We start from the raw sequence: 144,179 nt of genomic DNA, 5'->3' as shown, positions 1-144,179 counted from the left end.
TATTTTATTTGTAAGTCAGTTAGGTCTCCGACTTTGTACGGAACACAACGGCTTTATTCTGGACACTCCAGAATAGCCATCCGTCAAGTCAAAGTTATCATCATTAAATTCTAAAGTTAAAATTCAACATTCTCTTACGTCATCTTTACTTCTTGACAAAACGTGCGGAAGTTTCCGTATGTTAATTGGTGGAGATAATCCTGGTAGTACCCACTTCTACGCTGGGTACGCTTTCCCGAAACCTCAACTGCCAAGCAAGTATTTCCCGCGAGTGACTCAAAGAAGGACCAACTCTATTCGGAATCACACGGACTGGATTTTAACCAAGACTGTGTTCGCCATACTTTGGAGTTAACCAGGGTAACGTTTTGACTGTAACCATTCAGGATGGCATTATGCTATAGATGTGGAGGCCACTTCGCCCCAAACCATCCGATGTGTTGTCCAGCAAACGGATATTACTGTTTCCGATGTGGAAACATTGGCCACTTTTCGAGAATGTGTTTTAATCGAACCGGACATTGTACTACAAATGTTGGTACAACAGGATATTATCCCTGGACCAGTCAGCGACAACTGCCTATCCATCCTGTTCCTGTCCCGAAAAACTCTTCGGACAGTAAGTCCGTTATTCGCACTGCACCAAAGAAAAAGGCCAAGTCAACATCTAAACGGCGGCGAGATTCTGAACGTCTCAGGAAATTCCGAGATACGAAAAAGGTATTGTGTATTTTTCCATTCAGTAACATTGAAAATAGTGAACTTCAAAACGATTTCCAGAAAGACTCTAACTACAGCAACCAGATAATTTCATTACAGTCAAAACTTGTTCGTACCAAAATTACCATCTCCAAAATATCAGAAAAGTGTGCAAAATTACAAAGATCAAACGAAATTCCTAGAAGAGGAATGTGCTCGCGTCAAAAATGTGAATATAACCAATTATGTGTCTCAAATCAAAGAACTAGAAAAAGCATTGGACAACAGAAAGAAAATTATGAAAAGCAAAGATGAAACAATCAGTACATTACAAACAACCGCGAAACAAAAAGAACAGACGCAGCGACAGATTTCTAATTTAAAGTTCAGAATTTCGGAGAAGGACGAGGAATTAAAACAGAAACAAAACATAATCACAACCCTCCAAAAACAACTAAGTTACTACAGCGCTCCAAATACTACCAGACCGAATGTTTTTCCCGGACCACGAAACCAACCACAAAATAATTCACGACGCCAGCGACCACACATTTCCTATGAACACCGAGCGAATAGACTCCATCAAAACAATGGACAGTTTAATTAAGACGCGGGACGCGTCTTTCCCGGAGCGGAAGGAAGTTATCACAAAGAATTTTGTGATAAATTTTAAAGTGCTTTGAGCTTTGGGTTAATAGTTGCTAAATTTTAACATCAATTATCAGTTAATACTATTGTGTGTAATTTGACATTCCTAAGGTTATATTCTTGATCATATTTACGTTTGTGACATTTGAGATAAAATCCTTATGTGTGATAACTGTGTATATCCTCTGGCAATTAAGTTCTATTCTATTACGTAACCGTATTAATGTCACGGCCATCCTAATTGCCTAAAGGACACTGACCACGGCTGATTAATCTGCCAATGAGCGATATCTGTCAATCATAATTCTGTAATTTTATTGTATGTACATTATTTAAGCATGAAATATTTTATTTGTAAGGCAGTTAGGTCTCCGACTTTGTACGGAACACATCAGCTATATTCTGGACACTCCAGAATAGCCATCCGTCAAGTCAAAGTTATCATCATTAAATTCCAAAGTTCAACTTCAACATTTTCTTACGTCATCTTTACTTCTTGACAAAACGTACGGAAGTTTCCGTATGTTATATACAAGTTTCTCTTGGACTTTGCCCTCCATCAAACAAAAACAAATGCAAACACTTTCGGTGGGAACATATGAATGACAAGATTACAATCAGTTGTTCAATCGATTTTGTTGACGATGACGGGAATGACAGAAAATATGGGTATTTACAGAAATATGCAAATGTGGCGAGACTTAATAATATTTATTTGCGTGAAAATCTGTAAACATATGGAATATATTTTGATTTTGTTGCGGTTATGAGGGTGTAAGTAATGATAATAGAGTCAGTGTCAGTGACACGGCTTCGCTGGTGTTTCATAGTTTACACGTGCTCCATTATCGTATGGGATATTTCCTCTTTTACCATAATACATGTATGAAAAGAATATTTATTTTGGCAACACCTGATTGTATAGAGAAACACCTTACTAGAGTGTAGGACAATAACAGTTGATTGTGTAAGTATATCGAGGACAGTTACCCAGTCTGATCTTAACGGAAAATTTTGAAATGAGGCCATGCCAGATATAACATAAATGTCCAGCATGTGTCATTCATAAATTATGTCAGTTATTTCTCAAACGATAATCTTGTTGATTATCGATGTTTGTTGTTTCGTACAATACAGATACTTTGATAATATATTCAATTATTGACACAATGCAATATGTCTATTGATGATCCGGCATTGCGTCAAGGTTATTGGTCTCAAAATATTACCCAAGCAATAACTCACGATGCATTTTGATATTTCTTGTCAGTATCGCGTTGTTATAGGACCTAAATATAGTCTGAAAATTTGCAACTGCGTTGGTTTTTATAGAAAGCATGCATATGATATTGTCGTGCATTCTCTCCCACAACTGAATTTTTCCACACGAAAACTATACGGAAAATTATCTTACTTCAGATTGTGCAGGTTTCTTTTAATGAACTTTGTAGCCAACCAAATGCACTCTATTTATTTTGTATAATCCCATATTTATCTCCATGTTATGTCCGAAAACGGTTGATGTTTGACAAATATATGCATCAGAGTACTTATTTATTTGTATTGCGCGTATCTATATATGATGTATTGTTTAAATACATGTGCATAAGAATAGCTCTGGGGATACCCACGGACAGTGTTAGTTAAGGACTTATGTAACTTGTATTGTGTATCAAAATGACTCGGGAGAAGTTGTAGGAGGATACCCGATAATGCTCTAAATGATATTGTTGCTGATGGAGTAGATAGTGTGTATTAAACATGGCTTGGGAGAATACAGAGTTGTACGAGGATCCCGATCTAACTGGTGTTGTTACTGATGGAGTAGGTACTTGTGATGGGTCGGTAAAAACCAAGGTACATAAGGACAGTCAGGCCGAGGAAGACGCTGGAAGGAAGACTGTCTGTATCAGGTGTGCTGGCTTGATATTAATTCTCTGTGCCGTAGGATTGACGATCAGTCTACCTGTGATATACAATCAAGATAATCAATCGACTGGGAACCTATCGCACCCGACTAATATATCCATGGTAACACAGGTAAGTTAATTACTAAGTCTACATTGATATTTACAGAAACAATGAAATGTCGTTTGTATTTGTAAATCTATAAATAGCTTGTGGATTTCTATCATAGTAAGTACAGCTATAAATAGTTCATCATGGGAGTGCTTCACATGCCTAAGCGAGTAACACAACTGTCGTCATGTGCTACAATAAAATCCGTCTTATGTGGTTGAAGTTTAAATAATTTCTTGTTATTGAGATTGTTTACATGACGAGAAAGCACACATGTACAGATACCTAGAGTTACTAGGGTTTTCTCATATGTTCTCGCTATTTACTATTTTTACAAAGGTTTCTGTCCTGGTATTTTATACAATAAATGAGGCACCATGCACCATATCAGTTATCAAAGTTTGATATTTTTTTGGTAAAAAAATGATGATATTTTAGTCAATGAAAATGTGAAAAAGATAATTGCATGGCATGTTTTCGATGTCTGTCGGAGCAAAGCCGTAGCATACATAATACAAAATGCAAACTCAAGTACTGTCTAATTGACAGCTGGCGAACCGTAACCACGGAAAAAAATATAAAACCGAGCTAATTCCCTGAATTAAATGTCTATGAAATGTCCTATTATTCGGACCTTGAAAGCGATGTCTCTGATTAGTATAGCGTCAATGAAATAACAACAAATTCTTATAAATTACAATACACTGTTTGAGTGTAAGGAGTCGTGATGACCGAGTAATTAAGATGTTTCGACATTATCACAATCCCTACGCCTCTTGATCGTGAGTTCGAATAGCATGTGCGGAGTAGTATGTTACTCAGTATTTCCTTCAACTTTCACGTTCTTAAAGATACACTTCCGCGGACAAATGGTATTTTTTCTTTGACGGCTATGTAAGCTTCCTACACTGAAGTCCACTCTAAGAACTAATCATTCAGATCGTACGTCATGGGTCCCACGGATATATTTGACTTGCAATGTAAGTATTTATTTCTTGTAGCTCCTCAGTATGAAGCGACCTAGCGAAACTTTCACAGGGCTGCCCCCAATGGATTATATCAACTTCAAAGTTTCACAAAACTCAACCATCATCTTAGCCGATAGAGTTGCACCACACGTGTTGGCGTTTAAACATTCTGGACGATACAACATCACCGTATCTGTCACATATGATGGGGACTCCTGTAGACGGCCCAGCCCAGATCGAGGCCATATCCACCTGGCTCTGGAGAGGGCGGGAGATCTTTCCAAGGTGGGTAAAGGATTTACTCAGTCCTTTGTCAAGGATCGAAGGAGATCCTGGGTAGTTCATGGGTTTGTAAACGAACTTGTTCATATGGAAAAGGGTCAACAGTTATTTGTTCAAACAGACCATAGTGATTGTATCCAACATGGCAGAACGAAATTACATATAGCAAAACTCTCGTTATAGTTTTGTAGAAGCAATTGGTGCGCGTGGAGGACACCACTAAGATTTATAAATTCTCCGTTGCTAAAGATATGTTTCTTGATGCATGTTAGCGTTTTATCTGTTGCTCGCATTGCATGATCTGTGGAAGTAGTTTCTGCTGCTGTAAAAAAATGGCTTAAATGGAATGGGACGACTGGTACCCCAATCATAACTACAACAATTTCTTTTGTTCATTTTTTTCTTTTAAGTTTCACACTATTAATCTTTGGCTCATTATATTCTTAGTAGAGCATATTTGCGTATTTATTTGTTGTACTTTTTTAATGCGCATATCTTCTGTATTTCGAGCAAACACTCCGACATATCGACTCATTGATCGAGTGATCTTTAGTTTTAACACATTATATGATAAAACCTTTAGTTTTGACAATTTATCATGGTAATGCATTTAGTTTTCACAATTTATCATGAAAATGCATTTAGTTTTGAAAATTTATCATGATAATGCCTCAAATTTTAACATAAATGCATATTATTTTGTATTTCATTTTATCTTCAAGTCTAGTACATGTATATATTTTATATTTTTATCATACATTTAAATGTTAAGTTGTATGCATTATAGATAAAATTTGAAAAGTGTCAAGTTTGCAAAAACCTAACACTACTGAATGGCATTATATAAAAGTCAGAACAGTATTTTAGAGCATTATTGTTAAACACTAACTGCATTTTTGGCACTATAAGTATTGGCATAGAGTACGTAGTTGCGAAGACACAGTAGAAATTATAGAATACAGGGTAAGAAAGAAATATATAGAATCTCGGAGAGGACCGATAAAGAAGACAAGATAGACATAAAAATAGAATGCATTTAGCTATATTTGAAAATAGTATATACATGTACGTGATAAATATCAAAATAGGTCATATGATATAAGTTATATAAATATGAGCATATGATATAAGTTATATATATGAGAGAGTAAAAATAAAATAAAAATAAAAATGAAAAGGTCATAGAATATAACTAATATAACGAAGTAAAAAAGAGATAAAGGTAAGGTTACAAAATACAAAACGATGACACAAAATAGGTTAAAGAATACAACATTTATATATGAGAGAGTAAAACTACAGAGATCACAAGGTACAAAAATACAAAACAATACAAAAATATAGAGTACATCTAATATTTGAATAAAAACGAGAAGTCGAAAAGTACAAAAACAGATGATGAGTAAAAACTAGGCCATATAGTACAGATCACAAGGTACAGAAATAAATGATACAAAAAGACCATAAGGTATAACTAATGTATGGGAGAGTAAAAACGGGAGGTGTCATAAAGTACAAAAACAGATAAAATGAAAAATAGGTTTTAAAGTTATTGACGTCGTTCAGTACAGTAATGGTAATGGTTCTCTTGCCCCTTAAGGATATCACTTCTTCGCCAGTATGATTATCGCAAAGTTTTTAGTAAAGTTTTTATATTTCTGTATACTTGACATTATCTAAGTTTGCTTTTTGATGCAATTATTGTCAGTATGTTTCAGTTATATACATTGTACGTGGTATTGTTTGTATCTCTTTTTATGTAATAACTTTTTATACTCAGAATGTTAAGTAGTTGTATAGATTAACTAACACAATGTAAATACCAATAGTATGAATGTGAAGACATACCAAGCTGGCCTTGGGAGGCGTAGAACAATTGATGGAGTTATTGTGAAAATTGTGAATAACCTTACAGCCTGCAGTGAAGGTGTTAGATATTTATTAATTTATATGCAAAATGCTTTCTTTATTCGTGTGTACAACATACATGTGTGTATCAAAGTATTTTTGCAACATCGTATCATTCTATATCCTTAATGAAGCTTTATTTCTGGTATTGTTAATAATTTTATAACGCAAACAATGATTTACATTTCCTACCTTCATCAATTTGAAGAGCTTGCCATGACATCTCGAACACACCCACCTCCCCCCAACCCTGAACATAATATGTTAAACAATATGCCATTATTTCATACAAAAGTGTCATTATTTTGTCATTAATATAAAAAAGTTATCGTGTTTATTGTTTATCGGTGCTGTGTTTTTGCTCACCTAGTCAGATGGATTAGGAAATGTCAACCCATTTGAAAGTAAATATTGTACATTATTTAATGACATATTCTAGATGGACTGTATTTATACGTTTTTCGTTATCATTCCCATCACTGATTCAGAATCATGGCCTTAAACGATACATTCGATCTGTTAAATGGAAGTGTCACGTACATTGTCTCTTAAGTGTAAATATTTCGGTTTGTATTTTAATTATTTTTATATTTTTGATAAAATTGAACCGAACAGAGATCAAATCAAAATTATGTCAATATTGTGTCTAATATAGTGTGTGAATGTGACGAAGTCTTCCTTTGTTTCTAAATATTTATTAAGCATTGAAGTCACTATTTTTTTAATTTCATCGGGGTATGAAAGAAATTTTGTTTGCAAACGGTGTGAATCCACGTAGCGGATTCTCACAAAAGATTGCAAACAAAATTTATTTCATACCCCGATGAAATTAAAAAATAGTGACTTCAATGCTTATAATTAATTTTCCAAGCTACTTAAAATAAAATACCTTTTCACGTACGATTCCATTGATTTTTTTCCAATGGATTATTTTTTCCAAATCAATACGCAACGTCAATGTTTCTATTGTGACGTCACGATAACGTCGGGTTTCCGCGCCATTCTCGGATATTTTTTTTTATCGTGGAATGAAAAAAATGAATAGGCCAATCAGAAAGCCAGAAACACAGAGAAAATTAATTATTTAAAATAAATGTAAGTCATGTGACATTCCCTCGTGTGACATTCCCTCGTGTTGTGACATTCCCTTCGTGTGAATTATCAATTTGGTAAGCGTGACATTGTCATTATTTGCAGACTCACCACAAGTCCTATTGAAAATTACCACTAATACCGTATACTGTATAGTTGTTAATTTTCGCGGGTGAACAATTTTACTGTTTTGTATGTCACGTGATATACCAACTGCTGCTGTACCGAAATATCTATTTCCTTATATGGCATTATTTCAGTAATTGTCTGAATGTTTTGATGATGATTTTTTTTTTTATTTAAATGTGCTCTACGTGCATTCATAATACAGAGGATATTATAGCTGGTCAGATACTAGTAGATGGTACAGTCAGTGCAGTGTGTAAATTGAGCGAAGCAGATCTTTGGAGACGTTTGAAATAGATAATTGTAATGAGTTTTCATGGAGTTCTTAAAATGTTATATATTTGTTTATTCAAAAATATAAATTATAGATATTATAGATATGTTAAGCATTGGCATTATTTGCATACGTATATGTAAATTAGCACAAAAAGTACCACCAATCAAATAACAGCTGCTCCCTCACATGTATGTCATGTAGTTTAAACGTAATTGGTCAAGTGGATGATTAATACATGATTAATAATATATTGTTAAAGGGAAAATTCAGTTAGGCTAATTCTGTTACATAACCACGAGGCAAAATATGACATAAATGCATTGTTCTACATTCCTTATGAAATATTTTACAAGAAATATTGACAAATTTAACGACGTTTTAAAGTATTTTGATTGATACATGTACCATTGAAATTCCAAATCGTTGATCAATAAGATTAAGTATTAAGTAGAACATGTACATTAGTACCATACTCGAGCCAAAGTCACGCACGTTAAACAAATGCAATACATAACCACTGATGAGTTGATGAAATCATTTTTAGACAAGAACATGCATCTAATAAGGTAAACACACTACTGTAAGAGCGATATGAGAAGTTCTAGACAAAAATCTTTACTACACTGGCAGGGGCAAGGGTTCGGCATACAAGACGTCCGACCACTATCTGTAATGGCGGACAGTACACCAACTAATCTAATTTCTATTAGAACGGATTTGTTTAGGAAATATGTGTAAATTTTAATGTACTCTTAGACTGAATCGTCCTTTGACTTAGTAGATAATAAGAAATAGTGCCAATTGAATCGGGTTTTGTTAATATTTGTACAGCATTTATGTAAAAGTAGTGTTAATGCGTATTAATATGACAGTATCACATGCTTATATTTTGTGCGTTGTTTAGGCGAAGCCCTGCACAGATGTTGTCAGTGTAAATGCCATTAAATATGTGTTTAATACAGATATCTACAAATCAAAATAAACGTCCTTGACAAAAGTGTTGCCGTGTTATCTATCTGATCCATAGATTTCGACTCCTATTTACGGCTAGGTTTTTATATAAAGTTTCCCATTGGATATGGGCGATGGCTTGGTATCTCAAAAAAGAATAGAATACGTAATATATGTCTTGTTTATATCGGAGATGAATTTCAATATCTTTTCAAATGCGAAATTAGGGTTTTTAGATAATTTGCTCATTACCATACCAAATATCATGTTTTTTAGATTAGAGCGTCTAGTGAATGTTTGCAATATTCAGGTTATAAAAAAAATTTTCTAAGGAAGGTAATGATATTACTTAAAATTGAAAACTATACAATTACCGGTATAACTTTATACATTGTACATTGTGTATCCATCTTGTCGTGTATATTTCTTTGTATATCATCATGCCCTCATGTAACACATCTTCATTTTCTGAGTGAATCATATAAAAAAAACTATGACCCTGGTAAAAAAGATAAGCAATAGGTCTCTGGGTTGATGTAGATACATGTTTCTCCTGGATTTTGTCCGCCATCGAACACGCCGCAAACACTTTCGTGGTTATTTAACATGACGTTAAAGACCTATAACTACACAATATGAAATTCACGTAAACTAAGTGTTCAGTTATTCATATACAAATAAATAGTATATACATGTTTATCAATATGCAGTATAACGATACTTTAATAAGTAATGTTGAATATTAAATATATGTATATACTGTGCTATTCTATCAAGTATGTTTATGTACAAATTTATATATTTTAATCAACAAAAGTCTAGAATAAGTTGTACGAAAGTTTAAATAGCATTTAGATGTGAATGGAATATTTCCTCTTTTACGTAATAGGAAAGGAACATTAGGTGTGGCAACACTCGATTGTATAGAGAAACACCTCGCTAGAGTGTAGCAAAAGAACAGTTGATTGTGTAAGTATATCGAGGACAGTTACCCAGTCTGGTCCTAATGGAAAATTTTGAAAAAAAGACCATGCTAGATATAGCATAAATGTCCGGCCTGTGTCATTCATAAATTATGTCAGTTATTTCTCAAATGATGATCTTGTTGATTATCGGTGTTTGTTGTACAAAGCATTACAGATATATTAATAATATAACCAGTCACTGACACATTGTCTATTGATGACCCGGCATTACCTCAAGGTTAATGGTGTCGAAATAATCAATAACTCACCATGCCTTATATTTCTCGTCGGTATCGAGTTGAATAGGATCTATATATAGTCTGAAAATTTACACCTGTATTGGGTTTTATACAAATCATGCATATGATTCTGTGGTCGTGCATTCCGTTCCAGAACTAAAATTGTCCACACGCAAACTTAAAAAAATTATTTCACTTCAAAGTTGTTAAGCAGGTTTCTATTAATAAATTTTGTAACCAACCAAATCCAATATGTTAATTTTGCATTTCACATCTTATGTTATATCGAATTACGGTCGATGTATGACCACGATATATATCGGGAAATTGTTGGTGTATGACCACGATATGTATCGGATAATGGTTGGTGTATGCCCACGATATATATCGGGAAATGGTTGGTGTATGACCACGATATGTACCACGGTGTATGCCCACGATATGTATCGGATAATGGTTGGTGTATGACCACGATATATATCGGATAATGGTTGGTGTATGACCACGATATATATCGGGAAATGGTTGGTGTATGACCACGATATATATCGGGAAATGGTTGGTGTATGACCACGATATATATCGGGAAATGGTTAGTGTATGACCACGATATATATCTGGAAATGGTTGGTGTATGACCACGACATATATAGGATTACATCCACCTGTCTTTTGGTTTGTATTGCACGTATCTAGATTAAGTATTGCTTAAAATACATGTGTATAAGAATAGCCCTCGGGATACTCACAAAATTGTTAATTAAGGACTTATGCAACTTGTATAGTGTATTAAACATGGCTTGGGAGAATATAGAGTTATACGAGGATCCTGATAATGCTCTAAATGATATTGTTACCGATGGAGTAGAGACTTGTGATGGGTCGGTAAAAACCAAGACACATATTAAGGACATTCCGGCCGAGGAAGATGCTGGAAGGACACGAAACACAGCCAGGAAGACTGTCTGTATCAGGTGTGCTGGCTTGATATTAATTCTCTGTGTCGTAGGATTAACGATCAGTCTACCCGTGATATATAATCTAGATAATCATTCGACTGGAAATCGATCCCACCGGACTAATATATCCATAGTAACACAGGTAAGTTAATTACTCTATTTACTACCATTGATAATTACAGAAACAATGGAATATCTTTTATAAAGTATATAATGTTGAATTTGTTTATTTGCAATTTCGTAAATCTATAAATAGCCTGTGGATTTCCCTATAGTAAGTGGGAGTGCTTTACATTAACATATGAATAGACTAGTACTGTTATGAATAAGCGAGTAACACAATAAAATCAATATAATTATCTGATGTTCAGCTGATAGTTGAAGTTTAAATGAGATTGGTTTTGTTTACTTGATTGGATTGTATACATGAGATGTATAACTTTTAATTATGATAAACACGATAGATTGACGATGAGCACAGATGACCTACATTTATTCAGTTTTTCTCATCATGTACTCGTTATGTACTATTTTACAAATGTTTATGTCCTGTTATTTTGTACAATAAATGGGACACCGTATAGATTATAAGAGTTTTTATACTTTGGTAACCAAAGTTATAAGATCTCAATCAATGAAAATGTGAAAAAGCTACATTTTTTAATTATGTTTTAAAAGGTATATTGTTTGTGTCCTAAATTACCTTGGCTGTGGATGGATACTAAAACAAAACAAACAAACAAACAAACAAAATATCAGCCAATTATAATATTATTGATTTATAGATGCTTACTATCTATACAAATTATCTGTTACAGAATATAACGCACAAAGGATATAAAACAACATTGACAGATGCAGCATATTCACAAGGTAAAACATTAAGATGTAGATTAATTTTCAATCATCACATTTCGTGTTCATGCCACTGTGATTATATACTTGTGTTATTGTTTATACGTGTTTATTTGTATTATAAAGCTACCCCCACTGTAAACAGAGTATGGATGACGGCCGAGTACCGACATGACTCCACCATTTCAAGTAAGGCATTTTTTAATCATACGTTATACACATTATTATTATTAATTTATATTATAGTTACTTGTAAACATTATTAAAATTGGAACAACGTTACACTTCATTGTCTGTCAGGTGCTAACCATCATTGATTCTCCAGGGGTTATTTTCAGTGATGTCATAACCACCCCTAGATTATCTCATAGTGTAAGAACACACAGGTAATGTAGTTATTCAATTTTCATCAAAATAATCAACGGTACACTGTGGTCTACTGTGTGGTTTTTAAGTTCGGTATCGCTCTCTATGGAATCCCCAAAGGCAGTTTTTCCATGTCTGTGATTGGTCAGTTTTCCCCACTGAACTGCATCAACTTGTACTATGGAATTGTCCAGGGGTGGATATAACATCACTAAGAGTGGAGTATCAAGGATTGGTGCTAACAGTCTTCCTTTGTAAAGAAACCACCATGTTAGTATAGAGATTCTTCTCTAGATCGTGTATATTTATCTGCTGTGCAATTTTTAGTTTGCCTTCTATTTTTAGATCATTTGATGGTCTGGAGACAATTGTCATCCAATGAAGGCGCAGTTCAGATTCAGCTGGTTGACTCATCTACCCGCATCCGGGTTCCGGTATCCGGGATATACAGTGTCCAGGCGTCATTCCAAATAGTAGGCAGGACTTGTAAAATCGGTCGTAATACACACATGGCGTCGATACGGATATGTACAAGTTATCAAAATAAGCCAATAAAGTGTATAAAGGAATCGTTTCCGGAATCTTCCGCTGAATTCTGGGTACGAACTGTACAAATAATAGTTCCGGTCATTTCCATGGATACGGGGAATAGTATTAGTTTTGTGACCAATAATGCGGACTGTATATATGACGACCCCCTCGTGTCTGTGATGGAGATCCACCAGCTAAGCTGACAGTCCTATAGAAACACGTGATATCAAACAGTCTGTGATGGAGATCCACCAGCTAAGCTGACAGTCCTATAGAAACACGTGATATCAAACAGTCTGTGATGGAGATCCACCAGCTAAGCTGACAGTCCTATAGAAACACGTGATATCAAACAGTCTGTAATGGAGATCCACCAGCTAAGCTGACAGTCCTATAGAAACACGTGATATCAAACAGTCTGTGATAATGCTCGGCACCATCTACCACAACGACTCGCAATGGCAGTAGATCGACAATTTATTTAATTTATGATATTTAAATGTTGTTGCATTTTATGAAAAAGTTTATTTTTAACCATTTGTTTAATAAAATGTTAAATTTGCATTGCAGTTTGTTTTCTTTATTTTCGATATAAACGGATACAACAAAATGACAAATGATAGCAGATTACATAAGTATACATTGTAGGTATTTGTATATGAAATTCGGTATCAGTACCGATTTTCAAAAATATACATTTTCAATGAGAAGCACTGTACTATGGTTTGGTTTGATTAGTGTAACGCACACACAACAACCAGGGACAAATACGGAAGGCTTCTCATACAAATAGAGAAAACGCAATGCTTGTTGGGGAAAATCATTCGCAGTTTACTACATTAAAAGCACAATTTTAAAAATGTACTCATGAATATTTGGTCTACTTCTTTTATTGGTTCTGACTGACAAATAATTGAATTACATAACAGGATCTCACTTTATATTTAAATAACATTCACAACAGGAGGTCTTACATACTATGGTTGCATGCTAGAAATAAAAGCTTACAAAATAATAATGAAAACAGATCTCACTGATGCATCTAATATTTAACATTGGTTGTTGTCAAGGTTACGTGTATAACGAATAACGGATGACTACTGTAGGTCAGAAGTCCACAAACCGAGTGATGTGTACTACTACAATAAATAGCTAACATATCCCTATACGGTCATAAGGAGGAAGGCAATCTTAACATATCCCTATACGGTCATAAGGAGGAAGGCAATCTTAACATATCCATATCAATATATGTTCTTGGCATCTTTCCCGTAATGTGTGATTTAATAAACAAAAATGATTACTAATACATAAAGCGACGTATTAGAGAAATGTTCGAAATCACCTTATATATCTGATAAGACTGTAATGCGTCATTAAAAATCTTTTTGTTTTGTGGGAAATTCCAATACCAGTATTGTATCATTGCAGTTTTGAACACTTGATTGACATATAACCACACCTCAAACCGAATACCTATAGAATAATGGTTTATATGATAGACAGTTCCGAACATGAGACTATACTAATCAAATAAGTAGATTTCCTTCAAATTAACGTAAAGAAATAAAGATGTAGCAAAGGAATGCAACCCCGCTACGGTTAATTTGTACATTGTACTTCGATGAAATGTTACTATTACGCTTCACTGAACCTATCTGCATTACATGAATTTTTTTCTCCCATAAACACAATAAAAGACTCTCCAACCAAGTGAATATTTTGTTCTGTTTAACCTAATCACATGATCTGTGTTGACATTGACGACATGCGAAGGTCTTCATCCACTTATACACCCGTTTGTTACATACAAACGACATACAGATAAACACCCCTTGTAGTCCATTTATAACGGTGGATGTGGTGTCCAGCCAACTGGCCCCAACAAGTTCAGCGACATAGGCACAGATCCAGGTAAACCCCATCAGGGAACTAAGTTTGGTGTAGATAAAGAAAAACGTACGACTAGACCGAAGGTCGCTCACTATATCTGAACCTTTTTGCATATTGACAATCGTGACGACAAATAGAACCAGATTTGTTACCAAGGTCAGGGCCACGGGACCAGCGAAACCAACTGTTATTCCTATCGGATCAGTAATGAAGCATATACTCTTTCCGTATCCCATAGTGAAACCGGGAGAAACAAGGTCAGCGATTATGCAGGAGAGAACGACAAGCAACGGAAAGGATACAGCGATAATACCGTACCGTCTAAGCAAAGTTTTCATTTCGGAAGCTTGTATGTTTCTGGTTATATTTCGACGGCCGAACGTGAACCATGTGTGGAAAGCACAGACTGACATCCAAGTAAAGGAACAGAGCCACATGTAATGAGATAGTACCCCGACTATCTGACAGGTGAGGGGCATTTTGTAAAACAAAGCAGACGACAAGTAGAGGAGCTGGGAACACAACACGGATAACATCAGACAGAGGTTAATTCTTCCGGGCAAGCTGTGGAACAGTGGGCATTGGACAAAAATACATACAGACAACAGGAGGGCAATTATTGACAACGATAATGACACGACTGTTATAAATGACTGAACATTCCAATCCATGTTCCGTGACAATTTAGTTGTAACCTTTTCATTACATTGTTGTATATGACAGAAAGTTTCTCGCTGAGTACTTTCTCCGGGCACGAAACATATGTGGGAAGACGAACTTCCTGAACAAGGATTGAGCGCATCTCGTAGAGTGGATTCAGAAATATCCTTGTCACCCACATCAACGATAATAGACAGTTGTAACTCGGCACACTGACCACCCGTTACAGTCTGACCACTGGTCACTTTAACGTCCCACCTCTCGATCAGGGTCATGTCCACATTTAGTCGGTGGACAGCGGTGTCATGTAAGAATGTAATGTAGCTGCTTGTTAAGTCTAACCCTTCCTCTTTGGTTATATTTTGTAATATCTGCTTGTAGAATCGAAACTCATGGATTCCATGTCTATAACTGAAGACCTTTTGACAAACTCCAGCGACAGGAGTCTGGCCTAAACCACACGTATTGGTCGTGTCTTGGGAGATAGCAGACGTCTGCAAAGATGAAAAATATGATAACGTTTCAGACAAATGAATAGACATACTACATAAGACCTTGAACATAAATCTTAAAAACAACAACTGTTTGATTTCGCGGAGGAAAATTTTGCTATTACATCTTTGAACTCATTCTTTTCACGCTTTTTACAACATCTAACGGTAATAAATCATGTGATACATGTAAATACAGTCACGTGATCGTTCTTGTCATCCTTTCATTCGCGGGAAAGGAGGAATTTAATCTCCAGCGACTAACAAACAGTTATACAGCAGATTAAATATGTAATGCTTTCCTATAAAGAATTTAAAGTTTTAGAATGTTTGCAAAAAGGGGCCATGGTAGTATATATAAAATAATTAAGTGTATATACCTCATTCATGTCACAATTGGGTTCGACAGACCTGTCCTCGATTGGCGGCTCCTTCTTTGGACTGAAATTGAAAAGTGCTGACAGAACAGGCAATCCCTCAAAGAAGAATAAATCCGGATATTCACACACATCGCAGATTGGGTCTGGTGCTACAGGGAAAACCTCGCACCCTGGAACCACGCTAAGAGAATCCAGTGGATTAGCGTGAGGCGGTAGATCGATGTTAAAGATGTCACATGTGTTAAGGTCAACAGCAACCTTCCAGTAAGTGTAGTTAAACTTACCGTTACATAGGGCACAGAAGCTATTCTTAAAGTTCATGTTCGGAAGTCCATCTTCCTTCACTTGAACTGGAAACATATCATAATGAACTGATTTTTTATAGCTACTTGGTGTTTCACAGAGAGCGCGGGTGATGTTGTCTGTGAAATGATCAGGACAAGTGTCACGTAGAAAGCAGACGGATGATATATTCGGCAGTACAACAGGTCCTCCTAGCCTAGTATCATTTAAGACGTCGTCTGAACTTGCATCACATTCTATTACACTTCTACACACGTTTTCTGCTGTACACAGACAATAAGACTTATTGTTGGCATTCTGAAAACATGTCTCCTTTTCTGTCACTCCATCACAGTCACCTGGGCAGATATAAGAGGTGATGTTCCGTGTACCATATCCTAATACAGCCACAACTAAGACAACCAACACTGATCTCAGCTTCATGTTGTTAACAGGAAAATTAACTGTAAGGAATTTACACTAATCTTAGCTTCATGTTGTTAACAGGTATATGAACTGTAAGGAGTTAACACTGATCTCAGCTTCATGTTAAACGTTGTTAACAGGAAAATGAACTGTAAGCAGTTAAACCTTAATACCGGTAAATGAATTTTAAGGTAGTTTGAGTCGTCTGACCAGAACAATTTTTTTCCATATAAGATATGCTATACGTTAGCTCCGCGTACCTTTAATTATATTAGTGAGGATAATGTATGTATAAATGTAACAATGGACCTGATGATATCGTCTCTAATAGGCTGTTGGAGTGTGCTTGTGACCGTTCGGATTTATCGCCAGCATAATGTAAACTCTATTGATGGAAAAAACGAAAATAGAAATAAATGTCGTTTACCGTAGCAATGAATATAAAGAATTAATATGTAAAAGTGTCCATTCCCTCATCACTTTTTATACCGAAGTGTGATTTGTAATTTCTACACAAAAGTTTGATTTCCGTAGACAACCAAACCCGTCACCATGATGATTGGTATGTTACCTAAACATTAATATCCTGGCAAGAGGAAACAATGGTGTGATTTCTCAGAATATGTTGTAACATTTCATTGTCTCCTTTCGTTACAGTATTATAACTTTAAGCTTCTCATTAACGCATCCAATACTAAAATCAAAATTATTTCTTTTCAAATGATTTATGGTTTTCCTGTTCATTTGTGATACTATTTGGTTTTAAGGCTTTGGTTTCAATGGTCAGTTTAATATTACAATGTTCATTATTACGAAGATATGACCGTTATAGCCACTGTATGTTTCTGATGACATTTTATTTACGGAAATTGCTGGCGCTGATATGCTTCAATAATAACATGTTTATGATATTATCAGGAAGCGTGTAAGACGATATCTTTTTCTGATTTGTTGATTCTGTTTCTAATTATTTTATATTGAGAATGTGACATTTACATAGATGATGACGTTCTACCTGAATATTGTATTTAGATCCAACATATTTGGTAAAATAAAAATATTGAATTTGGATTGGACAGCAAGCTATACCAATTATCTATCTACTCTCTGTACTTTTCGAGGAAAGATGGTGTTCCCTTATTGGAGATGAGTTCCATTTCTTATATACATTGTACTTCCAAAATGTCTTAGGCATTACTTTGAAAATTCAAATTGTATAGAAATCAAAAGAATTTTTATTTTACATGTATATAATATGGAATGAAACTGTGAAGTTTATATATTTCTACAAATGTTACTAGTTACTGTATTGAAATTATCAGTTGTTACCATATTAGATAGATATATGTTTCATGGTAATGTTTTTATGTTATTTACCATATTGATAGATATATGTTTCATGGTGATGTTTTTATGTTATTTACCATATTAGATAGATATATGTTTCATGGTGATGTTTTTATGTTATTTACCATATTAGATAGATATATGTTTCATGGTGATGTTTTTATGTTGATTTATTGAAATCATTTTCTTATTTGGTCAGTTATTTGAACAATTTCAAAACCAAATTTGACTAACAATATACCAGTATGAAAGTGTCCACAATAGTGGAAATAAATATTACAGATTATCTAATATACGTACTGACTCAATCTTTTTCATAAAGATATCTTAAATTTTTCAAGACTATGTGGGATGAAGTAGAGTTAGTTTCCAAAATAGGTATTGGGTTTTTAAACAATCATGTAATGATAAGAATGTGTTGCATGAATTTTCTGCCGTCATTTTGCACAATTCTCAATTTCCTGGCATTTTGTTACTTTACATAATTTACAGATTGTGGACTAATTGCCTTCCATCAATTTATCTGGAAGGGAAAAGATACCATCAAATTTTTTTTTAAGAAATATTTTGCATTATAAGTTGTATTTCTTAAGTATTTTGGTAATGTCTGGAATAAACCTTTTTGAACTTACGTAGTCACATTATTTAAAAAAAAATATCCTCACTTTGAAAAATTCTAAAAATCAACATTTGTTCTTTTCATTCTGCAAACTCTACCTAGGAACAATAGTTTTTTTAATATCTATATAAGCCTCAATTAGAGGTACCAACCTATTTGTGAAGTACACATTATCTGTTCTAGTTCTTCTGTCAAACCCTTGTATAGACTTTATAATAAGTAGTGTTGAACCCTCTTTACAATCATTAATAAGATCATGCTTGATAACACCCAAAAAAAATCAAATTGTATAGAAATCAAAAGAATGTTTATTTTTTCATGTATATAATATGTGAATTTATCTGTGAAGTTTATATATTTCTACAAAATGTTACCAGTTACTGTATTGAAATTATCAGTTGTTTACCATATTAGATAGATAGATGTTTTTATGGTGATATTTTTTTATATTTATAACAGTAATGACAAGATTACACTGTATGTGATGCGAGTGCCGTCAATGAGACATCTGACTTTTATTCTTATAGCGTTAAGATATACCATAAATCATTATGTTCTTTTAACAATTTCCATGTACCAATCGATTCAGTTTTAGAATTATGACTAAAGATTTGGCTAGCATGGGGACAATTTTGAGTGTATATCAGATTCTGTATTTTGGAAAAGAAGTTTTCAATAAGAATGTACCATTCGCTAAACAATAATGGTGTATTGCCATAAAATCCACGTTGATGAGTGTTTCTTTGTCTTGATATCTAGTTTTTGGGTCATTTTAAGATCTGCACATAGAGGATTTACATTTATAACGCGAAGGTTTTTAACAGAGATTATTGGTCCAATTTTTTCTATGAAACAATGTTTTAAAGATCGTATCTTAACCGCGAAAACAGTATCAGATGATATTTACACATACAACAATACCCCCATTTATATAGGGTTTGAATGTATTTTTCTAATTTTAATAGCGGCTATGAATAGCAGAAGCTATCTACATATTCAGTGAAGCGCGTTAGCGCTCCTAGGAAGATATGTACATGGGTTTTGCTATTCAAAGCCGCTATGAAAATTAGAAAAATACATTCAATCCATATATTCACATTAGAATAATGTATGAAAATAAAACGTATTGAAAGGTTATTATGTTATATTTGAAATTATGACACCCATATACGACGAGAAACGAGATAATGGAACAGCTGGATGACAAAGCTTCCGCCTTCCGGTCGACCTTCCTTTGCAAATAACAGACGATAAACAAGAAATATAGTTAAAATAAGATTTGATTGGCTTATTACAATAAACCTTAGTTGATTCTAAAAAACACCTTAAAGATTATACATTAAAAGATTGTGGGGGACTATTTTGCATTGATATGAAACTGGCGTAATGTTTGAAATCAGCTGATCGATGCACGAGAATCGTTGTATTCAAAGTGTTTTCATAGGCAAAAGTTTGCTTTCGTCAAGTTTGGTTGATTCATATAGTGACGGAAACATCCAGAATGTAAATATTACATCTTAGTTGTTCTTTGTTTGAATAAAAAAATAATTATACAACGATGTATTTCTAAAAAATACAAAATACCCTTTCCTCCAAATTTCCAATCAAAATACAATCATTTTCTAAAATTGTGTACTTGTAAACGGGGTGTACGATTTCGTGATTTTCTTATTCACGGATATTATAGCCTTTGAAAGCGTCATTCACATTACAGGATGAGTTAGGCAAAACCATGATGTTTTGAAAAAAATATTGCGATGTATTATATTTCGCGATTTTGGATAGATCCAGTGAAATAAAACAACGATAATGTCAACAACTATTTAGAGCATTGTTTCTCTTACCCCGAATAGGTGCGTCCGCATTTTTACCTGTGTGAGGTTTTTCTAACTCACTCTAGACTAAAGATATGCTACACGATATCTTTACATGTCCTCAACAATTGTATGACGTCACGGAAACACTATCACGATGGCATAGTAACAGAAGCATGTGGGATTAGGGATGAGCGTGTTTGCGTTACAACAACTTGAAATAGATCTGGGTGTGGAATGCGTCCCGTACCAATATCGTATGAACTCCATGCCGTAATATTGCCCTATGGAATTCTCTCCGTCCCGAAGTAAAAAATAACTCATCATTAAGTATTGTTTGTTTGTTTAACAGGACCGGTTTAATCAAACAGATGCGAGCGCTCAACCGAAGGCCAAAGGTGAGGTGATTTCAAGGGAGACGTTAGGAAGAAGAAACAGAAAAGATAAGATACTTAATTTAGTCGCCTTTTAAGATCATGCAATAGAGGCAACAGGTACAATTCTAACGCCCTACCTGCAGAGCTGGGGCAGCAGGTACAATTCTAACGCCCTACCTGTAGAGCTGGGGCAGCAGGTACAATTCTAACGCCCTACCTGCAGGGCTGGGACAGCAGGTACAATTCTAACGCCCTACCTGCAGAGCTGGGGCAGCAGGTACAATTCTAACGCCCTACCTGCAGGGCTGGGGCAGCAGGTACAATTCTAACGCCCTACCTGCAGAGCTGGGGCAGCAGGTACAATTCTAACGCCCTACCTGCAGAGCTGGGACAGCAGGTACAATTCTAACGCCCTACCTGTAGAGCTGGGGCAGCAGGTACAATTCTAACGCCCTACCTGCAGAGCTGGGACAGCAGGTACAATTCTAACGCCCTACCTGTAGAGCTGGGGCAGCAGGTACAATTCTAACGCCCTACCTGCAGAGCTGGGACAGCAGGTACAATTCTAACGCCCTACCTGCAGGGCTGGGGCAGCAGGTACAATTCTAACGCCCTACCTGCAGAGCTGGGACAGCAGGTACAATTCTAACGCCCTACCTGCAGAGCTGGGACAGCAGGTACAATTCTAACGCCCTACCTGCAGAGCTGGGACAGCAGGTACAATTCTAACGCCCTACCTGCAGAGCTGGGGCAGCAGGTACAATTCTAACGCCCTACCTGCAGAGCTGGGGCAGCAGGTACAATTCTAACGCCCTACCTGTAGAGCTGGGGCAGCAGGTACAATTCTAACGCCCTACCTGCAGAGCTGGGACAGCAGGTACAATTCTAACGCCCTACCTGCAGGGCTGGGGCAGCAGGTACAATTCTAACGCCCTACCTGCAGAGCTGGGACAGCAGGTACAATTCTAACGCCCTACCTGCAGGGCTGGGACAGCAGGTACAATTCTAACGCCCTACCTGCAGAGCTGGGACAGCAGGTACAATTCTAACGCCCTACCTGCAGGGCTGGGGCAGCAGGTACAATTCTAACGCCCTACCTGCAGGGCTGGGGCAGCAGGTACAATTCTAACGCCCTACCTGCAGAGCTGGGACAGCAGGTACAATTCTAACGCCCTACCTGCAGAGCTGGGACAGCAGGTACAATTCTAACGCCCTACCTGCAGGGCTGGGGCAGCAGGTACAATTCTAACGCCCTACCTGCAGAGCTGGGGCAGCAGGTACAATTCTAACGCCCTACCTGCAGGGCTGGGGCAGCAGGTACAATTCTAACGCCCCACCTGCAGTGTTACCATCATGATGTAACCTGATAAATATCTACACAGAAATTCTCGACCAGTTACGCCTTATTATCATTACCGTAATCGTCTTGATCAGAATCACCATGCTAGGTTGCGAATGAACTGTAGCACTTTAAAGTTTCATCTATTTAACCGTAATCTTGTAGAAAGCCCCCTTTAATTTGTTACTGTGATAAGGCAAACGAAACCAGCAAACACTATGTTCTGCATTGCATTGCTCCAATCATAGATATATCACACACATCTGATGAATACACTCATGATATTTTATTGTACGATTCAAAATCATAATATGTACATTGCTGTTCTGCTGTTTCCATAAATTTATTTCCCGAATTTATCACTTTGTAAATAATAGTTATTAGTTTTTCAGGTCCCTAAACAAGGTATTGTTACATGTTTTACTTACTACTGTAAAGCTATCCACAGCTCCTTGCATACTAATCCAGTTTTACCCGGTAAAAACACCATTAAAATGATTTTGATACAATATGTATTGGTATTTCATTGACCTCGAATATTTCAAAGCCATTTAGATTCTTGTTTGCCACAATGCAACAAGTTTTATATAAAATTTTGATTAAGTAAAATAAAAATCTCAAAGTTGATACAGTTAGTAAATAAATATTACTCTTTTTCAATCGTGTATTTGTAGATTTTGACATTTTTTATGGAAATTACAAAGGCAGAAAATGGATCATTCCTTACTTGAGGGTTGGACAGAGAAAACTCTCTTCCCTCAGATGAGTTTTACGACAGCTTCAGGTCAGAGGTCAGGTCAGTCGAGAGGATCCCCCTCGGGTAGAGATTTCTCTGTCCTACCCTTAAGATAGGGAAAGATCATATTAGATTCCAATCACGAGGTTTGCCGAGTATTTGATAGATTAAGAATATTACCCAAAAGAGTTGAGATTCCTCTTGTCTCACCCGCAAGGGTGACTTATTATTTTTATCCTAACCTGTTCGTTTTCAAATGTATTTACTATTGATTATGTATAAATACACGGGTGACGTGATGCTTTACCATAATATTATATGACGTCAGCACAGTATCGCCATGACGTCATGGTATTATTGTCGTGACATAAATTGTTATGATCTTGCACGCTGTCTTGTCCGTGGTTAGATTACTAGAATCTTAATGCTGACATTGATGGACTGATAGGATCTTTCCCTAATTTGAAGGTAGAACACATATGTTTCTACCCGAGGTTAGACTGTCGTGAATCTTCTACGGGAAAAATGTATAATATCCTACATGAATTGTATGAGTTAATGTTTATAATTCCATATAACGTTTTACAACTTCCGGTTTATCACGCGATTATGCTCTCCGTTTGGAGACTGTCTTGCTCTGGGTAAAACAGAGAAATCTTACCCCTAGCAGAAGTCAGCTTTGGGTTAGGCAGAAATTTTTAGCATGAGACTTGCCAACATAACGCAGATTTTTTGTAAAGCCAACAATAATATTCGCCTTTGAAATAGATACTGAGAAAAACGCCAATTTAACGCAAAATGAAATTTCTACATTTGTGTAAGATCTAATTATAAGATCGACATGTCGGATAAAACAGATATGTACTGTAAACCAACCTTTATTCGTGTGCGATTTACTTTCGCGAATTTTGCGATCCAAGTTTGTCGCCGCGAATTAATATCTATATTGATAGGAATTACCATTACTTTTTTAGTAAATTGTTAAATCCGCAAACTTGTTTTGAAATAGAAAGAAAGTTGGTTTACAGTCATTCATCCTTTTGGGTTCGTCAGTAATGCTAATGGTTGTTAATTGTCAATGTCCATCATTTCCGAATTGTAATTATAAATTCAGTGTGCATTTTGTTTGGGATGTTTTGTTCTCTGTTTACAAGTTACGTGTGTATTGATCACCTGACTCAATCGATAATAAGAAAGTCCAGGTTATGAACAGATTTACCTATACACTGTACATATTGTATGGTACTGATGCGTCATGGTCCCGTCGTCAGGTGAATCCTTCTTCCTTGGTTCTTTCGGCGCTGTCCGCTACATTTTCCGGAGGTGTGCCGACTTGGGTGATCAGGTCCCAGCTAACACTCAGCTCTCCGGAGGTGTGCCGAATTGGGTGATCAGGTCCCAGCCCGGAACCACTCAGCTCTCCGGAGGTGTGCCGACTTGGGTGATCAGGTCCCAGCCCGGAACCACACAGCTCTCCGAGGTGCGCGGACTGGGGTGATCAGGTCCCAGCCCGGAACCACTCAGCTGTCCGCTACAACCTCCGGAGGTGCGCCAACTGGGATGATCAGGTCCCAACCCGGAACCACCCAGCTGTCCGCTACAACTTCCGGAGGTGCGCCGACTGGGGTGATCAGATCCCAGCCCGGAACCACTCAGCTCTCCGAAGGTGCGCCGAATGGGTTGATCAGGTCCCAGCCCGGAACCACTCAGCTGTCCGCTACAACCTCCGGAGGTGCGCCAACTGGGGTGATCAGACCTCTGCCCGGTACCACACAGCTCTCCGGAGGTGCGCCGACTGGGGTGATCAGGTCCAAGCTCGGAACCACTCAGCTGTTCGGAAGTGCGCCGACTTGGGTGATCAGGTCCAAGCCCGGAACCACTCAGCTGTCCGGAGGTGCAACTTCCGCCGAATGGGGTGATCAGGTCCCAGCCCGGAACCACTCAGCTGTCCGCTACAACTTCCGGAGGTGCGCCAACTTGGGTGATCAGTTGGGTGATCAGGTCTAAGACCGGAACCACTCAGCTGTCCGCTACAACCTTCGGAGGTGTACCAACTGGGGTGATCAGGTCCCAGCCCGGAACCACTCAGCTGTCCGGAAGTGCGCCGACTTGGGTGATCAGGTCCAAGCCCGGAACCACTCAGCTGTCCGCTACAACCTCCGGAGGTGCGCCAACTGGGATGATCAGGTCCCAACCCGGAACCTACCAGCTGTCCGCTACAACTTCGGAGGTGCGCGACTGGGGTGATCGATCCAGCCGGAACACTGTGCCAACTGGGGTGATCAGGTCCCAGCCCGGAACCACTCAGCTGTCCGCTACAACCTCCGGAGGTGCGCCAACTGGGGTGATCAGGTCTCTGCCCGGTACCACACAGCTCTCCGGAGGTGCGCCGACTGGGGTGATCAGGTCCAAGCTCGGAACCACTCAGCTGTTCGGAAGTGCGCCGACTTGGGTGATCAGGTCCAAGCCCGGAACCACTCAGCTGTCCGGAGGTGCGCCGAATGGGGTGATCAGGTCCCAGCCCGGAACCACTCAGCTGTCCGCTACAACTTCCGGAGGTGCGCCAACTTGGGTGATCAGGTCCCAGACCGGAACCACTCAGCTGTCCGCTACAACCTTCGGAGGTGTACCAACTGGGGTGATCAGGTCCCAGCCCGGAACCACTCGCCTCAGCTGTCCGCTACAACCTTCGGCAGTGTGCGCCAACTTGGGTGATCAGGTCCCAGACCGGAACCACTCAGCTGTCCGCTACAACCTTCGGAGGTGTACCAACTGGGGTGATCAGGTCCCAGCCCGGAACCACTCAGCTGTCCGGAGGTGCGCCGACTGGGGTGATCAGGTCCAAGCCCGGAACCACTCAGCTGTCCGCTACAACCTTCGGCGGTGTGCCAACTGGGGTGATCAGGTCCAAGCCCGGAACCACTCAGCTGTCTGCTACAACCTTCGGAGGTGCGCCGACTGGGGTGATCAGGTACCAGCACGGAACCACTCAGCTATCCGCTACAACCTACCTTCGGAGGTGTACCAACTGGGGTGATCAGGTCCCAGCCCGGAACCACTCAGCTGTCCGGAAGTGCGCCGACTTGGGTGATCAGGTCCAAGCCCGGAACCACTCAGCTGTCTGCTACAACCTTCGGCGGTGTGCCAACTTGGGTGATCAGGTCCAAGCCCGGAACCACTCAGCTGTCTGCTACAACCTTCGGCGGTGTGCCAACTTGGGTGATCAGGTCCAAGCCCGGAACCACTCAGCTCTCTGCTACAACCTCCGGAGGTGCGCCGACTGGGGTGATCAGGTCCCAGCCCGGAACCACTCAGCTGTCCGCTAATATAAAATATTACTATGACTCAAAGATTTTAGATGATATTTATTTAGAATTAGAAGTTCCGATCACTGGGTTTGAGAACCAAGTGTCTGTTTTACATTACAGAATTGTAAGGATTACATATTTTTAGTGCTAATTGAGTTTGGTTTTTTCATGAAAAAGGCAATGTTAGACTTATTCATTGAATTTTCTTCTCAAAGATAATTGTTCAAATGGATATCGGTCACAGCAATCAACCAAACAACTATAGCAACTACTGAAGACCAGAGCGACCCTCCATTCCCCGGCCCATTGCTGTGCGGAGGCTGTGAGGCGGGACCACTATCTGTGGTAACCGTTATATCAGCCCCGATAGTTTGTTCTGTTTGATCGTCTGCTGTCATGCCAAAGCTTGGAAAATCGTATTCGCACTGGGGAACAGAACATGGATCATCGTGGAGAAGGGCGTTGAATATGAATTCTGGGACAAAAGTACCCAGCTGTTGACATTCCTCACATTTTTCAAACAGAAATGAGAACAAAGACAAGTCATGTGGATTTTCCATTGTGTGTTCCACAATGATATCCAGTTGTATTAGAGCGCATGTCTCGGCGGACGTGTTACGTAATCCCAGGATCTCCCTGATATTCCAGTGCAGTAACCAGTAGGGTCCAATGTCTAAGTGTGCTGACACGGAACGTTTGGTAGCGTTTAGGAACTTCTCCGCAGCCTCTAAGGGTTGGTCGGTGTCGGAGTCATTTTCTAGATACATGTAAAGGAATCTCCAGGCTTGGACGGGCGCCACCACATCGAATACTCGAACACAAAACCCGTCTATGTATCTATCTCCTACAGTGCAAACACCGTCAGTGACATTCCTGTAGTCACCCTGTCAAAACACAACATATCCTTCTATGTTCAGTTCTTTCTAAGAATATGGTAGAACTAATGACACACATAAGCATTGCAGTGCATATAGATTTAATTAGAACAATCCTTATCCTAAATTTGCTACAGAACGGATTGGAGTACATCGGAGAACTTCCGCTTCCAATTAATCTGATATTCTTGGTTTCATGATTATCTCTATTCATATCAATATTTGATTGCGATCTGTTCTTGTTTAATATGTGTTGCATTATGTTATGGTGTTAAAAAACTGTCCTTATTTTCCTTTTAATTTGTAAGCATCGAACTGTATAGCAATAATACATGTGAGGCTATACAATGGTATTAAAGTTGATCATATACAATGTAGTAAAATCTGTATAAATATATTGTCAATATTGCACTATAGTGGCCATTACATGTAATTAAGATATTGACAATTGTGATATTGCGTATTTTGTATGTGAGGTTGTAAAAACGTTATAGAGTCTTACCACAAGGGGATTATTGTATAGGCATATCGTTATGTAATTCAGGACCGTCAACTACAAGGAGTCCATGAAGTTCCAGATAAAACAGATATTTAAAACTTCAAGTGATATATATTTATATATAGTTAAATCTTTAAAATGGCAACTTATTTCACTTTTTGTTCGGGTCATCGATATAAGTAATAATAATAATAACACTTCAAAATTGATTTAGAGATGTGATGTCTTAATACCGTAGGATATCTTTTTATTTTATTTTATTTTTTAAATTTTTACGCCTTTACTAAAAATAATCCCTAGCTCAGAGTGTTAAACACTGGCAAGCGATAGACCAGCCGCGTGTAAAGCCCCAGTAGTATATTTTGGTATCATCTTGGGTCCAGTTTCCTGAACTCTAAATAATTCCTTACATACTGAATCCCTACAGGATGGCATTGCACAAGTTACAGAAAGCCTCCTACATTTTGTAATTTAAGGTATTTACTTATTTTACTATAAGGGAAGTAATAAAAATATTATTCATGAGTGTTACATATCGCTGCCATTTCAATTTACTCGTCAGGATGTGCAATTAAGAAAGAAATTATGTAGGCTTATACATAGAATTCTTTTCATATTGAATACTATTGTATTAGAATGAACTGCCAATTATTTAACAATATTCATCAAGCTTTATAACTTACATTGACGGTACATTGGTAGCGATCGTCCGAGGTGTACCTGACGTCGATGTACCCAATCTGTATAGCACGCATCCATAGCCTCAAACAGCCGCACTTCCGACAGTGTTTGAACCATTGCGATGCCTCCAAGATCAGCTCGCACCCCATGGCCTCGGACATGTAAGTAAGGGTGGGGCCGACCTGGTCTGTGGGGACGGGTAACAGATCCAGTAACCTAAACACGTCACAGCTCCTAGGGGTCAGTCCGGGTAGTATCGGGACAAAGTCACTGTAGTAGTTACATAGCGCACAGAACGGGTTTCTAAACATAACAGGCACAGTAGATACTAAGGCGACCACTGGCAACAGGTTCACATCGGTCAAAGTGAAATCGTCATCGACATTTTCGCATTTCTCTTTTATTGTTTCATTTTCCCAATGTCTATTACATGTATTGACGATTCGACAGCGAGTCTGACCAACGTTGCTGCATAACAAGCCGTCTTGGAGGAAATTAAAGTCAGTGATTTCAGTCATCGGTCCGGTTATGTTAGTACAGCAGTCACCGAAGATGTTGCAGACTGGATCACAATAGCAATCACAGAGGTCTATATCGATTTTAAAGCAATCTGCATATAGCTCATGATAACAAGACTTTTCACATAACGTTACATCGTTTGTTCCGACAGGTTCCAGAACTAAAGTTGAGAAAACGAACATGAAACACCACCGATATCTCATTGTAGGAGAGGGATGACGTCTGTCGATGTGACTGTGCAGCAGGTTTCTGGCTGTATCACATAGTTTACCTTAAGCTTGATGTCACTAGATCTCAGTGCAGGTCTCTGTGCACGTGCTGTAATGACATATCGTCACCACATGTGCCTTATCTGATTCGTTGGGTATATTTGGTCGCGCCATTATTGCATAATAATGAATATCTAAAAATATAATTTATTCTCTTTTTCTTTTTGTTCTTGGGCAAGGTTGTCTTATATTATTGGCTGATATGCTTGTGTGATTTACATAATTAACACCTAATTTTATAATAATCACATCTATACAAAATCTGTCTCCCATGTCCCTCGTACCAGTACAATGCTGCAGTGCTTTGAAGATTAATTTTCATCGTTAATCAACCATGTTATCGGTTGTATAATCTTTTGTCATATTTACAATGTCGACGGAGAATCTACTCCCTATTGGTGAAGATGATTGGTAAGTTTTTTTTATCTCTCTACCATGACTAGGTTTTACTGAACTCTATAACCATTCCTTTTGGTAATCTGAAATGCTCATAACAATGGGGTAATCGATTTTTGTTACCTACTCGCGTACATGTATGTTTGTTTACACATCTTTAACATTGTAACGGTTTCCAATGTAGTGCTCTTTTTATTTGAATATCAATGCTACATATGGATCAACATGTAATTTTTTAAATAAATATATAAATAAATAAAAATAAAAATGAAAACATTAAGCTGATGCGTCTGTGATTTCCGTCGCTAAATGGTAAGTAGTGTTAGATCGTTCATTGTACACGATCTGATTGAACTACGCCCAGTCTGAGACATAATAACATTCTAATTTCCTCAGAGCTGCTGATATTGTTATTACCATTTACGGTCTATCTAGGTGTTACTGTACATATAACAATAAGTCATTACTTATGTAACAATACCGTTCCGTCTATATATGGTATTCTTTGGTGTACGTCAAAGGACTAAATTACCTGTTCTGATGTCTCCAGTTTTACTATGAGGTAAATGTAGAGATCGTAAGTGATCGGAACCGCTGGGGTATCAAGGATGTATTATAAGATACTCACCGTGTATTCTCTATATCATCCACTGTAAAATACCACAGTGCCTATATATGGCCCCATCGTTCTCTCGTACAAGTGAGAATTGAAATATGATAAATTATATGTGTATATTTCATATCGTTTCAAATTAGCTAGTGAACATGGCTATATACATGTAATTGACCAAAAGACATGGTTGAGTATAATCGTACGTACTGTTCATGCGTAATCATGTAATTAAAACAACAATGTAAGTCCTTATGACTTCTGGAGGCGTATCCTTGTATATGATCAAATAATTGATCAGGTAGCACTATAACAAGAAGGAGAGAATTTGGAGAGTTCATTGTGTCAGTGCTGGTCAAGGCGCGATTTAAAGGAGTTCACAGACTTTGCAGACACTACGTTTTCTTGCAAATTGTTCCATATATCTACAATTCTGTTGTTAAACCATTGTTTGCTGGTTACTTCTAGTCTGGATACTGGCTTCACGATCTTTTTAGAGTGACCTCTTGTGAAGGTGATGGGAGACATTGTAAACAATTTATCTTTGTCGACTTTATCGATGTTGTTGATAATCTTGAAAATTTGGATGAGATCGGAACGTTTTCTCCTATACTCAAGGCTTGGTAATCCTAAGGATATCAGTCGCTATTATTAGAATAAGTTGGTTATTCCATAATTTAATCTTTTGGTCGCTTTCCTGTGGACATTCTCGATCACAATTTTATCCTTAAGTAACATAGGGTTCCAAATGCAGGATGCATACTCCATATTAGGCCGAATCAGGGACTTGTACAAGTTAAGGAACATTGTTGTATCGATGTAGGAAAATGTTTTGAAGATCAGACCAGTTAATTTGTTACCTTTTGAAGCACGGTTGGAGGCATGCTCACTAAATTTCATTTTACTATCACAAGTTACGCCTAGATCTTTTTCGGATTTAGTTTTGGTGATTTCACTCTTTTGACCTTCATTTTCGATGTTATATTTGTTAATGTTGTCCTTGGAGTTACCGATACACTGGTATTTACACTTTTTGGCATTAAGTTGCATGCTCTAGGTCTCGGTCCATTTGCAAATATTCTCAACCTCTCTCTGTACATAGATCGTCTTTGTCATTTTTGCGTCGTCGGCGAACATTTTTATAGTTTGCACTACTTCCGGCATGTCGTTTACAAAAATTAAAAATAATATTTGCCCTAAAATCTGGGGACACCACTTGTGACATCACTTACGTAGGAGAATTCACCGTCAATACAGACCCGCAGCTTCATTTCCTCTGATACCACATATTTTTCCTATTTTAAAAGTAACTTTTTGTGAGGGGCCCTGTCGAAAGCTTTACTGAAATCGAGGTATATAATGTCGAAGTTTCCCCCTTCAACCATTTCATTGGAAATCTACAATTGTAATCTGTGACCTCGATGAGTTGTGTCACACAGGATTTCCCTTTCACGAAGCCATGCTGGTGATTTGAAAATAAGCCCATATGAGGTGTAATTTCATCTTTCAGAATTCGTTGAAGAATTTTGCATGGTATCGGCATTAGACTTATTGGACGATAATTTTCTGTTTTAAGTCTAGACCCATTTTTGTGAATCGGTGTTAAATGAGCGACCTTCCACTCTGATAGTAGACCTACTGTAGTGTTCCTTCTTCTATTGATTTCTTGAATATTATTTCTATAGTGGCTCAATCAGTTCATCAGATGTTTCTAAAATTAAATTAAATGCTTTTAACTGCTTGTATTCTCATAAATTATGCGACAAAAAGCAAGTTTTGGTTAAAGATGCTGCGGGTTCGGATCATAATACATTTTTTTTTCACCGAGTAATTTCACCCACTGCCCGGGACTAGTATTAACAGATATACGGCTCTTTTGATGTACATGTACATCAAATGACTAAATTACCTGTTCTATTCTGTTGCCTCCAGTTTTACTATGAGATTGCCCAGGGGTGTAGAGATCGTAAGTGATCGGAACCCCTGGACTATCGAGGATGATGATATGTAAAATTAGCAAAATAAATATAAGTTTTAACTAATATCTATTTTCTTTTCTTCATATGACAATTTTTTTTTAGCTAAACATGTGTTTATGTTTTTTTTAGATAAACTTTTTTTATTCATTCATTTATTCCTTCCTTCGTATATTCATTCACATTAAAATATTATCCGGAAAAAATAAAGTTGGTTCAAATGTTATATGACAATTATTCACATGGTTCTCATGGGCGTTTGTATCGAACCATCAAGACTGGAAAGTATCAAGCTTTCCGTTAACATCGATCGACGCGGAACTGTATGAAAGTTGAACTGCCGAAGTCCAGTTGAGTCCTCGATAATTCACAATTTTGTATATTTCCCAAATACTTCTACATAAACGTCTTGCTGCATTATGTTATAGATGTCAGGCGACCCAGGTATGATCGTTTTATATACATAGATAAATGACCAATGACCTAATTTTAAACTTCGAGTGTTAACGTTGCCACAGTACCTAAATTAGCTGCAACATTGTATTTGTATCTCAATAGGCGTTTAGACAGAAAATAGTGTCGTCTTTAGAGCTACAATTGGTGTGTACTACTGGTAATGAAGGAAAGTAGTAATTATGCAAATCATTATTAGAAACTTTGTATTTTATCGTACTTGTTTTATATCACTTAGATCTACATGTACCTAAAAGGCAATAAAATTGAATCGTATAAAATATCTAATTCTCAGCATGACATTATTTTTTCTACATATACATATGAAGGCCTTTAGAGAATGTATACGGCAAGTCTACAAATTATGAATTTGACGTCATGTGAGCGGTATTGCAGATATATAAAGAATGGTAGTTATGTTTGTTTTGGACAAAAATATTATGTAAAAGCTTGTATACATATAAAGTAATTGGAAACCTACAAATAAGAATAGAAAATTGAGCCCGAGTGATTTTTATTGGCAGTGCTCCACTAGGACACATAGGGACCAATTCGTACCCGGCCGAAAGGTGAAGTAGGCTGGGTATGTATATTCATTCTAGCAGTAAATAAGCAATCAACTTCAAGAGTATCTAGGAAAAATTCCAGTAGGGAAATAGCTGGTCTCTAGTTCTGAACTAGTTCTCTCCAAGTACCAATATTCCTGTACGCAAATTCACGTCAATGCTTTTCAAAAATAAAGTTTATTGTTAGGGCCTAAAGCACATACAGAGTAGACCTACATGTATATAGGTATGTATCATATATATTGACTCTTCAGATTTCTTAGAAATTGTTATTTGACCTATAAACTGCTAAAAGTAAAGGAGCTCTCAATGCAAGTGTCAACTTTATTTTTTATATCCCCTAATCATCATGTCAGGTTTTAAATTTCTCAACATATTAAGTTATAGGGCCTAGTTCTTCCCATCCTCGATATTCCAGGAAGTTATAGGGCCTAGTTCTTCCCATCCTCGATATTCCAGGAAGTTATAGGGCCTAGTTCTTCCCATCCTCGATATTCCAGGAAGTTATAGGGCCTAGTTCTTCCCATCCTCGATATTCCAGGAAGTTATAGGGCCTAGTTCTTCCCATCCTCGATATTCCAGGGGTTTCGATCACTTACGATCTCTACACCCCTGGACTATCTCATAGTGAAACTGGAGGCAACAGAATAGAACAGGTAATTTAGTCCTTTGATGTACATCAAAAGAGCCGTATAACGGTACACTGTGGTTGACTGTGTGGCTTTGATGTTAGGCGTCGCTCTCTCTGTAATCTTCAAAGGAAATGTTTGCTAGGCAGTGATTGGTCAAACATTTTCAGCTGAGCTGCCTTCAATTTCACTATGAGATAGTCCAGGGGTGTAGAGATCATAAGTGATCGGAACCCCTGGGGTATTGAGGATGAGCTCTTCCATAAATGCCAACTGAAAGCGATTCCATGATTAAATGATGGAGTACATAATGTGTTGTATATCAAAATATAAGATATTTTTTTAACAGTAAACCTATGATCAAGTTCAGTGTTATGGTATTGTATCCTTTTTACAGGTACTCTCTCGAGCGCTCCCTTCATGTGATTACCAAGCAAACTGAAAATGATTCCGGACCACGTTAGAAATCGACGTAGCGGTTCCAGTCAAAACCGTCAAATGAGGAATGTTCGTGTTGTTGTGTCTGATGCTGCAGCCACCATACGCAGACTGTCATGGCGGACCAAGTGTTTCTTACTAGCCACTCTGTGTCTATCAATGTATATCTACGGCAGTCTGATAGTGTCCCTGACGCGGAATCACCTCGTAGACGATGCGTTTCTACAGACTGATAAATGTCCAGCTTGCTATGGTCACAGTCTTTGCTGGGCATTCAAAGATAATCAGATTAAATTAAAGGGTTGGTCACAAGTGAGGCTCCTGGACTTTGTAAATATCAAAAATGTACATTTTGCTGAACATTCTGAACATGGTCAAACTATGGTTCTAAAAAAACTGGCTCACGACAAAGAACTTGACGAAATTGATGAGAAATTATGCCAAGATGCTTTGCGCCCAGTAGGCTGTGATATTGCACGAGTTCTGATGCGAACCAATACTGGTGATGAGATTCGACGTCTAGGGCTGTTACCAAAACATCTAAAAGGAACAGCGTCCATGTTCTCCTGTCCTACCTACAACCTGATTGATAAAGTGATGGAAAGTTACAAAGAGAAGCTGAAGCCAGACAACCCGGAGGTGATGACGAGGGACAAGTTACAACTCTATGTTACGGCTATCACTAACCCAGAACCATTGATGCTTCAGGTATACAACACATACAGATCTTCATTCTTAAACAACATAGAAATTAGAACTTTATAGAAAAGTGTGTATTGCATACTATTGAATTGAAAACATTTACTACTAATTGATCATAAACTGCAGTACTGTAAATGCAAACAGTATAACTAAGTACTGTTATCTGAATATTGGATCAAAATGAAAAAAAAATTCTGTATGTCTTGCGGATAAATGGCAGGATTTTGCATATATCATCAACATACCCAGGTTTTTTTTTCTGGATCAACTTTTAATACACAAGGTTTTGTACTTCACATGTATCAATTTATTTGTACATGTATAATTATTTTGTATGCTTAAAATTTGATTTTCAGACATTTCCTTCATCAGACGGTTGGCCTTTTCCAGAATATTATGGAGCTTGTGGAAGATTTATTGCAGTTAGCTATGAAGGAGAACCTCTATACAACTATTATAATGCTCCATGGCCTAAAAGGGTAAACTTAAGCACAATATTGGAAATAAATGTTAATGTTATAATGGTTAATTAATAAAAGAAAATACACATTTGGTTTCAAAAGAAAAAAACAACTCAATTTCAATTTTCAATTTCAACAAAATATTATTTCAATGAATAAACCTGTAATTTCCTTTTCAGTGGATAATTTTACTCCCTGGTTTCAATTTACCTAAATACAATATGACTGTACCAAACATATCAATTAAGAAACAAATTAATTATATCACATAATTATAGTTTTGTAACACTTTCCACTGGTACTCGGAAGTGACACACCACATAGTACAAACTTTTTCAAAAAGACCATCCGTTGATAGTTTGCCAAGGTCATTTTTCAACAGTACGGTCATTTTTTCATTTTTCAACAGACCTGCCGTGATAATTGACCCTAATTTGTGAAACTGGCGTATGACTAAAGTTTGCTCCATTAATATGGGAACATTGCAGAACCCCCTACATAGTTTACGCAACTTCCCTTGGATGTCAGGGATTGTTAGTTTTTTAAATAAAGACGTTTTACTCAAATACTGTTACATTTATGAAAAGTTTTAACTTGAGATTGGAAATAATTAATTTTTTATTCTTGTAATACAAGACGTTCCATTTATGAAAGGTAATATGTAGATATGTATTCACGAACGCCCATTTGAAGATAAGATGAAAACACATAGAAGATACTATAGTCGACTAGAGGTTAGAGGCAGATCTGACTTTTCATTGGATAAAAATATAAGTTACCATAGTCGACTAGAGGTTAGAGGCAGATCTGACTTTTCATTGGATAAACCAAATATATAAGTTACTATAGTGGACTAGAGGTTAGAGGCAGATCTGACTTTTCATTGGATAAACCAAATATAAGTTACTATAGTCGGGAGGACTAGAGGTTAGAGGCAGATCTGACTTTTCATTGGATAAACCAAATATAAGTGGACTAGAGGTTAGAGGCAGATCTGACTTTTCATTGGATAAACCAAATATAAGTTATCATAGTCGACTAGAGGTTAGAGGCAGATCTGACTTTTCATTGGATAAACCAAATATAAGTTACATAGTCCTAGAGGTTAGAGGCAGATTTGACTTTTCATATAAACAAAATAAGTGACTAGAGGTTAGAGGCAGATCTGACTTTTCATTGGATAAACCAAATATAAGTTACTATAGTGGACTAGAGGTTAGAGGCAGATCTGACTTTTCATTGGATAAACCAAATATAAGTTACTATAGTGGACTAGAGGTTAGAGGCAGATCTGACTTTTCATTGGATAAACCAAATATAAGTTACTATAGTGGACTAGAGGTTAGAGGCAGATCTGACTTTTCAATGGATAAACCAAATATAAGTTACCATAGTCGACTAGAGGTTAGAGGCAGATCTGACTTTTCATTGGATAAACCAAATATAAGTTACTATAGTGGACTAGAGGTTAGAGGCAGATCTGACTTTTCATTGGATAAACCAAATATAAGTTACCATAGTCGACTAGAGATTAGAGGCAGATCTGACTTTTCATTGGATAAACCAAATATAAGTTACTATAGTCCACTCAATACATAAGTGCACAGGGCACTGAAAAATTGAAAAAATAAAAAAATTAGAAGACTCTTAATAGAACCAAATTTTGTTAACATTTCACAAAATTTTTGCACAATCAAAATGCAAAAGAAATCAATTACAGAAACCTACACAGTTTTAATAGTTATAAGAGAGAAATTAATTTGAGGTAGGAAAATTCTAGTCTAAAGAATGGAGAGGGGCATTTATTATGGTAGAATATGGTATATCAATATTTGAAAAGTTGTAATGGTTTTAATGGTTCAAGAAGTATTCTGGTTTCATTGCAATGCCATTGCTTATTCAGCATTAGGATTGTACTTAATATGTTATTTTGTGTATGTATATTGTAAATACAACAAAATTTATGATATTGTGCATGCTTAAAGATATTGAGCTTATACATTTTAAAGATTTTGCTAAAAGAATTTGAAAGAGCTAAAATAAAAATCATTTACAAAACATGAAAGAGTTTGTTTATATTTAAAAAATGTATAATGTTGATTCACTTTTTTTTTGCAGTGAAGAAACCTTTATGGAACCAACTACATGAGAACAGATTTGATGAATGTGATGGAAAAAACTGTCTGACATTCTCAACAGAGGATTTGTGTTCCAGAATGGAGTCAGATCTAAACTATTACGCAGTGTGTAGAAACCTTCTATCAAAATATGCAAATGATGCAGATCTGGGCATGCCCAGTGGACTGCTACATGACATGCCAAACTTTGCTGTGGACGATTGGGACCTGGAACATTTATTGAATGAATGTGTGCACCCAACCGCGACAGAAGGTCGTCTCAAAGCCAAGGAAAGAATTATCCACGCTCTGGAGAACCTACGGAATGTAGAAGACTCTCGGGACGCAGCTCATCGTATATCATAGAGGGGAGATAACTCTGTCAAAAATATAATTTTATAAAATTCAGGATTATTTTAGACACCCAAGGATTTTAATTCATACTACACATCATGTACATGGTACATTAATTTGTAATGCGAGGATTCTTGTTACAAAATAAACTAGTTGAATATGTCTTTGTTGTATCAAAACATGGTACAAATTTTTTTTGTAATTATGGTATGATTCAAAATTTTAGTGCAAGCCTGTTGTCTTTATTTTCAAAGTGAAAACAATATGTTAGATTCTATCAAAGATTTTTTTTAAAATATTTTTTTTATGAAATGTTATGAAACCTATTTTAAGACATTGAATAAACATTTATTGGTACAAATTTGCATCATACACAGACATAATAATGTTTTTTTTAACAAGATCATGAATTGATTTATTACTTAGTGATATGAATGTTGTATTTCAATTCCAACACCATTACTGTGACCGTCAATGTACTGGTTATTGTGAAGAGATTGAACATTAGACAATACCTATGTTAGTTCTCTCACTGTATCTGGGAAGATGTGCCATACATGTGATGTACATTATACCTTCTGTTGTGTTAATCAGACAAAGTGCTATACTGTGTACATAATGATCTCATTCTACAGAAACCAGATATATTGCAAGAGGGGTTTAAAAGTGATATATCCTGATAAAATAACCATGATTATATTAGACTATATTTAATAGCTACGTATTTCTGATGTTTATAAATCCATAGATGAGGTAGTTGCCATGTCAGTAGATACCTATTAATTAAATTGATAAAACAGAAAAAATAAATACCTCTTACTCTTGCAAAAACGTTTTCATTAAAATTAAATACAATGTGATCCCCAAGAAGTTATAATAATCATAGAGGGAGTCATGGTCCTACATTGTCATTTGGGATAGTAACGATGATGATTGTTATTAATCATCAATATCATCGCTATTTGATAAGCATTTACAGGTTTGTCTTTAGATACTTTTGAAACTGTCATATAATGAGGAGAATTTATATACGCTGGCATGGATGGTACATGTATGGCTGTTTGTTAGAATGTAGAATTGGCTTTGCTTAAAAGGAAGCCCATCCATGGCCAGTCATACTGATTCTGTTATTTTCCTTGGAATTTCACAGTAGTTATAATACTTTCCTAATTGTATGCTGTGTCTTTTACATTTCCATCCATTGAATAAAACCTGTTTTATATATGTTAATACTTGCTATTAATTTAAAAAAAACTATTTGTATCACAAGATGTTTGACATATTTTATAGGAAATGTGTAGACATTTACATAAAATTTACATGTACAGTTCACTATGTATTATTTATTTTCTTGTGTCAAAGTCACACAAAAGTATCATGATATAGAGATTATGAATATTATAGTAAACTCATTAAAAAATAAAGAGTGAAGTCAAATATGAAAAAAAAACTAAAAAAACAACTTGTAATGAATGAACATTAAACAACTTAAAAAGTCATTTCCATAGAGTTACTATAGAGTTACCTGGTAATATAAAATTACATTTGAGAACAGGTGTGAGTATCATTGTAAAAGCCTGTCTACTCAAACTGTTGATTCATTACATGTTTGTTAAGGTGAATGTAGAAATCATAGTTTCACATTCTAATGTACATAATGTATGTAGTGTTACTCTGTTTTAGTTATTTTACATTTTATTTTATTTTTATTGTTGAATTTCTATAATCTACTGCTGTCAACAGATTAATTTTCTTTTTATTTGTTCTCTTTCTCATTTCTATTTTTATGTGATTGAATGTATGTAAAATTCTTAACATATCAATTAATTTGATGTATTTACGACAATGTACTTTGGTATGAATGTATGTACCAGTACTTTGTATACATATCATTCCATATTACAGTTGTCAGGCGAGATGAAATTAATGCTGTACCGTTGTGAGGTTCAGACAACACATAATGGTATGCTGGTTTTATGCTAGGCCAGTCTTACAGAGTGATCGAAGTGAATGATCGAATGATTTCTATTTTTATCTATGAAGTGTTTTGATACCAGCATAATATTTGTTTCAGTCTAATTACTAAGTAAAATACAATTAAATAATACAGTAAAGAAGGGGGTTGAAGCTAAATTGCTCTTCGTATATATTCCTTTTCTTCTATGTATTTAAAGCAGAAAATGTATTCCACCATAACTGAGTTGAGTGTGAGATGAGTGAAAGGAGTGTCTATCTGAACCAAACTCATCCATTTTACATCTATAATCCAATTGGTCACTATATGTGGTGCACTCAGTATGTGAGTGACCCGTCGAATAACATGATATATTCATCGTACAAAAATGTGTATCATTAACCAATTTTGTTTCCTTTCTCATTTGTAATCCCATTTTGTATATTACATCAGTATCTGTTCTTGAAGAAATGTTTTGATTTTTACAATTGTGTGTCTGGACTTTGTCTGTAAATACTAATTCACAATCACATCAATGTATACCAATCAACTCTCACACCCACACACCCTCCCACCCTCACACACATCAGTACTCAATCCAATATGGAATGGGTATAGTTACACACCTTCAGTGATAAATAGATAATTATATAATCCATGTGAGTTGGACTTTTTAGCCCACCATCATCAGATGGTGGGCTATTCAAATCGCCTTTCGTCCGTGGTCCGTCCGTCCGTCCGTTAACAATTCTTGTTACCGCTATTTCTCAGAAAGTGCTAAAGGGATCTTTTTCAAATTTCATGTGTAGGTTCCCCTATGGCCCTAGTTGTGCATATTGCATTTTGGGACTGATCGGTCAACAAGATGGCCGACAGGCGGCCATCTTGGATTTTGGTAGTTAAAGTTTGTTACCGCTATTTCTCAAAAAGTACTGAAGGGATCTTTCTCAAATTTCATATTTAGGTTCCCCTTGGACCCTAGTTGTGCATATTGCATTTTGGGACCGATCGGTGAACAAGATGGCTGACAGGCGGCCATATTTGATTTTGATAGTTAAAGTTTGTTACCGCTATTTCTCAAAAAGTACTGAAGGGATCTTTCTCAAATTTCATATTTAGGTTCCCCTTGGACTCTAGTTGTGCATATTGCATTTTGGGACCGATCGGTCAACAAGATGGCTGACAGGCGGCCATATTTGATTTTGATAGTTAAAGTTTGTTACCGCTATTTCTCAGAAAGTACTGAAGGGATCTTTCTCAAATTTCATATGTAAGTTCCCCTAGGACCCTAGTTGTGCATATTGCAATTTGGGACCGATCGGTCATCAAGATGGCCGACAAGCGGCCATCTTGGATTTTGATAGTTAAAGTTTGTTACCGCTATTTCTCAGAAAGTACTGAAGGGATCTTTCTCAAATTTCATATGTAGGTTCCCCTAGGGCCCTAGTTGTGCATATTGCATTTTGGGACCGATCGGTCAACAAGATGGCCGACAGGCGACCATCTTGGATTTTGGTAGTTAAAGTTTGTTACCGATATTTCTCAGAAAGTACTGAAGGGATTCTTCTCAAATTTCATATGTAGGTCCCCCTAGGGCCCTAGTTGTGCATATTGCATTTTGTAACTGATAGGTCAACCGCCATCTTCGATTTCATTGTTGAAGTTTGTTACCACTATTTCTTAGAAAGTACTATAGCGATCTGTCTCAAATTTTAAATGTAGTGTGTTTGAAAAAGTTTGAAAAGCAGGGAAAAGATCCCTCTTTCCATTGTCAAACAAAGATCATTCTTTGGTGGGCGCCAAGATCCCTTTGGGATCGCTTGTTGGAATGTCTCGGGACTCATTTTTGACAAATGAAATGTAGATGAAAACAACCAGTGAAAAAATAATTGTAAATTGACTTTATTTTCAAATGGTAGTATGATTATTTTTTTTATTAAATATACATTAATTAGTAATAGAAAGTTTTACCAATGAAGATGCATGATAAAAAGATAATACAAGATATTTCTTATGAACAATACGCAGATCTAATACATGTTATTGTACATGTACCAGGTATATATATCAATAATGGAGGTGAAAATATGAATGACCTTGTGATAAACATATAGTGATATTTTATAATAAAGATGTAACCATGTCCGAATTCAGTATGCTGTACTTAATTAAACGACATTAATTCACACCAAAAGAAAGGAAAAGTGTGAACAACACAATGGAACGATGAATGAATCAATCAAATATCATGATAGACTGATTAATGAAACAATTCAATAAAAAGATAGACTGATGAATGGATCAATTCATAACAAGATAGACTGATGAATATATCAATTCAATAACACAATAGACTGATGAATGAATCAATCCAAAAATACAACAGACTGATAAATGAATCAAATCATTATCCCAATAGACTGATGAATGAATCAATTAAATAACACAATAGACTGATGAATGAATCAATTCATTAACAATAGACTGATGAATGAATCAATTAAATAACATAAAACACAATAGACTGATGAATGAATCAATTAAATAACATAAAACACAATAGACTGATGAATGAATCAAGTTGTTCTGACGTTACGAAGCTTTATTGCATGGGTAGACTCGGCGACATGTAGGTAGGAGAGAATTGTACATTGTAGCTGTTTGTGTGTCACAAACAAAGGTAGGCAACTGTGACTAGACTACATAAGTTGGGGTAACTAGACAGCTAAAGATGCTCCGCCGCTGACAAATGGCACCTTTTCTCTATAAAAAGAGCAAATGCTAATGTCAAATTTGCAAGAGTATCGATCATTGCTTAAATTCTTTTCAGTTTTGTTTTTCATCTGATCACCAACAATTTTTAAACCGTATAAATACCTGTTATTGCAGGCCGAGGTACTTTAACCAGATTTGATGATCTTATTCTCTGGATCTTTTTGCCGAGTTAAGTGCTTCTGTACACAATTGTGTTATTCCATTGTTTCCTCTCGATTCGATTTCTCGAATTAGTGTTGTAGCATTTGTTGTAATCTAAGTTATTCGCTAAATGAATCATTTGAATTAATGCATTTTTAATTGTAACTTAACAAAGTTACTTCCTCAATTATAAGAGGTTCTTTTTAATTGTATAAATATTAGCGACAATGCGAAACAGACAACAGGGTAAACTTAAAATGCAAGACTTTTCCAAATCAATCTAAATTAAACAATACGTATCTGAAAGATGATTTAGTTTTTGAACGGTATAATGACACTAAGACAATGTACTCCCAATCAAGGAGTAAATATTTTATGCATTTAGTTTAAACGACTGAATTCGCAAAACAAATCTATGATTGATAAATACTTGTGACATTGAAATTTTTTGAATTGTGTCGTCTTAAGACAGGTAACCCCACAGGTTTGGATGTTACATTTTAGGGCGGACGAGTTTTCAGTAAGTTGTGTAGTCTTTGTAATCCAAAACATACTGGAACACCTCTGAGTTGGCTGTCGATCTTACAAACACTCATTACACTGTTCAAACATTGGTACCCCTCGCTTGGTCTCTTACAGTGTACGGATTCCTCACTCCATAGCCAAAGTTGTTTGTCAAACATCAACACATTTTGAGTCTTAGATTATACTAATCATATTTCTTCCTCATGGGCCAGCCGTAGACGGGTGTAATTCTTAGTGTCACGGGTATCCCCCACAGAATACTCCATAAACTCGTGGTTCTAAATTTGACTTAACACAAGACAACTGTACAAGTCATTGCATAACCTCATTATGTACCTGTACTCGACTCTCCTATGAGCTTGTGTTCCTGATTTGACTAGATTTGCCTGACTAATGTTAAACAGATATTGCTTACTCTTGAGGGACACATGGTCGGTTTTTCATGTTAGAGGTTTCGTAACTGTATTTACTTTAAGTAACCAGATTTTGTTATGATGTGAACGATGTCCTTTCACTGTAATTTTACTTTTCTAAGTAGGCTGAATATATTTTTATTCTCCATATTAAATAAGTCTATTGTTGCTACACACTTACATGGTTTGTACTATTGCAGAACGTTGAAAACTTAGTAATGAATAATTGCACCAGGATTCGATAATAGACAATGTTTTAGTGACATATTAGTGTTCCATTATTTGATTTATGTTTTGATCCTAATAATCGTTTTGGATTAATTCGAATCTTTTCTGAGGCGAGTATCTCTTTTCTGATTTCGATGTAAACTTCTTAACTATTGTATGCACACATTTTGATATGATACTACTGGCAGTCATTATAAGAAATACTGAAAACGTCAAATAAAGTTGTCGATTTGCAAATACAAATACAGTCACCCCACTTAATTTAATTTGAACTCGTAACTCGAGAAAATAACTTGATTTAAAATGAAAGATAATGCCTACTCCTCGTCTGTCTTCATAACTTTATATTATCTACATAGATAGTATTGTAATTCGAGTTACATGCACTTTAATGTGCTCTTCAATTCGTTAATATATTCTGCAACATAACCGTTACCGTTCCCAAAAAAACAATGTATTTACATATTAAGTGATAAATCTGAAGGATAAGTTTAGTATAATACTAACATACTCTTTATAGAATTTCAACGTCTTTGGTCCAGTTTCACGAACACCCTTAATGAAAGAGTTTCCTTAATTTGAAATTCCCTTTAGGGAACCATTGCAAAGAGGTTCAATTTTTTCCTTTCATTTCTCCAATGCTTCCTAAAGACAATGTTAAGTAAACGAGTTTCCTTAAATTAAGGTATGTTCATGAAACTTGAGCCTGTTCTGATAATAATCTCTATGAAACAAGGTACACCTGACAATTTAAACGAGTTCGTGTAATCAATAAAACATTCACACTAGATATATCAGCAAGGATAACGCAAGTAACATATAACTGGTGGATGAGGTACTCTGAATGTGTCGGGGGTGGGGGTGCTGCACAGCACTCGTCTCTGTATACCGGTAGTAGTTATACAGATCTTCCTCTAAGGCTATGTACTCTATTATGCGTTTGTACATAAACATGGGATTCGTGTGTATTATGTCTTTTACACACAAGGAGGCCATAGCTGCAAAACCAGTCACCCGTAACATAGCTGTCTGTAACACAACCCCGGGTAACTTTAAGTACACGTTTACTGTAAAATATCTCATAACAAAGCGAAAACAGCATCACCACTTATTACATATTCAAATTATTATGGTAAATGCTACAGATAAAAAATCATTTTTGGATTTCCCAATGGTATTGACTATGTATATATAAAGTGTTGTACCTAGACGTTCTGGGATTGGTTAGCAGAGACAATCAGGTGCCGTCCAATGTTTACCACTTCCTGGTTTGGCGCTGTGGGGACCAGGTTTTTTGTATCAGACTTAGAAGAATAGATCTTCATTTAGCATTCTGAATGGTAAGTAGGTATATATATATAGTCTTTCAAACTAGTTCGGGTGGGACAGCATTGAAGTTGGTTTTACATATAATACTGCAGTTCATGGTGTGCATAGCTAATTTGTGTTCTGGGTGTAACTGACGGGTACGTATATTGTATATATATGTGTTTGTATGTGTTTGTTACCTAGTATATTACACGATTACGTAGTAACTTAAATTGCCAGAGTTAATAGAAAATTAATTTAAATTATAAGTCCATGCACTAGTAAATAAGTCATGAATAATTAATAGGAAAGTGTATAACAGCAGGGTTTGACAGGAGTCAACGTTTGTTGGTGTCTCATTGATACAGTAGTACAGGGACAATGTATTTGACAGAAGTCGTTTTCAAGCGAGGTGGATTGAGGTGGACGAGTTTTTTTTTGTCTGAAAGGCCTTTTGTGTTTTCCTGTGTGTATATTTTGTGTTTTTACGATTATTTTAGCCGTTCAATTTATTGGAAAACTACTGGTAATTTGAGTCTATTGAGAGAACCAGGAACACTGGTACAACAAAACGTGATTATATGTTATTAGGTTGTATTGCTTTTGTAATCTTAATATGTTGGAAAATAGATAAACCTTTGACTATACACATGTACCTGCATATACATACATTGGTTTGGTAACAAGTGCCAAGGTGATCAAAAAGTATCAAACTGTATGGTAAATAGGTTCTTACATTTTACCACCGATCAAAGGCACATGGCGATGTACATGGTAAGAACGAGTCAAGAACAGCAGTAACAGAGTAAAAGGATTTTCCATACTGATAAATAGTGTTGTTGTGACATGCCGAGCGGTTATAGTGTCGTTATATATGCAGGTACATTATAAATGAACTAAGGGTATTGTATACATGTATGTGCGTTACAAATGCAATTCTACCATGGCGGGTGATCAATTGTAATGAAAGTCACGCTTACACAGAGGCTTTACAACCAGGAAGTTATCTATACTGGGTTCTTCATTCCTGTAGTCGATTGGTTCAGTGTATATATAATAATAAAAAAATGAACCGACAATATAATTCTGATCCATTCTTATAGTCCATCTTTGTTATTTAGTGTATATAAAATAGTTAATTAAGAACTAGTAAAATACTTTCTTATTCATTCATTTAGTCGATGTGTCCAGTGTATATGAACAGGAAGTATATTATTCTTATCCATTCCTGTAGTAGATTTTTGATTTTGCATAAATAATGTGAACGCTCTTGGTCATATTCCTGGTAAATGTTTGTCTGGGTCCTTGAATGATTTTCACAGCTTAATTAGTCAAACATGGTTTTCAAAGAAATAAAAAGAAAAAAATATTGTGTAGAATATTTGGTTACTTATGGCACATGTAACTTTAATCTACTTGATATTTGTCAGCTTAAAGAGAAATGAATGTTCACGACTTTCTGTTAGTGTTGTTAAGTTCAGTCCTTTAGTACTTTGGAATGATTTAAATGTGAATGTCCTGATCATCCGTTAAACAATGGTTGCATAAGATAAGTACTTTTGTATATGACTTCACTGAGACAAATTTGTTTATAAGATGTATCACTTTCATGTTTATAAGAATGATTTTTTCACTATTGTTTTATATCCTCACACTTGACACAGTAATACTAAAATATCAATGTAGTTATGTGGGCGTGACTACACTAGTAAGACCACGAATCAGATGCAGCTTGTGATAATTATACATCTGAGCAGTGCTAGTTATTATTCGGAGAAAATCTAATTTCTACATTATACAGGTGGAACCACATTTTTAACTTCCTAATGTATTACTACTTATAAGAATTATGTTAATTCATAGAAATATGACACAGACATATTACATGACTCGATAGATTTGCTGCTTTTAGTATTTCGACATAAACCATCCCGCTACACCTTTTATCATAGGATTTTACATCTTAACGTTATATCTGCCCTAACTGAGAGAAATTTTGACATGCAACTTCTTGTTAGATAATATATATATATTTACTTATTCAATTTTAAGCTTAATCCTTCTAAATTGGGTTGACAAGTATTTATTATACACACACATGATAGACAGCATTAATCAAGAGATAATCTGTTGAATTCTCTGATGGATAATTCTCAAAAGATTTCTCTCTGTGTCATTCAAAGATAATATCATCCGATAAAAAAAATAGAATGGTTACTTTTATTAGAGGAATTTTACTTGGAAACCATAGTTACAGATTATAAATTTTCATTTTATTTTTTCACGGATAAGGTATAAAACAATCGACTATTTCAGATCGTGAAACAATAACATGAACTCCATATACAAAGTTATACTTATATAAATCGACAGATACAAAAATTAACCCACCTTAGCTATAGATACAAAGCCGTTTTGATAAACGAAGGGTTTAAGACATGATATCCATCAAATTCTTAAAACGTGCGGGGGCAGGGGGGTGCAATTGCCCCCCCTCCGTTCCCCAGGAGGGGGGGGGGGGGGGTGGGCAAATATGTCTTTTTGCCCCCTCCCCCCATTTTCGCCGGGTGAAATGTTCTAAAAATGTACATTTGAAAGAAAAAAGGGTCCTCGTGCACATTTTTGTTCTTAATTTTAGAAAATTTTCCGCTGCGCGGCGCGTTTCCTAAAACGTTAAAGCACGTAATGTTCAAACCTTTGATAATGAAAATTCAATACACACGAACTAGACTAAAAATGTCCATCAAGGGAATACTATTTAAAAGAAAATGCCTCTTAAAAGATTATTTTGTTTATATGTCTTCAATTCATTATAACTTTTGAGTTATAATACAATGTGCCGATGGTGTGAATCCGATATGTTCAGATCGAGCAGGGTTTCATAATGATATGACGAACTCACAATTATCATTTCTAAATGCAGGTAACTCTAAATCGAAAAATTACCGTGTTAAGAACGCTTTAAAATCAGCAAATACATTGTAAAACTCATCTCAGCCATTCCAAATCGTAATATTTTTTTCTCGGGGAGACCCCCGGACCCCCCAAACAACAAAATCTCGCGCCTTCGGAGCTCGCAGATTCATCAAAATACATCGTAAAACTCATCTCAGCCATTCTAAATCTTAATTTTCCCCCGGGGAAGAACCCCGGACCCTCCAAACACCGAAATCCCGCGCCTTCGGCCCTCGCAAATTCAACAAAATGCGTCGTAAAACTCATCTCTGCCATTCTAAATCGTAATTTTTTCCCCAGGGCAGACCCCCGGACCCCCTGAACACTAAAATCCAAGCGCTCGCATATTCAACAAAATGCGTCGTAAAACTCAGTTATGCCATTCTAAATCGTATTTTTTTCCCGGGGAGATTATATGTAATGATATATGAAAAAAGTATATCAATTACCTCCTGTTGGTGCGGGGCGCCCGAGGTCGGTGGGGGTGTTACGAAATATTGAGGACCTTTGCCCCCCCCCCCCCTCCATTACGTTTCATTTTCCTACGCCACTGTTATTTAACCAGTACAATGGGAACTGATGATTTATAGATACATCCGCGTTATAACCACCTATTTCTATATATAGTAATGTCATTTATATGTCATGAATATGAAATTTATATGGAATTTCATAATAAAAATATGTCTGATACACATTTTGTTGAGGACATGATTGTATGGGTTTGCAATTGTTACATGTCATTAAAACACTAGAAATATTACTGATATAATTAGAAATCTCTATTTCTATACCCGAAAGAGATTAGTCACTTGATCATATTAAATGCTACATAAATTTTACCAACTTTATTCATACAAACACTGATGCTTTTTGAAACTGTATTATCTCCCTTGGTACTGCAATTCAAAAGTCGATGATTTTGAAATGCATAACTTGTCGAATTTGCCTAAAGATACGCTAAAACATTTAATTGTTCATAATGTCTGAAAAGCATTTTTTAATGTTTCTATATATTGCTTGTGGTTGCATATTAAAATCATAGCAAGGGAAGGCCATCAGCGAAATACTTAAAGGTTATTTAATAGATGTAGATGTGATCAAATTAGCCATTTGAAAACATAATATGAAAATTTGTGTGGTACAACCCTCTACAGTAACACATCATATAAATTCGAAATAAGGAATGGATGCCCCAATGTCAATTTTTAATTCTGAATATTCATGTTTGTCAGCATATTTATTCGACAAAATCATTGGTAAAAATCATGCAAAACGTGAATTGAACATAAGATGTGTTGTCTACAGTGAACGCGACCAATTGTACTAATGAATGTCACAAATACTGATTAAAAATAAAAAATCTTATATCTAATCTCTAAAATGTCTTCAATAAATTTAACAAACCAAATGAATAAAAATGAAAAAAGTCCCAAAATCCTTCCTTATTCAATTGTAATAAAAGCATTATTATTTTAGTTACCATGGTAACCATCTTGAATATGCATAAGTTAAGCTAATTTGAAACTAATGTAATTGTTTGCTTTTTTTCATAGTTTTTGTCTAATAAACAATAGAGAACAATAAGAATAAGAGAAATGTAAAGTTTGTTTAAATACACGGTCTTTATTTTAAATTAAACAAATGTATGTTCTTAATAACATATTTGATACTTGCCGGATGCACAGACCATAAAGTGTATAACCCATATATAGTCCTTTAGCGTAATAAAAATATGTAACTTATTCAGATTCATGTCAGGATTTGTTTGTTTGTTTGATAAATCAACGTCATATTATATTAACAGCCAGGGTCATATAAGGACAGTCTCCCATGTATGCGGTGTGAAGCGTGTGTGAAGTGTACGGTGCGTGTGGTGGGAGATTGCGGTATGTTCGTGTTGTGTCTTCTTGTAAAGTGGTACTCTTGCCCTTTTTATAGTGCTTTATCATTGAAGCATGCCAACGAAGACACCAAGCAACACATCCCACTCAATCACAATACACTGACAACGGGCCAACCAGTCGTCCCAATCCGGTATGCTAAACAGGAACAGAAACTATCGCATTTATAGACTTTGGTGTGATTCGGCCAGGAGACAGAACTCATAGCCTTCCCCACATTGGCGAGGGCTCAACTGAAGGCCAAAATAAGATGGTGTCAAGGGAGACGTTAGGAAGAATAAAGATAGATAGGAAGAAGATAAAAGATAAGTCCTAAATTTAGTCAGCTTTTACGATTATGCAGTAGGCATAGCAGGTACAATTTCAACGGCCTGCCTGTAGGGCCAGAATAAATATAAGTTTGTTCACAGGATGTGCTGTATGTTTTAAATTGAACAATTTAATAATTAATAACGGGTTTGAAAATTTGATGGATGTGTAAGTATATAATGTTTTGTACGGCGATAAATTCGGTGATCCAGTAAACAATAATCCAACAATATAATCAGTAGGGATAATCCAACACTTTTATAGTCGATGTATCAAATTTCTCTAGTAACTCTAGGGTTAATTGTCAAATTATGGAACAGGCTAATGTCTTATATTTAGGAAATTATTAGATATTATGATATATGCTGTTCATGTTTGATAAGTCTGCCCCAATCATAGCTATGATGTCACGGTTATGAAGGTGTATTTAATGTCAATACGATCACAGGTAAGTCAACAAGCTATAAATGTTATTGGAAGTCTGACTGTATTACAACAAGTCAAATACGTGCTGTCATATAGGATTCGATCACGTTCTCCGTCGAACACACAAAGCCCCGTCTCCTTGTAATTCACACAGGTACTTATATATAATTAATAGCGCATGTCCTTGTATATATTGCGGCGATAGACATGGAAAATTTATCGCCCATTGTTATGAAGTTAATCATTTAAATATAAGTTTAAAATCAATTAATTCAACAACACATAATACACATTACACTGATGTTCATTTTTCCGTAATAGTATGAGATGAAGAGATCAGAATTTCGATATTAAATCAAACTACACATGCATTTTCTGAAACCTCTTATGTTTCGTTTATGCGATTATACGTTAGAAAACAGTCACTTTTGCACGTTATTATGTATGTCAGAGCTTTGTGTCTAATGCTATTAAACTAAAAGATACATGTTTGTTTTTCTATAACCAGGTATTTTTGTCTATTACAGGATAAACACTATTCTATAGTAAGAGGGGTATCGTATGCTAACAGTTACAAAAATTTACAGAACGGCTCCTCGTCCGACATCTCCGATATGGCGTCTGTGGTAGGTATTAACCGTATGTTTTACACATGTATTACATATAGTAAACGTATCAGTCCTTGTAGAAGGGATGCATTGGGGACATTCTTTTCTGACTTCTTATAACAATACATTATATTAGATATAGTTATATATTCCTTATTGACTAAATGGAAGTTTTCAGTCATTTCTACATATTAGTTTGTGCAAATATAGGTGTTAATCAGTTGTACAATATGTAGAATGATGTGGGACTACAGCTGCAGAATGCTTTATCGATCATCTATGGAAAAATTGGCTGTGTTTTAGTAACTCATATTTTAACGGGATTCAGTTAACGGTTAAAAATTATTGCTGTCTTCTGCAGAACTTTTTTTTTATAAATACGCGTGTATTTATTGTTATTAGAATTTTCTCATGAATACTCATGTATACTTTGTAACTAGAATATATTTTCATGAATTCTCATGGATGTTCGAATGTCATCGCTACCTTCCGTAGAACTTTCTTATCAATACCCTTGTATTTGCACTTCCTATAGTAGCATTTTTTCATAAATACTCGTGGATGTTCTCGGTAAACTCGTCCATATTGTCTCTTTAGCCGCGTTGGTAAGAAAATCACAAACTACGAATTAGAATTGATAAAAACATTATCTGCTATTAAATGTGAATAGTTGATGTGCCATCTCTTGTTCAATAAAAGTGCCACTGGAGATCATGTAAATGAACAGGGATACGCGGCTATATAAATAACTACCAATCAAACAGGAATCTTTCAGATTTATTGCTTTTCTCGTTTTTATTATTGTAAATTGAAAACGCTTATATAGTCGACTGTTGTCTTGGGGTATTTCTAAGTTCAATGTGCATTGCAGTTTTTTTTGTTACCGTTGCACTGTTAGCGATCAAATATTACACTTTGATCAGCATTGTGTACAAGTGCACAAACTATATCATATATAGTTTTTTTCTGACATTCTAGAAAGCAGACTTTCCTGTCATAAATTAAATCCTCGAACCTGTTAAAGCTGTAAAACTGTCAGCGTTTGTATACCGTGTGTTTCCACTGACTTCACATAGGTATTTTGTCACCGCTAATGATATATCCTACCTGTAACACGGCGTAAGGGATTGTTTCTGGGATTGGTTAAGATGCATGTAGTTACTTAGGAGTACAAATGTGATTTTGGCGCCCTTGCCTATTAAATGTACGTACATTCATTAAGATTCCAACGATAGAAGATAGAACACACCGTCATTACTTTAAGGTAAGATGAAAAGAGACGACTTTATATCACCTGGTATAACACAGATCTATCTAATTTCTCTTGTTTTTTAAGCTTATTTTTACGTTCATGTATTTACAATTAACACTTTAAATTATCGAAAGTTATGATAAATTCTTAATTTGATAGGCTGAAAAGGTTGTTTATACAAATTGTTGTTAAGCATGAATAATAAGTCAACAATTCTATATAGGTGAGCCAAAAAAGTTCATGTCAATATGGAGTTCAAAAGAAAGCTCTTCTTGATTCGTGACTATGACAAATACGGCACATATAGCTTTAAAGTCAATATAGCATGGTTTGGGCTGAATGATACGAATTCCTTTCTTCTCGTGAATATATTTGAAATTGCAACATATAACTCTTTTTACTTATTGTCATCTAGCATTAACGTGTGCTCCAACATGTAAACATGTAAACATGCTCATGCATTGAAATTGTTACTGCATTTATTTGTGTTAATTTCTTAATGAATAATTTGGTATAAAGACGTTCTTATTGTTTAAATTAAAATTTTCTTCCTGATGACAACTCGGTGAATCTAAATACACGATTTTGTAATGTGTTCTTACTGCAGTCATTATAAGAGGTACATTTCGTTATTTAAATCATGCGTTACCCTAAAAGAGTTAATAAGTTTTAAATACTTAATGAATATATTTTATATACTACATTATGCAGTTGTTGACTGGGATTGAGGGCAATAGATGACTTGTTGGACCCGAAGACAAACTGTTGTCTGCGGCTTCCGAACCCAGACGATAACTATTTTGTTATACCCATTGACTCATATGACAGTAGTTTTTGTTATAGCAATCTACAATCGTTTCTCTATAAACTCTATTGACAAAAATGCCAATAAATAAACTGTTCCGCCGAGCGGTCCAAAGAACTGTTAGAATTGACTGTTAAAATGTGCTGTTGGACCAGAGTGACGCCACACTTACAATTAATGACATCAATGCATTATTTTGAGTCAATGGTGATAACAAAACAGTTATCGTCTGGGTTTTCGGGCAACAGTTGATTTGTTTGACCCTCAAATCAACAAATCATCTGTTGCCCTCAATCCCAGTCAACAACTCTAGACTGTCATATAATTCATAAGATCTTATAAATGCACGTTTTTATTTTAATATTAACCTTTAGAAAGGCATTTTGAGTAAAATATGTCTGTTTAATTATGTAAATGTCAATAAAAATCCCAAAAGTCGGTGATGGAAAATGCTTGACTGAAAGTATGACTTTCAATATATATCAATGTGGGCGTTACATATGATACGCTGGGGAAGGCTTGGGTGATCACTATCAATCACATGTATTCTAATTTCACGTAGAAATTTAACATGCTTATTGAAATACCTTTTGCTTGGATTATATCACGATCACGAGCTTTCTTTTTGTGTATAGTTTGCTTATATATTGATTGCTTTTAATATCACAAATATATATATAGAGGTTACACCACGAGTGGTTGTTGGATATGGATTTTATTTCACATGTGTGAGTTATTGTTTAAAAATTACAAAAGACACGAGCTTTTCCTTACGCGTATGGAATAAATTCCAAATCCAATAACTTGTTTGTACCATAATTAAATCACCTGGACGAAGGTCATATTACGATAAATGATATTTCCCGACGTGCAAATAAGCTTTTTTTTGATATTTTCATAAAAATAGGTACTAATCAATATTAAAAAATCTAAATTGCATAAAGAATGTATTAATAACAAAGTATTTTAAATATGAACTACTATTTAATACATTCCTACTTACTGAAGGTCCTTTTTAATCTAGATTGCTATACATGAATGTGGAATACTTGAACAATAATCCAAAATAACCTCTGGAGGACGACTGTTTCTTATTACATTGGAAGGAATAACATAAATCTTCTCCCATATTTCCAGGCCATAGTCAAATATCATTGGTCCGACAGGTTATTGATTGACGAAACATGTGTACCTGTAAATCATAAAAATCTTGAGATCCCTTAGTTCTTTTAGGATTATTTCAAAGTGAAGTGAGAAAACAGGGTAATGAACTGTTTCATTACGTTGATTTTTATTTTTACCCTTGTAATTAGACCATTGCATTCTAAGAAATTTGCTTTGGTGCCAAGAAAAGAGCAGAAGGGAATATTCTTTATTGTTTAACAGGCCATATAATCCTATCAATCTCGTTTTCAAACCAAGTACCATAGAAACAAACTCATTTCCTACAAAAATTCGGAATTCAAGAGGATGGCGCCATTATTGATGACGTTAACGATGGACGTGACAATGAGAAGAAGAAATAGTTCGGGTCGAAGTTTAAAATCTCGACTGATCCATCACAAGGCCGGAATGTTATATTCTAACTCATACAGAGAGGGATGTGTGGATTAAATTATTCAAGAAACAAGTAGAACTATACCTGCACACAATAGATGTAAACAAACATGTAGACGAACACGTTGTGTTAGTGTTATTTCGGACTGAAGAAGGCCCTATAGTGGCTGAATATATATTCCATAGAAATGATTTTGATTTTACTTTGAATTTATTTTGGCCTTTTATTTCGGATTATTAATATACTAGCTTTATACCGTTTTTCCTCATTAGGAATATCAATGTATTTATAAAACACAATTATCAAATGGTTGAGAGTGTGATAACACGACGCATTGTGGTAGGTAAATGCTGCAATCATGTTCTCAATGTATTAATGACAATGCTATTTGGTTACTGTTTCAGGCAATGTTAGATCTGATTAAGATGTAGTGATGACAATGACATTAGATAAGTAATAATCATACTTTTGATTTATTGTTGTATTATATCCAATAGAATTTTAGCGACGCACCTACATCAAAACAAGGTATTGAGATGGTAGACCGAGACAGAGGACCAATTATGGACGACACGGGCCAACAGAAGGAGGTCAGATCATCATCTTTATCAAAACTATTAAAATGAAATTAGAAATGAAGTGTTGATAGGAAACATGTTTATATATTTTGTATAACCTTCAATTAAACTAGTAATATCATTAATTTGGTTTAGCATAGTTGTATTCCAGTTTATAAGATTTAAGTTGAGGTTTTAATAACTTACAGAATCACATTGTTAACTAAAAAGCCTTATGGCTTTGGTTAATATTATTATAACTGAAATTTAATGCCAACTTTTTGCAATTTCGAAAGGAGCTGTTGTTATATGCACAATGTAATTTTCTCAGTATTCTTTGCTAAGATGTGAAAACGGAAAATATTGCCTTGTGTTGCAATAAAGATAAATTGAAATGTGAATTTATAATACAAATTAAGTGGAGTTGTATTTCCAGTTTATAAGATTTAAGTTGAGGTTTTAATAACTTACAGAATCACATTGTTAACTAAAAAGCCTTATGGCTTTGGTTAATATTATTATAACTGAAATTTAATGCCAACTTTTGCAATTTCGAAAGGAGCTGTTGTTATATGCACAATGTAATTTTCTCAGTATTCTTTGCTAAGATGTGAACGGAAAATATATTGCCTTGTGTTGCAATAAAGATAAATTGAAATGTGAATTTATAATACAAATTAAGTGTTTTAAAGTCACCTGAGACGAATCCCAGGTGATCTTTCCTAATCGCCTTTTATCCGTCGTCGTCCGTCGTGCGGCGTTTGTTGTGCGATGATAAAAATATTGCATTCTCGACTTCTTCTCTCACAAAACCACTGAATCAAATTCGTTGACATTTTGCAGAAACCTTCTATGTTCAAAGGTCAACCGACATTGTGAATTATATTATCTCAGCTCCCAGGAACATAGGAGCGTGGCCAATAGGAGTCAAATAGGCTAAAACTGAAAAAAAAACTTGTCCTGAAATTCTACAAAAGCTATAATCAAATACTTTTCATAGCTGGTAAGGTCTTAAAGTCCTGTGCAACAAGGGTGGATTAAACGACTCCAGAGTCTCATGTTTCCCCCTTGGGAGGGGTCAAGTTTACTATAGTTTATGTAGGGAAAACACATTTAAGGTCAAATGTGTATTCCTGATATAGGGGAAAGCTAACTTTGGTTTTGTTGTTTAACATTGGAAACGCAAATTGGAATTTAAAGCATTTGGTTCGGTAACATTTTCTTCTAATTTCAACCATTACATATAGATAGTATCAAAAAGAAGAAAAAAATCTTATATGACGGTTCAAATTAAAAGTTTGTTTTTAATTAAAATGTTTTTAGAGAGAAAACATGAAATATAAATAAAAACAAATCTGTCGATGATGGGTTTTGAACCGACTGTGCAATGCTCTGTATCAGCACCCAGTTGACCATCACGTCCTTTTCGGCCGCGTGTTTCTCTTGTAGTATTTATGTCACTGTTTGTCTATATATTTTAATATTTCTTTTCTTTTGTGCTATGCAGGGAATGTCGTGCCGAAGAGGATGTGCATATGGTATTATTAGTCTTATGATTGCGGCAGTTATCGCCCTTGTTGTCCTCGGGATATACTTTTTACCATGAACCGACCAACCCGCTACCAACGAACAGTAAGTGAATCAGTTTCATTTTATAACGTGATGTGTTGATAACAGCACTTTACAATGATGTCGCCATCCATGAATGGCGGTATTTGTTAAAAGATCGTCACTACATTGTATATCTGGTGTTTATAAAATATTTCATATACAATTTTTATATCTCAAATGATTTGGTGATGCATATCATTATGAACATTTTACCAGATAAACATAACCATGCGACAGATTGTATCCCCAGAACCGTTTGTGAAGACACAATACGCGTAGTAATTTGAGTTTCTTTGTGTTGCGGTAAACAACTTTTATTTCCGGACATGCGCAAAGTAGCATTTCTAAGCTTTGGAGGCGTTAACTTTTGACTTTCTGTCGGACCGCGCATAAGTCTAAAAAAAGAAATTTTGTATATTTATATCTTTGGACCTCTTAACTTTCTAGACTTGTAATTTTGGGAAAGTTCATAACTTTTTAGGGCTATTACACCATATCTTGTCATTGTTTGTTTTACGGACCCTGAAAGATACGGATCATGCGGCTTTAAAGCCGCATAATCCGTATCTTTCAGTGTCCGTAAATCAACAAAAGAAAATTAGGGTACATATATTATAAAAAAGTTATCAACTTTCCCCTAATTACACACCCAAAAAGTCCCGAGTTCAAAAGAAATTAATGATTAAAAGTTCGATATCCAGAGTGTTTGAATATTCATTTTCAATCGTAGACGATCACGTGACTTTCCAGACCAACGAAATGGCTTGCCCAGTCAAAAGTGTGTCGTTCATGTTAGCAGGAACTTCTACGGAAGAACTTGTTACTTATCATGAACAAGTGAATGTTTTGTTATGTGATGAAGTTAAAGAGTCCCCCAGAACAATATATATACATTATCGTCGTGTAAACAATACTTCCATTCGGTCATTTTGAGTGTTTACAATACGGCGATCGGTTGACTATGCTTTGCCTAATTTCCGGGGGCCACCGGAGGGATTTTTGTGGGAACGGTATTTAAACTTCGTATAAAATACGTGTTGCGATACCATACATCGTACTAGACAAGATAATAAATTGTACAAAAATGTACCAGATATATAAATAATGGTATTGATAAATAATGAAATAGACAAGACACATCGTACTATATAGAGACGAAAATGGTTATCTACATGTAAATCTCTGGTGATATTTTTTAAAATAAATATCTCAGACGATATTTGACTTGCCTTGGATAACCATATAACTTGTTTTATAAAGGTCCAAATGAAATATAATAATAAATCAAGTAAAATAAGCACGGAGAGCAAACTTGACATAAGATGCATTTTTGTTCAATGTCATATGTGTATACATGTATACATATCTATTAGTTAAAAAATCACCATGTACCGCCATAAACGAGTATAAAACTTAATACATGTTATTGTATGTATATTTCTGATATTTATGTTGGAAAAGCTCCATGTTCGTTAAAAACATGATGATAAATTTCTGGTGAAACTATAAACATTTGGTTATATGATTTCAAGGATTACAGAAATTTAAAAAAAAAATAAAAGAAAGAATGGGGTTGAGGTTGCAATAAGGCGGTTTAATGTGTGTTAAAAGTTCTGAATGTCTAACATGCAATTATGTATATATTTTCTGTGTAGATAATGAAGACAGCTCCCTTAGTTAAATGTGTGATGTACATGTACATGATAGCTTGTTAATGAACCATATAATATGATGTCCAGCCGTGAATTTGCCTCTGAATAAAATGAATCAGAAACATGTATAATGAAAGACCTAGGTGTTTCTTATACAATCATATTCATGCACAAATAGCACATTCATATACATTGTATAGTGTACATGTACACATATTGTACATTGATTGAATTTGAAGTCAATAAAAAATGACTGGAGTTCAAAATAGCATCCAGTAGTAAATAAGCTGACCATAGCATGTGATTCTCATGTCATCAGAGTAATTGCAGTAAAATTCATTTTTTAGTATGTATATAGTCTAACCTAGTGGAAAATCTAACTTTATTAGTTGTATTTTGTTAGTTTATTGTTTTATATTCAAGCAATCCTAATTCCTTTAGTGTGATCTTGCTCCAAACACTAAGTGAAGTTGCTAAGAGCTTGTACATGTAGACCTTGATTGACCTGGACTAATTAGAAGTTATTGTCAGTCTATTCCTTTCTAATTCAATCAAAACTTTGCAACTTAAAATAGTCAATAATGAATAATGCAATTTAACAACATGCATCACAGGCTATTGTCTCTACAGATATATGGATATCCTTATATATATGTGCAATCTGTGTATTACACAACAAGATTTTTTTTATTACACATAGGGATATATGTATATCTATAGAGCCAAAATCTTGTGATTTGACACTGACTTTTGACCCAAATAACCTTTGATCTAGCTCCAGTCTTGTTTGCTATTTATTTTCTGTATTTGAACATTTCTAAAATGAACACAACATAATTAAACAACTCAGATAAATGACATATATTATTTTAATTGGTTTAATTTTTCATAAATTGGAATTACATCCTTGTTCCATATAAATTATTCAAAAGCTATACATACTAGGTATGTAAACATGCAATAATCATTATTATTCCTTTTTTCATTTGTGTAAAGAAATAAATAATTTGAAAATATCCTGGTGATAATAGTAAAGAATTATGCTAGGTTTGTTCTGTCCTTCCTTCTTGACAATAATTTCTTTCTGGTTCATAATGGGTACATTACAAACAGGCTTTATTTTTTACTGTCAGTTTTGATCTCAGAGAAACATGTAGTTGTTTTTCCCTTTTATTTTTGGGCGAGCTGCCATCACATCTTGCACTTCTGTCATCTGAATGAAGGTCCCATACATTCTATAAAGAAAATATGGAGTAAATGTCAGTTATGTACATAGATAAATAATGTATACATGCATGTACATAATCTTTCAGTGTAAGCCTACATGTAAAACAAACTAGTTCCAATTGCTTTCTGTCGAACACAAATTTATAACAATTACACATTTTTTGAACACGTTTATCAAAATCAAACCTCACTAGATACTAGGTTAGTCATTTATTGAATTACAGGGGTCTAGGCATTTTCATGTGAAGAATAATGGTACTAATTAGTGCCAGAATTTATGTAGCCTAAATGTATTGGACATAATATATAATACATATTTTAAAAAAGTCAATTACTATTCTTTACTTAACCCACTTATGATGTATTGGTGTGAATTTTATATAATTAAGACCAGCAGAAAGGATAACGAGTACGTGACTAAGTGACTGTAAGTCTAAAAAAATACAATTTTACACACACGAGCACTAATGAAGTAAGTTTGAAAGTGGCTTCTTTAATACAGTAATATCCATAGCATACAGTAAAAGGATATATATCACTGATATACATAAATACACAAATAGATATCGGAAAAGATATCACACTCCTGGCGCTGTAAGCCTGTAACAGTAGCTACATGTATGCGATCATCTTTTAAGGAAACGCGTATAATACGACTCTATTAATGCTTCTGTTGTAATCCAAGATTAAATCTGTTATATGTTTCCCAATTTATCAACACTTTTTCTGATTTCTAATCTCTATTTTACTACGGTACCAATTCCAAAAAGCGACCAAACACTTATAGAATATAACTGTTACCCCTTTGGGGCCCCACTCACCTTATAGAGACGAAGAGAAGTCAGTTTATGTGGTTTTGGTAGATCATTCACAAATCATAGTTGTTGTCATAGCTCGAATTCGTTTCCATATAATATTCTCAGCAATTCACAACATTTCTTAGTTTAAATAACTTCCTTATTCACTTCGAATCAACAGTTGATGCTAAGCCAGCGAGCTTTCACTGCAAAGCTCGCTCCATTGCGGTAAACAACTTTTATTTCCGGACATGCGCAAAGTAGCATTTCTAAGCTTTGGAGGCGTTAACTTTTGACTTTCTGTCGGACCGCGCATAAGTCTAAAATGAAATTTTGTATATTTATATCTTTGGACCTCTTAACTTTCTAGACTTGTAATTTTGGGAAAGTTCATAACTTTTTAGGGCTATTACACCATATCTTGTCATTGTTTGTTTTACGGACCCTGAAAGATACGGATCATGCGGCTTTAAGATCAATGAATTTATACTGCTGTGGGATTAATTAAACTACATTGATTTAAACTTGATCGGGTCATTACGTGCTGGTATGTTGATATCGTTTTATGAAGTGGTGTATTATAATCAAATGGGTATTTGCATTTTCTGTAATTTATGACGTATTTATTTATAAAAGATTTGAACTTTCTCCCCGAAACTGTTAGTTCCAGATCAATTGCCGTTTTGTGTGGGGCACCTATCCGCCAATATTTCCTCTCCCGGACAGTCCAGCTGTTCCAGATTAGCCGCGAGTGTCGCCTATGATGTTGCCAAGATCAGAATATCCTCCCCCGGAAATAAGACAGTAATCACCGACTCCTTAATGCTTAGAAATGATGTTAGTGTGACTATTGCCGGACAGTGGTCAATCGACTGGTCAAGAGATGGACAGCTGATCATATCACTAAATCGTACGGCTCTAACTTGTAACATGCAGGGAACCTACTTACTTGAGTTTTTAGACAACTCTAACGTCTTAAAATATTATCAGCGGCTCAACCTTACATATTTAGGTATGAATTTAATTATTGCATATCATATGCATGCTATATTTCTACATTTGTCATTAATTCAATATGCAAAGTTGATATGATGTGTCGTTCACAGTTTTAGTTAAAAGAATTTCTCGCAAAGTCAATGGCAAATGGAACAATGGAAAATCCGAAATTCGTACATGAAATAAAAGGAAAAAAACACAGTTGTGTTAGTGCTGCCTATATTGATGCATTGTCAAAGCTTTAAATAGTAGTTATTTTAGACTGATTGTTATTGATATATGGATGTGTTTTGATATATTTTACCTGGACATCATGTGAATGTCCTACACCTTGTAGACAATTTAGATGAAACTGGGATAATTGTCTCACCGTTATGATTTTTATTATTTTACATGAACTACACATTTGAATCCTTTGGATTTCCTTTACATTGTAGGTAATCTCGAGGACGTAAGAATCAGTGTCCAGCCCTATTTAGAGGGAGATGGTTTGAGTAAATCGATCGTTTTGTCCTGTGAAATGAAAACTGGATGTCATCATGGTGTAATCGTACCCGAACTTAAGAAAGGAAATGACGTCACTGTTATTGAGGACGCGTCATGTAGCTACAGGTATAACGCGTCTGTAGGAGGGGAGGTGTCCTGTACCACAGTCATAGATGAGGCTTTGTGGGTATCCAGGGACGAGGTCCTGTGTAGGTTAAAGTCGGACAGTGACGTACATCAACACGCGAAGGAGGGAAAGATTTTAACGGCAGACACCGATCTCACAAGTAAGTAATGTGTTATTAATAAGTTTAAACGTAGAGTAGAAGTAAGGTATGTATTTAGTTCTATAACAATCTTACGTGGATGGTATTCTAATGAGTTGGAAGTTCTCACTTTCATTTAATCGCGCTGAAATTGATTTTAAAATGGGATTACATTATAGGCAGCAGGCCTAATATGTCCTGTCTCTAAGATGATACGTAGATGTAAAAACATACAATGGGAACAACCTACGTCACCGGAAGTGATATCGGACACACAAAAACAATGAAAAAACGCCCGCTTCAAGATGAAAATCGGCTTAATTATGACATAAAAGCAATGCATCCTCTAAACCTATCGTGCGTCAAAGACAGTGTACTGTTAGAGATTCTATGAAGCTACTAAATATCGTCAAACTATCTCAGATAATGCAAACACCTCGACACAATGTTTTTCGACAGCAGGGATATCGGTCACATGTTATTCAATAAAATGTTAAAACTTATAAATAAATAGATTTTGCTGTCACAAAACCGTCCCGTTTACTACTGTCCTCATTGACATATTCTACCAGCATATCTGCATCAAATTAGAATATTACAATAATTAACACTTTTCTAATCGCTAGATATCAATGACGATGAATATCAGTCTTTGTCTATTAATCTATTTTGTACATTGAGTGATACTCATAGCCTACCAAATACCATTTCGTTAAACATTGTCCCGAGTTAATGGCGGTTGATTACTCCCACAGATTTCTGTACTGCGGTTACGTTTACAATCGGTCAGCCTGGTCACATCAACTGTCGGAAGGTGACACAGGGAAGTGTGAATATAGAATTGTCGAGGAAAGGACACTATTTCGGAAACTGGACAACTCTACTGACCATTTCTGATCACGAGAGCGGAAAGGCACTGGATAATCGCTTGACTCTGAGTGCGACGAAAATTGGCAATGTATTGAATATCAATATTACTATATCGGAGGTTCACTGTGGCGACAAAGGCCAACTAGCCCTCAACTACACCGACGGCTCCGGTACCAATATTGACATTGATGTCAACCCTACATCAGGTACGTACTGTAATGCCACACTGACGGCTCGGGTACCAATATCGACATTGATGTCAACCCTACATCAGGTACGTACTGTAAAGCCACACTGACGGCTCGGGTACCAATATCGACATTGATGTCAACCCTACATCAGGTACGTACTGTAAAGCCACACTGACGGCTCGGGTACCTATATCGACATTGATTTCAACCCTACATCAGGTACGTACTGTAAACCCACACTGACGGCTCGGGTACCAATATCGACATTGATGTCAACCCTACATCAGGTACGTACTGTTAAGCCACACTGACGGCTCGGGTACCAATATCGACATGGATGTAAACCCTACATCAGGAACGTACTGTAAAGCCACACTGACGGGTCGGGTACCTATATCGACATTGATGTCAACCCTACATCAGGTACGTACTGTAAACCCACACTGACGGGTCGGGTACCTATATCGACATTGATGTCAACCCTACATCAGGTACGTACTGTAAAGTCACACTGACGGCTCGGGTACCTATATCGACATTGATGTCAACCCTACATCAGGTACGTAAAGCCACACTGACGGCTCGGGTACCAATATCGACATTGATGTCAACCCTACATCAGGTACGTACTGTAATACACCGTATGTAATCAGTCACACTGTACGAGTAAGCCTCGACGGCTCGGGTACCTATATCGACATTGATTCAACCTACATCAGGTACGTACTGTAAACCCACACTGACGGGTCGGGTACCAATATCGACATCGATGTCAACCCTACATCAGGTACGTACTGTAAAGCGACGTCTTCTGCGTGTAAAGAAATTTCGCGCATTTAGCGGAAAATTAGAGACAACGAAAATAAATATTTTATACATCAGAACATGATCAACTTAAAGATGCTGTACACCGCTGACAAATAGTATTTTTCTTCATGTACAGAATTTACTTACTTTACACCATCACCACAATTGAAATGTTTGAGCTACTAATTTCACTTCAAGTTAAAAATATGAAAAATAATTTAATTGCATCCCGAAGAAAATCCGTGGCACTATGTTCTATATGGAATGAAGTACTGATTGCGTATGCACCAAAACCAAAAGAAATTATTTTTTGTTTCAATTTGACATACATATAGACGATTAAACACCAATTATTGTTCAAATGATGAGTATCATTTATGCTCTGTCGGCAGTGGTGTATCTTTAAAGGACTATGAAAAGTTGTGTATGACAACGCACAAGTATTTTGGTTTATAGTAAAACATAAAAAACTGCTACAAATGTGTGTGGGTCATATAAAACTGAAACAAATATCCCAGTACATGAATTTAGTCCGGTGGTTTATGTCGGGTTTTGGGGGTTCCGTGGGCACTTCTTGATGAAGTTTGACACCATATATCAAAGTGTTCAGTAGGTCATCCTCTTTCGGAAAACATGATGGTGTCAGGTTTTTTGGCCATGTGAAGGGGTCAAAGTTAGGGGTCAAATGCCATATGGTCAAATATGCAATAATACCTCCTTTGGCAGTCAGAACTTCAAGTTTAAAAGTAGATTTTTTAATTCATACTAATTTAGCGTTAAGTATGCTATTTATGTATAGCGGAATGCTTTAAAATACTTTTAGATAAATATTTTGTAAATATCGCCAAAAAGTCAATTTTGGTCATTTTAAGGAAACCCGAGGGCAAATTAATTTGAGCCATTATATATTAACCAGTTACCGCTCAAACAAATACCGTAACTCGGTAGATATAATGATATAGAAAATATCACATGCGGAAATTATTAATTACCTTGATATCCATGAGTGACCTAAACACATATTTGAAAAAGTTCACAAGGTTTGCTGTAAACTGCCTATTACTCTTCGAATTAATTCGATATATTTGATATTTTAAAGGGCCTCTACTTTTCTGAAAAGGCTTTAAATTGATAAATTGGAACTTAAAACGAGATTGATAATTTTGTATAGCTGAAAAACGTATTAGCCTACTGTGAATTTTCGCTGTTAACATACATTGCGCAATATTTCTTGCATGTTTTTGGGGTGTTGTAATTCCATCTTATGGCATCGATATATATTTTCATATGTTAAAATTATTTTTAAGAAACTTTTAATCTTGTTTCAGATAGATAGTAGGCCTTTCATATTAGTCGGTTTTAGTTGTTTGCACCAATCCTTATCTTACATCACTGTCGATGCATGTTGTGTTTTGTCTTATTATAATCCAATAATGAAGAATCTGTATTATGCTCCAATAATGAAGAATCTGTATTATGCTTCCACGACAGATTCTTTTTCGCAAAGTTGTCCAGCTTCGGTATCACGCGCACTCCATGCTAGCAATCTCATGCAGTTGATCTGTGCCTGGTGTCCCGGCCATAAGGTGGAGGAGGTCATCGTGAATCACACGAGGACAGTCTCAGGGGTAACGACAGAGCTACCGTCCTTTCCCATCTCGTTTTACGTGGATGTACGACAATCGTATACAAAACCGAACCTGACTGTGCAGTTTTCTCAGCAGTATGGTGTGATGCAGGTCACCATCAGTAGGTTAAAGGGAGTCGGCTGTAACTATGGTGACGACTATACATTTACCCTCAGATCGTTGGAGGGATCTTCTACTAGACAGATGTCTGTCAATATCACAGGTGAGTTGTACATAAAAGGTAACTAATTGATAATAGTATAGGTAGACAACAAAGGCAAATTATGTTATACAAGTAAGTTAGGTTTAAGCAAACACTTTTCTGATACAACTCTGTAAAAGAACTAATTTTAAGGTGATCAAAACATTTACATACCAAGGTATACAAATCAATGAATATGCATTTTTAAAGTCATATCCGGTCAAACAAGCAGCCAGTGTATCTGCTATAGCCATACGTAAATAAATCTGTATGGTTGTCTGGTGAAAGAAATTATTTCAGCCTAGTGCATATTTTACTTAAACGTTTTTGAAATATTTTGTCACAATTTACAAGCTTTTTAACAAGCACCACATCTGAATGAAGTATGTGGTCCTATTCAACTGCACCAAAGAACTGATTTATATACCACCAAATTTTACAGCTGATCTTATACCTTCGGATGTTATACATGTTACAGTTTGGGGAGAATTATTTCAAGCAAATACATTATTATTACATGCAAGGTTTTGGTTCTTGCAAACATAAACATTCTGCCAACATTTGTAGCTCTCTTGTTGATATATTTGATTCTGTATTGTTTTATCAGTTCCTGAGAGTCTGTATACATATTCATTTAACGACCCACCTGTAATTGCCGGCCAAAACCTCGAGATTGAGTTCAAAGGGTTCATGGGATGTGAAATTGGGACTGTTAATGCCATGAGGAACGGTATTCCACTGCCATCAGGCTCTGTCAAGGTAAATTAATAGTGTTTTCTCAAACATACAGCTAATTAAGGTATAGGCAACAGGCAAATGGATTGATGATATTTTCACAATTATTCTCAAGCATACGAGCTTAATAGTGAAGTATGTGATCAGGCAAATAAATTAGCAATATTTTCGCAAAAATAATATTTTAATAGTGAAAATTTGAGCAACAGAAAAGTAACTAAAAAATATTTTCTCAAACATACAGAATTAATAGCTGCAGCTCAATATATATTGTATGAGATTATTACATTCGTGTATTCTCGGATGGGGTCGGATGAAGGAAAGGGGGATCCTTTTATAGCCATTGCATGATGTCTTATCCCTTTGTCAATAAAATTGTTTGAGATTAAACATCCGATGATTCCATTGAGACTATGACATAAGGTACATGTTGAAAAGAGCATTAGCTTACCTTTTACACGCTATGCTATAGAAAGATTCTTGTTACTAATTCAATGCTACTTGAGGGTGACTTCCATTTCGAACGAAAACAAAACACTTCTAATACTGCTATCGTCATGATAACGATTTATTCGGCTCGATGAACTATATTAACTATAACCTTGTACATCCGATTGAAGGTGGCAGATGAGGATATCAGGGATGCCATTGCCTTTAAGATTGTCTGGTTGTATGAGCCTGTTCCGGATTCACTGAACCGGCAGGTAATCAATGCGTCTATATCATTCACACCTCCAGGGGAGACAACTCTGAGGTCGTACGCTGTGCTAAGGAGAATATTTGTGCTTCAAGGTGAGACAATTTAACATCTAACAACCAAAAAAAAGTTAACTGAATGAATATTGTTTCTCAGTCATTGTCGTAAACTCGATTTTATTTGGAATAAAGATGTTGAACTCACAAATCCCTACTCCAGTGATTTGTTTGCCAAATGCTCCTTGGGTGGTCTTTATATAGAATGTACTTTTATTTTTGAAAATTGTGCTTGACTTTATAAATGGTTTCGCTCATTAAACAACAAACATCAATTGAATTGAATTGAATATGACCGTTTTTATTAACCAATGGACGTATGCACAAAGATTAACAGATTCAAGCCTTGAGATATGAAACCCATCTAAAACGTCTTTAGATAGCCAGTCATGACCAAGTTTTACATATTTAACTCTGTATCAAGTGACTCTATTTTATTAATTTCAGACGACATATGTTTTAACAATGCCAACTGTAACGTTGAACATCCGTCTGAACCAAACCTGTTCATCTCGTGTAGTGCCACCGGAGGAATCCTAGCCGTGTCTAGATGTCCGCCTGGACTTACTATCCAATTTCCGGCATCGGCAGATTGTCTTGGACAATGTGGGTAAAATGGTTGTGTCGCCAGAGACATACTATGTGTGCAATTACACAGAAATATCCGCTTTATGACTTGTTCCAAGTTTAGAAATAGCTGCGTCTAATTAAACGGACACATTCCATGATGAAGCAACAGTTACATGTATCACTTGTAGTATTAAAGTATTCAATGGTGTATTTTTATGAGCAATGAATCATGTAGTATAGTGGCCATAAGCTAAGTGTTAGGTATTAACAAAGTCCAAATTGTACAGGGTTCATTTCTGGTAAAACCTGCATATGATTGAATAGTTAATGTTCACAACGACAAGTTATATCTGTAGCTCACCCAAAGTGTACAGGGTTCATTTCTGGTAAAACCTGCATATGATTGAATAGTTAATGTTCACAACGACAAGTTATATCTGTAGCTCATCCAAAATGATTGAAAGTGTACATCATAATACGCTTATACAAGAGCAGAATATTAATTATGCTCATAATGAAATATCGGAACAATATCAAAAATTCTGTATGCTTGATATGTCATGTAAACATATTACAAGTTTAAAACTGTCGACATTGGACAACATATTTTCATTTGTTGAATACATATGTTTTCCTACATAAGAACATGTAAAATTGTGAAAAAAACAAGTCCCTTAGTCTGTTATTTTGTACGTTTGCACAGCACATTATATGATTTTGTTCTTTATATTTTTATTTCACAATTTCCTAAGTGAACTGTAAACTTCGTTTTAAGATGAATGATTTCTGGTCGATGTTAGGCCTAGTGCTATATGTTGCTAGCGAAACAATACCATTATTTCATGTTCGGCATTAAGGTTAAAATTATATCGTTATTACATTTGTAATTTTGACTTGTATGTGAATAAAGGCAATTGATAACGCAGAACTTTATAACCAATAAACTAAGGTATGTTTCCTATGAACTGTCTAGTTAGGTCAGCGAACGTAGTTCAATATCTATTCACCAGTTCGTTTTTATTTTCTGTTTTAAATATGATTACAATGCTAGCTGTGATCGAAACAATCAGTTATAAGAATGTTATTGAATGTATAATTGTGTGGTAATTTACAATCAATATTGTGTTATTGTGTATAGCGTTATTGTCATAAAATTTTATTATTAATGATTATATATGTTTTAGTAAATACATATGGCTATGAAATGTTTCTTGATAAATAATTTATCTTCCATCGAGCCATGATGGAAACTTTGATGTTTTTACGTTTCCTTTCTAGATCTTACTTATTTAGTTCCACATATACGACACACATTTGGAGGGAAAATAACGTCAAATAAGGTTAAGCTCCAACAATTAGAATTAAAATTAAATAGGAAAGATGCACATTTCAAAAAATGGTGTTCCCGCTAAAAAACATATTTTCACTGTGAATGCTGTGTGATGATAGGTCAATATTGAAAATCTTTTCAATATTCAAAATATCAAAAGTAATATGTTCACTCGGGTGCAAATTTTGCAGATTATCTTTTCGTCATGCATAATTGGAAGATATTCAGTACAATTTGCAGTATTAATAGGACCAAATTTGCGTGTCGCAAATTTGATGTGTTGTAAACGTTCTGTATGGTAAGTACACAAGACACCGATGTGATCTTTAACATGTACTATTATTATATTAATGTTTTGTGATGTACCAATGATGATTTTAGAAAACATATGATCAACGCTTTGTTAAATCGTTTGTGTATTTTGTATTATCATCATGTTTAAAGATAACATCTAGATCAAATGTATGTTTTACTGTTAGCTCTACTCAAAACTCAACAACAATAATTAAAAAAAAACAATTAAAAAATAGATAAATAACAAACAAAAAGATAAACAAACATACAATCAAACTAACAAAACACACAAAAAACCGGAAAATTTGATATAACTGGACGTCGTCTAACATAGAGAATATTTAAACTTAAACCTATTTTTAATTCATTTATACGTTGATGCGTTTTTTTTCAATCATTTTAATTATGTAGATATATATTGCATCATTCTGCACATAAACATAAATTCTTTGTGTTTTTTTCCAGATTTCATTTTGTTTCACAATCGCATCACCTGACAGCTTATCACAATATTGAAGCCTAGTTTATTTAATGTCTATTATGAATCTGGTTACACGTTTTTTTACCATGTTGTTATGCATGTATTTGAGAGTGAATTGTCGGGCGCATGTTGACATTAATGAAGGATAGCATATTATGATGCTACATAGAATAGGAGTATGATGTGATTATCTGTGATATGAAATGCAAACGATGTGATAAATCTCTAAAGGACTGTGAATGGGGCCGCGGTGGCCGAGTGGTTAACAAGAGGCCCAAGAGGCCTTGACGGTCACCTGAGTGCTGATATAGAAATAGCATTCCAAAGTTGGTTCAAATCTGTAAAAAGTGTTTACAAATTAGAATAAACTTTAAAGTTGAACCTTCGTATTAGAATTTCTATTCTTTTGTTTTTCATTTTGATAGTGTATTATGGCACCAAACCTTATGCTTAAAATTCCAATTTGCTTTGCCAACGTTAAACAACAAAACCAAACTAGAAGTCAGTCAGTGTCAGTGATTTTATAAATTTCACTTTTTAATCTATGAAGATTATTTGATTCCATCAAACCTGTGAATTCAGAATTTTTTTTTTTGAAATTTTAACCATTTTGACCAATTTTGGCTCCGCCCCTCTGGTCCCTGGAGGTCAGCCAGGACCAATATAGATATGGTGTTAAAATGATATTTCATGCTAATAATTCTAACCCAGTTTGACTAATTTCCTATGAAAAATAAGCAAATAATGTTCATATATGTTTTTTCCTATATAAACGATAGTAAACTTGACCCCCTCCCCAGGGGGAAACACGAGACCCCAGGGTCATATAATTCACAATTTTTGTAAAGGACCTTAAGACCTTTCCATCTATGAAAAGTATTTCATTCTATCAGTTCCAGTTTTGGCCTATTTGACCACTTTTGGCCCCGCCCCTAAGGCCCCTGGGGGTCAGTCATGTAAAATTTGTTAATAGGATTCAATAGCCATTTCATAGGGATATTTCTGATAGCAATTGACTAATTTCCTATTATAAAAACCAAATAATGCTGCAAAATGTGTTTTCCATATATAAACTATAGTAAACTTAACCCCCTCCCCAGGAGAAAACCTGAGACCCCCGGGTCATATAATTCACAATTTTTGTAGAGGGCCTGAGACCTTTCTATCTATGAAGAGTATTTGATTCTACCACATCTGAAAATTGAAGCCTAGTTATTTAATGTCTGTTATGAATCTGGTTACACCGATTTTTGTTTTAACATGTTGTTATGCGTGTATATGTGAGGGAATTGTCAGGCGCATGTTGATTGATTAATGAAGGGGGCATTTTTATTAATGCTACCATAGAAATGGGAGTATGATGTAATTATTTATGATATTAATATGCAAATGACATGATAAATCCAGTACCATTGATGGGGCCGCGGTGGCCGAGTGGTTAAAGATGTTCCGACATATCACCAGTAATGCCCGTAAACAGTACGAATATATCGACCGACATATCACCACAAGCCCTCCATCTCTGGAATGCGGGTTCGAATCCCATGTGGAGCAGTTGCCAGGTACTGACCACTGGTCGGTGGGATTTTCTCCGGGTATTCCGGCTTTCCTCCACCAACAAACCTGGTACGTCTTTACATGACCCTGGCAGTTAATAGGATGTTAAACTAATAAAACTAAAAAACCATGCAGCAAGTCAGTCCTGGAGATGTTAATGTTTCTTCTAGATTTTTAGATTTTTATTAAGACATGTATTGTGTGGAGACTTTAAAGTTTCCTTTCCAGTTTTGTCCTTTTGAATCTAGTATTTAAATTAATCACATATGGTAGACAATTTATTTTCAAACTTTATGTTTTAATGTGTTTTTCTAGAAAACCTACAAATAAAAGTGGCGCCTTATTTCTCACATTTTGTTCTTTGTCCTTAGACACGGATTATTCGGAGTGTAGCGTGTAGATGATTTAACCTGAGCCCTCCATTTCTCCAGGTTATTTATTTTGATTTTGACTGATACATTTATCTTATTTACAAGTACATTTATCTATTTATTTACAAGTAAACGTTTAACATTATTGATATAATGATCACAACAGGAGGTCGCTACACTTTACAATAACCATTACTTCGGACCTATATAAAATGAAACCTGTCTATTCCTGCACCATGTGAAACGACAATTTGGTTGGATTAGACAGGGTGTCGGAAAACTCATGTGTCGGATAGGCCTGGGCTCACTTTATCACAGTTTAAGCTTTAATACCGACAACACCATAGTTACACTGTAATTATTAATGATAAGAATGTCACAATGTGGAGGCCACGACAGAAATAGATTCCATGGCATGTTTGACGTTGAAATCAATATTGGTTTCAATGATTGTTTTACTGGATGAAAACACAAATTATTTTTTCATAAATAAAGTAGATTTTGATGGCTTAATACAGCTCCGTTCCCGATACCTGTTCCGTCATTGATACTCGGTTACCTTTAGTGAACATCGCTTTTAATTCCCGCCTAAACTTCGGCCCCGTCAGGCAGTAGATGAAGAAGTGGATGGAGTTGTTCAGGTATTGCATCATATTACAGAAGCACCATAACAGATTCATCTTGGCGCGGGCGTGGTCTGACACATTGACATACCAGTCCATGTAGCCGATAAGATAGATAACGATAGGGGCCGTCAGAACTAGAAACAGACAATTCACAGACAGTAACATCAAGGTCACATTGGAGATTTTCCCCATCCGTTGTCGAACCATATTTCGCCCACTTCCAGATTTTGATGAACTGTTTGATGTCAATCGAATTCGGTTTGTGGTAGATAATCCGTCAGAGTTTATTTTAGCGATACCTGACTTGTCTGGCAGACAGCCAGCTCTGTCCGACATTCTATGGGCCTCTAGTTTGCGGGACGATCGGCATAGCTGCCTAACTATAATTATATCACTTGCAATCATGATACTGAAAGGCAAGGCACTAAAGACACTGAAATCCATCCACGGCCATATCGCATTGCCGAAGGTTGTCACAGCAGTACATTGGATTTCATCAGCGAGGTCTTCTATGGCGAGCGTCCAAAATAAGTGCCCGTTGATTGCGATGAGTGCGACCAAAATTATACCAACTGTACATTTCGCCACTTTGCGGGTACACACCACTTTAGCTTTAAACGGATTACAGATAGCAAAACACCTGTCCACGGTGACCGCGACCAGTATCCATGCTGTAAAGTCCAAAGACACGTACACCAGGAAGCCATGGAACTTACAGAAAGGGTCAGATATTAGTCGGATGTCTTTATCGAATCCGAACTTCAGCCAGTACCGTAACAGGCCCGTAAACAGCACGAATATATCGCCGACCGAGAGGACCAGGAGATAGAACATGGTGTTGGACGTCCGCATAGACTTCCGGAGGAGGACGACGATCGACATCAGGTTGGTGATAGTACCGATAACGATCAGTAATGGCGGGAAGTACAGCCATATTATCAGTGCCGTTTGGAATTCTGGGAAATGATGGAATGTCGTATCGTTTGTCATAGTTATCACACGTGATTTAAGTCACTGTCATGTGCGATCGGTGTCTAAAACAGAACAAAAGTGTTTATCTATCAATTAATAAAACAATACGCAGCTAAGGAGGGGTATCTCTTTGGGTCGTTTTACGGCCGATCAGTGATAAGCAAAATATTTTGCATGAAGATGCATTAGGGTTAGCTGCAAATTGTATGCTATTTACAAAATTCGATTTTTTTCTGAGCTCATGGTAATTTCGGAGGTCGAAGGTCAAAGGGTGAAAATTCGGATTAGCTTTTAAAACTTTACTATTATTGCTGAAAACTAGGATTTTTCATTGATTTGATAGCTTGAAATTTATGTTTAGTTCTGTATAAGGATCTTGGCATGATCACATTGGCTAAGTCACGTGCATAAATTAGGTCATATTCAATGAATGATATAATCTGTCTACTAAGCATATGCTGTTTTCTTATGTTTAAAGCATGATTTCAAATTATAGAGACTTGTTTTATGAGGTTGAATTTAAGCAACGCCTTCACTGAGGTAGGATGTTAGAATTATGTCTGCTGACCCACTGCATGATTGTGAAAAGCGACTAAATTTGGAATCTTAATTTCGCGGTTATTGAGATGAAAATACTTTTTTCCACCATTTCAAAGCTTTAGATTAATGTTTAGCACTTGATTAGTATTTTGTTGCGATCTGCTGAGGATTATTACATCTAGGATCACATTTGCTGGGTCACTTTTATAAATTAGGTCAATTCAATGAATGTCACTGTCATTTAAATATCATCTGGATTTTCTATGTTTAAAGCAAGCGTTTAAGCTATTTAGGTTTGTTGTAAGAGAAAACATTAAGCAACACTTACATTAAAAGTACGATGTTCGAATTGTGCCTGCTGCCTCATTGCATGATCGGAAAAGGCGACTTAATCTGGAATCTCAATTCTAGTGGCTACCTAAATCAAAATATACTGGATTTCTGTCTCAAATATCATAGAGAACGTTTCTTTCTCAGGAAAAACTTTCCTACCACTACAAACCAGTTAATAATAATAAGATATTATTATCTGATGGTAAACACTAGATGATAAATACATTATATTGTTGCTAAAGCCACGCTAAAAAGGTTCCATATTTAGTCGCCTTTTACGATCATGCAATGGAGGAGCAGGAACAGTTGCTTCAAAATGCTTGCAATGCAAGGGTTGCTTGAGATTATCTTATAAAACAAATTTAAATAGCTTAAACATTTGCTTTACTTATTGAAAATACAGAAGATACGTAAATGACAGAATATACCTTTAATTGAATATGACCTAATTTATCCCCGTCACCCGGCTCATATGACCCTAATCTGACATCATCTTAACCAGATCACTAGAGAACCTAAATAAAACTCTAAACGTCACTCTGAAGCTATGGAATGATTGAAAATGTAAACTATTTTCATCTAGGTAACCATGAAATTAAGAATCCAAATTTAGTCGCCTTGCACAATCATGCAGTGGGGCAGCAGGCATAATACTAACATTCTACCTCAGTGATGGCGTTGCTTGACATTACAGTCATAAAACAAGTCTAATTAATAGAAAATCATGCTTTAAACATAGGAAAACAGCATATGCTTATTGGACAGATGATACCATTTATTGAAATGACCTAATTTATGCACGTGACCTAGCCAATGTGACCTTAGGATGTATTCATCTTAAGCAGATCATGCCAAGATCCTTATACAGTACTAAACGTAAATTTCAAGCTATCAAATAAATCTATGAAAAATCCTAGTTTTCAGCATTAAAATTTATTAACGGTTGAAATTTATGTTTAGTTCTGTATAAGGATCTTGGCATGATCACATTGGCTAAGTCACGTGCATAAATTAGGTCATATTCAATGAATGATATAATCTGTCTACTAAGCATATGCTGTTTTCTTATGTTTTAAGCATGATTTCAAATTATAGAGACTTGTTTTATGAGGTTGAATTTAAGCAACGCCTTCACTGAGGTAGGATGTTAGAATTATGTCTGCTGACCCACTGCATGATTGTGAAAAGCGACTAAATTTGGAATCTTAATTTGGCGGTTATTGAGATGAAAATACCTTTTTCCACCATTTCAAAGCTTTAGATTAATGTTTAGCACTTGATTAGTATTTTGTTGCGATCTGCTGAGGATAATTACATCTAGGATCACATTTGCTGGGTCAGGTTTATAAATTATGTCAAATTCAATGAATGTTATTGTCTGTCATTTAAATATCATCTGGATTTTCTATGTTTAAAGCAAGCGTTTAAGCTATTTAGGTTTGTTGTAAGAGAAAACATTAAGCAACACTTACATTAAAAGTACGATGTTCGAATTGTGCCTGCTGCCTCATTGCATGATCGGAAAAGGCGACTTAATCTGGAATCTCAATTCTAGTGGCTACCTAAATCAAAATATACTGGATTTCTGTCTCAAATATCATAGAGAACGTTTTTTTCTCAGGAAAAACTTTCCTACCACTACAACCAGTTAATAATAATAAGATATTATTATCTGATGGTAAACACTAGATGATAAATACATTATATTGTTGCTAAAGCCACGATAAAAAGGTTCCATATTTAGTCGCCTTTTACGATCATGCAATGGAGGAGCAGGAACAGTTGCTTCAAAATGCTTGCAATGCAAGGGTTGCTTGAGATTATCTTATAAAACAAACTTAAATAGCTTAAAACACTTGCTTTACTTATTGAAAATACAGAAGATACGTAAATGACAGAATATACCTTTAATTGAATATGACCTAATTTATCCCCGTCACCCGGCTCATATGACCCTAATCTGATATCATCTTAACCAGATCACTAGAGAACCTAACTAAAAACTCTAAACGTCACTCTGAAGCTATGGAATGATTGAAAATGTAAACTATTTTCATTTAGGTAACCATGAAATTAAGAATCCAAATTTAGTCGCCTTGCACAATCATGCAGTGGGGCAGCAGGCATAATACTAACATTCTACCTCAGTGATGGCGTTGCTTGACATTACAGTCATAAAACAAGTCTAATTAATAGAAAATCATGCTTTAAACATAGGAAAACAGCATATGCTTATTGGACAGATGATACCATTTATTGAAATGACCTAATTTATGGACGTGACCTAGCCAATGTGACCTTAGGATGTATTCATCTTAAGCAGATCATGCCAAGATCCTTATACAGTACTAAACGTAAATTTCAAGCTATCAAATAAATCTATGAAAAATCCTAGTTTTTCAGCATTAAAATTTATTAACGGTTGAAATTTATGTTTAGTTCTGTATAAGGATCTTGGCATGATCACATTGGCTAAGTCACGTGCATAAATTAGGTCATATTCAATGAATGATATAATCTGTCTACTAAGCATATGCTGTTTTCTTATGTTTTAAGCATGATTTCAAATTATAGAGACTTGTTTTATGAGGTTGAATTTAAGCAACGCCTTCACTGAGGTAGGATGTTAGAATTATGTCTGCTGACCCACTGCATGATTGTGAAAAGCGACTAAATTTGGAATCTTAATTTGGCGGTTATTGAGATGAAAATACCTTTTTCCACCATTTCAAAACTTTAGAGTAATGTTTAGCACTTGATTAGTATTTTGTTGCGATCTGCTGAGGATAATTACATCTAGGATCACATTTGCTGGGTCAGGTTTATAAATTATGTCAAATTCAATGAATTCAATTGTCTGTCATTTAAATATCATCTGGATTTTCTATGTTTAAAGCAAGCGTTTAAGCTATTTAGGTTTGTTGTAAGAGAAAACATTAAGCAACACTTACATTAAAAGTACGATGTTCGAATTGTGCCTGCTGCCTCATTGCATGATCGGAAAAGGCGACTTAATCTGGAATCTCAATTCTAGTGGCTACCTAAATCAAAATATACTGGATTTCTGTCTCAAATATCATAGAGAACGTGTCTTTCTCAGGAAAAACTTTCCTACCACTACAAACCAGTTAATAATAATAAGATATTATTATCTGATGGTAAACACTAGATGATAAATACATTATATTGTTGCTAAAGCCACGATAAAAAGGTTCCATATTTAGTCGCCTTTTACGATCATGCAATGGAGGAGCAGGAACAGTTGCTTCAAAATGCTTGCAATGCAAGGGTTGCTTGAGATTATCTTATAAAACAAACTTAAATAGCTTAAACACTTGCTTTACTTATTGAAAATACAGAAGATACGTAAATGACAGAATATACCTATAATTGAATATGACCTAATTTATCCCCGTCACCCGGCTCATATGACCCTAATCTGATATCATCTTAACCAGATCACTAGAGAACCTAACTAAAACTCTAAATGTCACTCTGAAGCTATGGAATGATTGAAAATGTAAACTATTTTCATTTAGGTAACCATGAAATTAAGAATCCAAATTTAGTCGCCTTGCACAATCATGCAGTGGGGCAGCAGGCATAATACTAACATTCTACCTCAGTGATGGCGTTGCTTGACATTACAGTCATAAAACAAGTCTAATTAATAGAAAATCATGCTTTAAACATAGGAAAACAGCATTATGCTTATTGGACAGATGATACCATTTATTGAAATGACCTAATTTATGGACGTGACCTAGCCAATGTGACCTTAGGATGTATTCATCTTAAGCAGATCATGCCAAGATCCTTATACAGTACTAAACGTAAATTTCAAGCTATCAAATAAATCTATGAAAAATCCTAGTTTTCAGCATTAAAATTTATTAACGGTTGAAATTTATGTTTAGTTCTGTATAAGGATCTTGGCATGATCACATTGGCTAAGTCACGTGCATAAATTAGGTCATATTCAATGAATGATATAATCTGTCTACTAAGCATATGCTGTTTTCTTATGTTTTAAGCATGATTTCAAATTATAGAGACTTGTTTTATGAGGTTGAATTTAAGCAACGCCTTCACTGAGGTAGGATGTTAGAATTATGTCTGCTGACCCACTGCATGATTGTGAAAAGCGACTAAATTTGGAATCTTAATTTCGCGGTTATTGAGATGAAAATACCTTTTTCCACCATTTCAAAACTTTAGAGTAATGTTTAGCACTTGATTAGTATTTTGTTGCGATCTGCTGAGGATTATTACATCTAGGATCACATTTGCTGGGTCACTTTTATAAATTAGGTCACATTCAATTGTCTGTCATTTAAATATCATCTGGATTTTCTATGTTTAAAGCAAGCGTTTAAGCTATTTAGGTTTGTTGTAAGAGAAAACATTAAGCAACACTTACATTAAAAGTACGATGTTCGAATTGTGCCTGCTGCCTCATTGCATGATCGGAAAAGGCGACTTAATCTGGAATCTCAATTCTAGTGGCTACCTAAATCAAAATATACTGGATTTCTGTCTCAAATATCATAGAGAACGTTTCTTTCTCAGGAAAAACTTTCCTACCACTACAAACCAGTTAATAATAATAAGATATTATTATCTGATGGTGAACACTAGATGATAAATACATTATATTGTTGCTAAAGCCACGATATAAAGGTTCCATATTTAGTCGCCTTTTACGATCATGAAATGGAGGAGCAGGAACAGTTGCTTCAAAATGCTTGCAATGCAAGGGTTGCTTGAGATTATCTTATAAAACAAACTTAAATAGCTTAAACACTTGCTTTACTTATTGAAAGTACAGAAGATACGTAAATGACAGAATATACCTTTAATTGAATATGACCTAATTTATCCCCGTCACCCGGCTCATATGACCCTAATCTGACATCATCTTAACCAGATCACTAGAGAACCTAAATAAAACTCTAAACGTCACTCTGAAGCTATGGAATGATTGAAAATGTAAACTATTTTCATCTAGGTAACAATGAAATTAAGAATCCAAATTTAGTCGCCTTTCACAATCATGCAGTGGGGCAGCAGGCATAATACTAACATTCTACCTCAGTGATGGCGTTGCTTGACATTACAGTCATAAAACAAGTCTAATTAATAGAAAATCATGCTTTAAACATAGGAAAACAGCATATGCTTATTGGACAGATGATACCATTTATTGAAATGACCTAATTTATGCACGTGACCTAGCCAATGTGACCTTAGGATGTATTCATCTTAAGCAGATCATGCCAAGATCCTTATACAGTACTAAACGTAAATTTCAAGCTATCAAATAAATCTATGAAAAATCCTAGTTTTCAGCATTAAAATTTAAAATGCTAAAATAGAATAAATGCTTTACTAGGTCACTGTAACCTACTTTTTTAATTTTCTGAACTGAACTTCACAAACCCAATATTTACAGCCAAAAACTGCAAAAAGTGTTATCTCTATTCTGATATTTGATTAATTAGGACTTACACAATGAAAATGTGAATTTTCACCCTTGACCTTTGACCTCTGAAATTACCATGAGCACAGAAAAAAAATCGGATAATCTGAATAGCATACATTATGCAGCTGACCCTAATGTATCTTCATGCAAAATATTTTGCTTATCACTGAGTGGCAGTAAACGGCCCAAAGTGATACCCCTCCAAATGTGTCTTTCTAGTAATATAATTATACCAAGCATTAATAATCGAATGTAACTAAAACTTTTATCTTATAAAAATAGAAAAATCATTTTTGTCAATCTTTTCTGTTACCTTGTATTGAATTTAATGATGATTTAAGTTCATATTTGCAATGGATAATTATGCTACATATAATCAAAGCGAATTGACGTGTAATGAAAATAATACAACAAAGCATAGGGACTAAGGAATACGTCAGCAATACAATACAGTAGTAACCATTAGATATGTTTCAGTTATATTTCATACAAACAAAACCACGTCACAATATTTAAGCATTATTCTGAATATCTTTTGGGTTCATGAAGTCAATAGACAAAAACTGAAAGACATTCTTTTCCATAGACACTTCGCCTAGCTATGAAAAATGTCCTTCAGTTTTTTTGTCTATGGGCTCATAAACCCAAAATATATTTAGAATAATGCAATACTTTAATTTGGCCGCACTTCTACTTATAAATTAGCCAATAGTTTAATTTGGCCAATGACTCCCGCTTTTAACATTACCCACGGAAAAGTTCTTCATGTATAAAGTCCTGATACTTGACGTACAATTATTTCAGTCAAAGGAAACACAACCTCGAACTACCTAACAAATATACAAATGTAGAAATGAGTGCAGCATATGAAATTAAGTGTTTGAAATAAAATCAAATATCAAGCAATTCACTTAATACATTTTTTTCAAACTTAATTTGTTATCGAGTCTTTTCAGCACGTAAAGTCGTTCGTAGCATCTTTGATATTGCAGGGGTAAATATCACTGTCGTAATACCTACCCCTTACAATACGATTTGTAGGCAGTAAGTAGGATTATCTAAGCCATTAAAGGTTATGTGTATTTCAATATAGAGAACTTCTAGTCGTTTGTAAAACTTTCCTATATGTATTTCAAAGCAAAAGTACAAGAATATATTAGGATGTATTCCATGAACAAATTTATATCCATCGCCTTTATAAATATCAAATAGAATAAGAATATATTCAGTATAAAAAAATATATAGCCGCTTCATGCATTTGTTTATGTTGATATGTAAATAAAACAAAATAAGTAATTAAAACATCAATAGGCTGAGAGAACTTACCTGTTCCATCTACAAACACCACGTATGCAGGGACTTTGTTTTCTTCATTTACTTACAGGTAACATCAATCCAGTGTTCCAACATACCCCGCAGTAGTACGGTGTCACAGCCGGCCTGGTCTAGGTTTTCATGACAAATTAATTCTGTATCATTGCTTGTAACGTCCACTGTCGGATAACACAGTACACTGTAATACTTTCTAAATCCTTTTCATCAATAATTGGAGTAAGCATTATCAAATGTGATATGCACGAGTTGAAAGTTTAATGGTCTATCAACTCCATCTATGTTGCAGTATAATTATAATAGAATAAGCAAGCACTGGTATTCCATGCGTATCGGATCTACCTTGGAGAAATGATATCAAAATGTTTCATGCAATATAGTTATATATTGAACTGATGAAATATCGGTCAGCTCTGTCAACAAGACCTGCTTACTGTTCTAATGTATCAAATCTTACCCATAAAACTAGAAATTTATTTTCGGATGCAGACCGTATGATTATTGTTGCTTTCCGTTTGTACAGCCATTGTGTGTGGTAGGCCTACAGACAGAGCACTGTCAGCCGCATACACTATCGTCATTGACAGATATAGACTTATAGAGATGTAAAATATTCCCTAAAATCTCACACTTAAAAACATAATGGCCGGCCCATGTGTAACACCGAGTATATGGTGTCAATGTCACCGTGGATACACATACAATGACTATATGTAACTATGTACGACAGTCTCTCTAACGAGACACCATTGTACCCGACTGTCGTCATCCTCATTTATTATGGGTTATAAAAGCCAACTGGTCAAACGATAGACCGCCGTGGTGTGTTTGGTCGGCAGAGTGACCGACTTGTCAAGTATCTACTACACACTGTTCGTCAACCTTCGGATGTCTGTAACTAGCAGATGTTCCTAGCGTGGCATTCGCGTGATTGAGGTAATTGTTATATATAAACCGTGATATTCACACATTTGTTTATAATTTTAGGATGGATTTTTGTCAATATCATATACATTAATCTGTCGTAAGGATAGTTTTCATCAAGTGATTATTATATCTCTAATTTGGCTTGCTGGTCTTTAGTTTGTAATTTCATTTAGTAAGATACTAAATATGTCATGGTTCGTTTTGTACATTTATATTCTAAAATAAGCTGCATGGCAGCATTTGCTATTTTCCAATTATGTACTTTACTCGAGGCAATGGCAAAACCTGCAGACGATATTCAAGAATGGCACATCTGGTTCTTTATAAAAACCTCTAATAGCCATCTTCTTAACAAATTCAGAAAGTCACCCGTCGACAATTCTGCTTGTCGATTGGTTAACAGAGGCAATATTATCAACGAACAAAAGAGATCCCTGCATATGAAAATGTAAAATTTTAGGACAACTCTTTCTGATAAACAACCATAACAGAGCCCAGTCGATTGAAAAATAGTCAGAAAAATAGACTAAACTCATGTAAATAGGCTATTTGCTTAATTGGCCAACTTTGAAGCCAAACATAAACTTACATGGATATCATGAGATACTAGAAAATTACTGTATACCAAGAACGTTATAAAGACAGAAAAGATTGCCAAAAACACTAGTTGAAATCAACACATGGAAAAAATATGACAACATTAAAATTGCATGATTAAATTCCTTGTAGCAGCTAAATATGCTTTTGTTGGACTGTTAAGATAAGCAATTGTAATAATCAACAATACCATTGATACTCATTTCGGTAAAATCTTTTGAAATACAAGAGATCCCAGAGGGATCTTGGCGCCCACCAAAGAAAGATCTATGTCTGACAATGGAAAGAGGGATCTTTTCCCTGCTTTTCAAACTTTATCAAACACATGACATATAAAATTTGAGACAGATCGCTATAGTACTTTCTAAGAAATAGTGGTAACAAATTTCAACAATGAAATCTAAGATGGCGGCCGGTTGGCCATCTTGTTTACCGATCAGTCCCGAAAGGCATTATGCATCAGTCCTAAAAGGTACTATGCACAACTAGGGTACAAGGGGAACCTACACATAAAATTTGAGAAAGATCCCTTCAGTACTTTCTGAGAAATAGCGGTAACAAACTTTAACAATCAAAATCCAATATGGCCGTCGGTCGGCCATCTTGTTTACCGATCGGTCCCAATTAACAATATGCACAACTAGGGTCCTTGGGGAACCTTCATATGAAATTTGTAAACGATACCTTCAGTACTTTTTGAGAAATAGCGGTAACAAACTTTAACTATCAAAATCCAAGCCATCTTGTTGACTGATCGGTTCCAAAATGCAATATGCACAACTAGGGCCCTAGGGAAACCTATATATGAAATTTGAGAAAGATCCCTTCAGTACTTTTTGAGTAATAGCGGTAACAAACTTTAACCGTCAAGATCCAAGATGGCCACCTGTCGGCCATCTTGTTCACCGATCGGTCCCAAAATGTAATATGCACAACTAGGGTCCTAGGGGAACCTGTATATGAAATTTGAGAAAGATCCCTTCAGTACTTTTTGAGAAATAGCGGTAACAAACTTTAACTATCAAAATCCAAGATGGCCACCAGTCGGCCATGTTGTTGACCGATCGGTCCCAAAATGCAATATGCACAACAAGGGTCCTAGGGGAACCTACATATGAAATTTGAGAAAGATCCCTTCAGTACTTTCTAAGAAATAGCGGTAACAAACTTTAACTATCAAAATCCAAGATGGCCGCCTGTCGGCCATCTTGTTGACCGATCGGTCCCAAAATGCAATATGCACAACTAGGGCCCTAGGGGAAAAACCTAAATTATGAAATTTGAGAAAGATCCCTGCAGTACTTTTTGAGAAATAGCGGTAACAAACTTTAACTATCAAAATCCAAGATGGCTGCCTGTCGGCCATCTTGTTGACCGATCAGTCCCAAAATGCAATATGCACAACTATGGCTCTAGGGGAACCTATATATGAAATTTGAGAAAGATCCTTGCAGTACTTTTTGAGAAATAGCGGTAACAAACTTTAACTATCAAAATCCAAGATGGCCGCCTGTCGGCCATCTTGTTGACCGATCGGTCCCAAAATGCAATATGCACAACTAGAGTCCTAGGGAAACCTACATATGAAATTTGAGAAAGATCCCTTCAGCACTTTCTGAGAATTAGCGGTAACAAGAATTGTTAACGGACGGACGGAAGGACGGACGGACGGAAGGACGGACGGACCACGGACGAAAGGCGATTTGAATAGCCCACCATCTGATGATGGTGGGCTAAAAATTTGTTGATTAAAGGAGTTACAAGTCAACATTTTACTTTCACTTGGTGAGATAACATGGTTGCCTTTTTAAAGCTATTTTTAAGTTCAAATTTAATAGCATGTCTTCTTTATGCAAGACATATCCTTGCAATACCGTCAAGAATGTCAAGATATTCACAAATCCTTTTTCTTTGTATGGTATGGTATAAGACACAGTTATATAAAAAAGCCACAAATATACGAATGAAAAAGACGTGAGGTCGATCAAATCCTCGTTTAGTGTGACTAAATTTGACTACACTTCTCAAATTGGCCAATCCCAAAGTTGAAATATCAAAAATGTGAATATCTCTTTTGTGACTGATCAGATTGCTAAATCCTTTGGCAGATATTACCACTATAATGAAGCTTTCTTTTTAAAGTGAGATTGAAGTTTCTTTTTGATCAAATATTTCAATAGGTTAGTTTTCCTATGTTTTCATTATGAAATTGTGGATGGGGGTAACATAATCTTCAATAAGATGATGAAATAAAATATGGAAATGTAATATTGTATAATGTGCGCATATATATTCCGTTTTTACCCCAAATGATCAAAAATAACAAAAATAGATATATAAACAAGGGACCCATATGACTATTGGCACAAAACAATATTGAGCCTACGGTATTTGACCCCTGTGACTTTGAAAGGCCATCAAGGTCATTCATTTAAATAATTTGTTTCTGCAGATGTTGAAACCCATTCAATGATTAAGGAGGAGTCTGATTTTAAAGCCAATTTTCAGCAAAGTTCCCTTTTCGGAACCCCGTCGTTCTGTCCCAATGGGTCGTACCTGGCTCCTTTATATAATATTTGATTTTCCTCCCTTAATGGTGTTTCACGATGATGGTTGTCATTTATATAAAATATGATTGGCCTTCCCAAATGATGTTTCCCACCAAATATGGTTGTTATCCAATAAAGGGTTAAGGAGGGATAGGATTTTAAGGCTAAATTTCATCAAAGTTCCCCATTCTGAGGCCCGAACCTGTGTCCTCAAGGATCGGACATGGCTCATTTACGTGTATGAAAAATATGACCGTCCTTCGCCGGTGATGTTCTACACCAAATATGGTTGTAATCCACTGAAGGGATAAGGAGGAGTAGGACTTTTAAGCAAATTTTCAGCTAAGTTCTCCTTTTTGGAGCCTCTTTGTCCCTGGGGTCGAACTAGCTCATTTATATAAAATAATGTTTTACGCCAATTATGGTTGTAATTCATTCAAACGTTACCGAGGAGTAATGTTTTAAAGGGGAAAAAATCTGCAAAGTTTCCTTTTAAGATCCTCGTCCATTTGTCCCTAGGGGTTGAACCTAACTCATCGATATAAAATATGATTGTCTTCCCCCAATGATGTTTCACACCAATTATGGTTGTAATCCACTCAAGGATTAAGGAGGAGTAGGATTTTAAAGCCAAATTCCATCAGAGTGTCCTCTTCTGAGCCCCGCCCCTCTATTCCCAGGGATCGTACCTATTTTAAATAAAATATGATTGTCCTTCCCCTTCCGAACCAAATATGGTTATAATACACTCAAGGGTTAAGTAGAAGTAGGCCTTTGTGTAAATAGTCTTACAAATTGTACACACGCCGCACGACGGACGGCGCACGACGTAAATCGCATGACGACGGACGAAACCTTCGGTCAGATGACCTAAAAAGGATATAACATACTTGGGAGCATTTTCCGAAGTATTGACTACCGAAATATGTGTTTTGTTAAAATATCTAGATATAAAAACACTTCAAATTGGCACAATCAGTCAAATTCACAGGTTGAGATCTAGTTTTTCTGGCGAATTACATTTCATATTTATACTAACCTAAAGTTTGTCTTACTATACACCCGATTTCATATTTTATAACTAACCTAAAGTTTGTCTTAATATACACCCGATTCATATTTATACTAACAAAGTTTGCCTTACTATACACCCGATTATTTATATAACCTTAAGTTTGCCTTACTATACACCCGATTTCAAATTTTATACTAAAAGATTTATACTAACCTAAAGTTTGCCTTACTATACACCTGATTTCATATTTATACTAACCTAAAGTTTGCCTTACTATACACCTGATTTCATATTTATACTAACCTAAAGTTTGCCTTACTATACACCCGATTTCATATTTATACTAACCTAAAGTTTGTCTTACTATACACCCGATTTCATTCTTATTTCATATTTATACTAACCTAAAGTTTGTCTTACTATACACCGATTTCATATTTATACTAACCTAAAGTTTGCCTTACTATACACCCGATTTCATATTTATACTAACCTAAAGTTTGCTTACTATACACCGTTTCATATTTATTACTAACTAAAGTTGCTTACTATACACCCGATTTCATATTTATACTAACCTAAAGTTTGCCTTACTATACACCCGATTTCATATTTATACTAACCTAAAGTTTGTCTTACTATACACCCGATTTCATATTTATACTAACCTAAAGTTTGTCTTACTATACACCCGATATCATATTTATACTAACCTAAAGTTTGCCTTACTATACACCCGATTTCATATTTATACTAACCTAAAGTTTGCCTTACTATACACCCGATATCATATTTATACTAACCTAAAGTTTGCCTTACTATACACCTGATTTCAAATTTCAAGTTTTAAGATGCTCCACCGTTGACGAATGGTATTTTTACTCTATGAAAAACAAGAACAGAATGTTTTTGGTATTATCAAAACGACTTTCCAAACATGATTTCGGCGACTTTTTCGTGTTAAAATACTAAGATCCTCCAACCCAAAAATGCAGAAAACAAATTCTGTTGCAATTATTTGGAGGTTAGGCCTCTATTTTACGTATTTTCCCTGGAATACTAGCCGTGAGATGGTTATGATATCAAAGTATAGCTACATATATGTAACTTGAAATAGTTCTGATTACATAAGAGCAAATACCAAGGTCTCTGGAGATCTTAGTTCCTTGGACAGTCATTGTTATATCTATCCTTTTCCCTCGTCCTATAACACAGGCGGATAACCTCAAATGCAGATCAGACTCAGTCATTGTGCGAAAATGTGGTTGCCTTCTCCAAACATGCTGCAAATCTAATTCCAGGGCTATGGTCCTCTTGAAGTAAAGATAATTTTGATCTATGACTTTTAGTGAAAGTGATGCCCATTCATTTAAAGTTATATGTGCCGTATTTTTCACACTCACGAATCAAGATGAGCTTTTAATATGCTATGCATCACCAAAAATTACCAACTTTTTGAAAATTACAGTGCTTTCAATGCATAGGTTTTAATTTTACATGTACAAATAAGAGCTAAAAATGATTTTTGGCAGTACTGCCAAAAGTCATTTATTTACATCAATAGTGAAGTGAAATGAGTACATACGGTGAGACACTGAAGCCAAATTGTGGTCTACAATTGCATTACACATTTTTACAATGTTTTTAGTAATTATTTAGTAACTTCTGCAGGTATGTTTTCATTTAAACATATTTAAGGCATAAAAACAACAATTTTTCAGTACAAAATTTCTGTGTTATAACTAACGATTATAAGTCATCTGAAGCCATTTGAATGGTTTTTACAGCTTTATTCATCAAACCCACAGGGACCTGGCACGAAATGTTTTAGCCAATAGTATACATATATATATTATGTATACTATTGGTTAAAAATTTTCGTGCCAGGTGCCTGTGATCAAACCTTATGGTTTTTAATAAATTATTGATGAAAAAATAGCATGTCAAAATTATCGCCCAGTTTCGGCACATATAACTTTAAACCTTGTAAGTAGCATCTCATCCGCGTATGGTACAGATCAATAATAGCCTGCCTCCTCGGTATTATTGGCAGTGGAAATACTTCATTAAAAGCCTTTTCTTTTGGAATCCTGGAACTCAAATAACATATCACGGTATTGATATCATTGAAGTTCATTACACCAGCAAGTCACAAGTCAAATACCCGGGTATGATACTATTAGTTACACAGTTTGTTAGTGACCTTATACGGAATAATATTGGGTCTAAAATAAACTTGTATCGGGCGAGACGAAGCCTAGCCTGATTCATGTTTATCTTAGACCCAATATTTTTCCGTATTAGGTCACTAACAAATTGTGTAACAAATTTATCCCGTCGAAGACCATTTCAATGATGTAACTGCAAAACTGAAAGTGGTCATCAGCGCTATCATTCAAACATTTTGTCTCCATCTCTTTGGTGTGCCGTCGTCGCGAAGCGTTACTTGACTGCCATCTTGTTGCTAATGACGTTAGGGGCAAAGAACGATAACTCTATCGTCCAAACCTGATACGACTATATATTGGATATCACGTGACGTCATTTTCACCAATAGGAATACAAGATTCTTGTCTGAGGCGGGATAATACAGCAAGTCACAAGCCCAATATGATACCATAAGTCACAAGCCCAATATGATACCACAGCAAGTCACATGCCCAAAATGATACCACAGCAATTAAGTCACAAGCCCAACATGACACCACAGCAAGTCACAAGCCAAATATGACTCCACAGCAAGTCACAAGCCCAATATGACACCACAGCAAGTCATAAACCCAAAAGAGGAATCTTTTCTAGGCTTTCCACTATTCAACTACCAGCTACATATGAAATTTGAAAAGAATCCTTTAAGCAATATCTGAAAAAATAGTGATAATCAATTAATATTTTATTAAATAACAGTAACAAACTTAAACTATCAAACTCCAAGATTTGTGGCCTGTCAGCTATCTTGTTGACCAACTGTTCCTAAAATACAAATTGCACCACTAGGGCTCTAAATACGAAATTTGAAACTTCGTTTCAGGTGACCTAAAAATCAAATAAAAACTTAACAGATATATCAACAGCATACATTTTTAATTTTCATCGTGAACATTCATTGGTAGTGTCCATTAAAAGCGCTCATAGTTTAACCATCAACATCTACAAAATACATACATACAAAATGAATACATACAAAATATATACATTCAAATTGCACACATACAAAATGAATACATACAAACTGCATACATACAAAATGAATACATACAAATTGCATACATACAAAATATATGCATACAAAAAGTATACATATGATAACAATCACAAACATTATCAAAATGATGAATGAAAACAAACATTTTAATCATTAAGTGAGGATTTGTGTACATTTTTGTTATCATTAGCTGAATCAGAAGTATATCAACTGATAATCTGGTTAAATTAATGTACACATAACATGATCCCAGTACTTTTATTTTACAATTAAAACTATTTAAGAAAATAAGACTCTTTCTACCGGAGGGTCACAAAATGTTGTAAAACCCCAGACTTGCCGAGGGTTTTACACCATTTTATGATCCCGAGGGTAAAATAGCATTACCTTCATTTCCTTGTATGAAAGAGTATTTTTCTCTCATATCTCGACATTTTATTGCAATTCTACTACTATGATTTTCAACAAATCCTAGTGTTTGATCATATGTTAATCCAGACTAGTTTCTGAAAGATATTGTGAAAATTGTACAGTACGGAGAAATACATGAGGCTGTATTACATGGGTAGTCATGTAATACAGACTCAGGCGACATGAGCAAATTGACCGAGACCAGCCAGTATTACATGTAAAGGTATGAAAGAAATGTTTTTTTACTAAATCAAAATACAAAACAAAATCAAGAAATGCCATATTAAGACAATTTGAATAACTTTCAATATGATAATGTATACAGTACATTTTTTCTCTGTTTACTAGTGAAGTCAAAAAAATTTCTAATAACTGGCAATTATCAGAACGATCTTTGTCTGACAAAGGAAAGAGGGATCTTTTCTCTGCTTTTCAAGCTTTTACTACATATTACTACACATGAAATTTCAGAAAGATCATTTGACTGCTTTCTGAGATATATAACGGTAACAAACTTCAATTATCAAAATCCTTGATGGCTACCTGTCAGCCATCTTGTGCACTGATCGGTTCTAAAATGCAATATGCACAACTAGACCCCTAGAAGAACCTCCACATACAATTTGAGACAGATCCCTTCAGTACATTCTTAGACATTGCGGAAAAAAACTTCAATTGTCAAAATCCAAGATGGCGTTCTGTCGGCCATCTTGTTCACTGATCGGTACCAAAATGCAATATGCATAACCAGGGACCTAGGGGAACCTGCACATGAAATTTGAGACAGATCCCTTCAGTACTTTCTAAGAAATAGTGGTAACAAGCTTCAATTATCAAAATCCAAGATGGCGTCCTGTCGGCCATTGTGTTCACCGATGGGTCTGATAATGCGATGGGTCTGATAATGCAATATGCACAACTAGACCCCTAGGGGAACCTGCACATGCAATTTGATACAGATCCCTTGGGTACTTTCTGAGAAATAGTGGTAACAAGCTTTAACTATCAAAATCCAAGATGGCGGCCTGTCGGCCATCTTGTTAATCAATCGGTCCCAAAATGCAATATGCACAATTGGACCCCTAGGGGAATCTGCACATGCAATTTGAGACAGATCCCTTCAGTACTTTCTGAGAAATAGCTGTAACAAAGTTCAATTGTCAAAATCCAAGATGGCGGCCTGTCGGCCATCTTGTTCATCGATCGGTCCCAAAATGCAATATGCACAACAAGGCCCCTAGGGAAACCTGCACATGCAATTTGAGACAGATCCCTTCAGTGCTTTCTGAGAAATAGCGGTAACAAACTTCAATTGTCAAAATCCAAGATGGCTGCCTGTCGGCCATCTTGTTAACCGATTGGTCCCAAAATGCAATATGCACAACTAGGCCCCTAGGGGAACTTACATGTGAAATTTGAGAAAGATCCCTTCAGTACATTCTGAGAAATAGCGGTAACAAACTTTAACTATCAAAATCCAAGATGGCTGCCTGGCGGCCATTTTGTTGACCGATTGGTCCCAAAATACAATATGCACAACTAGGGCCCTAGGGGAACCTACATATGAAATTTGAGAAACATCCCTTCAGTACTTTCTGAAAAATAGCGGTAACAAGAATTGTTAACGGACGAAAGGACAGAAGGACGGAAGGACGGAAGGACGGACGTCGGACCACCATGGACAAAAAGCAATTTGAATAGCCCACCATCTGTTGATGGTGGGCTAAAAATCAAGGCGTGAATCATCTGATCAGATCCTGGATACAAATCTCTAGTTTATTCTTACTCCATCTTGCAGCAGGATATTAACAATCCTTTAAGGTCCCATTAGTTGAGAAAGTTACTTAATATAGATGCCACTTCCTCCTCTTTGTAGTTTTTTACAACAAACATCGGTGAGCCAGTATCTGCACCAGCTATCATTGCTGACAAACCTGAAATGAAATATAACACAGATGATGATATTACACATGTAATTACGACTGTAATTTTGTCTGCACATCACAGAGTTATCTCCCTTGTGGGTAGGTATCGATTGTGACGCCATTGTTTTGTGTGCTTACACGTAGTTCGCATTGTTTTCTCTGAAAAGTATGACGCTACACTAGAAAACACATGACGTCACAATCAATACCCACAAGGGCAGATAACTCTGAACAATGCAAATACAGAATAAACCAAACTATGACGTGTCATGCATAAACAATATTTATAATGGATGGCCTCAAATTCAGCCATTTGTTTCGTGATTTATGATTAAAATATTCCCAAATTCATGTAATTTTCTTTATATTGGGTTTTTAAATTTTTGTTGAATAGGTATCTACATTTCTGTACTTACTTTTTCCTGAGTCTGGTCGGAACAAACACAGAATCCTTTTGTTGAGGGTGATTGCTCTTCCGATCTCATAACCGACCCCGAGAGATGGTTGTGTTACCTCTGCTACCAACACTGGAAAAATATTTAATGTTAAAAACATATCATCAGCTTTCATATTTGTTACATACACACTACTGTTACAGTAAATCAAATTTCATCTTTGGATAAAAAGACAATCTGATTAAAACACAGATCCATATAACCACACCTTTCAATAAAGGATCTGACAACATTCCTTAAAGCCCCACTATCCTTATCTACAAAAAAAATGTATCTTATATTTTTGATGATTTAGAAGAATGGTTAAAAACAAATCCTGTTAAAAATCATGCAGAGATAGGACTAAACCGAAGTCAAGATGAGTGATAATGATTCGGAAACTTTTGATAACAAGAGGCAAATAAATATTGAACATCGCTAGGTGGGTCCCACTTAGTCAAACAAGCCGAAGTAAGCCGACATTGTAACGTCGTTGCCGAGAACGTCATGTGACTACTGTAAACTACGCAACGTCTGTCCGAACTATTCCGAGAACGGGTCATGAGCTTTCCGACTTCCGTTCGGCAATAATCGTAACTTCAATGGCGACAGGTTTAAAATGAAGGCATGTTTACAAGTATCGACTTTCAACAACTGCTGTACCAAGGTTATTAAGAATTCATTTTAAATATTCTTTGATATAACTTAATTTCAACTACATCTACAAATACTAACGATATTGGGTTAGAATCTAACTTGACTTTTTGTTGATAGTTTACGTAAAGTGTGACTTTAAGGTGTCCATTGCTCGGATGACCTTTATACCACCTGTACTTCAGATTACATGCAGTTCTACCCCTTGCTACACTAAATAAAAACACCATTTCATCCCAGTATACATTTACACTTATATTATATTATTATTATATTAGCTTTGTTGTGTTATGACTATGTACACAGAAATAATTCTGACAGGTTTTTCAAACTATTTCGTCCCAAGACAAGATTCTGGCAGCAGCAATTTGATTGGCCAGTTTCAAAGGTCACCAGAACGTGACCCCTAACGGGATGTTGTCAGATTCTCTTATCAAAAGTAGTAATAATGAGAATCTGTATTTTAATCAGATTGGATAAAAGAGAGCATACAGTTAAAATATGAAAATGAAGAGTTGCCGCTTCTATTTCAAATCCAATTTTTAACCCATGTACACTTGTTGTATAGCTATATTTAGTAAGAGTCTGTCAAATCTGTACACAAAATAATCACCAAGAAGCAAGGGATTGGTTGAGCTTTCTGTATAAATGCAGAATTTCTTGAGTGCTGTAACCATACAGAAGCTTTGCTAAATTTGGGACAAACAAAAAATAAAAACACCTCTGAGATCAATCATTTGATTCACATCCTGATTTCAGGAATACATTTCAATATGGGCCAATATTTTAGACAAAAGAGGTGAGCTGACTACTTATATCAATCTTCCCCAACCATTGATAATTCTGAAAAAAATGGAAATCAAACAGCCACAATATCTTCATGTGATTTCAAATAAAATCCACATCAATGCCATGTGAAGGTTTGTTCAGGGCCCAATGGGCCTGTAGCATTCACCTGGCATATAAGACAAAGCAATGTTATGAGTACAAACACTTGTTTCCCTTTCTGACCAAATTTTGTTTAACTCCATTCAGAATGACTGGTACCAATTGATCTCTTTTCCTTGTATTGGGCCGCCCATCCTGTGTCACACACTAACATTATACAACCTCTTCTTTTTCCTCCAAGAGTAATTCTGGCCAACTTTTGTAGCATTTTTCTGTGAAGAACTTTATAACTAGAAGTGATTATAAGGATATGCCTGTAGTTTTTTCCTGTTGGGCCAGCCCCTCTTGCCAAAGGAAGTCAGAACCAAGACTAGCAGCAATTTTAAAAAAAATTGTTGACTGATGGACAGACAGACATATGTCGATAAAAACAAGAGATCCCAGAGGGATCTTGGTGCCCACCAAAGAATGATCTATGTCTGACAAACGAAAAAGGCATCTTTTTCTGCTTTTCAAACTTTTGCTACATATTACTATGAAATTTGAGAAAGATAAAGAGATATATAATAGTAACAAACTTCAATAATAAAAATCCAAGATGGCTACCTGTCAGCCATCTTTTTGACCTATAGGCCTATATATCAGTCCGAAAGTGCAATATGCACAACTAAGGTCCTAGGGGAACTTACACATAAAATTTGAGACAGATCACTTCAGTACTTTCTGAGAAATAGTGGTAACAAAGTTTAACATTAATGATCAAATTCCAAGATGGTGGCCAATCGGCCATCTTGTTGATCAATCTGTGTCAATATGCAATATGCCACAACTAGACCAGTAGGGGAACCTTCACATGCAATTGCAGACAGATCCCTTCAGTACTTTTTGAGAAAAAGTGGTAACAAGCTTCAACTATCAAAATACAAGATGGCGGCATGTCGGCCATCTTATTCACTGATCGGTCCCATAATGCAATATACACAACTACACCCCTAGGGAAACCTGCACATGCAATTTGAGACGGATCCCTTCTGTACTTTCTGAGAAATAGCGGTAACAAAATTCAATTGTCAAAATCCAAAATGGCGTCCTGTCGACCATCTTGTTCACCGATCAGTAACAAAATGCAATATGCATAACAAGGGACCTAGGGGACCATGCACATGAAATTTGAGACAGCTCCTTTCAGTACTTTCTGAGAAATAGCAGTAACAAACTTTGACTATCAAAATCCAAGATAGTGGCCTGTCGGCCATCTTGAAGACTGATTGGTCCCAAAATGCAATATGCTTTCCATAACTACACCCCTAGGGAAACCTACATGTGAAATTTGAGAGAGATCCCTTCTGTACTTTCAGAGAAATAGCGGTAACAATTTTTAACTATCAAAACCCAAGATGGCTGCCTGGCGGTCATTTTGCCGACCGATTGGTCCCAAAATGCAATATGCACAACTAGGGCCCTAGGGAACGTATATATGAAAGGAGTAGATATGATAGGACCAGTATTTGGCCTTAATTTTTTAAGCCGAAAAAAAAAAAATTAACTCTGATCCCCATCAATTTCATATCAATAAATACTCTCATACTTGCCATTCATCAAAACATAATTTTTTATAACCATGTACACCATGTGTCCCACCTATGACGTCATCAAATTGATGATTTCCCTCTTCTCGCCAAATTTTGCTAGAAATTTATCATCTTGAGGTTAGAAACGGCTTGAAATGGATTTGGCCGCCACCTTGGAGCAACTTTACAAACTTTACTTTTTTGTGAAAAATGGCAGGAAAATGCATGTTGATGACGTCATAGTGAACATAATTGGCACATGCGAGATATTTTCGAGATGTAATGTGTTAGCAAAATGTATTCAGCTGTTATATGGCAAAATATGTTGTTCTTTACTGGAGAATTAATTTTGAGGCCATATTCGAGTCTTAACGTACCTTCTCCTTTGAGAGAGATTCCTTCAGTACTTTCTGAGAAATAGCAGTAACAAGAATTGTTAACGGACGGAAAGACGGACCACGGACCACTGACAAACAGCATTTTTGGTTAGCCCACCATCTGATGTGGGCTAAAAATAAAATGAATTTGAACTGAAATTGACAAGAATATTTCTTCAGGTTCATTTTCAGGTCAAGGTCTTTTCAGGTCAAATTTACTTAAAGCCATGCCATATCTCTGTCGTGTGTATTATTACTTAACCTAACAGTCTTAACGTACCTTCTCCTTTGAGAAAGATTCCTTCAGTACTTTCTGAGAAATAGCAGTAACAAGAATTGTTAACGGACCTGAAAGTCATGCCATATCAGTCGTGCAAATACAGCATTTTGGTTAGCCCACCATCTGTCGTGTGTATTACTTACAGTCACAGTCCTGAGCCATGCCATATCTCTGTCGTGTGTATTACTTACAGTCAGGTTATAGTCCTTAAGCCATGCCATATCTCTGTCGTGTGTATTACTTACAGTCAACAGTCCTGAAGCCATGCCATATCTCTGTCGTGTGTATTACTTACAGTCACAGTCCTGAAGCCATGCCATATCTCTGTCGTGTGTATTACTTACAGTCACAGTCCTGAAGCCATGCCATATCTCTGTCGTGTGTATTACTTACAGTCACAGTCCTGAAGCCATTGCCATATCTCTGTCGTGTGTATTACTTACAGTCACAGTCCTGAAGCCATGCCATATCTCTGTCGTGTGTATTACTTACAGTCACAGTCCTGAAGCCATGCCATATCTCTGTCGTGTGTATTACTTACAGTCACAGTCCTGAAGCCATGCCATATCTCTGTCGTGTGTATTACTTACAGTCACAGTCCTGAAGCCATGCCATATCTCTGTAGTGTGTATTACTTACAGTCACAGTCCTGAAGCCATGCCATATCTCTGTCGTGTGTATTACTTACAGTCACAGTCCTGAAGCCATGCCATATCTCTGTCGTGTGTATTACTTACAGTCACAGTCCTGAAGCCATGCCATATCTCTGTCAGTGTGTATTACTTACAGTCACAGTCCTAAAGCCATGCCATATCTCTGTCGTGTGTATTACTTACAGTCACAGTCCTGAAAGCCATGCCATATCTCTGTCGTGTGTATTACTTACAGTCACAGTCCTGAAGCCATGCCATATCTCTGTCGTGTGTATTAGTACAGTCATAGTCCTGAAGCCATTGCCATATCTCTGTCGTGTGTATTACTTACAGTCACAGTCCTGAAGCCATGCCATATCTCTGTCGTGTATTACTTACAGTCACAGTCCTGTAGCCATGCCATATCTCTGTCGTGTGTATTACTTACAGTCACAGTCCTGAAGCCATGCCATATCTCTGTCGTGTGTATTACTTACAGTCACAGTCCTGAAGCCATGCCATATCTCTGTTGTGTGTATTACTTACAGTCACAGTCCTAAAGCCATGCCATATCTCTGTCGTGTGTATTACTTACAGTCACAGTCCTGAAGCCATGCCATATCTCTGTCGTGTGTATTACTTACAGTCACAGTCCTGAAGCCATGCCATATCTCTGTCGTGTGTGTATTACTTACAGTCACAGTCCTGAAGCCATGCCATATCTCTGTCATGTGTATTTACTTACAGTCACAGTCCTGAAGCCATGCCATATCTCTGTCGTGTGTATTACTTACAGTCACAGTCCTGAAGCCATGCCATATCTCTGTTGTGTATTACTTACAGTCACAGTCCTGAAGCTATGCCATATCTCTGTCATGTGTATTACTTACAGTCACAGTCCTGAAGCCATGCCATATCTCTGTCGTGTGTATTACTTACAGTCACAGTCCTGAAGCCATGCCATATCTCTGTCGTGTGTATTACTTACAGTCACAGTCCTGAAAGCCATGCCATATCTCTGTCGTGTGTATTACTTACAGTCACAGTCCTGAAGCCATGCCATATCTCTGTCGTATGTATTACTTACAGTCACAGTCCTAAAGCCATGCCATATCTCTGTGTGTATTTACTTACAGTCACAGTTCCTTGAAGCCATGCCATATCTCTGTCGTGTGTATTACTTACAGTCACAGTCCTGAAGCCATGCCATATCTCTGTCGTGTGTATTACTTACAGTCACAGTCCTGAAGCCATGCCATATCTCTGTCGTGTGTATTACTTACAGTCACAGTCCTGAAGCCATGCCATATCTCTGTCGTGTGTATTACTTACAGTCACAGTCCTGAAGCCATGCCATATCTCTGTCGTGTGTATTACTTACAGTCACAGTCCTGTAGCCATGCCATATCTCTGTCGTGTGTATTACTTACAGTCACAGTCCTGAAGCCATGCCATATCTCTGTCGTGTGTATTACTTACAGTCACAGTCCTGAAGCCATGCCATATCTCTGTCATGTATTACTTACAGTCACAGTCCTGAAGCCATGCCATATCTCTGTCCTGTGTATTACTTACAGTCACAGTCCTGAAGCCATGCCATATCTCTGTCGTGTGTATTACTTACAGTCACAGTCCTGAAGCCATGCCATATCTCTGTCGTGTGTATTACTTACAGTCACAGTCCTGAAGCCATGCCATATCTCTGTCGTGTGTATTACTTACAGTCACAGTCCTGAAGCCATGCCATATCTCTGTCGTGTGTATTACTTACAGTCACAGTCCTGAAGCCATGCCATATCTCTGTCGTGTGTATTACTTACAGTCACAGTCCTGAAGCCATGCCATATCTCTGTCATGTATTACTTACAGTCACAGTCCTGAAGCCATGCCATATCTCTGTCGTGTGTATTACTTACAGTCACAGTCCTGAAGCCATGCCATATCTCTGTCGTGTGTATTACTTACAGTCACAGTCCTGAAGCAACATGCCATATCTCTGTCGTGTCGTGTATTACTTACAGTCACAGTCCTGAAGCCATGCCATATCTCTGTCGTGTGTATTACTTACAGTCACAGTCCTAAAGCCATGCCATATCTCTGTAGTGTGTATTACTTACAGTCATAGTCCTGAAGCCATGCCATATCTCTGTCGTGTGTATTACTTACAGTCACAGTCCTGAAGCCATGCCATATCTCTGTCGTGTGTATTACTTACAGTCACAGTCCTGAAGCCATGCCATATCTCTGTCGTGTGTATTACTTACAGTCACAGTCCTGAAGGCCATGCCATATCTCTGTTTTTAGGTATTTGGTGTATTATTACAGACTACAGTATAAAGCCATGCCGTCGTGTGTATTACTTTACAGTCACAGTCCTGAAGCCATGTCCATTATCTCAGTTGATGTGTATTACTTACAGTCACAGTCCTGAAGCCATGCCATATCTCTGTCGTGTGTATTACTTACAGTCACAGTCCTGAAGCCATGCCATATCTCTGTCGTGTGTATTACTTACAGTCACAGTCCTGAAGCCATGCCATATCTCTGTTGTATATTACTTACAGTCACAGTCCTGAAGCCATGCCATATCTCTGTCGTGTGTATTACTTACAGTCACAGTCCTAAAGCCATGCCATATCTCTGTCGTGTATATTACTTACAGTCACAGTCCTGAAGCCATGCCATATCTCTGTCGTGTGTATTACTTACAGTCACAGTCCTGAAGCCATGCCATATCTCTGTCGTGTGTATTACTTACAGTCACAGTCCTGAAGCCATGCCATATCTCTGTCGTGTGTATTACTTACAGTCACAGTCCTGAAGCCATGCCATATCTCTGTCATGTGTATTACTTACAGTCACAGTCCTGAAGCCATGCCATATCTCTGTCGTGTGTATTACTTACAGTCACAGTCCTGAAGCCATGCCATATCTCTGTCGTGTGTATTACTTACAGTCACAGTCCTGAAGCCATGCCATATCTCTGTCGTGTGTATTACTTACAGTCACAGTCCTGAAGCCATGCCATATCTCTGTCATGTATTACTTACAGTCATAGTCCTGAAGCCATGCCATATCTCTGTCGTGTGTATTACTTACAGTCACAGTCCTGAAGCCATGCCATATCTCTGTCATGTGTATTACTTACAGTCACAGTCCTGAAGCCATGCCATATCTCTGTCATGTGTATTACTTACAGTCACAGTCCTGAAGCCATGCCATATCTCTGTTGTATATTACTTACAGTCACAGTCCTGAAGCCATGCCATATCTCTGTTCTGTTATTACTTACCTGTCACAGTCCTGTAAGCCATGCCATATCTCTGTCGTGTGTATTACTTACAGTCACAGTCCTGAAGCCATGCCATATCTCTGTCGTGTGTATTACTTACAGTCACAGTCCTGAAGCTATGCCATATCTCTGTCATGTATTACTTACAGTCACAGTCCTGAAGCCATGCCATATCTCTGTCGTGTGTATTACTTACAGTCACAGTCCTGAAGCCATGCCATATCTCTGTCGTGTGTATTACTTACAGTCACAGTCCTGAAGCCATGCCATATCTCTGTTGTGTATTACTTACAGTCACAGTCCTGAAGCCATGCCATATCTCTGTCGTGTGTATTACTTACAGTCACAGTCCTGAAGCCATGCCATATCTCTGTCGTGTGTATTACTTACAGTCACAGTCCTGAAGCCATGCCATATCTCTGTCGTGTGTATTACTTACAGTCACAGTCCTGAAGCCATGCCATATCTCTGTTGTGTGTATTACTTACAGTCACAGTCCTGAAGCCATGCCATATCTCTGTTGTGTGTATTACTTACAGTCACAGTCCTGAAGCCATGCCATATCTCTGTCGTGTGTATTACTTACAGTCACAGTCCTGAAGCCATGCCATATCTCTCTGTTGTGTATTACTTACAGTCACAGTCCTGAAGCCATGCCATATCTCTGTCGTGTGTATTACTTACAGTCACAGTCCTGAAGCCATGCCATATCTCTGTCGTGTGTATTACTTACAGTCACAGTCCTGAAGCCATGCCATATCTCTGTCGTGTGTATTACTTACAGTCACAGTCCTGAAGCCATGCCATATCTCTGTCGTGTGTATTACTTACAGTCACAGTCCTGAAGCCATGCCATATCTCTGTCGTGTGTATTACTTACAGTCACAGTCCTGAAGCCATGCCATATCTCTGTCGTGTGTATTACTTACAGTCACAGTCCTGAAGCCATGCCATATCTCTGTCGTGTGTATTACTTACAGTCACAGTCCTGAAGCCATGCCATATCTCTGTCGTGTGTATTACTTACAGTCACAGTCCTGCTTTACTACGAAGCCATGCCATATCTCTGTCGTGTGTATTACTTACAGTCATAGTCCTGAAGCCATGCCATATCTCTGTCATGTGTATTACTTACAGTCACAGTCCTGAAGCCATGCCATATCTCTGTCGTGTGTATTACTTACAGTCACAGTCCTGAAGCCATGCCATATCTCTGTCATGTGTATTACTTACAGTCACAGTCTGTCGTGAAGCCATGCCATGATCCTGCCATATCTCTGTCCTGTGTATTACTTACAGTCACAGTCCTGAAGCCATGCCATATCTCTGTTGTGTATTACTTACAGTCACAGTCCTGAAGCCATGCCATATCTCTGTCGTGTGTATTACTTACAGTCACAGTCCTGAAGCCATGCCATATCTCTGTCCTGTGTATTACTTACAGTCACAGTCCTGAAGCCATGCCATATCTCTGTTGTATATTACTTACCGTCACAGTCCTGAAGCCATGCCATATCTCTGTCGTGTATTTCCTTCTCTGACAAGTTTTTTTCACCTGCTGTAAAATGAAATATAGATTCATTCCCTTCACTCCCCATGACATGCATTTTAACTAGTCAAACATTTCTAAAAAGTGACAAAGGAAAAATAATCTGTATAGCTGAGTACTCTTTTTACACAAGCCAAACTGGGTATGGAACTCACAAAAAGTGGCCTTCTGATGAGTACACCTTTTTTGACTGAAAACATGCTTTAGCAGTAAGTGTTTAATGTTAATCAAGTACCTGAAGCAATTAAAGTCAAAATGACCTCACCTGTTTTTTCTGGCAGAATTAAGTCAATCATTAATATGTTATATGACACAAAATACTGTATATTTGAAAAAGCAACAAAAAATCAGAAGAGTTGCCAACTGATTTACAGGATGACAAGCTAGTCCACCAGTTCTATATAAGGTTATAATATATATATTACATTGTATTGGTATAATAAGGTTATAATATATATATTACATTGTATTGGTATAATAAGGTTATAATATATATATTACATTGTATTGGTATATAAGGTTATAATATATATATTACATTGTATTGGTATAATAAGGTTATAATATATATATTACATTGTATTGGTATAATAAGGTTATAATATATATATTACATTGTATTGGTATAATAAGGTTATAATATATATATATTACATTGTATTGGGTATAATAAGGTTATAATATATATATTACATTGTATTGGTATAATAAGGTTATAATATATATATTACATTGTATTGGTATAATAAGGTTATATATATTACATTGTATTGGTATATCAAGGTTATAATATATATATTACATTGTATTGGTATAATAAGGTTATAATATATATATTACATTGTGATGGTATAATAAGGTTATAATATATATATTACATTGTATTGGTATAATAAGGTTATAATATATATATTACATTGTATTGGTATAATAAGGTTATAATATATATATTACATTGTATTGGTATATCAAGGTTATAATATATATATTACATTGTATTGGTATAATAAGGTTATAATAAATATATTTACATTGTATTGGTATATCAAGGTTATAATATATATATTACATTGTATTGGTATAATAAGGTTATAATATATATATTACATTGTATTGGTATAATAAGGTTATAATATATATATTACATTGTATTGGTATATTAAGGTGATTGAAAATACATCGCCTGTTCAAATACGTATTTTAAACTAGTATAACAATACACTTGATATTAATATTGTGCTATTTATAACAATTATAAAATTCAATTCTAAAATTTTCCCTTAAAATGAAATATTTGTGTGTACATTCTTGCACGAATGTAGGTGTGTGTAAGGGGTGAGTGTGTGGGTGGGAGTGTTGTGTGGGTGTGAGGATGTGTGGGTGTGTGTATGTGTGTTTTTGTGTGTGCTCGCGTGTGATATGTGATTGTGAATACATATATATGTGTACCTGTATATTGTTTTATGTGACTGTGTACATTGTGTTGTAATGTAATTATGCAAAAAGAAAAAAAAATAAAAAAAATTAAAAAAAAAAAATATTAAGGTTATAATATATATATTACATTGTATTGGTATAATTAACTTACATTATATATAATAATAATAAAAATACTGTAAGAGGTTTCTTCATAATTCCAATTGTTCTGAAATCAGAACGATTTTTTAAGTGTTCCAGCAAAATTAATGTAGTGTAAATTACTTACTTTTGGAGAAAATCGACTTTTTGTGTCCCTATTTCCCTGATGCAAATATTTACTGTTGCCATACTTGGAAGGTCTTTATCACTACGGTGTTTATTCCCGTTGAAAACAAGCGCTCTGACGCCCTTCCCGGGTTAAGTTCATTTTACGAATTTGAAGTCAACAAAGGAAGCGGAACAATATCAAGAAGCAATGCATTTTCAACACTAATATCGACATTAGTCGGGCACAGAACTCGATACCGGCCAATAAGAATTTCCTGTAATAGTTGCAATAGGAAAATATTACAATGTCAGTAAATAATTGTTTAATTTCTTTCGTTTGATTCAATTTCTAAATTTGATGACTTGATCCCGAACATTCCACTGACGTCACTTTTAGTAGGAGTGAATGAAACGGCAGTCAGACCCGCCAAACATTGACGTCACAATCACCGGAATGACGTCGCTTACATATTTCCACGGTAGTAAAAAGGTAAGTACACTCATTCGGTTTAGTGAATGCATTCTTTTCTTGATCATCAAAGAAGCGTTTTCGCTTTAAGCGAAATCGTGTAAATAACAGGCAATTTGCTTTCGTTTTGAATACCATCTTCTGTATGTATAACGACAAAGTTGCAGGAAAAACAGATACACGGTCACTTGTGGTGTCGACAGGGAAAACCGAAATGACTCAGCAAAACCTCATCATCTCATCTCATCGCCACAAACCATAGCAGCATCAATATTAATTATAGCAATATAAAAAATATCCAAAATTGGAAATATTGCAAGTACATTCATTATTTACATAAACCAGTAATTAGAATAATCGTTTATTTCATCTAGACTTAATAATTTGCAAATCCCTTACACCGCCTGCAAGGAGGTGTCCTTGGCCTATCGCTACCCACGATACTCTCGATCGTGGTCTTATACGTATTATGTAACTTTTCATCGGATATTAAATCTAGATATATCTGTTTTCGACAGTTAAATTTCTATGAACATGTGTAAAACAAGCACTCTCAACTGCTATTCCGAGACCGTAAAATGCAATCTTGGTCACCTCAGCCAAAACACAGGTGCATGCAAATTATGACTGAAACGATTAAATTGATGCGTATGTGATATGCACATGTATATCATGACGTTTCAAGTGGCTGCCCGTATTATTTTTTGCGAAAAATGAATTATACATATATGTTATAAAATTCGGTTAGCTTTTTTATTATCTTTATTGTTATATACACTGTATGTGATTTTTAAACGAAAACACAGATTTTACCTAAGAAGCCAATGATATATATAATGTAAGTATCGGTTAGCTTGTAAGGTTATAATATATATATTACATTGTATTGGTATAATAAGGTTATAATATATATATTACATTGTATTGGTATATTTATTACAACCGAAGGTGAAACTCACAGTCCTCCAGAGTTTTCGCTCCGACATGTTCTGTGAGAACTGTTCCATAAGACTGCAGTTTGTCTATAATCCTCAGGTAGAGCTCAGCATCTTGACGACCACCTCGGATACTACCAGCAAAATAGATCTTCATCTTGATGTCTAAGGGGAGATAAATCAGTATCTTATAGCAAATTCAGGATTATGAGCTGTAAAATAGCCTGTAATTATCTATTTTGCTATAGGGTATTCTAAAATTAATGGGCGACAATCAACTCACAATATTTTACATTTGTTTACACTCAAGAAGAAACCCTTACAACCAGTCATCCTCAATACTCCAGGGGTTACTATCACTGAGCTTATATTCAGTGCACCCCTGAACTATTTCATATTAAAACTGGAGGCAGTGCAGGAGAAAAAAACCCTTACCAATCACAGGCCTGCAGTCGTACTATATAAGAATAAAGTTACTTGGTATTTCCTAGGACATGATATAATGAAGAGGATGATTTTAATATCTATCAAATATGTGCGAAAATTTTCATGCCCTGAAAGGTTACAATCACCAAGAATTCCTCTGTTAAAAACTAGTTTGTTCGCAATAATATCGTTGGAGATCGTAAGCCAATAGCTCTCCTCTCTAAAATTGAAAAATAAATCTGTTCCAATGTCCTTATACAATACCAAGGGGGTGACTATATGTTTGCCTGTTATAACTATAGGGAAGGGCAACAACTGGTATGATCACACAGAGAACACAGATAGGTGTATCATTACTATGATTGGATGTCCAGCGTCAAGTACTTTAGTCCTTTGATTTTTAACCTTGGTTTTATGAAATCCGGATTTTTAATCTAAATTTAGAATCGTCCTAAGCTAATTAATGATCCGTAGGTAGAAAGTACTGTCTATTGTTATCATTAATATATCAACAACATTCTAAGTTAGTTTCGTTGACAACGTTACGTATTTATTATTTCTCATCACCGAAATAGATCCAGCACCCATAGACCTGTAGACTCCGTACGTATAGGCCTGTAAATTTCCCGCCATAATGCTAATGGAACACAGCTTTTTTGTAAATATTTAGTTCTAATATGCCATTTGATGCTTGTGCATGCGTGTTAATGACTTTATACATGTATCCATGGTCTCTGATAAATGGTATAAGTATGTGTTACATCATTTCTCCATACAAACAGTCATTTAACTTACCTGATTTCACCTCTTGTTCTACTTTCACTTCGCCAACCCACGTGTTATTTTCATCCGGAAGTCCTCGGGAATCTACATACGTTTCAATGAATAATGATGTTTCAATGTCAGTTGATACAATAAATGTACTATGCGTAAGGTTACACTTCCATAGAAAAATATCCGAAGAAAATAAACATCTTGCTATAAATAAATTAAATAAACAAAAAAGAAACAGAAAATAAAATAAATAAATTAAATAAACAAAAACACATGCATATATCTATGTTATAGCATGAATAAAACACAGTATATATATATATAATAAAGTACAAAATCAAACTACATAATCAAACTACAGTTATGGTTGAGTTTTCACTTTAATATGCTTTGTACATTCAATGAAAAATGAAGCGCTTAATTGATTCAGACTATAATGAAAAGTTTCTATTTTTGTTATGATTTCATAAGAAGTAATGTAAGTGGTATTGATGCATACAACAGTCCATTTTAAATTAGATATGTGTCACATAATTCAAAATACTTTTTTTGTCAAAAACATTATTTTTTTCCAGAGTGACATACTAAAAGGTTGCGATGGTAACCGAACTTACCAATTGTTTTTTTTTAATGTTATGACTTGACATAGCTAGGCCTATTGATCTATAGTAACTGTTCAATAAATAAAGCCTAAAATATGTGCTTTATCGTCATATTTGTTTTCCAAGATCTGTAGATTGTCTCAAATACTGTTGTATTTTACATATATGTCCCCGTTTGATAAAAAAAACCAACAACAAATAAACAAACAAAAACAAATAACTCTAATCACGCACGCGCCATATAAAGAAGATACATAGGAGGCCGTCCTCACGTGATCCTGGTTGTTACTAGGCTGTTAAACATCACATACCTACCAAACCGTTGTGTGGACGAACCTAGATTGACGATTGGTTTCAAACAGATCATCCACTTTTGTTATATCCAAGAGCTCGAGTTTTGGTGAGTCCGTTATCTGTTGTTTCTTTCTAGGTTGCAGAAACTAGGCTGGGTTTATTTCAAATGATACAAACAACGGAAGTTGCGTTAAAATATATCAAGCAATTTTCATATGTGAAAAAGTGACGGGCTTTTTTTTCATTTTTTGTTTCTCTCGAAATTTTATTCGAGGGAAAAATGTAAAACCCTCAACAAGTCTCAGAATTTACAGCATTTTGTGACTTTCGGGTAAAATATCCCCATCCTTCATTTTATCCACATATAAAAGAGTTTTATAGTATTAAGCATTGTTACATCCGTATAAAATAGTTTCTATATAACTGTTAACGCTATTTATAAAAATGCCAATAAATGAACTGTTCAGTTGAGCGGTCCTAGGAACTGTTAAAATCGACAGTTAAAGTGTACATGTGCCGTTGGTATATGGGTTATAACAAAACAGTTATTAACTGGGTTTTCGGCAAACAGATGAATCATTGGACCCTCACACACACTTCTGCCCTGCCCTCCGCCGTCGGCCTCGGGCAACAGTTTGTCTTCGGGTCCAGCAAATTATCTGTTGTCCTCAACACCAGTCAACAACTGTATGCTATCGGATGCAATGTCGAGGCTGTTACTGTTTTACGAGGATGATTTGTTAACTGTCTGTCGGTGTCTGATAACCCTTCAGACGCCACTGACTGCTTAGATTCACCACCAGAACGAGCGGAGAGAGATCCTCAATACACAGCTCACATAGATACACTATATATAATACATGTAAAAGTACAAATATCAGACCTGTTTCTTTGATTATTTCATTGAATACCTGTTTCGTTATGGTCTGTTTCTGTTGTCTATTAGCTGCTTTTAGTGTCTATGTCTGTGTAAATGTGACATTGCCACAGCGTTCTACACAATGAGTACAAGGACTCTCCACAACATTGGGCCTAAGGCAATGCTTTTAAGGATTTTTTGAGATAAAACACAGAAATATCTGGTTATCTAACGACTGTCACTGTCGATCCAAATAACCGCCTACATGTATACGTGAGAAAAATGAGATCAGAGTTAATGTAACAGTGGAATTTCAGAGTTAATGTAACAGTGGAATTTACTTCTTCACAGATAAAAAACAGAAATTCCTTTATGAGTTATCTTATTCAATGTAACATGTATATAGGTACAATAGACAAATAAAACGCTAGATGTAAATACACCAAAAATGCCAAAATTCCACGACTGATGACTTATGTTTTCTAATATTTTGCAGCTTTAAAGAAAACACGGTTTCTCTTTTAAAGCTGACGTAACCAATTGGGATAAGGTTTTTGCCCAACTACAATATTTGTTATTTCAAGAATAATTTCTTAAACATTCTAAATACCTTAACTACATTAAAATGTAAAACAATAAAACTTAAAACAATAAAATGCCAATAGGTTACAATTTCACACTTAACATTATCATCACAGTGAACCTGTAAAGTTATGTGTGCGATAACTGGGCGAAATGTTTGATATGTTACTTCAGTAATCTATTGAAAACCACCAGTTTTGATGAAATAAAATGTGAAAATCATTCAAATGGACCGATTAACACGTATGATGCCTTATAGCTTTAGTTACACAACACAGAAATTATGCATCGCTGGATGTCTAATGTATGTTTAGATGGAAACATATTAACACAGTAAAATGTGTAATGAAATAGTGAACCATATATTGGCTTCATTATATGACTTATGTTCTCATTTCACTGTACTGAAGATGTTCTTATATCAATTTTTGGCAATATTACCAAAATAATTTTCGGCTCATATTTATACTTCTAAAATTAAAACCCTTGCATTTTGATTATTGTAATTCTCAAAATCTTGGCAACTTTTCGTGGTGAATAACATATTCGTGATTCATGAGTATGAAAAATACGGCACATATAACTTAGCAGATGAACTGGTATCGCTAAAATGTCGTCGCACTGGCGATTTAAGTCAACATTTTAAACAGAAATTTGACTTTATACAAAGTGAAAGAAGCACATAATTCAAATTGACGCTTCATAAAATTTCGCTTCGGGTAAAACCAGGTAGATAACCAGCAATTTACGTTTATTGTGAATGTCATCAATAGACCAGTTGGTTAGTATATTACAATACAAGCTTCATTGTGGTACGAAACGTAGGAAAGAAGAAAACAAACCAGTATTATGATATACTAACCATATACTCATCTATTTATCGTGTATACAGACTGCAAGGAATATATACAAATATGCACAAAGCATGTGACTAGTACAACAAGATTGATAAAAGGTCTATATTCATGTAACAGCTTGTTCAGGCCCCAATTTCTCGAAACAAAAGTGCAGACTTAAGTTAAAACTTAAGTTTTTCTCCTTATGTAACTTATATGAAAATTTATGACTTAAGTCAGTTTCTATACATGAGCAATTAAACTACTGTTTGTGGTTTGAATGAGTACAATAAGATTATTTGTTTTCCCCAATTTCAATACCTTCTATCAATAGCAGATAGATCTATGCAAGCAAACCCGAAAGATATCACATACAATAGGGCGGATTGATGTTAGGTTTTATTACTGAAATCCCAGGAGACTTCGGCAGAACATGGTCTTTTGGTCGATTACAGACAGGACTGGGTTACAAAGACAATGAAGAATATATTTGGTATACGTAAAAATGTTGAAACAATAACAATGTTACGTAATTTTCTAAAATATTAACGATTAGAGACCCTGTTTATAGCAATATGTGAATGTCAATAAAACGCTTCAAAAAAAGAAAATAACCTTATAGATAAGAGTATCAAAATGCTCCACCGCCGACGAATGGTAATTTTTCTCTATCAAAAACAGAAGCAGACGAATTAGTATTTTTCGTCATTTAGAATGTTACTTACTTTACACCATTACCACTATTGAAAAAAATGAGCTTTTTATTTTAATTCTGGATAGAAATATTAAAAAGAATTAATTGCGTTTGGACAAAATACCATGACAGTATGCCCTATATTGAATTAAGTATTGATTGTGCATGCAACAAAAGCTAAAAGAATAATATATATTTTATATGCATTTTTGTGTTAGTAAGACACATATGAACATGATTATATATAGGTTTTTGCCCAAATGATGGGTATCGTTTATGCTCTGTTGGCGGAGCATCATCAACATAAGTGACAGCTTGTTGATATCACATTCCTTGATATCAATATGGCATACAAATCGCTGTAAAATTAAATTGATATGTGACACCACGATCATTTTTTTTAAATTTGAAGAGGATAAGAAGTTATTATCTGCATTCATCGTATGTACATTTGTACATATTTCATGATAAATGTATCTCTAATCAAACTTTTTTTTATGTACAATGTGTTTTAAATATATTCCAATCGAAATATAGACAAAATGTGATTTTATAAGTAAGACATATTTACAAACTAACAACAGAGTAATACATTAGTCTAAATTGTGTACACAGTAATGCATTTAATATTTTCTTCGGCAATGTTTCAGTTGTATTTTGACAGCATTTTTCACACTTAAAATATTAAAACAAATTATGTGTTCTTTGATCTTGGGTCTTAGCATCAGCAGAACAACGCCTCGTCGTTTCCTGAGAAGGCCCATCTTCATTTAGGCAATAGGTAACAACTGTGAAATGAAGTGTTATTTCCTCTAGTTTCAAAACAATTTACATTTTTTTAAATTCCAGGTAAAACGGGTTTTGTATGTGCCGTCATAATACTTGACGTACAATTCTGTCTGACTATACAAAAGAATAATCTCAAACTTCAAAACAAAGTATATGTGTGAAACAAATGAAACAAAATTATATTACCTTATTCAAAAATGCCGATATTTGTTTTACAGTGTTTACAATATTACAAAGTGACTCATTTCTATGCACTAAAATATAGTAAAACTGACTAGGCAGGTTAAAAACGTCTTTGAGATTGAAACGAAATGACGTTTTTTTTTTCAAAAATCGTTTGTTAGACACTCCCTCTTATATGAGTGGACTTTATTATTAAAAGTAACGACATGTAATAACTATGTAATAACTATCAGTTTGTTAATCAATGTTTATTATAGATATGTCCAGGTACCAGAGACATCGGGTTGGTTTGGTACCTAACCCCTGTACCCATTAAAAATCCTCATCGTTTCGCTATTATTCTGTTAAATCATAACCAAAGGAGTGTTAACCCCTCCCCATCACAAATATAGATAAATAAATAAATAAATAAATCATTCAATTTGGAAGCGTTAGCATTGATAATTATTAGCGAAGTGTTATATGGTAAAATATCTTGAATTTTGATTCCGGTAGCTTGGTCAAACTCATATCAAAACGGAAGTGCTGGAATTGTGATATCCGTTTTACATTATTATCAACGAAGAGTCATAATTCGATAATTCACCTTGAAATTGAACTGAGGACCGTGTCAACAGTCGGTGTACATACAGATACTATGGTATACTAGTACACAGATGTGCTGTACAGATACATTTATGAATCACCTAATGATTATTATTTTTTTCTTGTAACATGTTTTACATTCTTAATTTTCTGTTCAGTTCACTCCACACTCCTCCTCCACGCACCAGACCAGCCTTTGTGGTGGGTAAGGTAAGATGATAGATGTAGGCAAATTATGTATGTATAATTCGTGGTAAGTACGGGACGAGGATAGATGTAGGGAGCTGATGTATGTATAATTCGTGGTAAGTACGGGACGAGGATAGATGTAGGGAGCTGATGTATGTATAATTCGTGGTAAGTACGGGACGAGGATAGATGTAGGGAGCTGATGTATGTATAATTCGTGGTAAGTACAGGACGAGGATAGATGTAGGGAGCTGATGTTTGTATAATGCAGTTTATGTATGTATAATTCTGGTTTGATTTGCTTCCTTAAATTTCTTACAAATATTCTACCAACCTACCTACCTGCCTACCTACCATGTCTACCTGGCTTTGGTCTCTTGACCTCCTTGAATAATTCAAAATCATTGATACGTAGTTGCGCATTTTCCTTGATATCACGATTATGTATTTGTTCTTAATTATATTTCATTTGGCTTTGGCTCGGTAGATTTTTCTTCTTTGCTATCTATATAAATCACAACATGATTAATTACATTCCTTAATCCTTAAAATGACAATTCAGTGAGGCTATTTCAGTTACATAACAACGAAGCAAAATATGACATAAATGAATTGTTCTACATTCTTTATTAAACATAAAACAAGAAATACTGACTTTCAAGACATTGTTAAGTCTTTATTGATACCGTTGAAATAAGCAGGTACAACGTGTACGCTGTACACGTACCCGAGCCAAAGTCACGCGCGTTAAACAAATGCAATACATATCCACTGAGGATGAAATTATTTTTATGTTATAACCACTTCATTTTACAATAGATCCTCTTTAACTCCAAATAACTTGAAATCAGCTTTCTACTAAATCACAATATCTGTTTAAAAAACACGTTCGCTGTGATAAATATTGATGGAATACACGTTCCATTTTTATGTGAGGCAGATATTAATTATTGGAGATAAATTAAATGTTCGTGTTTATTTTTCGAAAGTAATCAAAAGTCAGTAGGTTGGTACCGAGTAAATTATGATTTACTATAAAGGATACAAACAAGCGCGATGCCGTGGTTCACGACTGGAAATAGCCTTTTACAAAGTCAAACGTTGTACATGAATTAGCTCATACAAGACAGCGAGAAAAGCACTAAAAGTAAATCTAAATCTACGTACGTTTACATTAAACAGAATATGTATACATCCTTGATCGCAAAAGTTAAACCAATTTTCTTTCGTGACTTCTAAGTCTCGCGATTTTCTTTTCAAAACAAGTTCGTGAATATTAAAATTCTCGAAATGAAACATTGAATGGAAATTCTTATGAGAAAATATGATATCATTGTTAATTTGTGGAGATTAACTTCCGCCGATTTATTTGGATCGCGATATTTGCAGAAAGTAAATAGCACGTGAAAGGAAGCTGGTTTACCTAGAGATTTAGATTGAATACTGTCTAACACAGATATTGTGAGATTGAATACTGTACATAACACAAATATACTACTCTGCGGTACAGTACACTATACAGGTACGTATGTATTTGTACGTTGATTTACATATTTCGAATTTTGCACCTATCAAAGTGGTATTTCCCGGAAAACAATATGGAAATAAAAGTATTAAAATGCTTTATGAAGAGTAACATATTTTTTTTTCATCTTTAAAATAACACATGTTAAGGTACTAATATTTGCATAAGCTAAAAGATTATTGCTAAAGTTCCCAGTTGATAGGATGACAAATATAGCCAACAAAATGGTATAGCCACAACAAAGAGGAAACTATATGAATTGTACTATGTTGGCCACAACACATCCAGAGCTTCCGACACCATCAGCCTATAAACATAGCACTAATTGACATTTCACTGGGCTAATGTGTCGGTATTTCTTTGATAATGTATGTCCTTGAAAACAAACATCAGCATTTGAACCCTTGTATCATAATATTTGCTTGAGAAAAGCAGTTCTTTTGACAAAGCATTTTACCATTATATGACACAAAATAGGTTGTTCGGCATTATAAAACAACTGGCCATTTATTGGTTGAAATACATGTTACACGTACATATCTAAGTAGTAACGTTTGGGACAAGGAAGTAATTCCAACCGTGTGGACAAAACAAAATTGTCAAATTTTCGAGGCGATCTGCCCATTTACCAAGACAAACAAAACGAACACGATTACATAATAGCATACGAATATTTGTCTACTTTGTCTCGCATTACCGTTCGTATCCTATTATGTAATCGTGTTGTCTTGATAAAGGGGCAAATCGCCTCGAAAATTTGACAATTTTGTTTTGTCCACACGGTTGGTTTTACTTCCTTGTCCCATATTTACCATTTGAAGTAATTCGTATCCAACAGACTTACGTTTGATCGGATCCTGTATCATCTGAAAAATCCTGTTGATATTACTTTTTTGACCCTAAGTAGTAACGTTTAAAACATTCACTATTGGATTTATGTTCACAGTAGCCAGATGACAGAAGGATTATGGTCATATACTGTACATGTGTCATGATGATATTATCATTCAAATTTGTTTCTGAGTCATCCTCTCCGAGATCTACGATATCCAACTTTGGAATTTTATTTCATTACAATTATATGCAGTATGCTACTTTAAAAGGGGCAATATCTCGATTTTAGCACACTATTTGAAATGAGTACTTCGTATACATATGTTCTTTGAACCTGTAGATTAATAGCCACGTTTAAAAGTTAAAGGAAGTTATTGTTCTAAATCCTCCGACAGCAATATTTCTATAGGCATTACTTGGTACTTTTGTTTATTTCAGATAAGACATCCCGACGTAGAATAAATAAATAGTTCCAAAATGACGTTTCTAAAGGCCGAGGATTACGTTATTTTGGTGTTGACACTAGGAGCTACACTTGGCGTGGGTCTGTATCATTCTTTTAAAGGAGGAAAACGTAAATCCACTTCCGAGTATTTAGTAGGAAGCCCAACTATGTCGGTACTTCCGGTGGCGTTATCATTGATGGTTTCCTATGAGTCTGGCATCATGATGTTGGGAGTTCCGGCGGAAGTGTACATCTATGGGATGCAGTGGTTCTTGTCAAACTTAGGACATTGCTTCGCAGATGTGATAAATCTTTATATATTTGTTCCACCATTAAAGAAATTAAAGATTACCAGTATTTACCAGGTAGGTGTAAGATTACCAGTATTTACCAGGTAGGTGTAAGATTACCAGTATTTACCAGGTAGGTGTAAGATTACCAGTATTTACCAGGTAGGTGTAAGATTACCTGTATTTACTAGGTAGGTGTAAGATTACCAGTATTTACCAGGTAGGTGTAAAATTACCAGTATTTACCAGGTAGGTATAAGATTACCAGTATTTACCAGGTAGGTGTAAGATTACCTGTCTTTACTAGGTAGGTGTGAGATTACCAGTATTTACCAGGTAGGTGTAAGATTACCAGTATTTACCAGGTAGGTGTAAGATTACCAGTTTTAACCAGGTAGGTGTAAGATTACCAGTATTTACCAGGTAGGTGTAAGATAACCAGTATTTACCAGGTAGGTGTAAGATTACCAGTATTTACCAGGTAGGTGTAAGATTACCAGTATTTACCAGGTAGTGTAAGATTACCAGTATTAAGGTAGGTGTAAGATTACCAGTATTTACCAGTATTATACCAGTATTAAAGGTGTAAGATTACCAGTATTTACCAGGTAGGTGTAAGATTACCAGTATTTACCAGGTAGGTGTAAGATTACCAGTATTTACCAGGTAGGTAGGTGTAAGAATTACCAGTATTTAAGTAGTGTAACCAGATTAGGTGTAAGATTACCAGTATTTACCAGGTAGGTGTAAGATTACCAGTATTTACCAGGTAGGTGTAAGATTACCAGTATTTACCAGGTAGGTGTAAGATTACCAGTATTTACCAGGTAGGTGTAAGATTACCAGTATTTACCAGGTAGGTGTAAGATTACCAGTATTTACCAGGTAGGTGTAAGATTACCAGTATTTACCAGGTAGGTGTAAGATTACCAGTATTTACCAGGTAGGTGTAAGATTACCAGTATTTATAAGATAGGTGTAAGATTACCAGTATTTACCAGGTAGGTGTAAGATTACCAGTATTTACCAGGTAGGTGTAAGATTACCAGTATTTACCAGGTAGGTGTAAGATTACCAGTATTTACCAGGTAGGTGTAAGATTACCAGTATTTACCAGGTAGGTGTAAGATTACCAGTATTTACCAGGTAGGTGTAAGATTACCAGTATTTACCAGGTAGGTGTAAGATTACCAGTATTTACCAGGTAGGTGTAAGATTACCAGTATTTACCAGGTAGGTGTAAGATTACCAGTATTAGGTAGGTGTAAGATTACCAGTATTTACCAGGTAGGTGTAAGATTACCAGTATTTACCAGGTAGGTGTAAGATTACCAGTATTTACCAGGTAGGTGTAAGATTACCAGTATTTACCAGGTAGGTGTAAGATTACCAGTATTTACCAGGTAGGTGTAAGATTACCAGTATTTATAAGATAGGTGTAAGATTACCAGTATTTACCAGGTAGGTGTAAGATTACCAGTTTTAACCAGGTAGGTGTAAGATTACCAGTATTTACCAGGTAGGTGTAAGATTACCAGTATTTACCAGGTAGGTGTAAGATTACCAGTATTTATAAGATAGGTGTAAGATTTACCAGTATTTACCAGGTAGGTGTAAGATTACCAGTATTTATAAGGTAGGTGTAAGATTACCAGTATTTACCAGATAGGTGTAAGATTACCAGTATTTACCAGGTAGGTGTAAGATTACCAGTATTTACCAGGTAGGTGTAAGATTACCAGTATTTATAAGATAGGTGTAAGATTACCAGTATTTATAAGATAGGTGTAAAATTACCAGTATTTACCAGGTAGATGTAACATTACCAGTTTTTACCAGGTAGGTGTAAGATTACCAGTATTTACCAGGTAGGTGTAAGAACTATATTCATACATACCTTGATTGATCCTTTGTTCCATAAAACCATGTATTACAGAAATGATTCTATCTATGGATCTTGTTTAACGTGTGTTAGGACATGCATCCAACATAAATCTGTAAGTATATTTCTAGTATAAAATACGCAATCGTGACCACCTGCATACATACCCTTTGAACGTTCATGATAAAGTTTTAGGTTATTTGACCATAAACCAACTTTCAAATACTTTATTTATAAATCGCAAGAATAAATCACGCGAAAATGTAGTTAGTTTAAAGTAATGTCTTGTAAAATTGCTTTGTTATAACAATTGTGATGAGTACTTTTTTCACTGAGAAATATGCATACATGTACATTATATGTTAATTACTAGGCACACTGATATACAGCTACCAATATAGTGATATATGTACCTAGGACACTATGTTGGATGGTAATATATATATTGTTATGCTCTCTGTAACAGTATCTGGAGCTCCGATATCAATCACACGGTATACGAATGTTTGCAACAGTTCTGGGAATATTTTCCATGGTAAGCATTCGCATTTCACTGTTTCCATGCATAACTTTACAGTAAAGTATAACAGCTAATGAGGTAATGAGAAGATAAGTAATGATACAACACATTCCGGTCATGGCCATCTTGTAAGATGTTTAATTGCTCGCATTCGTTCACAATATTAATGTTGTTGTCGGGAAAATCTTTCCCTTTATGTCAAATGTTAAGAAGTCTTGTGGGACAGTGAAATAAAAATTAAAACATATTGTGTTAATTTGTCGCTATAGTGCTATGTGGCTGATAATCTCGGTCACTATTATATTAGATACCGCAAAATTGTTTTATTTTGTTTACAGCTTAACTATATGGGTAGTGTACTATTCGTACCAGCAGTTACACTCAAGGCTGGTAAGTTATTATTTAGTTGGGTTTTTTTTGTTCGTAAATTCACGTCTATATCTCTTTATTGGGATGGGATTTTAAAACCATGATATCGTAACACGAAAATTTGGTTGATACAAACTCGGATAACTTAAAAACTTCATCTCTTATTCTTTAATTATAAATCTCGGAAAAAATAGAACTAAGAAAATGAAAAAAATATCGGAAAATAAAAACTGATATTTCTTCTGAATGATACAATCATACTCAGAATATTATTGATGTATTATTTTTCTATTACTGGCTTGCTTTGTAAACTTAAAGACAGTTATCCGCACGGTTTAAGTATACGTGATGACATCTGGCGATATCATCAAAGACAACGTTAACTATATTGTATATTCCCTTTGATAATATGAATTTAATTCACATACCGGTAAATACATATGAGGAACCCTGCGTAGAGATGTAACATACTGTAGTTACATACACTGTAGAGAGTTGGATAGAACAATGATACCAGCGTGCTATTGTTTCCATTCCCAGTAACCAACATGCCTATGTGGACCTCGATAGTCGGTCTGATGGTTATAGTTGTCATATATACACTTTTGGTAAGTGTTTCATTCCAAATTACCACATCATTTAATTAATATTTCTAATATCATTACAATTTTTAACAAAAAATGAAAGGACCTTCGTCATAGACGCTTCTTGTCTAAGAAAACAAATATCCGTCCTCATTTTGTTTCTGGCATCATAAGTCCAGATGTTCTTGAGAATAAAACCTACAATGAAATTTGATAATGACACAGTTAGGTACTAATTAGGCATACAATTACATGCTTTAACTTATTGTTACAATAAAACCAAATAGAGTTGTGGCGGATTCAAATCTAAGCTAATAGTTTAGCTTGGAAGCTTTTTAAACTTCCGACGAAAACGTTGTGTGTGTACAGTATTGCGTAATAGTAGCAGAAACTAATTTGAAGCTATGCAGAGATAACCTAAAACTTCCAACCACAAGAAATGAATGTAACATAGGGAATCATTAATTAATGTAACCAATTTCAAAAATATATTCACTTCGTCAAAAATATACAACTCATTTTTTTCGATATATTAAGTGAATAAAAGATACTCAAGGAAGGAAATCAATTATTACGTGCGATTTTTCGTCGTCAAGCTATTGCATATATACTAAAGTTTATATTAAGAGTTGTTTACAAATAAAATAAGTAAGAGTGTGCTTCATTTGAAAAGCATCATACTATTTCTGAGCTGATAAGAGGAGTTTGGATAATTATGTAAATTGTTTGATTCCAGGGCGGTTTTAAAGCTGTGGTGTGGACAGATGTAGTCCAGGCAGGTCTAATGATTGGTGGGATGCTTACTATCATCATCAAGGTATACACCTCTATCGCATAATTTCCTACAGTGATGCTGTATTTCGAAAACCTTTATTACCACAGTAACGACATAAAGGCTTCTTTTATAAGATATCCATTGCTTCGATGACAAATGGTATATAGGGGGTTTGAAGATCACTTAGTGTACGATTGTTGGCGCGTTTGGGGACTTCTGTGGTTTCTTATTACCACCCTGCCGGCGAAACCGGAGGGGAATAAAGTGTTTCTTCCCGTCTGTCTGTCTCTCTGTCTGTCCGTCGGTCGGTCGGTCGGTCGGTCTGTTTGTCTATCTGTACAGTTTGGAATTGAAGTTATGGTCAAAAGGTTAACTACAAAGGTCACTGCCAATAAATATAGATTGTTTCACAAAATATTAGTTTCCAGACGACAACTTGAGAAAACAGCAACTAATTTTCATCAAACTTCACACGAAAGCAGTAAATGTGAAGATACAGCTTTGGATTGAATTTGGGGGCCAAATGTCATTGTTACTAAAACAGATTGTTTCACAAATTTTTGGTTTGCGGATGATAACTTGAGAATATATCAACGGAATTTGTTCAAATTTCAAACAATGGTAGCATATGAGAAAATGCGGCTCGGGAATGATTTGGTGTCAAAAGGTCAACTACAAAGGTCACTGTTACTGAAAATAGATTGTTTCACAAATTTTAGTTTCTGAATGATAATTTGAGAACAAATCAACGGAGTATGTCTAAACTTCATACAATGAAAACATAGGTGATAACATAGATTGGGATTGAATTTGGGATCAAAAGGTCACCTACAAGGTCAATTTTACTAAAAATAGAATGTTTTAGTTTCTGAATGATAATTTGTGAACGCATCAACATACTGTATCCAAATTTCGTACAATGATAGCATAACTAAGCAATAATAACTTGCCATAGTTTAGAAAATGTAGTTGACATTAGGGGACGTGTGTTGCTTGCAACACTAACTGAAGCTTGCTAATTTAATACTTGTTCGTGTTAGGAATACAATTTAGTAGAACTGGATAACCTATCCTTACCATAACACTACAGGGTACCATTGATTCCGGAGGCATCGTACAAACGTGGTCGTCTGTTTACGAGAATGGACGCGTCAACATTTTCAAGTAAGTGAATAACTCTTATCAAACCGAAAGTATGGCACGTATAAATACATAATGTTAAAATGGAAGCTATGGGATAGGAATATATAACTGTTCGTGATATGATGAGAAGTGAAGAAAATATGTTTGTGTGTGATGAATGTTGAATGAAAGCCCTTCTACGAGAGGACAACTAATGCCAAACCTGTATATCAATGACTGATTGACGGAAACATTTTTTACTGGATCTCCATAACCATATGAAGAATGATTCTTGAACTAGTATTTATTCACATTGGAATTGCCCGAACTGTTACGTAAAATGTTTTTCCTTTTTTAAGTTTCGATCCGGATCCGACTCTACGTCAGTCGTTTTGGAGTTTGATATTTGGGAGCTTACTGGAAGAGTTTGGAATGCCTTTTTCACAAACGACATTTCAGAGGATCAAAGCGACACCTACCGTAAAGACAGCACAGAGGTTTGTTTCGTTCCATATAAATGTTAATTCTTATAGGTGACTGGCAGCCATTTTGGATTATGATAGATGAAGTTTGTTACAGTTACTTCCCAGAAATAATTGTCTATATTATAAACAATATAAATCGGATCACGCTTTCCCTTCGTCCATGTGTTACTTCTCGTTTTGCTCGGGTTCTCTTTGCAATGACAAGGGGAGTCTGACACGGGTTCAGGTTCTTTCATTTATTTTCTCGATAGAACAAATTTTCCCTACATGTGGTGTCGGGGAAATATATATATAATTATGAAGTTGTGATCATTTGGTCAGTCCCTAACATGTATCTGCTCCAGTGGTCTGACGAGAAGTGCCGGAAAGCGATAGGTAGGAAATGAAATGAGCAGAAGCGGAAAATGTAGAAGCACAGAGCACGTAGTGTCAGTGGTCCAATCTTGTTCAATGAAAACGATTAGTCAGTAAACACGACATTACGACATAGACATTACGAACACACATGTACAGGTAAAACAGGTACAAAGCAAAATCATGTGACATCGCGCTACAGGTAATATCGAATATTAAACGCTGAATAGATACAATATATTTAATTTAAAACAATACAAATACACTGTGCAACATACATCCCCCTGTTAAACGAAATGTTGCCCCCAACATGTACGCAAAATATTACAAAGTTATCTGTGGAGGAATACAATTATATTAAGACCCATGAGTTACCAAACTGATGACGGCCGAGAGAATTTTCTCCGCACCCGGAGATAATAATCCCTCTGGCGCAAGTGACCTCAGGTAGTCTGCAGGTAGCTGTAGTTGACTCATCTACTTCGGTATCAACGGTATCTTCCTCTACCTTCCCTCCACCTGCCTCGGGTATAATAATGTCATCATCCTCAGACTCTGACCCAGCGGTGGTTGTGACTGTTGTCGACTCGCAGTCAGCATTAGCAGCATCGCCAACTATTTGGGAGTTGGTACACTCACTCTGCATTCTTTGAGGCGCCATTATCCTATATTCCTCCTCCCCATCATTATCACTGGCCTCCGTACCCGTCCGATAATCCACAGATATGGTCTGTGAGGGCGCTGGCGTAGGCCTGGAACGAGGTTTGGGTATTGGCCTTGGCTTAGGTTCGGGTTTGATCTCCTTTGGAGTTTAGTCCAGATATCCTATTGGAAGCAGTAAGTTACGGTGGAGCGTCCGTTTCCTTCCTTCTCCATGTTTTTTTTTCTTTACAAGCAACAAATACTGGCATATCTCAATTTGGTGGTTCTAGCACGTCATTTATATCCTCTTCCCATTTAAGTTGTGTTTTCCGTCAAATGCGAAAATGTTCACCAATGCTCTGTCACCGGTGCAGACGCATGATCCTCGAACATGCTTGTCGTATCCTTCTTTCAGTCTATTTAGTGATGCCTTGTTGTTATGTCATACGAGGTGTGGAGACGCATCCCGAGTTTTGCGACATATTTGGTCGAAGGGGCCTCTTCACTGTTTTTCCATCCTGTGTTAAATGCCAGATGTATTGGAAGGCGCGGCTCGCGTTCGAACATAAGGGAAAATGATGAGACACCCATGGGGTCATTCCCAATGGCATTATATACATGAACTAGTGTGGCGACATAGTCTTTCTCTAGCGTTCCAAGCAAGCTCGGGAGGGTGTTGAAACGCTCGCATTGTCCACAACGTTTGGGGTGGTATGGAGTAGTTCGTGATTAGTCGATTCCTACGAGTTTGTAAATCTCCTTCTCAAGATTGCTCTGAACGTTTGCACCCTGGCCGGTGTGAATCCTTTTTGGCATACCGTAGTGAACGACGAATTGATTGAGGGATTTTTTTTCGCAATCAAGCGACGTTCACGTGTATGTCCAAGTTTACAGCAGTACATAGTATTTCTGTGGTCGTTCCCTCACATTTATTAGGATATGATTATATTTACTTCAATGTTGTAAACTTTTGTGTTGTTCCTCTTTATGATACTTAACAATTTAAAGTGATACTTAAATATGTAGTATTTTACTAATTGTGATGTTTTTTTGGTTCGGTTTCAGAATGTACCTAGTGACGAACTGTTTGTTTGTGTTTATTACATTCATTGCCGCGGTAGAGGGCGCTGTCATGTTCGCCTACTTCAACGCTAAAGGCTGTGATCCTTTTGTAGCCAACCAAGTTACAAACGAAAATCAGGTATTAACATTTGTAAAACATTTGCCTATAAGAGTGTTCGGATTAAAAAAGGAAAAAAAACATACAAAACACACAAATAAATAAATGATTAAAAAATAAAGAGAAACAAATCCTAACATAAATTAAAAAAACCCAACATTATGTGATTGAAATGCAATAAAAACGCTTTAATATTCACAAGTCGAATGTTTTATACAAATGTGTTTTAATTTTAATTCAAATTTTATTGTCAATGGTGTATTTGGCTACATATGTATCCTTTTTGTAGCTGATCGCTAGGATGGTGATCGATATATTTGACACAGTGCCCTGCCTCCCGGGATTATTCATGGCCGCCCTATTCAGCGCCTCCCTCAGGTAATACTAATTGTTGATTCCCTTCTTTACTGCGAAATGAAATAATTAAATAAATTGCTGATTATCAATAGAGAAACACACGGTATTAAAGAAAATAAGATAGTACTGATCATCTAATGATGTCAAATTGTACATAAAACATATCGAAAAAGAGAATAAGCAAGTGTATAAAGAGAAAATTCGAGTTGATAAAAAAATAAGCACATTTATAAAGAGAAAATGCGAATCCATTTACAGAAAATAGACGAATGTATAATAAGAATATGTGTATTTTCCCGAAACCTCTCGTATGCACGTAATCTTCATTTTTTCCCCACTAGTACGATGTCATCACTCCTAAACAGTTCCTCCACCGTATTTTGGGAAGATGTCATCCAGCCTCATATGAAGCCGATGTCTGATTTCCGGGCGATGGTAATCACCAGGTGTTCAGGTACTGAAAATCGACATTACCGGAAAACTGAAACAAATACATCTCATATTAAAATTTCTGTCATTCATATTTTGTTCAGATAATATCGTTTACTGCTATAAAGCCACCTACCGATGTGATTACCGAAGGAATGAAAAGCCACATATCGTTATAAATTGACTTTAAATCAAACAATCGAAGCATTAAATCTGGCTTTAATGGTATTTATGACGAGGTCATGGTCATGTTACCGCCGTCAAAATAATCGGATATGATGTACGTGTATCAATTAAATACATATTCGTATATTGGCTTTACGGGTCCTATATATACTGAAGCTATATAGGTCACTAGTCTGAAAGCCTCGTTTTTGCTTTCAGTACTGTTGTTCGGTGCTATAGGAATATTTGTAGCGTTCGTGGTGTCTGGTTTAACGGGTCCTATTTCCCAGGTAAGTCGGCCAATACACCTTTACAAACGTTAAATATAGTTAACATATAAACATAATAATAAGATGACGCCAATGCTCCTTGTTTAATTATCTATTGATTTTTGAATGAACCATAACAGAGAACATTGGTAATGGTCCTGTACTAGTAGGATCCTGTAGAAAGTGCTACCAACGATTACAGAATAATCACACCTGTACAATAAGGTTATTTTCAGTAATAGCGTTGATGAAACTATCTGGAAAATAACTTTCAATATGTAAACCAATCAAGTATTTTAGTGTTATAAAACCCCACCTTAACGTAACTTATAAACGAGCTCTTTCACTTTTTCATTTTACTTCAAAATTTCACATCTACAATGCGACAAAGTGTTTACATGTAGCTATATCAAGTTCATATTATGTTGGAGGTTCTATGTGATGAAGATATTAAGCACTGTCTGTCTAATAAGTTTGAAATAATGAAATTCGTCGTAGGTAGGGAATGCTGAAAATATTGTAATAGGACAAAATCAGGGACACAATGACGTCCGGTTGGAATGTTGGTGTTATAATAGCAGCAACCTTGTCCTTTGTATTATATTATCATTACGGTTTTTTTACAGATCGTTAAATCGCCCAAATATTTTATTGTTTAAACAATAGCGTATTTTAATCTTATGAGCTTATATTATAGAGTAACAGTGTGCTTAGGTTGTTTGAGACAGTTGTCATTATGTTCAAAATACAAATGGAAGATATTGTTTTAGGTTGTCCTATGTTTGGTCAAAACAATGAAAGTCCGGTAAAATCACAACCAGTGTCAAATAATAATCTTTGATTCACTATGGTTTAAAGTTAATATTTTTTATTTCTATTTTGATATGAATTTCTATTTCCAAAAACCTATATTAAAATATTGAAAAATTGAAATTTTTGGATATTTGCGAAAGTCTGGTTTTGCAGTACTTGTATAACTGCTATCAATGTTGTTGTTTGTATTGGTGTTGTGTTTGTATTACAGATCTTGGCCACGACAGGTTCCTGTCTTAATGGAGCTGTCATTGGGATATTCTTACTTGGCTGGTGCTGTCCTCGTGCAAATAAACTGGTACATAACATAAGCCTGTCTCAAACTCTGCATAAAGGTCACCTGCCTAATCAGACCGCTTATTTATGGTTCCAAATGGCTAACTCCAGCCCATTGACCACTTGGTTATAATGACTTGTTTGACCACTTGGTAATAATGACTTTTTTGTCTATGCCAATTGGGTTTCCTATGATATTTTACCTTAGCCAATCAAAAGCACTGCGTTTAGTATTTACACCTTAACAAAACAGACGATTTTAGGCTGCTTTTATAGACCATCAAACAATCCTAAATTGTATTATTAAATGTAGGGAACGAATAACATCGAAAGAGATACAAATCAGCTGAGATTGGCCGAGATCAGACCCGTGGCCCCAGACGTACTGGTCCGCAGCTCTGTTGACCTAGTTTAAATAAATATCTTATATAGGTCTGTTAAATTATCAAATATGTGTCAGTCATAAATAGCTTATTTATTAAATAGCATTCACTTATCTACATTTGCATCAATGTCAAATTGTATATGAAACAGAAGAGCTATTTATTATCCATTAGGAGTTAGATATTCCGAAAACATTTCTAAAATAACGACTGAAAGTAACGTTCGGTTGATTGTCTGAATACACTTAACGTCCCATGAATAGGTTAATTTAGGACTGATTGAAAGACAAACTCTACTCTATAGATTGTGTCACATGTGTTAATCACTTGTATTTTTGAAAGAGTAGAGTATGTTCGTTTTGTATCTGCTGAAAATGGTATAAACTATTACTTATGTTTTAATGATACCACCTCGAAGCATATTTCCAAAGACATCAATCAAATGCCATCATTATGGCCTGCTTATCGTATCTTGTTGCCACCCTGTCCTACAGGGAGCGTTGACCGGAGGGTCTCTCTGTGTCCTCGTGATCGGGTGGATATCGTTTGGGAAGTATGCCTCGTCGGGTGTGAGGGTGAGTACCAAGCTACCACCGGCGGCCACAGACAGATGCTTCCTAAGTAACAACACTTTCTCTAACTACTCCGAGTTCCATCCTGCTTTATCCAATACGTCTGTGCAGTATGACATCCTGATGACCATGAAGCCGCCAACTGGACCGTAAGTTATATATGGTCAAGCTTATTGTATTCTTACTGTGCAAAATTGTAGATGTTCAATGAAAACTGCGTGTATTAGGCCGCAAATATGGACATATCTTACATGTGATAAAGCGCGTTTGGTTTAGTTCCACGTCGGTAAAACCGGAAGATGGCTATATTCTTCTGTATTCTTTTGTCTATAGATCTCTCTGTCCAGATGTTGGTTTTCATGTGGTAACTTGAAAATAGACGGATGGATTTTGTTGAAACTTAAGTCAATGATTGCTTATGGGGTAACGCTGCATATGATTAAATGTGGCAATAAGGCCAACACAATCAATGAAACAATATGAAAATGGTGAACACAATGTTTGATGGCGAAAACATAACTAATGCCATTATAAATATATAGCGGTGTTCGACTGTGCCGATCATCGATGACCAGGTAGTTCAGTCTTGGCAACCCAGGTTTCAAGATATGAGAGTATTCTTAGCAGGGGAGTTGTTGCGTCTTCGGGGCGACAGCTTGACCGCTACTTTTCTGCTCTCCGTTCATAATAAGGTAGCAGTACAAAGACGTATCAACTGGTATTATTGTTAATAATCTACACAATTTATTTTCTTGCTACAGACAAGGCATCGACGTCCTGTACTCATTATCCTATAGATGGCTTGCAGCAACAGGTATCCTTATAGTCATCATCACGGGGTCTCTCGTCAGCCGGCTCAGTGGTAAGTCATACATCACCCGGTATCCTTATTGTCATCATCACGGGCTCCCTCGTCAGCCGGCTCTGTGGTAAGTCATACATCACCCGGTATCCTTATAGTCATTAACACGGGGTTCCTCGTCAGCCGGCTCTGTGGTAAGTCATACATCACCCGGTATCCTTATAGTCATCATCACGGGCTCCCTCGTCAGCCGGCTCTGTGGTAAGTCATACATCACCCGGTATCCTTATAGTCATCATCACGGGTTCCCTCGTCAGCCGGCTCTGTGGTAAGTCATACATCACCCGGTATCCTTATAGTCATCATCACGGGTTCCCTCGTCAGCCGGCTCTGTGGTAAGTCATACATCACCCGGTATCCTTATAGTCATCATTACGGGTTCCCTCGTCAGCCGGCTCAGTCTAGTTGTAAGTAACATGCTTATAGTCATTATCACGGGGTCTCTCGTCAGTCGGCTCAGTGGTAAGTCATACAACTATATTCAAATTTACGTTTTTTCGTACATACTCTACTCTTTATAACCTTACCAACAGGGAAATCGTTTACACTTGTGTAAACGCAGTCCGTTTTCGCGCAAGAAAACATACTCCGGAACACTCACTTCTGCAAGTACATGTTAATGTACTTCAGATTTTGCCTCAATTCTTCAATAGAAACAATTTGAATGTAATACAAAATCTAAATGATATTTCCGAAAATAAAATGTTTGAGAAATATTACATCAATGAAATGAAAATATAGTGTTATTTCGTAACTATATTTTGTGTGCATCTGAACTTGAAAACATTTCCCGCTAAATTGGAGCCAGCTGTTTCGCGATATTTCACTTTTTACGCGCACCATTTAAAATATTCGTCCAACAAATGCAGTTTGCACACCAGTAAACAACAAGAAATAAAAATTGATCATTAAGTAAATGTTAGAAATGGTATACTATTAAAACATAAAGTTATGATGTCAGACTCAATCTTATTGAGTTTGATTTGTGCAAATACATTACAATTCAGTGTATCAAAGACGGATCCAATTTTAAAATACTGGTTTCTAACACGGCGGTTACGAAATTTCTTTCAAACATACCCATGCTTTCTTTTCTTTTTATTATTTATTGACTATTGTTGTGATTGAACAGGTAGAGTTAGATTGCAAATTTATTTGTAGTGTTTACTTATTTCCCCGTTTTTCATTTTCATTTGTTTTTACAGTGGTAATGTCCATCGTGTCAATCTTACGTGTGATTTGACCCATCATGTTTAAGACATGTCTCTACTTAGCCCGAGATACTCTGGCCCCGACACCAGACGTAGACATAAATGACAGATAGATGTCTGGTTTAGGGCCAGAGCGCAGTCCTATATCAAAACGCGGAATAAGCCGACACCGTTTGGTATCGGGCCAGGTCATCTCCGATTCAGACTGACCACTGAGAAGCACCACTAACCTTTGTCTATTCAACAAATGAATATTATATCTACCCAAATATAGCAATCCGTCGAGATTAAAAGTGATTTGCATACTACGAGAAAATGGCGACGACGACGAGGGAAATTTAAAGTTGTGAAAAAGAAACTACTGTGGTGACACATTAGAACGTGCATGCGTGATGAAATGGATGGCTATGAGTAGGTAAATTATTCATTTGTTGAAAAGACCAAGGTAAGTGACGATTCCGGGTGGTAATATTTTGTAAGTAGCTAAATCGGAGATGACCTGGTCCGATACCAAACGGTGTCGGCTTATTCCACGTTTTGATATAGGACTGCGCTCTGGCCCTAAACCAGACATCTATCTGTCATAATGTCTAAGTCTTGTGTCAGGGCCAGAGTATCTCGGGCTAGTCTCTACTATGGTATGACATCATGTTTAGCTTGCTATTGTAACACGTAATGGTGGTTGTTATTTTATTCACCATTCCGTCAATCTGTTAAATGTTTTAGCTATATTGTAGTTTGCTAATGATGATGTTCGTGTAACGACAGCCACATTTACTGTTCGATTATGTTTGAGCTTTGTTGTTCAGCTCCCGTACCTGTGGATCCGAGCCTAGTGATATCCTTATGTGATTCGTTGTGTTGCTGTTTACCCGAGAAGTTCAAAGTATGGTTTGGATGTGGCATGGAGCGCCAAATCAACAATCATGTAAGAATGGTAGTAATTTCTGTACCTGAACCCTGACAGTAATGAAAATAAAATCGCATAATACAAATACGTTTTTAACGTGAAATTTTTCGAAATATCTTGTCTTTGTTTTGTCAAATATGATCTCTATTTGAATTATAGGAGTCCCTGAGCATTTTTAGTTCATTGTCGGTGTACTCGATTAGGGGTCTCAACACATTTTAATACCAATTGCCCCTATTTTCTTAATTCTTCACCTCGTACCTTTACACCTTTGTGTGGCTGGTCATGGTGACGATGACAGTGAACACATCGTCAAAATCATCAAGACGTCTCACATAAACTTTCCATTGGGTGTGTACCAATATCATTTCATAATACAAATACTACTATTGGTAAATTCTGTGACATCAAATAGCTGAAATAGCATTTTAACACGATTCATATCACTTACGTAAAATATGTATGATTTAATATTGTTACATAAAAATGACATTGGTCATTCCATAGGACAATGACCAGGATGAAGAACACGTCAAGTTGAATGAAGTCATAAGCGGTAGGAAAAAGGAACAGACTGCTCCAGACTTACACACAGACGGTGTTGAGGAAAGGGAGATTATCGAGGATAAATCTGATACATCATCAGCTGTACCATTCTGACAAAAATGTCGTTTTCATGTGATAATGTTTCCTTTGTCAACAGCATGCTGCACTATCCATACCTTGTGGCTATACGACGTATCATCAAGCATTTTAATTCATCATCGTGGACTCTCTTTGCTTCCTTAACTCGATAGGCGGATTGGTCGGCATGGTGCAGGAAACATTGTGGACAGGCTTAGTAGTGCAATTAGCGATGTATTAAAATGGACCACAAATTCAAACTAAAGGGGAATTATATTTACATCATAGTGTCATTTGTTATTAGTATGATTGTGAATACCCTTAGTGTTGTGGAAATGGTCCGTCCGTCATCACAACAAACAGATCTTATTTCAGCAAACCGGTGAATTTTGAAAATGAGATGTGAATGGAGGATACAGTCATATACTTTGGACAGTTCTCCTGTCTGCCCGGCTATATTGTATTTATATTGATCCCCGTCTTTGTATTAGCGATTTTCTTTACTCCATTTTATATATTATAATACACACGTCTTTATATTAGAAAACAGTTTTGTATTTTTGTCATTTATTATTATAATATAAGGAATCATTCACTTCAAGGATATGAATTTTTTGTTGTGTTTTCCCATTATACAAAGAGAACACATCCATGGTCTTTAATGAAGCAGAACTAAATAACAAAAATACGACTGCAGAACTATGTATGATATTAGTGACACGGTGGCGTTCTTCATTTGATTAGCAATTTTTACACTTAAGTAGCGAATTATAACCCTATTGGAATCCTTTCAGTAAAGGGCGTATTTGATAATATATTTGATACATATCATTATATTATCTAACAAAAGTTTATTTTGTTTTTCGATGAATTTTGTATTTCTGCCAACTTCGTTGTTTGTATCCATTTGATTTGTATATACAAACGTCTGGTCCATTGGACTGGGTTATTATGTTTTTATGTAAAGTAATAACATTGAAAATCTAACTTCGCCAACTAGTAGGATCCAAACAACTATTCGACACGAGAGATTTAATTTGGTCCAAAGTTGTCAACATCAAATCATTGCTCTCACAGACGGACAAACATTTATGATGTTTTATAGACGTAAGTTACAACACATAATTAATGTAAAAACAACATTATGCCTTATGTATGTATAGATAAAATGATACCAGTAGATATGAATTTACAATTGCCAATAATACTGTCAAAAATGTGAAATGAAATGCTGACCACAACTTGGCTTTATGGTAAAGATCGAAAATATTTGGGAATCGTACGAAAGTATTTGTACTCACGAAAAAAACTAGCTCTATATATACAAGGGGAGATAATACGTTTGTGAATAAAAAAACCAATATACTCAATATCGTCTCTTAACTACGAGTCGGAACAATATCTATCACGAAAAATTGCTTCATTCCAATGCCTGTAACGAAATTGCAAACATACATGCTTTGATAAAAGAGAGTTTGTGTTCGCTCTATTGACCCAACTACAGCCCGGCGAGATTGCACAAAGTTCCCTCCCCTGTTTTCTGTTTAATACAATTTATTTATCTAAATTTCAAGGTTATTTTGACGTAATTGACATCAATTTGAATTTTCTCATTGTTTATTATGTAAAACTAGACGCATTTAATCAAGTTTTATTACGTAACTTCTGAATGTACCGTCACAATGTTATGCCATGGTTTAAGCAAACTTGTCTCTTGCGTTTTTTCCTAGCTTTTATATACTACTTTCCAAGGCAAGAATTTATTCTTAAATTGCGCTCAGATAGGGTAGAACCCTGTTTTAATCCAAATGCGGATTATCCAGGTTGTCTTTCTTTGGTCTGTAGCGTTCGCGCCAAAAACAATGAAAATTTAAAACAAAGAAACACACAAATTATGATCGATGTATGCATTCATTTCATTATCTTTTTTTTTCTTCAAATTTGTTTTTGTTAAATTATCATATTTTCCTATTTCATTTTTATGTAATAAAATTTCCCGCCGGTATATGGAATATTTGTTCATTTTTAGCGGTGTTATTTTGTGTTGTGTGTTTAATTAGTGGCCATTGATAGGGGATAGTGTGGCCACGGACGATTTCTTTACTAAACAGATTATCACTGCGTGACAACACTTTTGCGACGCCATAAAATACATAGGTCCCGAAATTAATTAATTCAGTGGTGAAACGTGATATGTGGGCTACACAAAGATCGAAAATATTTGGGAATCGTACGAAAGTATTTGTACTCACGAAAAAAACTAGCTCTATATATACAAGGGGAGATAATACGTTTGTGAATAAAAAACCAATATACTCAATATCGTCTCTTAACTACGAGTCGGAACAATATCTATCACGAAAAATTGCTTCATTCCAATGCCTGTAACGAAATTGCAAACATACATGCTTTGATAAGTGAGTTTGTGTTCGCTCTATTGACCCAACTACAGCCCGGCGAGATTGCACAAAGTTCCCTCCCCTGTTTTCTGTTTAATACAATTTATTTATCTAAATTTCAAGGTTATTTTGACGTAATTGACATCAATTTGAATTTTCTTATTGTTTATTATGTAAAACTAGACGCATTTAATCAAGTTTTATTACGTACTTCTGAATGTACCGTCACAATATTATGCCATGGTTTAAGCAAACTTGTCTCTTGCGTTTTTTCCTAGCTTTTATATACTACTTTCCAAGGCAAGAATTTATTCTTAAATTGCGCTCAGATAGGGTAGAACCCTGTTTTAATCCAAATGCGGATTATCCAGGTTGTCTTTCTTTGGTCTGTAGCGTTCGCGCCAAAAACAATGAAAATTTAAAACAAAGAAACACACACAAATTATGATCGATGTATGCATTCATTTCATTATCTTTTTTTTTCTTCAAATTTGTTTTTGTTAAATTATCATATTTTCCTATTTCATTTTTATGTAATAAAATTTCTCGCCGGTATATGGAATATTTGTTCATTTTTAGCGGTGTTATTTTGTGTTGTGTGTTTAATTAGTGGCCATTGATAGGGGATAGTGTGGCCACGGACGATTTCTTTACTAAACAGATTATCACTGCGTGACAACACTTTTGCGACGCCATAAAATACATAGGTCCCGAAATTAATTAATTCAGTGTGAAACGTGATATGTGGGCTACACAAAGATCGAAAATATTTGGGAATCGTACGAAAGTATTTGTACTCACGAAAAAAGCTAGCTCTATATATACAAGGGGAGATAATACGTTTGTGAATAAAAAACCAATATACTCAATATCGTCTCTTAACTACGAGTCGGAACAATATCTATCACGAAAAAATTGCTTCATTCCAATGCCTGTAACGAAATTGCAAACATACATGCTTTGATAAGTGAGTTTGTGTTCGCTCTATTGACCCAACTACAGCCCGGCGAGATTGCACAAAGTTCCCTCCCCTGTTTTCTGTTTAATACAATTTATTTATCTAAATTTCAAGGTTATTTTGACGTAATTGACATCAATTTGAATTTTCTTATTGTTTATTATGTAAAACTAGACGCATTTAATCAAGTTTTATTACGTACTTCTGAATGTACCGTCACAATATTATGCCATGGTTTAAGCAAACTTGTCTCTTGCGTTTTTTCCTAGCTTTTATATACTACTTTCCAAGGCAAGAATTTATTCTTAAATTGCGCTCAGATAGGGTAGAACCCTGTTTTAATCCAAATGCGGATTATCCAGGTTGTCTTTCTTTGGTCTGTAGCGTTCGCGCCAAAAACAATGAAAATTTAAAACAAAGAAACACACAAATTATGATCGATGTATGCATTCATTCATTCATTATCTTTCTTTTTTTTTCTTCAAATTTGTTTTTGTTAAATTATCATATTTTCCTATTTCATTTTTATGTAATAAAATTTCTCGCCGGCATATGGAATTTTGTTCATTTTTAGCGGTGTTATTTTGTGTTGTGTGTTTAATTAGTGGCCATTGATAGGGGATAGTGTGGCCACGGACGATTTCTTTACTAAACAGATTATCACTGCGTGACAACACTTTTGCGACGCCATAAAATACATAGGTCCCGAAATTAATTAATTCAGTGTGAAACGTGATATGTGGGCTACACAAAGATCGAAAATATTTGGGAATCGTACGAAAGTATTTGTACTCACGAAAAAAACTAGCTCTATATATACAAGGGGAGATAATACGTTTGTGAATAAAAAAACCAATATACTCAATATCGTCTCTTAACTACGAGTCGGAACAATATCTATCACGAAAAATTGCTTCATTCCAATGCCTGTAACGAAATTGCAAACATACATGCTTTGATAAGTGAGTTTGTGTTCGCTCTATTGACCCAACTACAGCCCGGCGAGATTGCACAAAGTTCCCTCCCCTGTTTTCTGTTTAATACAATTTATTTATCTAAATTTCAAGGTTATTTTGACGTAATTGACATCAATTTGAATTTTCTCATTGTTTATTATGTAAAACTAGACGCATTTAATCAAGTTTTATTACGTACTTCTGAATGTACCGTCACAATATTATGCCATGGTTTAAGCAAACTTGTCTCTTGCGTTTTTTCCTAGCTTTTATATACTACTTTCCAAGGCAAGAATTTATTCTTAAATTGCGCTCAGATAGGGTAGAACCCTGTTTTAATCCAAATGCGGATTATCCAGGTTGTCTTTCTTTGGTCTGTAGCTCGCGCGCCAAAAACAATGAAAATTTAAAACAAAGAAACACACAAATTATGATCGATGTATGCATTCATTTCATTATCTTTTTTTTTCTTCAAATTTGTTTTTGTTAAATTATCATATTTTCCTATTTCATTTTTATGTAATAAAATTTCTCGCCGGTATATGGAATATTTGTTCATTTTTAGCGGTGTTATTTTGTGTCGTGTGTTTAATTAGTGGCCATTGATAGGGGATAGTGTGGCCACGGACGATTTCTTTTCAAAACAGATTATCACTGCGTGACAACACTTTTGCGACGCCATAAAATACATAGGTCCCGAAATTAATTAATTCAGTGTGAAACGTGATATGTGGGCTACACAAAGATCGAAAATATTTGGGAATCGTACGAAAGTATTTGTATTCACGAAAAAAACTAGCTCTATATATACAAGGGGAGATAATACGTTTGTGAATAAAAAAAACCAATATACTCAATATCGTCTCTTAACTACGAGTCGGAACAATATCTATCACGAAAAATTGCTTCATTCCAATGCCTGTAACGAAATTGCAAACATACATGCTTTGATAAGTGAGTTTGTGTTCGCTCTATTGACCCAACTACAGCCCGGCGAGATTGCACAAAGTTCCCTCCCCTGTTTTCTGTTTAATACAATTTATTTATCTAAATTTCAAGGTTATTTTGACGTAATTGACATCAATTTGAATTTTCTTATTGTTTATTATGTAAAACTAGACGCATTTAATCAAGTTTTATTACGTACTTCTGAATGAACCGTCACAATATTATGCCATGGTTTAAGCAAACTTGTCTCTTGCGTTTTTTCCTAGCTTTTATATACTACTTTCCAAGGCAAGAATTTATTCTTAAATTGCGCTCAGATAGGGTAGAACCCTGTTTTAATCCAAATGCGGATTATCCAGGTTGTCTTTCTTTGGTCTGTAGCGTTCGCGCCAAAAACAATGAAAATTTAAAACAAAGAAACACACAAATTATGATCGATGTATGCATTCATTTCATTATCTTTTTTTTTCTTCAAATTTGTTTTTGTTAAATTATCATATTTTCCTATTTCATTTTTATGTAATAAAATTTCTCGCCGGTATATGGAATATTTGTTCATTTTTAGCGGTGTTATTTTGTGTTGTGTGTTTAATTAGTGGCCATTGATAGGGGATAGTGTGGCCACGGACGATTTCTTTACTAAACAGATTATCACTGCGTGACAACACTTTTGCGACGCCATAAAATACATAGGTCCCGAAATTAATTAATTCAGTGTGAAACGTGATATGTGGGCTACACAAAGATCGAAAATATTTGGGAATCGTACGAAAGTATTTGTACTCACGAAAAAACTAGCTCTATATATACAAGGGGAGATAATACGTTTGTGAATAAAAAAACCAATATACTCAATATCGTCTCTTAACTACGAGTCGGAACAATATCTATCACGAAAAATTGCTTCATTCCAATGCCTGTAACGAAATTGCAAACATACATGCTTTGATAAAGAGTTTGTGTTCGCTCTATTGACCCAACTACAGCCCGGCGAGATTGCACAAAGTTCCCTCCCCTGTTTTCTGTTTAATACAATTTATTTATCTAAATTTCAAGGTTATTTTGACGTAATTGACATCAATTTGAATTTTCTCATTGTTTATTATGTAAAACTAGACGCATTTAATCAAGTTTTATTACGTACTTCTGAATGTACCGTCACAATATTATGCCATGGTTTAAGCAAACTTGTCTCTTGCGTTTTTTCCTAGCTTTTATATACTACTTTCCAAGGCAAGAATTTATTCTTAAATTGCGCTCAGATAGGGTAGAACCCTGTTTTAATCCAAATGCGGATTATCCAGGTTGTCTTTCTTTGGTCTGTAGCGTTCGCGCCAAAAACAATGAAAATTTAAAACAAAGAAACACACAAATTATGATCGATGTATGCATTCATTTCATTATCTTTTTTTTTCTTCAAATTTGTTTTTTGTTAAATTATCATATTTTCCTATTTCATTTTTATGTAATAAAATTTCTCGCCGGTATATGGAATATTTGTTCATTTTTAGCGGTGTTATTTTGTGTTGTGTGTTTAATTAGTGGCCATTGATAGGGGATAGTGTGGCCACGGACGATTTCTTTACTAAACAGATTATCACTGCGTGACAACACTTTTGCGACGCCATAAAATACATAGGTCCCGAAATTAATTAATTCAGTGTGAAACGTGATATGTGGGCTACACAAAGATCGAAAATATTTGGGAATCGTACGAAAGTATTTGTACTCACGAAAAAACTAGCTCTATATATACAAGGGGAGATAATACGTTTGTGAATAAAAAACCAATATACTCAATATCGTCTCTTAACTACGAGTCGGAACAATATCTATCACGAAAAATTGCTTCATTCCAATGCCTGTAACGAAATTGCAAACATACATGCTTTGATAAGTGAGTTTGTGTTCGCTCTATTGACCCAACTACAGCCCGGCGAGATTGCACAAAGTTCCCTCCCCTGTTTTCTGTTTAATACAATTTATTTATCTAAATTTCAAGGTTATTTTGACGTAATTGACATCAATTTGAATTTTCTCATTGTTTATTATGTAAAACTAGACGCATTTAATCAAGTTTTATTACGTACTTCTGAATGTACCGTCACAATATTATGCCATGGTTTAAGCAAACTTGTCTCTTGCGTTTTTTCCTAGCTTTTATATACTACTTTCCAAGGCAAGAATTTATTCTTAAATTGCGCTCAGATAGGGTAGAACCCTGTTTTAATCCAAATGCGGATTATCCAGGTTGTCTTTCTTTGGTCTGTAGCGTTCGCGCCAAAAACAATGAAAATTTAAAACAAAGAAACACACAAATTATGATCGATGTATGCATTCATTTCATTATTTTTTTTTTTCTTCAAATTTGTTTTTGTTAAATTATCATATTTTCCTATTTCATTTTTATGTAATAAAATTTCTCGCCGGTATATGGAATATTTGTTCATTTTTAGCGGTGTTATTTTGTGTTGTGTGTTTAATTAGTGGCCATTGATAGGGGATAGTGTGGCCACGGACGATTTCTTTACTAAACAGATTATCACTGCGTGACAACACTTTTGCGACGCCATAAAATACATAGGTCCCGAAATTAATTAATTCAGTGTGAAACGTGATATGTGGGCTACACAAAGATCGAAAATATTTGGGAATCGTACGAAAGTATTTGTACTCACGAAAAAAACTAGCTCTATATATATCAAGGGGAGATAATACGTTTGTGAATAAAAAAACAATACTCAATATCGTCTCTTAACTACGAGCGGAACAATATCTATCACGAAAAATTGCTTCATTCCAATGCCTGTAACGAAATTGCAAACATACATGCTTTGATAAGTGAGTTTGTGTTCGCTCTATTGACCCAACTACAGCCCGGCGAGATTGCACAAAGTTCCCTCCCCTGTTTTCTGTTTAATACAATTTATTTATCTAAATTTCAAGGTTATTTTGACGTAATTGACATCAATTTGAATTTTCTTATTGTTTATTATGTAAAACTAGACGCATTTAATCAAGTTTTATTACGTACTTCTGAATGTACCGTCACAATGTTATGCCATGGTTTAAGCAAACTTGTCTCTTGCGTTTTTTCCTAGCTTTTATATACTACTTTCCAAGGCAAGAATTTATTCTTAAATTGCGCTCAGATAGGGTAGAACCCTGTTTTAATCCAAATGCGGATTATCCAGGTTGTCTTTCTTTGGTCTGTAGCGTTCGCGCCAAAAAAATGAAAATTTAAAACAAAGAAACACACAAATTATGATCGATGTATGCATTCATTTCATTATCTTTTTTTTTCTTCAAATTTGTTTTTGTTAAATTATCATATTTTCCTATTTCATTTTTATGTAATAAAATTTCTCGCCGGCATATGGAATATTTGTTCATTTTTAGCGGTGTTATTTTGTGTTGTGTGTTTAATTAGTGGCCATTGATAGGGGATAGTGTGGCCACGGACGATTTCTTTACTAAACAGATTATCACTGCGTGACAACACTTTTGCGACGCCATAAAATACATAGGTCCCGAAATTAATTAATTCAGTGTGAAACGTGATATGTGGGCTTCACAAAGATCGAAAATATTTGGGAATCGTACGAAAGTATTTGTACTCACGAAAAAAACTAGCTCTATATATACAAGGGGAGATAATACGTTTGTGAATAAAAAACCAATATACTCAATATCGTCTCTTAACTACGAGTTCGGAACAATATCTATCACGAAAAATTGCTTCATTCCAATGCCTGTAACGAAATTGCAAACATACATGCTTTGATAAAAGAGTTTGTGTTCGCTCTATTGACCCAACTACAGCCCGGCGAGATTGCACAAAGTTCCCTCCCCTGTTTTCTGTTTAATACAATTTATTTATCTAAATTTCAAGGTTATTTTGACGTAATTGACATCAATTTGAATTTTCTTATTGTTTATTATGTAAAACTAGACGCATTTAATCAAGTTTTATTACGTACTTCTGAATGTACCGTCACAATATTATGCCATGGTTTAAGCAAACTTGTCTCTTGCGTTTTTTCCTAGCTTTTATATACTACTTTCCAAGGCAAGAATTTATTCTTAAATTGCGCTCAGATAGGGTAGAACCCTGTTTTAATCCAAATGCGGATTATCCAGGTTGTCTTTCTTTGGTCTGTAGCGTTCGCGCCAAAAACAATGAAAATTTAAAACAAAGAAACACACAAATTATGATCGATGTATGCATTCATTTCATTATCTTTTTTTTTCTTCAAATTTGTTTTTGTTAAATTATCATATTTTCCTATTTCATTTTTATGTAATAAAATTTCTCGCCGGTATATGGAATATTTGTTCATTTTTAGCGGTGTTATTTTGTGTTGTGTGTTTAATTAGTGGCCATTGATAGGGGATAGTGTGGCCACGGACGATTTCTTTACTAAACAGATTATCACTGCGTGACAACACTTTTGCGACGCCATAAAATACATAGGTCCCGAAATTAATTAATTCAGTGTGAAACGTGATATGTGGGCTTCACAAAGATCGAAAATATTTGGGAATCGTACGAAAGTATTTGTACTCACGAAAAAAGCTAGCTCTATATATACAAGGGGAGATAATACGTTTGTGAATAAAAAACCAATATACTCAATATCGTCTCTTAACTACGAGTCGGAACAATATCTATCACGAAAAATTGCTTCATTCCAATGCCTGTAACGAAATTGCAAACATACATGCTTTGATAAAAGAGTTTGTGTTCGCTCTATTGACCCAACTACAGCCCGGCGAGATTGCACAAAGTTCCCTCCCCTGTTTTCTGTTTAATACAATTTATTTATCTAAATTTCAAGGTTATTTTGACGTAATTGACATCAATTTGAATTTTCTTATTGTTTATTATGTAAAACTAGACGCATTTAATCAAGTTTTATTACGTACTTCTGAATGTACCGTCACAATATTATGCCATGGTTTAAGCAAACTTGTCTCTTGCGTTTTTTCCTAGCTTTTATATACTACTTTCCAAGGCAAGAATTTATTCTTAAATTGCGCTCAGATAGGGTAGAACCCTGTTTTAATCCAAATGCGGATTATCCAGGTTGTCTTTCTTTGGTCTGTAGCGTTCGCGCCAAAAACAATGAAAATTTAAAACAAAGAAACACACAAATTTATGATCGATGTATGCATTCATTTCATTATCTTTTTTTTTTCTTCAAATTTGTTTTTGTTAAATTATCATATTTTCCTATTTCATTTTTATGTAATAAAATTTCTCGCCGGTATATGGAATATTTGTTCATTTTTAGCGGTGTTATTTTGTGTTGTGTGTTTAATTAGTGGCCATTGATAGGGGATAGTGTGGCCACGGACGATTTCTTTACTAAACAGATTATCACTGCGTGACAACACTTTTGCGACGCCATAAAATACATAGGTCCCGAAATTAATTAATTCAGTGTGGAACGTGATATATGGGCTACACAAAGATCGAAAATATTTGGGAATCGTACGAAAGTATTTGTACTCACGAAAAAAACTAGCTCTATATATACAAGGGGAGATAATACGTTTGTGAATAAAAAACCAATATACTCAATATCGTCTCTTAACTACGAGTCGGAACAATATCTATCACGAAAAATTGCTTCATTCCAATGCCTGTAACGAAATTGCAAACATACATGCTTTGATAAAGAGTTTGTGTTCGCTCTATTGACCCAACACACTACAGCCCGGCGAGATTGCACAAAGTTCCCTCCCCTGTTTTCTGTTTAATACAATTTATTTATCTAAATTTCAAGGTTATTTTGACGTAATTGACATCAATTTGAATTTTCTTATTGTTTATTATGTAAAACTAGACGCATTTAATCAAGTTTTATTACGTACTTCTGAATGTACCGTCACAATATTATGCCATGGTTTAAGCAAACTTGTCTCTTGCGTTTTTTCCTAGCTTTTATATACTACTTTCCAAGGCAAGAATTTATTCTTAAATTGCGCTCAGATAGGGTAGAACCCTGTTTTAATCCAAATGCGGATTATCCAGGTTGTCTTTCTTTGGTCTGTAGCGTTCGCGCCAAAAACAATGAAAATTTAAAACAAAGAAACACACAAATTATGATCGATGTTATGCATTCATTTCATTTCATTATCTTTTTTTTTCAAATTTGTTTTTGTTAAATTATCATATTTTCCTATTTCATTTTTATGTAATAAAATTTCTCGCCGGTATATGGAATATTTGTTCATTTTTAGCGGTGTTATTTTGTGTTGTGTGTTTAATTAGTGGCCATTGATAGGGGATAGTGTGGCCACGGACGATTTCTTTACTAAACAGATTATCACTGCGTGACAACACTTTTGCGACGCCATAAAATACATAGGTCCCGAAATTAATTAATTCAGTGTGAAACGTGATATGTGGGCTACACAAAGATCGAAAATATTTGGGAATCGTACGAAAGTATTTGTACTCACGAAAAAAATAGCTCTATATATACAAGGGGAGATAATACGTTTGTGAATAAAAAAAAATATACTCAATATCGTCTCTTAACTACGAGTCGGAACAATATCTATCACGAAAAATTGCTTCATTCCAATGCCTGTAACGAAATTGCAAACATACATGCTTTGATAAGTGAGTTTGTGTTCGCTCTATTGACCCAACTACAGCCCGGCGAGATTGCACAAAGTTCCCTCCCCTGTTTTCTGTTTAATACAATTTATTTATCTAAATTTTCAAGGTTATTTTGACGTAATTGACATCTATTTGAATTTTCTCATTGTTTATTATGTAAAACTAGACGCATTTAATCAAGTTTTATTACGTACTTCTGAATGTACCGTCACAATATTATGCCATGGTTTAAGCAAACTTGTCTCTTGCGTTTTTTCCTAGCTTTTATATACTATTTCCAAGGCAAGAATTTATTCTTAAATTGCGCTCAGATAGGGTAGAACCCTGTTTTAATCCAAATGCGGATTATCCAGGTTGTCTTTCTTTGGTCTGTAGCGTTCGCGCCAAAAACAATGAAAATTTAAAACAAAGAAACACACAAATTATGATCGATGTATGCATTCATTTCATTATCTTTTTTTTTCTTCAAATTTGTTTTTGTTAAATTATCATATTTTCCTATTTCATTTTTATGTAATAAAATTTCTCGCCGGTATATGGAATATTTGTTCATTTTTGCGGTGTTATTTTGTGTTGTGTGTTTAATTAGTGGCCATTGATAGGGGATAGTGTGGCCACGGACGATTTCTTTACTAAACAGATTATCACTGCGTGACAACACTTTTGCGACGCCATAAAATACATAGGTCCCGAAATTAATTAATTCAGTGTGGAACGTGATATATGGGCTACACAAAGATCGAAAATATTTGGGAATCGTACGAAAGTATTTGTACTCACGAAAAAAACTAGCTCTATATATACAAGGGGAGATAATACGTTTGTGAATAAAAAACCAATATACTCAATATCGTCTCTTAACTACGAGTCGGAACAATATCTATCACGAAAAATTGCTTCATTCCAATGCCTGTAACGAAATTGCAAACATACATGCTTTGATAAAAGAGTTTGTGTTCGCTCTATTGACCCAACTACAGCCCGGCCTGCGAGATTGCACAAAGTTCCCTCCCCTGTTTTCTGTTTAATACAATTTATTTATCTAAATTTCAAGGTTATTTTGACGTAATTGACATCAATTTGAATTTTCTTATTGTTTATTATGTAAAACTAGACGCATTTAATCAAGTTTTATTACGTACTTCTGAATGTACCGTCACAATATTATGCCATGGTTTAAGCAAACTTGTCTCTTGCGTTTTTTCCTAGCTTTTATATACTACTTTCCAAGGCAAGAATTTATTCTTAAATTGCGCTCAGATAGGGTAGAACCCTGTTTTAATCCAAATGCGGATTATCCAGGTTGTCTTTCTTTGGTCTGTAGCGTTCGCGCCAAAAACAATGAAAATTTAAAACAAAGAAACACACAAATTATGATCGATGTATGCATTCATTTCATTATCTTTTTTTTTCTTCAAATTTGTTTTTGTTAAATTATCATATTTTCCTATTTCATTTTTATGTAATAAAATTTCTCGCCGGTATATGGAATATTTGTTCATTTTTAGCGGTGTTATTTTGTGTTGTGTGTTTAATTAGTGGCCATTGATAGGGGATAGTGTGGCCACGGACGATTTCTTTACTAAACAGATTATCACTGCGTGACAACACTTTTGCGACGCCATAAAATACATAGGTCCCGAAATTAATTAATTCAGTGTGAAACGTGATATGTGGGCTACACAAAGATCGAAAATATTTGGGAATCGTACGAAAGTATTTGTACTCACGAAAAAAACTAGCTCTATATATACAAGGGGAGATAATACGTTTGTGAATAAAAAACCAATATACTCAATATCGTCTCTTAACTACGAGTCGGAACAATATCTATCACGAAAAATTGCTTCATTCCAATGCCTGTAACGAAATTGCAAACATACATGCTTTGATAAGTGAGTTTGTGTTCGCTCTATTGACCCAACTACAGCCCGGCGAGATTGCACAAAGTTCCCTCCCCTGTTTTCTGTTTAATACAATTTATTTATCTAAATTTCAAGGTTATTTTGACGTAATTGACATCAATTTGAATTTTCTTATTGTTTATTATGTAAAACTAGACGCATTTAATCAAGTTTTATTACGTACTTCTGAATGTACCGTCACAATATTATGCCATGGTTTAAGCAAACTTGTCTCTTGCGTTTTTTCCTAGCTTTTATATACTACTTTCCAAGGCAAGAATTTATTCTTAAATTGCGCTCAGATAGGGTAGAACCCTGTTTTAATCCAAATGCGGATTATCCAGGTTGTCTTTCTTTGGTCTGTAG

General features: G+C 35.6%; 10 protein-coding genes across 11 annotated transcripts; 6 read left to right on the top strand and 4 right to left on the bottom strand.

The window, feature by feature from the left end:
• The first annotated feature begins 2,201 nt into the window (after positions 1-2,201).
• On the top strand, positions 2,202-10,589 carry LOC138307258 (uncharacterized). The gene is made up of 2 exons (XM_069247900.1): positions 2,202-3,387; positions 4,368-10,589. Exons 1-2 carry the CDS (start codon positions 3,109-3,111, stop codon positions 4,797-4,799), a joined length of 711 nt encoding a protein of 236 aa, XP_069104001.1. The 5' UTR covers positions 2,202-3,108; the 3' UTR covers positions 4,800-10,589.
• A 42-nt stretch (positions 10,590-10,631) lies between these two features.
• LOC138307257 (uncharacterized) lies at positions 10,632-13,447 on the top strand. Its single transcript, XM_069247899.1, has 4 exons — positions 10,632-11,275; positions 11,952-12,006; positions 12,115-12,177; positions 12,700-13,447. The coding sequence occupies exons 1-4, from the start codon at positions 10,892-10,894 to the stop codon at positions 13,086-13,088; spliced, it is 891 nt and encodes a 296-aa protein (XP_069104000.1). The 5' UTR covers positions 10,632-10,891; the 3' UTR covers positions 13,089-13,447.
• Positions 13,448-14,292: 845 nt separating this feature from the next.
• LOC138308096 (uncharacterized) lies at positions 14,293-17,035 on the bottom strand. Its single transcript, XM_069249043.1, has 2 exons — positions 16,310-17,035; positions 14,293-15,932 (listed from the first exon to the last, which is right to left on the bottom strand). Exons 1-2 carry the CDS (start codon positions 17,033-17,035, stop codon positions 14,622-14,624), a joined length of 2,037 nt encoding a protein of 678 aa, XP_069105144.1. The 3' UTR covers positions 14,293-14,621.
• A 6,189-nt stretch (positions 17,036-23,224) lies between these two features.
• Positions 23,225-26,702, top strand: LOC138308094 (serine-rich adhesin for platelets-like). The gene is made up of 4 exons (XM_069249042.1): positions 23,225-23,309; positions 24,613-25,216; positions 25,251-26,198; positions 26,291-26,702. The coding sequence occupies exons 1-4, from the start codon at positions 23,225-23,227 to the stop codon at positions 26,700-26,702; spliced, it is 2,049 nt and encodes a 682-aa protein (XP_069105143.1).
• A 64-nt stretch (positions 26,703-26,766) lies between these two features.
• Positions 26,767-31,456, bottom strand: LOC138308093 (uncharacterized). Its single transcript, XM_069249041.1, has 3 exons — positions 31,267-31,456; positions 28,615-29,174; positions 26,767-27,441 (listed from the first exon to the last, which is right to left on the bottom strand). The coding sequence occupies exons 1-3, from the start codon at positions 31,454-31,456 to the stop codon at positions 26,767-26,769; spliced, it is 1,425 nt and encodes a 474-aa protein (XP_069105142.1).
• A 1,221-nt stretch (positions 31,457-32,677) lies between these two features.
• Positions 32,678-42,205, top strand: LOC138308092 (divergent protein kinase domain 2A-like). The gene is made up of 4 exons (XM_069249040.1): positions 32,678-32,826; positions 34,428-35,176; positions 35,527-35,659; positions 37,750-42,205. The coding sequence occupies exons 2-4, from the start codon at positions 34,475-34,477 to the stop codon at positions 38,112-38,114; spliced, it is 1,200 nt and encodes a 399-aa protein (XP_069105141.1). The 5' UTR covers positions 32,678-32,826; positions 34,428-34,474; the 3' UTR covers positions 38,115-42,205.
• A 3,046-nt stretch (positions 42,206-45,251) lies between these two features.
• On the top strand, positions 45,252-69,820 carry LOC138307473 (uncharacterized). The gene is given in 13 exon segments (XM_069248247.1): positions 45,252-45,478; positions 51,568-51,666; positions 52,871-52,912; positions 55,761-55,853; positions 57,328-57,423; positions 57,425-57,452; positions 61,772-62,119; positions 62,541-62,876; positions 63,611-63,931; positions 66,215-66,574; positions 67,161-67,312; positions 67,909-68,080; positions 68,489-69,820. Coding segments are annotated over 13 exon segments (2,217 nt in total). The 5' UTR covers positions 45,252-45,475; the 3' UTR covers positions 68,656-69,820.
• Positions 69,821-72,919: 3,099 nt separating this feature from the next.
• Positions 72,920-82,438, bottom strand: LOC138307474 (probable G-protein coupled receptor 139). Its single transcript, XM_069248248.1, has 2 exons — positions 81,925-82,438; positions 72,920-74,304 (listed from the first exon to the last, which is right to left on the bottom strand). The coding sequence occupies exon 2, from the start codon at positions 74,258-74,260 to the stop codon at positions 73,154-73,156; it is 1,107 nt and encodes a 368-aa protein (XP_069104349.1). The 5' UTR covers positions 74,261-74,304; positions 81,925-82,438; the 3' UTR covers positions 72,920-73,153.
• Positions 82,439-91,530: 9,092 nt separating this feature from the next.
• On the bottom strand, positions 91,531-106,689 carry LOC138307339 (5-hydroxymethyl-dUMP N-hydrolase-like). Of its 2 annotated transcripts, none has more exons than XM_069248028.1 (5): positions 106,548-106,689; positions 105,351-105,491; positions 102,177-102,245; positions 92,976-93,086; positions 91,531-92,568 (listed from the first exon to the last, which is right to left on the bottom strand). In XM_069248028.1, the coding sequence occupies exons 2-5, from the start codon at positions 105,481-105,483 to the stop codon at positions 92,462-92,464; spliced, it is 420 nt and encodes a 139-aa protein (XP_069104129.1). In that variant the 5' UTR covers positions 105,484-105,491; positions 106,548-106,689; the 3' UTR covers positions 91,531-92,461. The 2 variants fall into 2 exon arrangements, with proteins under 2 accessions (XP_069104129.1, XP_069104130.1); XM_069248029.1 differs by having other exon boundaries at positions 102,177-102,242.
• Positions 106,690-114,777: 8,088 nt separating this feature from the next.
• On the top strand, positions 114,778-130,169 carry LOC138307628 (sodium-coupled monocarboxylate transporter 1-like). Its single transcript, XM_069248436.1, has 16 exons — positions 114,778-115,308; positions 117,582-117,650; positions 117,974-118,025; positions 118,545-118,612; positions 119,325-119,405; positions 120,454-120,527; positions 120,845-120,982; positions 123,032-123,167; positions 123,436-123,524; positions 123,845-123,957; positions 124,317-124,387; positions 125,391-125,477; positions 126,333-126,559; positions 127,172-127,272; positions 129,293-129,411; positions 129,901-130,169. The coding sequence occupies exons 1-16, from the start codon at positions 114,976-114,978 to the stop codon at positions 130,051-130,053; spliced, it is 1,911 nt and encodes a 636-aa protein (XP_069104537.1). The 5' UTR covers positions 114,778-114,975; the 3' UTR covers positions 130,054-130,169.
• Positions 130,170-144,179: the final 14,010 nt, after the last annotated feature.

The sequence above is a fragment of the Argopecten irradians genome, chromosome 14 (assembly GCF_041381155.1).
Source record: "Argopecten irradians isolate NY chromosome 14, Ai_NY, whole genome shotgun sequence".
NCBI classification, from domain to species: domain Eukaryota; kingdom Metazoa; phylum Mollusca; class Bivalvia; order Pectinida; family Pectinidae; genus Argopecten; species Argopecten irradians.
The sequence above is the reverse complement of the archived record's forward strand: the minus strand, read 5'-3'. Positions and strand labels throughout refer to the sequence as shown.

What these genes read in the sequence shown, in the direction of transcription:
- LOC138307257 (XM_069247899.1), top strand. Translation starts at nt 10,892, where the DNA reads ATGTGTATAAGAATAGCCCTCGGGATACTCACAAAATTGTTAATTAAG. An exon ending in ATATATCCATAGTAACACAG is followed by an intron (nt 11,276 to 11,951) that starts GTAAGTTAATTA and finishes TATCTGTTACAG; the next exon opens with AATATAACGCACAAAGGATA. An exon ending in ACATGACTCCACCATTTCAA is followed by an intron (nt 12,178 to 12,699) that starts GTAAGGCATTTT and finishes TTCTATTTTTAG; the next exon opens with ATCATTTGATGGTCTGGAGA.
- LOC138308094 (XM_069249042.1), top strand. Translation starts at nt 23,225, where the DNA reads ATGGATCATTCCTTACTTGAGGGTTGGACAGAGAAAACTCTCTTCCCT. An exon ending in AGCTTCAGGTCAGAGGTCAG is followed by an intron (nt 23,310 to 24,612) that starts GTCAGTCGAGAG and finishes GCTAACACTCAG; the next exon opens with CTCTCCGGAGGTGTGCCGAA. An exon ending in GTCCGCTACAACTTCCGGAG is followed by an intron (nt 25,217 to 25,250) that starts GTGCGCCAACTT and finishes TTGGGTGATCAG; the next exon opens with GTCTAAGACCGGAACCACTC.
- LOC138308093 (XM_069249041.1), bottom strand. Translation starts at nt 31,456, where the DNA reads ATGCAACTTAATGCCAAAAAGTGTAAATACCAGTGTATCGGTAACTCC. An exon ending in CTCCAACCGTGCTTCAAAAG is followed by an intron (nt 29,175 to 31,266) that starts GTAACAAATTAA and finishes ATTGTGATCCAG; the next exon opens with TCTGCAACATCTTCGGTGAC. An exon ending in GCTACCAATGTACCGTCAAT is followed by an intron (nt 27,442 to 28,614) that starts GTAAGTTATAAA and finishes GTGTTTTGACAG; the next exon opens with GGTGACTACAGGAATGTCAC.
- LOC138308092 (XM_069249040.1), top strand. Translation starts at nt 34,475, where the DNA reads ATGATTCCGGACCACGTTAGAAATCGACGTAGCGGTTCCAGTCAAAAC. An exon ending in CAGAACCATTGATGCTTCAG is followed by an intron (nt 35,177 to 35,526) that starts GTATACAACACA and finishes TTTGATTTTCAG; the next exon opens with ACATTTCCTTCATCAGACGG. An exon ending in GCCTAAAAGGGTAAACTTAA is followed by an intron (nt 35,660 to 37,749) that starts GCACAATATTGG and finishes TTTTTTTTGCAG; the next exon opens with TGAAGAAACCTTTATGGAAC.
- LOC138307258 (XM_069247900.1), top strand. Translation starts at nt 3,109, where the DNA reads ATGGCTTGGGAGAATACAGAGTTGTACGAGGATCCCGATCTAACTGGT. An exon ending in ATATATCCATGGTAACACAG is followed by an intron (nt 3,388 to 4,367) that starts GTAAGTTAATTA and finishes TATTTCTTGTAG; the next exon opens with CTCCTCAGTATGAAGCGACC.
- LOC138308096 (XM_069249043.1), bottom strand. Translation starts at nt 17,035, where the DNA reads ATGAAGCTGAGATCAGTGTTGGTTGTCTTAGTTGTGGCTGTATTAGGA. An exon ending in CCAATTGTGACATGAATGAG is followed by an intron (nt 15,933 to 16,309) that starts GTATATACACTT and finishes TCATCTTTGCAG; the next exon opens with ACGTCTGCTATCTCCCAAGA.
- LOC138307474 (XM_069248248.1), bottom strand. Translation starts at nt 74,260, where the DNA reads ATGACAAACGATACGACATTCCATCATTTCCCAGAATTCCAAACGGCA.
- LOC138307339 (XM_069248028.1), bottom strand. Translation starts at nt 105,483, where the DNA reads ATGAAGATCTATTTTGCTGGTAGTATCCGAGGTGGTCGTCAAGATGCT. An exon ending in ATGGCTTCAGGACTGTGACG is followed by an intron (nt 93,087 to 102,176) that starts GTAAGTAATATA and finishes ATATTTTTCCAG; the next exon opens with TGTTGGTAGCAGAGGTAACA. An exon ending in CCGACCAGACTCAGGAAAAA is followed by an intron (nt 92,569 to 92,975) that starts GTAAGTACAGAA and finishes ATTTCATTTCAG; the next exon opens with GTTTGTCAGCAATGATAGCT.
- LOC138307628 (XM_069248436.1), top strand. Translation starts at nt 114,976, where the DNA reads ATGACGTTTCTAAAGGCCGAGGATTACGTTATTTTGGTGTTGACACTA. An exon ending in AAGTTACAAACGAAAATCAG is followed by an intron (nt 123,168 to 123,435) that starts GTATTAACATTT and finishes TCCTTTTTGTAG; the next exon opens with CTGATCGCTAGGATGGTGAT. An exon ending in CTATTCAGCGCCTCCCTCAG is followed by an intron (nt 123,525 to 123,844) that starts GTAATACTAATT and finishes TTTCCCCACTAG; the next exon opens with TACGATGTCATCACTCCTAA.